Here is a 135852-nt window from a genome sequence, read left to right as displayed (position 1 = left end):
GGCCTCTCACCGGGGGCCCGACACACCCCCCCTCTCCCAACGCGCCCCCTCTCCCAACGCTACACTGGCGCTGAGTGGCAGGAGACACTCAAACGTGTTTATAATCACTTTCTTTCTTTTTCCTCTCTCTGTCTTTCTCTCTTTCATCCCTGCCCCCCCCCCCCCCCCACCTCTGCTCAGCCTGTCGGCCAGCTCTTTGACCGTGTCGTCCAGCAGTAGCCGGGGCTCGCTGGCCTCCAGCCGCGGCTCCCTGGCGTCCAGCCGCGGCTCCCTCAGCTCCATCAGCTTCAGCGACATCTACGGCGTGCCGCAGTACGAGCGCCACGAGGGCCCCCCCGGCGACCCGCACGACCCCCACCTGCGCTACCTGCTGCCCCCGGAGGCCCTGTCCGTCAGAGACTACCCAGGCTCCGCCCACGACCCGCTGGCCCAGGGCAAGGCTAAGCGCTCCCGCGACAACACCCCGCAGTCCTTGGCCTCGCTCTCCTCCCGCTCCTCGCTGTCCTCCCTGTCGCCCCCCAGCTCCCCCATGGAGACGCCCTACCACTCGGCCCCCCAGGACTGCCCCCTCACCCAGATGACCGAGGAGTACATGGAGCTGGCCGGCCGCGGCCTCCTGGAGGGCCTCCGGTCCCACTCCTACCCCCAGCCTCAGCCTCAGCCCCAGCCCCAGCCTCAGCTCCAGCCCCAGCCCCCGCCCCAGGGCCCGCCCCACACGCACACCGCCCAGACCGGCGGTGGTGAGGAGCCCGCCGGCCCTGCTGCCGCCTACCAGCTGGAGAGCAAGGGCCACAGAGAGAGCGGCCCCCAGGGGCCCTTCAGCTCGGCAGGCAAGTAGCACAGCGCGGCCTCGGGGACGACCGCAGAGCGACACGCGACCTCTACGCGGTTCAGGCCTGGCTTCTTGTATGAATACACAGTGTGTTTAGAAAGGGACATAGGTCTCAAAAGCCCCCCGTATAAATAGAGGATGGATAAATTAATTGAGTGTGAATGGGTGTGTTATCCTGTCTCCTGTAGGAGTGACCCTGCGCTGCAACAGCGCCGGCAGGAGTGGGCGGAGGGCCAGGAGGGTGTCGGCAGGCGTGTCAGAGGACGCCCTGGCCACAGACAGCGGGGTCTTCGAGGCCTGGGGGAGGAGGTGAGAGAGGAGCTCTGGCCCCGAAACACGCACACCCCTCTCTCTCTCTCTCTCTCTCTTTCTCTCTTTCTCAGGAGCACTGGCGCCGCCTAGTGGCCGCGTGGTGTGAACTACAGCATCAATATTGTGTGTTGCCTGGCTCCCCCCCCCCTGCTGGCTCATTGTTGTATCGTTTTGTCTGACAGAGCGGAGGAGTCTGAGGAGATGCTGTACATGAGGGACCTGACCTCCGTGAGCGAACCGGCTCTGATCCAGCTGGGGCTGCTGTGAGTACGCCGTCGACCCCGACCACGTGACGCGAGGGTTGGGCTGTCCCCTCCCCGTTCACCTCTTAACGGTCTCTCTCTCTCTCTCTCTCTCTCTCTCTCTCCTCCCTGGTCGTTACAGGTACGAGGCCAGCTCCCAGTCTCTCCTCCTGCACCTACTGCAGCTCAAGAATCTGAACAAAGCAGTCGTGAGGGACGGCTATAAAGTGTAAGTGCGAGGAAAAAAAACGCCCCGATTTCAAACGAGGGCCCTAACGCCGTAATGCGCCTCGCGGAAGCACCCGTCTCTGACCCGTGGGTTTTCCTGTCGACGTCCAGGTGCGTGAAGGTGCACCTGATCCCCCTGGACGCGGGCCGGGCCTGCGCCTTCTACTGCTGCAAGGCGCTGGAGCCACAGTCGCAGATGAGCTTCAGTGAGGGCTTCCGCATCCCCGTGCCGGCCGACGCGCTGGCGGCGTGCGCCCTGCAGCTTTCGCTCTGCGCCCAGGGGCCGCAGGCCCAGGAGGAGCTGCTGGTGGGTCCGCCGCCCGGCCATGTCTCTCTGGCCCGGAATCAGGATTTTATTTTTTTATTTTTATCCTCTTTGATGTACTCTTTGAATGTGGCAGTTGTAACAGTATAGTTTAACAGTATAATTTCCCCTCGGGGTTTAATGAAGTACCTACCTGCCTTATGAGGTCACAGACTTGGGCTGATTAACTGTGTCAATTCAAGTTGCCAGCGGTATGTTTGAGAGGCGTTTCTTGACCTCAAAAGCGCGGAACGCTTTCGCACCGGCTCTGTAATGTGCTTGTAGATGTTGGATGTTGTCTTGCTAATGCGTGTGTGTGTGTGTGTGTGTGTGTGTGTGTGTGTGTGTGTGTGTGTGTGCGCGTGCGTGCCTATGTGCGTGTGTGTGTGTGTGTGTGTGTGTATACAGGGTACGGCCCAGGTGGGTCTGGCGGAGTGTGCAGGCAGCACAGAAATGGGATTCCGCTGGTTACGAGTGAAGACGCCGGGCGGACTGGACCTGCAGAGGCCGGAGCAGAGCGCCCTCAGCCCTGGCAAGCAGCCTGAGGGCCAGAACCCCCGGACCCTGGTGGGTACAGAACACACACACACACATACGTAGTCACATGTTGAGAAGACTACCCAGTCTTCAAACGTTTATGAGGAACACGAGCGTTTTGTCGGCAGACTGATGTTCAGGCTTTATAATAGATCTTTATTGTGCCCCCGGGAGACATTCCAAAAGCTCTCACCCGGAGGGCTGAGGCTACTCCGTCGGCAGGGGGCAGGATGTGTCCGGATCTGTACGTCAGCCACGTAGACGCGGCGAGCTGTGAGGGAGGGTCCAGCTGTGGGGGAGGGTCCAGCCGTAGGGGAGGGGGCAGCTGGGCCGGGCCGCTGCTGTTCTGTGCGTCTCCGAGAGGAGGAGCAGCGGTGTGTCGCCCTGGCGTGTCTCATTCGGTGTTGTCACAGGACCCTGTCCATAATTTGTGTCTCATTAAATCAGTCGTACACACAATACTGTCCAACGTCGATCAGTGGGCAATGTTGCTACAAAGTTCGTATGCGCAAAATAGCATAGTTCATTGTTATCAACTGGTATTGCTATCAGTGGCTAACAATGGCTAACTTGACTAGAACGACAAAGATGGGGCGAAAGAGGGTTTTTCGTGTTTTGTTTCTGGAACACATTCAAGTGGGATGTGACGTGTTCCTGGGCACCAAATCCGGAGCTCCGATACAAAAGGAACGCAGCGTCTATGTGTGTGTGTGACTGTGTTTTCACAGGACCTTGTGTGTGACTGTGTGTTTTCACAGGACCCTGTGTGTGACTGTGTGTTTTCACAGGACCCTGTGTGTGACTGTGTGTTTTCACAGGACCCTGTGTGTGACTGTGTTTTCACAGGACCCTGTGTGTGACTGTGTGTTTTCACAGGACCCTGTGTGTGACTGTGTGTTTTCACAGGACCCTGTGTGTGACTGTGTTTTCACAGGACCCTGTGTGTGACTGTGTGTTTTCACAGGACCCTGTGTGTGACTGTGTGTTTTCACAGGACCCTGTGTGTGCTCTGCTGGGACGTACCACCGCCCACCTGGAGGAGGGGGAGAGGGGTCTGGACAGGAAGGAGGAGCAAGGGGAGGCCATTTCTGAGCGGTAGAGAGATGCCATTTGTCACATTCTGACACCACACACACACACACACACACACACACACACACGTATATACATACACACACATACATACATACACACACACACACACACACACACACACATACATACATACACACACACATACACACATACATGCACACACATGCATACACACACACACACACACTCACTCACTCACTCACTCACTCAATCACTCACTCACTCACTCACTCACTCACTCACTCACTCACTCACTCACTCACACACACACAAACACATCACAGTCCTCACAAACTAGCAGTTAACACATTATGAGCATCCCGGTATTACATAAAAACACCCATGATCATGCTTATCTTTTACACCTCTACCTCCTAAAATAATTTGCTCCAATGCCATGAACTTATACCTCTCCCAGACACACCTTGCTATTAAAAGACACATTCATTTCACAGTGTGAAAAGAGGCACGCATAGCAAACATACTTACCCACCACGGTCGGTCCATCACAAACTCAGGCCTACATGAACCTGCTGTTTTAATATGGGTGTGTAAACCTGCTGTTTTAATATGGGTGTGTAAACTTGGTGTGTTTACCAGGAGCTGGCAGGCCGAGTCAGTGGACAGCGGCTGCAGCAACAGTGCAGCCTTCCCAGCACACTGTCACGAGGGGCTGTGCGCTGAGGGCGTCTGCAACGCCACCGGGGGGCGCTGTGCTCAGCCGGCGAACAAACCCCCCACGCTAAAGGTAACGCCACAGGCTGCGGGGGCTGTTAATGTCCGACTGCTGCCGTATGTATGTATGGTTCTATACAGGCATATCTTGGGACACCTCTGTATGGAATCTAATCGAGTTAATTAGACTCCTCAGTAAAAATACCCTATCGCCCTCCCCCACACACACACCCATAGCTGGGCTAAAACAGTGCTTATGGGAAACGGTCACGTGTGTAGAAGTCACCGAGATCTAAACGCTGTGACATGTACCGATGCTACGGCGTCGACGACAATGTCGGGCGCGTCGGTAAACAAGCGTTGCCGTTTTGGCCGCAGGTGGAGAAGGCCACCATGACGGAGGGGATGTTCCCAGAGCCGGTCCGAATCCGGCCCAAGGAGAGGGGCGGGCGCTGGGGTCACACCTCGCCGTTCATGCGCAGCAGCACTATCGTACGCTCCCAGACCTTCTCCCCTGGGGCCCGCAGCCAGTACGTCTGCAGGGTAGGTACACACACACACACACACACCTGTCTGTGTCAACACCCCAAAAAACGACTTTCATGATACCTTTTGGTATCTTTAATCTTACTAAGGGGCGTCATTTAAAGTCTCTTTTAAGTGTTAAGTGTAATTATAAGTGTTATTAAGTGGCTGTTGAACTGGTTTGACGGTTGGCACAGTAAATGTGTCTTACTGTATCTGTTGGTAACCCGGTGTTTATCTCTGCTCAGTTGTACCGCAGCGACAGTGACAGTTCAACTCTACCAAAGAAATCTCCCTTCATCAGAAACACGTTGGAAAGAAGGACGTTGAGATATAAACAGGTGCAGCCGCATAAACGCCCACTGCTTAAAGCCGCGCCGCATTTTACCACTTTTACAGAAACAAGTGACCAGTTAGAAGAGCTAAAGTGTACTGTGTGTGTGTGTGTCTGCACATTGTGCGTATGCATTGTATGTGTGTGTGTGTGTGTGTGCGTGGAGCAGCAGTCCTACAGGTCATCTCTGGTGGAGCAGCCGACGCGCACCTCTCTGGACCTGGAGCTGGACCTCCAGGCCTGCAGGACGCGCCAGCGGCAGCTGACCGAGGAGCTGAGCACCCTGCGGGAGCTGAAGCTGCGCCTGGAGGACCCCCAGACCCGGGAGGCCGGCGAGCTGCCGCACTGGGCCCTGAGGGACGAGCGCTTCCGCTGCCTGCTCCGGGAGGCCCAGAGACAGGTAGGCAGGAGGGGAGCCAAGGGGAACTGATGCCAGCCGTTCACAAGCATACACACGTAGAAGCCTTGTTATCCTGCGATATCCTGTTACCCTGTGTTTATGGTGTTGGCTGCCCACACAGGCCAGCCAGAGCAAGCAGGAGCAGCGCGAGGAAGAGGCTGCCGAGAGGAGACTGAGGAAGGCTTCCAAAGAGGTTCTGCAGATGAGGGGGCAGAGCCAGAAGGAACCCCTGCCGGTGCAGACCTTCAGGTGGGCTTTGTCCCAAACTCCTACATGGGTGGGGCTCTGAAGCTCCACACCTCCTCCCTAACGGGGCCACAACAGCACATTATCCACATGTCACTGGTACCTGTTATAAACACGGCCCTGCAGTGCCGAATAACCACAATTCTGGCGTCTAAAATGAAAAGGAGTGAAATATCTTTCATTTATTTAACTGCAATTCTTTTGTTCACCGCCCCCTTGAGTTGCGGGACGTCGACTGAGCACTGAAGCATATCTGACAGTTGGAATGTTCTTCTGTGTTGACAGAGAGAAGATGGCGTTTTTCACAAGACCAAGGTTCAACATACCTCCTTTACCAGCCGATGACGTATGAGAGCTTGCTTCTGTATTATTGTGATCAAACATGAAGTATTTGTCGTTGGTTTGTATTCACACATGAAGTCATTTGAACAAAGTGTAGTTACTTTGCAGAACACAAAACAAAGCTATGCAAATTTTGATGATTCAAAAGCTTTACAGTATGTTTTTCAAAGGTGTTCATGTGTGGCTATACTTATATGCACACGCAGTTAACAGAAAAACACGTACACACACGTAATTATTGGCAACAGCATGTTATTTTCCTTTTTTGGGGAAAATGCCTCTTTTATAAGGTAAAACAAGATATCTCTTTATTCTTGTACGACTTATTTCTGATGTTTGCTTACAAAAGGCTGGAGGACGGGAACAACGTCATTTTAGACAAACTCACCGTACTGTAACTTATTTTATAGTACTTTTCCTTGAAGGAAATAAAAACGCTTCTTGCTTTTTAATGTATTCTGTAAAGCTTTGAACAAATAGCACTTCAGTGTTTTTACATACAGTAGAATGGAACTGTTGGCTTATTTTGTTTCTGTTACCTTAAATTCTTAAAAGTTATTTACATAAAATGTCACTTTTTAATCCACTTTTATTACAGATGTCATTGTCTTTGTTGATATATTAAAATTATTAATATTGATTATTTCATGTACTTTTCAATATATGGATAAATATATGAAACACTGTATTCAGATTTTTTATGATGTCTGTAAGAACATCTGCAGTGTTACCTCTTTTGTGAAAATAAAACCATTAAACTAACTTGCTTTACTGTTTCAGTCAAGAATGACTGAGCATTTCTAAAAGAATCAAACATGACAGCAAAGTCAGACTTGTTTGGTGGAGCACTAGGTCCACAGTTTTCACTAACTGCACCTAACATAGATTCAATGTGGCTCAGTTGAGCACCTGCTGGACTTTTCAGCTTCAAGGCTTTTCAGCGTCTACCTGGCCAGAGGGAGAATAGGAGTCAGAACTTGGGCTGTAAGGAGCTTTGTGGAGACTGTCAGTCACATAGCTCCTGTGGACAGCAAGAGCCCAAGGCACAATGCTCTCTGAGATCCCCAATTAACTAAGGCACGTAACTCAAAGCTCACATTCCGCATTCCCATGTACACGCACACACTGACAAGAACACTAAACAGGCTTTCTCATACACAAACACTAACTCAGACCCTGCAGGCAAACAGATGATGGAATCCCAGGTCTCTGCTTGCCTGTTTCCCAGATTGATTGAACAGTTGTGTAAGGAGCAGCACACTGTGGCAGCATCCAGAACTGAATCATTATGGTAATTACACTGTCACACATTAAAATGTAATTGATTTAGGGTAGGCTGCTTGTACATTACAATGATATTCATGCCCTTCAGTGTAGGACCAAAGGCGGACAAATCGCTTGACTCTTTCAGGGTACTCACGCTAATGGAAATCACGGAAAAGTAATGGAATTTTCCTAAATGTTCTGGAAAAGTCATTGAAATTGACCCGAGATGATCATGGTGCTAGCAATGAATTTTGTAAGCTCAGCTCATTCATGTAAATTTGTTATTCTTCAAGTAGTCCACATGTATGTTTTCAATTCCACAATCATCTCAAGTTCATGTAATTATAGTAGTTGTAGGATACTTTACTCATTAAAATGCAGAAATATAGACATGGAAATGTGTTTAGAAATTATGGAAAGGTTTGGGAATTTTATTGGTAAAAATTAGTGGGAACCCTGCTCTTTCAACATGAACACCTGTCTACCACACAAACATGCATGCTGTATCACAAACCGATGTCTGACAGAAGCAAATCATTTGGTAAAATAACCAGATTTTCCTCTGGAAATGTGAATAATGTAAGTATGTACAGTCAGTGTGCTCCCATTTTCCATTACAAGGCAAAAGGCACAGAGAAAAACAAAAACAGTAAAACATGTCTTTATTCTTTTTAAAGAGAGAACATGCAGTACTGTAGATTAGTTTTGTTCCAAACGAATTCACATCTCCTGAGAGCTTCGACCTGAGATCACCATTGCAGCATTGAGAGCAGCAGGCTTTTGAGGCGCCACAGACACATGGCATGATCACACGCCAGGAGAAACAATAACCCGCTGGTCAAACAGGTAGATGTGGAACCAGATTAAAGATATGAGTAATGAACATGAACATCATGAGCAATCTTTTATATGGTATAACGACCTCAACGTTCTTCTTTGATCATTCACCCGACAGCATAAGTATCAGGTTCCTAGATAGTCATCACAGAACATTGAGACGTTATATTTATGACCTGTCATTTTAATTACCCAAAGGTGTGAAAAACAAGCTACCTTTCAAATTAAAGAATTTCAGAGCTTCAGACATGATCATACACTACCTGTAAAATTATGGACAGGTGCTTCATATCAAGACAAAACACATGGAGTTGGTACTGTGGTATTCATGGGTACCAAATGTAGTCCAAGACCTGCCATATTTGTGCCCTACACAGGTGTGTCAATTTGTCTGATTGCATAGGATTTTATGCACTAGAGCCAATTAGACCACTTGATACATCTGTGGAGGACACACAGATGGCAGGTCTAGGACTAGATTTGGTACCCATGAATAGTATCTTGGAAGCAAGATACATTTTTCAAAAGGTCAATAAATGTGTTTAGTCAGTCAACAGACAGTACCAGGACCTGCCTGAGCCTCTCCATGTTCATCCACATTAGATAACGGATGGCCTCTGTAGACCTGTGCATCACTTTATAAAACACCCGGGAAACTATTTATTAGCTTCACCATCATTATTTAAATGTTACCACCATAGTCCGGTGCTTAAACTTTAAGAGACATGCTTTCCTAGTCCTTCCAAGTCCAATTCTACTGTATACATGCTTTTTCCTGATGTGTTGTGTGGGCTAACTATACAGTATCACACAGTGCAGAGTATGAAGTCCAGGGAGACAGTCAGAATGACATACTGAATCTTTATAGGGGAACTGTAAATATTGTTCTCTCATGTTCAATATTGTACTGTGCATAATTATGTACCTTGGCACTTCCAACCCATGATGGCTAGAGAAAAAAAGACTTGTTTAATAAAGGAACGGGACCTGCAGATCGGTAGTGCAGATGATCATACAAGTTTAGAAGTGGTCTGTGATCATCAGCACTCGGAGAGGCAAAACTAATCACACTCTGTAAGGAAAGAGGTACAATTTGTCACAATATTGGCTCTGAACCAAATGATTGATGTATCACAAGGTGCAGTCATGTTCAGCCTAATTTGAAGTGCAGTGGATTACCACTTCCTATTTACATTAAGTGCTTGAGGCCTAACATGTCAACAAGCCTACATGTTAACTCGTCAACACTGTAAATGAGGGAAGCCTCAGTGCTTAACGAGTGTAAATAAAGGTTATTTATTAAATCAAATTGTCTCTATAATGGCAGAAATGAACAACTGGTGGCGATGACTGGTGGCGATGACTGGTGTCCACGACGATCTCAACAGCTGGCCAATGTGTGAATCAACTTCATACATTCCTACGTTCCTCAACACTGTCCCAAAATGTAGTTCTGTGCGGAGGAATACGCTCACATGCAGTGCCACGGTCCAATTTCTTCATTAAACGTGTGAGATCAAATGGTACACGGCTTAGTGCACTCCGCCTTCACTGAAAGTGGTGCCTTTGATGTGCTCGGTTTCTCCTTCTCTACCTCTCTCTCCCTCCCTCTCTCTCCCTCTCTCTCTCCTTCATCAGGCAGCACGCTCTGCGGAGCCTTTGAAGAGCATGGTTTCTTTCTCTTCCTCTCCCCCTGCATCCACGCTAACTGGATCTACAAACATTCTTCAGTGCAGACTGGGAGTACAACAGTTTCCCTGACACTTGAAACTACTCTTTAGTGAACACTGTGACAGAAAGAAGGGTGCAGCAGACAATTATAACCTTGTGAACGGTTTCCAATCAGTTCCCTTCAAACCTCCACAACGATATTAAGTGCCTGTGGGCCCGTTCTGGTTGTCGGAATATAAAAAATGAAGGCCTTTAAAATATAATCAGTTCAACATTCAGCCTTTCAAACTTACGGACTGATTCACGGTGGAATTTCAGAATGAAGGCCTTTCAAATATTGTGCACTAAAACACAAGGTGTTCTGAGAATACTATTAAAAGAAAACTGTTTGTTTCCAATCACCAATCAGATTCTAGAGCGGTGTTTCCCAAAGACTGGGTCGCGACTGATATGTGGGTCACAGGAGATTTTATTTGGGTCGCCAAATAAATTTGCTGAATTTCTTTCATAGTCTTTTGAACCACATGAGGGAGCTTGTTGGTTTTCCAACATTTCGGTGTCTGGTCTATTTTTCCACAAGTGAATGTGTGTGAATAAAGTACGTAGTAGTCCAGGGTTACCGATTCAAGATCTCTGAGAAGGTCTCACATTCTGGGGAAGGAAGGATGGGGGTGCGACGGCATACCTTAATGGGGGCAAGTGCATTTCGAACTGGCATGAATCTTGAAGCTAAATCTTATCTACAGTCATGGTTGTTTAACACTGTTGAAATGGAGTTGTAAGACTTTCTTCAGTTATGGGTCTGTTTATTTCGGTTCGATAGATAGATAGATGGATGGATAGATGGATAGATAGATAGATAGAAAGATCAATACAGAACAACCACGACGGTCCCACGGACAATTTGCACTGGTCAATTGAAGACAACAAACCTCTACAGTTACAAGTTACCTTTCATTTCCAGTGATAAAAGCAGGTCATCATTGTTCCACGTCAGCAATAAATCGGTGCTTGACTTGGGCCGGAGCCAAGCACGGGCACCTCACGCTTTCTGCCGCTTCAGTGTGATCAGCCCAGGCTCTAGAGGCTCCGGTCCATGTTGTCAATCCCCACACTCCCCTCGTCCCTCCCCCAGCCAGGAGGCGTCTAGATGGGGATGGAGATGATGGTGGGCAGGTCCCCGATAGGAGGAGGGTTGTACTTCTCTACCCTCATCAGGCGCCGGAGGATGTCGTCGCGGTCCCGAGGCCAGCCATACACGTGGGTGTTCTGGAGCCAGGCTGGGACATGGCACTGCCCAAACAAAGAGCAGTGAGCTAGCAGTCCCCCCCTCTGCCTCCAAAAGAGTCTTATGCGCTAGGAGGGCTCAGGTTTTTACCTTATCATGGTTTCATGTCAAACCTTCATATGCTGACAAGATTTCATACGCGTTGACACAGAATGCAGAACAACATGGAGGCCTAACAAGTGAGGTATGTGGTTTCCATTATACTGTGTACACACACAGGTGTGCGGTGTGTCGTTGGTAGAGTGTGTACAGGAAATTGAACAGAGCACATAAACCTGACAACCTTCTGTTGACTGACAGCACAGCACTATCCTGTTTCCCCTTCTCTCCTTCTATCTCTCCTTCTATCTCTCTATCTCTCTCCCTCTCTTTCATTATGAGGCAGCCAAACATGTGAGGCTTAAACAAATATTGTATCAGCTTTGAGAAAATGTTTGTGTGAGGCTTACCTTCTTGGCACCAGGAAACAAAATCGGGATGAATCGAAAGTTCTTGCTGCCGTTCTGAATGAATTCATTCTGCAGCTGCATCAACAGAAAACAGCAGGAGTACAACAGACATCCCAAGTTGAAATAAATATAATCAATAATTACTTAATCTCTATAAACACAGTGCTGTCCGTGCGTTTAATCATAAGTAAACAGACGACTGTGGATAAAAACATAGTTGTTGTTTCTCTATGGAGAGTAGGAGAGGACAGTGAGAGGGCTGACCTGCTTGTGGATGTAGACTGTGGTGAGGGTCCTCTCGTCATTCTCCAGGCAGACGGGAGACGCCGTCACCGTCTCGTAGTATTTGGGGCTGATAATAATGATGATCAGGTACTCCTTCTGTCAGAGGGACAATGCCGGTAACACGGTTCAGTTCAGTCCTTCTGGTGCACGCGCAGATGAGGTGGCACAGAAGAGTTAGCACAGAAGAGATAGCACAGAAGAGATAGCACAGGTTGTAGCACCTGGTATAACCTTTGCGTGAGAAGCCCAGGGGACTAGAAGATTCTGAGCCGGATAATAATTCAAAATAATTACGTTTGCTTACTTGAGTATCGGCCCCCGGGTTGACTGCGGGATCACATAAAAGGTTGCACTGGGAGGAATGTTAAGCAGTAAACCTTTGTTAAGGTAATAAGACTGTCTTTACCTCACTGAGATACCTCTCCATGAAGTCTATCTTGCTTATGCTCCTGAACTGCTGCTCGAACATGTCGATCTGCAAAAAAACAATGAATAGAATATCGGTGAGGCAATTCTTCAGCTGCCCTGAGAGCCCAGTAAAGTCATGGGAGCTAAACAACAAAGCATGGTCATTATTCTGTCAAGACCAGAGATCTTTACAACATCACAACTCCACACACATTTGTGGTGTAAAAATACATCAACACAACGGCTAGTGATTTTTTCCTGCAGAAAAACAAGGCTGCTTACATGCGTGTCAAAGCCATTGTGTCGCAGCAGTCCCACGAAGTTGATGACATCATTGACGTGCTTTTCGTTGTCTGCTTCGTAAGTCACAAAGACCCTCCCTGTGGTGATGCACAGAAGCATCAAGACAACAAAAGAATTAAACATGAATGCAAAAGTTGTTTAATTGTTTAAATTTTTACTTAAAGTTCAGTAAGGTAGTTTTAGACAAGACAGTGTGCCATTTCGTGCGATTATTATATACTGTATCAACTTGTTTTATGACGTTCAAGGTTGTTCAAGGTTCCTGACTCACTAAACAGGCCTCTCACAATCATAAGGGGCTCAAACAATTGTCAATGGCAGAGGTGCATAAAGATGGTGTGGTACTACTTTGACGTCACTCAGATGCTCTACCCGTACCACAATGCACTACGCATACTACTGTATGTGAAACAGAGCCTTCCTCTAAAAAGTACAGAAGAAGAAGAAGAAGACGAAGAAGAAGAAATCAGGACACAGCCATCTTTATGCACCTCTGCCATCGTCTGTGAGACTCTCCCCATGACCCCTCCTGGTGCTAGCCTGCTCCTGCTCCACTCGTCCTACTCCTGGCGCTAGCCTGCTCCTGCTCCACTCGTCCTACTCCTGGCGCTAGCCTGCTCCTGCTCCACTCGTCCTACTCCTGGCGCTAGCCTGCTCCTGCTCCACTCGTCCTACTCCTGGCGCTAGCCTGCTCCTGCTCCACTTGTCCTACTCACGTTGCTCCAGAGAGAGAGCTGCGCTGCCGGGCGGGGCTTTCGGCTTCGCTGGACTGAAGTGGGCACTGTGAGAAAATAGTGTCTTGTTTAATCGCAGTGGGAAACCTCTATACATTCAACACTTTTCTTTATCGGCCTGGACTCATGGTGACAGAAGTTGCCTACCATTAGAAACTCACCTATGCATGTGGGCTTCAACTGGAGGTCTGCAATTATCTGGACCTGGAAGACAAAATTTGACTGTTATTGCACGATAGTCTAGTCTACTGAAAAATGTCCTTGGCAAATGAATAAAAGTTGATGATTGTTTTATAGGGATTTATTCAATATGAATTATTTGGCATGAATCCATAGTACTGTCATATTCCAGTCGGATATATACCTGCCATTATGTAGGCAGATATGCCTGCGGTTATGAAGGCTTTTATATAATACTGTGAGTGAAGCAACAGAACATTAGAACTCACACAAAGGCCCGTAAGGAGGCCGATATCCAGGCCTGGGACTCTGGTGAGGCGCAGGCCTCATCTTGAAGACGTCAGCGGGGCAGTGTGTGAAGCAGGCCGCCCCCTGGGGCGAGCAGTAGTACGGCAGCAGGGTGTGGTGGTGCATGTCTGCGGACAGCGGGTTGGAGTGGAGGGATCCGGGCTGCTCCAGGCTGCCGATGCTGGGGCTGTACCTGCCCGAGAGGGACGTGGACTTGCTGGTGCAGTAACGGCTCTCGCCAGGGTAGCTGTGGTAGTCGCCGGAGGGGCCCGGGCAGCATGACTGGCTGCCGGAGTAGCCCGGCCTGGTCCAGCCGCTGGCAAAGCTGGGGTGGAGCCAGGGGCCGTCCACCCCCGTGGGGAACGGCGTCGGCTGGCTATACCCTGCGGGCAGGCCCAGAGGAGGCTGGTACAGGTTGAAGCTTGGCACCGGTCGGGGAGGATTACCGATGTGCCGTTGATGTGCGTCTCTGCCTCCCATCATGTCTCTTGGGCAGAATAAAGAGTCACCGTTGAAGCTGGCACAGCAAGCGGGGGGGCTGTGGTCGTGCGGGCGGGGGCTAGGGGCGTCCTCGGGGACGCCGTCCTTACTCATGGTCTCGTCGTCCTCCTCTGGGGTGTTGGGGGCCGTCCAGGTGCAGCTGACCAGCTGGCTGCTATGACTGTGAGGGAGTGTTTTGGGGACTGAGTGAGTCACCTGGGTGAGATACTTGTCTTGCACGCTCAAGATTAAAACACTGGAGAAGACCATCGTAGATGTGTCTGTCGCGCTGGTCTCGATGTAAAATTCCACTCCAGTAAACATGAAACTGTGCTCTACTTTTATCTTTGCCTATCAGACTATGACTATGATATATCTATGACTATCAGCTGTGGTTGAGCGAACATCAGTTGAGGTAACATACAAATCAACATTTTCCCATCCAATCATATTGAGCAAGTGTTTTTAAAAGCCAAAGGTAGAGTGGGACAACTGTGTTGGACAGAGGGGGAGTGACTAGTGGTGTGTTTCTAGAGGCGGGACTCTACCTGTTTGTTGCTGAGGCGGCGTAGTGCTGAGTGGGCAGCATCATTATACCTGCATTCTGAGATCCATGTGTCAAGTCTGAGACACACACACATGCCTGCATAAAACAACACAAAAACTAAACACAGTATACACGCACACAGAATTTGACAGTGCTGTGCAGACTGTTTCAAAGCCCCCCTTATACACCAACTTTCTGCTGTGATAGGATGAGAAAAAGGAGCCACCCACATTGCTCAAGGGGACTTTTCAAAATATGTGGCAGTCAATTTACGAGCCACCCATCCTTTCATTTCTCTAGTACCTTGGGGTTGGAGCCGCGGGTATCAGGAAATGATGTTAGACATTAGTGGAAACAATATTCTCAGCGCTGGAAAACAAAACCACAGACATCCACACCGCAGTTAAGAACATAGTTCAGACTAAGTTATATGGAACAGTGGTTCTCTGCTTGTTCAGTTTTTTAAAGTAGGCTATGTTCTGTTTTTAAAAGAACACATTATTTATGAATAATAAGCATTCGCCCAAAGCAGCCTCCAAACGAACTCGACGTTTTGGCTATAAAGCACTGTATAATTTCCATTTTATCAACAGGTCTGGTAGGCTATGTGTCGAACGTCAATCAAACATCATGATCATGGTCATGGATAATTGTCCAGCTCATTACCTACTAACAAACATCATAACACAACATCTAATTAAGTGTTTTCATGTTCTTTACAAGATGAAGTAGGTTGATAACTTAAGTGTGGTCGGAACATATTCGCGTTAGCACTTTCCGCTGTCTTTTGACCCAGATAAACTCAGAGAAACATGCGAAGTCGTCGTTTCCAGTACAGTGCGCTCCGTGGTTGTCTGCACGCACGCGCCCAAATTGCAGAAAAAGAGCTAAAAAAGCTCGCGGACAAACCGCCTCAAAGATAAGAATCACAGAAAACCTGCCGTGTCGAGCTAAGTTCCGCTCGTCTTCACTTTAACACGCACTACGTTCACTTAGTGTATGGGGAACACGCGTGTTATAAACGGTTCACAAGCAATGACAAGACGTTATAGTATTTTGTAGCCTATCTAGCCTATATGCGCACATATCTAAATAACCAATATCCCCACACCTGACTCATGTAAGCATGAATCGGGATAAATAATGTTTCATAGCAGCACAGATAATACATTAAAATAAGAAGATAAGAAAGCTCTAAAGACAGGCTAATTTGTACTGACCTCATTGAGTTATGCTACAATTCCGATAATATTCCGTTTTCATTCCGAAAGTATTGGCTGATGAAACGTCCTCACTTCGGCATTAATAGGTTACATTCACCTGTGGCCTCCTTTAGCTATCAGTGGTAACATTTCCAAAACCAAACCGCAGATTTCCATGTAAGCTATTTCACAAAAAAATAGATATAGGCTATAATTTATCATTCATGCCAATCAGATTTGATATACCGAGGACCCGAAGTGTGTTCTTAGTCCAGATAGGCCTATTTCCTGTAGCCTACTAAACTGGATGCTACTTTTGTCCCACGCGGCGTCACCAATAGGGCTCCACCCCCTTACAAAACCTCTAGTCACAATGACAGACTGACTAGCTGAATTAAAATTTGGCCTTTAACATCTTCAACTTTTCATGTGTAGAATATCCTAACCAAGTGCATTACAAATTCAACAAGTGCACAGTGAACCTGACGTCTCTAATTCCACAAACCGCGTCTCTGTCTCTCTCGGGGGCACGATTATCTCAAAAACGGGCTGATGTATGAACATCCGGCAGGTGTGTAGCTGAAGACCCTAGGACGTCCAGTGTCGCCTGTAAAGTTGTTTGGATCAACAGGGATGGACACTGTGCCTGTTAAAAAGTAGTTCAGCGCGGCAGGATACGCTCCCATCCAGTGTTGAGGTCACCCCCATACCAAGGTATACCAAGGTAGGCTATACCAAGAGTCATGCCAAATAGTGTCCAGTTGCCAAAATATGTCCAGGTGATGTAATTGTAATGTTGTTGCTATACCAATGCTAGCATGACATTCCTCTCTCGCTGTAGCTCGTTGTAGAGTCAGGGCATTTCAGCACTTTGAGTTTGTCTCACAATGAAAAGTGCTTCATAAATAATATAAATATTATTAATAATATAAATATATTATAAATAAAATGCATTATTATTATTATTATTATTATTAGGTCAATCAATTAAAAATGTAATATAATTCATTACATGGTCTGTAATCAATTTATGTAATTAAACGCGATTACTAATTGTTTTGGATTAATTTGCATTTTTTTCATAGGCTAATTCATTTATCTAATTAACACATTAAAATTGACAGCCCTAAATATTATTATAGCCGTAAATTGCAGACAAAATTCAGTTTACGACTCTTTTTAGATACACCTTACATTGCATGTGATTTGCAATTAATGCTTTTTGAAAAGCAGTCCACACGCAAGCAAGTCTACAAGCCTAACAATGCATTGTAGGAATACAGGTCAAAATATCTAGCAAACACATAAGAACCGAAGTACTAAGTAATGAGTCAATTAAAGCGATAAATGTAACTGCTGTCCTGGCCCCACAGTGGTGGAATGAACTGCCCACTGATGTCAGGACAACAGAGTCGCTACACATCTTTCGCCTCAGGCTCAAAACCCACCTCTTCAATAAGTACTACCAGGATCCTAAGCACCTTTTGTATTTTTATCTTGCAATTTGCCTTCAGCACTAGGTTATGCTTTTATTCCCTTGTTTAGAAAGGAGATGCACTTCTGGTGAGTAGTAGTACACTGACTTCCTACGTTAAATGCAATTATTGTAAGTCACTTTGGATAAAACATTAGGCATTACAGTAATTTAGCATATGCTTTTATCCAAAGCGACTTACAACAACAACAATAACAACAACAATAATAATAATAATAATAATAATAGTAAAACAAGAATAAAAGCGTCAAGCTAAATGACTGTAATAGGCTATAATACAACTGCTTCTTTCATGTGGGAGCATTCGTTTTGGTTTGTGGCATGAAAGAGTAATGTACTGTACATTGGGTACATTCGTTTTGGTTTATAGTGTACGCTGGAGATGATGATTTGAAAGTTCAATTTAACTGATTCAGTCCATTTATCTGCCCTTGGTGTTGTAATGCATTCTACATGTGCAGCCCGGCAGTTTGCTGTATGGGTCACGGATTTAATTACTGATATTTAATCAAATAAAACAAAAACAAAAAATCTCTGAGGGGAAATTGTTTTACAATTTGCACATCCCATTGCAGCAGCCATTTTGACATGTCATTGCAGGGTAAATACAGCTTTAATTGATTGATTGATTGATTGATGAATCAATACATTTTATTTATGGGTATAGCAGACATTGAATCCAAGGGATAACATGGTCCCTGATGTCATAAAAACAGGACAGAACGTAACACATAACATCCATAAAATCCTCTAAAACAATAAGCAGCAAAACTCCAAGGACAACCATAATATAAAAACCAGACATGAAACTCAAATCTCTGTGCACTTTAGAATAACTATCCCTTATGAATAGTTAATGGTTCATTCACAACAACTGTTAATGAGTTATTAATGACTTGTTTAATGTTTGTTAATAGTAGGATAATGATTTAGAACTATGCCTTATAAATAGTTAATAGACAATGAACAAGCTCTTAGTAAACTACTTACAACTGACTTGTTAATAGTTGATCCACCTATACAGCTGCGTAATCCTGTTAACAAACACACGCACACATGTACACACACACACACACCACCGAAAGCATAACCTCTCGCCGTGCGCTGTCGCTGGGGCGGAGGTAACAAACATTAACAAGTCATTAAAGGAGTAGTAAAGGGAAAAATCATGTTTAGCCCTGTTTGAAGGTTACTTATGATCATATACAATGGTTCAGATCAAAAAGTTGACAAAACTAGCACTTTTGAGAAAGTCTGATAATTGCTCTACCACCGTTTTGGTCATACAATGGATGTGGGTGGGCACTGTGAAAAATCATTCAAAAAACATGTTAAACTCTCAGTTTCAAAGACAAGAAACGTAGTCTTAGAAACACAATCGCTAGTTGTGCTTACATAGAGCATAACTGTTGTGGTTTTCACATGCCATGATCTTTAGAAACGTCTTTCGAAACGAAATAGCTTCCTCACTTTCTCCAGCACTAATGCGCACAGCGCGCAATCGTTGCTCCAGCACGCTGTGCGCATGCGTGCTGGAGCAAGTGAGGGAGCTATTTCGTCTAACAACGTTTCTAAAGATCATATTACGGAGGCATGGGAAATACCACAACAGGCCTATGCTCTCTATGTAAGCACAACTAGCGATTCATCCAGACAGATTGATGAAAACAACCGTTTCGCGGCAGAAAATAGATTTTTAGAAGCTGCATTCTCGTTGCCCCGATCACCGCCATTACATGGATATACTGGCTCGCGCTGGATTTTACATTTCTTCTACAGGCCTCCGAACTACACCAAAGTGATCTCGGTGAGTCAAACGTCTTATAATATGTCGTAAATAAGGTCCAGGTTGTCAAAAACGAGCATTGTCCTTTAACATCTATAAAACCCTCTGGATTCTGACAATTTGATGCTAAGTGGAAGGCTGTTCCACAGTAAGAACCCTGTATAAAAAAGGAGCTCTGAGCTACATTAAGTAATCATAATCAGATTCTGATCACTAAAATGTACCTGCCAGAACTAATATAATTAATATAATATAATTTGTAATATTAATAATCATGGCTCTGTTCCATTTAGACTTAGGTGGGCCAGGGCTCACTGGAACAACTGACACACTAAATTGAACCCTGCTATGATGCTAAAATGACTGCAGATTTTTAGTAAAATAACGACAGCGAATTTGTTGCACATAAACACGCAGATCCACAACAGGCCCTGACAGGCATGTATAGCAACAAGCAGAACAACTATGACGGGTACTGTACAGTCCTAGCGATTATAAAATTGTACTTTTGATGATTTGCCAAGAACCACTCATATACCTCTGACTCCATAAGGATTAATAGGGTTCTAAATCTCTTAATATTACAGGGTTATGGAGGACAGGCCAGCATCAGGATCATTCATTCACAAGAGCTTTATTCACAATAATAGTGTCAGTATTATAATTCATCATTTCTTCTAGAATCCATCAAATGCCAGCCAGCATTCAATGATCAAAGAGCTTTGCATCATCTGAGATGGAGCAAGAACTGGATGTGATTGACTTTTCTTTGTTTGGAAAAGCAGGACTCCAGCCAGTTCTTCTGTGTGGGAATAGCCTGAGGATACTGGCTCACCAACTCTCTCAGTTCCTAGGACCAAGATGAAACCATCATCATCATCATTGTCGTCGTCGTCAAAGTAACCTGTCAAGCTACAAAACACAGCCAACATGTGTGTGGGCCATGATACATAGCAATTACAATACAAGTAGAGAGAGAGCCATCCACTGCAAGAATCCAAAGAGCATCATTCAAACAGAAAGAATGAATGAATCAACGGTCATGTGATACAAGGCCAGTCACCTGTGAGTGGATGGGACTCTCCACCTCTGCGACGACGTGCGTCACATCTGGACTCATGACCTCCTCCTCGTCTCCATCATACGTGCGCCACAGTCAAGGAGGTGGCATGGCAGAAACAACAAGTGACGTCTTAGACAGATTTGTTCCAACGTTGTCGCAGTCATGTGTCACAGTCTGCCACCCCTGCATGGTGTTACTAACTACTCACTACCCAACAACAAGTGACGTCTTAGACAGATTTGTTCCAACGTTGTCGCAGTCATGTGTCACAGTCTGCCACCCCTGCATGGTGTTACTAACTACTCACTACCCACCCGGGATTGATTTCAATAGTATAGGATTGGCTGAGTTTAGAGGAGCCAGCTGAGCCCCTGTCTGGAAGGATATGTGATGAGGTACCGAGCCAGCCTCTTCCTCTCTGAGGCAGCCAGGTTGTAGAAGAAGACATGGACTCCCCTCATGAAGTCAGGCAGGCCAGCAGGACTGGGGCTCCCGCGGGGACTGGAGGGCCCCTCAGACTCCGTGTCCCCCTCCCCACTCAGTCTGTCCGGCCCGGGGGACCGCGGTGGTGGGGATGCAGCTGATGTCGAAGCCCTGGATGGTGATGTTTGTGTTGCAGCCTTACTGGAGGCGGCCCTGCTATAGTAGTATCTAACAGTCAGGTCAGTCAAGGCGGTAACACTTATGAATAGTTAATGGTTATTCACAACAACTGTTAATGAGTTATTAACGACTTGTTAAATGTTTGTTAATAGTATGCTAATGATTTAGAACTATACCTTCTAAATAGTTAATAGATCATGAACAAGCTATTAGTAAACTACTTACAACTGACTTAAGTATTTGTTTATAGTTGATCCACCTATACAGCTGGCCCCATCTGGCCTTCCATCATGGTACCCATCTAAACACAAATTAATAAATGTTTAGAAGTGATAGAAGGATCTGCTCCAAAATTTAATGGGTTGTAAGTTTATATTATTATTCTTTTATTTCAGTGATCAGAGGATACATGGAGGTGGCGATGCCTCTGGACGCCAGGTGCTTCCGGATGAGTCTCTCTGTGCCGTACCAGTTAAACCCTTTGGTGGAGTGGCCGATTCGCGGGAGGTGTACACTCGCTGAGAGGAGATGGGGTGGAATGACAGAAGCATGTCAGTCAATCCATCCGTCAGTCAATCCATCCGCCAGTCAATGCATCCATCTATCCATCCATCTATGTCAAGCCCACCTACAGCGTTCAACGGTCTGAGCATAGCATTCCACCCACACACACAACAGTTTTACAATGTTGCACCTTTCTTTCTCTTGGCCACCACAGAGATCTTCCTCAGGCCCTCCTCCAAGGCAGGGAGTTGGATTCCTGACAAGCTGTTGTCCTTGTTTCTCTGCTGCGCCACGATCAGAGCCAGCTAGTTAGAGACACAGAGAGGGGAGCCGACGTCAGTCATCTTCAATCAATCAAGCTCGCCCATAAATCTGTCGGTGTGAACTGGGAGTTCACCCAGTCAGAGGCGCAGGTAAATCACACTGCAACCATTCCTTTTCAAAGTGTTCTGGCAACCGTGTGCTAATACAGAGGCGTGTGCGTGATGAAAGAGAATTTGTGTCTTTCCGTCTCTCTTTAATGAGTTACATCTCGGGGTTCTGTCATTCGCTCGCATGGCTTCTCCTACAATTGTTATGCCGATGGCACCCAGCTGGTCCTGTCATTTCCCCCCCCCTGACACACAAGTGGAGACAGGCATTGCTGCGTGCTTGGCTGACATCTCGGAGTGGATGGCAACACATCACCTCAAGCTCAACCTGGACTAGACTGGGCTGCTGTTCCTCCCGGGGAAGGGCTGCCCGCACCATAACCTGGACATCACCATTAAAGACACTGTGGTGACGCCAACTTGGACTAGTAGGAATCTGGGTGCGACCCTGGATGACCAACTGTCGTTCTCGGCACACATCACATCCATTACATGCTCTTGCAGATCCCTGTTCTACAACATCAGGAGGATTCGCCCTTTCCTCACTGACGAAACGGCCATGGTCAAGCACTACATCCCCTTCCGACCGCTACGCTCTGCTACCTCGGGGCGATGGTTGACCTGTCACTCCGAGGCCCCTGCGGTCAATCGACACGGTCACGGCTCTTTTCTGTCCTGGCCCCACAGCGGTGGAATGAACTGCCCACTGACGTCAGGACAGCAGAGTTCCTGCCCATCTTTCACCACTGGCTCAAAACTCACCTCTTCAAGAAGTACTACCAGGATCCTACCTCTTAAAACACCTACTGTATTTTTATTTTGCAACTTTTGCACTTTGGCTTAACAGTGTAGCACTAGATTATGCTCTTAGTCACTTGTTTAGAAAGGAGATGCACTTGTGAGTTCTGGCAAGTAGTAGTACACTGACTACCTACGTTAAATGCAACTGTTGTAAATCGCTTTGGATAAACGCGTCAGCTAAATGAATGTAATGTAATGCAGTTACCTGGTCTTGGCCATCCAGCCTGGACTCTTTGTCATCGATGGGGAACAACAGCACATGTCCAAGTTCCAAGTCTAAAACATGAGACACTGTTGAAAGCCTGAACATGGAAGAACGGCCAGGACACACCAGGTATGAGTGCCTGCCTGTGCTGGTGAAGCTAACCACATCTCACCTTTCATCTTTCCAGCCAGCTCATACTGTTTGCGCGGTTCATCCGACTTTGCCTCCAATGCTGAGAAGAGCCCGCCCCTGCCCCACCGCCCGGAGTCATCTACGACACACAAAACAAACGCGCCGCACAAGCGCATCATGACGTGTTTTATCGTCATTATATGTGCCGTCTACACATTTATTTCAATCTCTACACATATCTTTCGACACAAAAAGCTCTCTCTTAGTCTCTGCGTTCGATTCAAGGACAATGTGACCTACAATGCTAACAAGGGCTGAGCGATCAGCGGAGAATGGGGCCATACCAACACAGTGCACTACGATGGTGTCTTCCTGAGCGGCGTGGGGACGGGTCACGTCGCCCAACACGTAGCGGACAGCAGTGTGCTCAGAGTCGGCAGAGCACACACTGCTGTCCTCCTCATCCGCCTCCTCCTCCTCCTCTTCCTCACTCTCCACAGAGGGTAAGCACAGTGATCTGTACCCACAGGAATCCCACCATGCCATCCTGTAGGACACACACACACGCACACACGCGCACACACGCACACACACACACAGAACAACACAGCTAGAACGTATCAGGACCTGAGAAGTCTGAAAGGAGAGGCGCGCCGTGTCATGCTGTGACCTTGCTGTGACCTTACTTCTTCTCATGTTTCTGCTCCTGCTGCTTCCTCTTCCTGTCCTCCAGTAGTTTGGCCCTCTTGGCCACAGCCTCCTGCCTCCTCCGCCTCCTCCGCTCCAGCTCAGACTTACTCAGGGCCTTCCTCTTCCTCAGAGGCAGCCCCAGGGACCCGGAGAGAGAGGCCTGAGAACCCCCCCACACACACACACACAAAAACACACACACACACACACACGACGACTGAGGAGAAGGCAACCGCACGCTGGAATAACGTTCATGCCTTACCTTACTACAACAGTTTTTGACCCATCAAGTTCTTCGTCAGGGATATATATGCCCAGGCCAGAACACAAACATACACTCTCTACCCACTGGGAGACACGCAGATAGCCTGGCCAATGTGTGTGTGAGTGTGTGCGAGTCTTACTCCAGCTTTGTGGCGGAGTGCCCGTCCCTCTCCACTAGTACCCTCCCGCTCATCCAGAAGGTTCTGGAAGCCCTTCTGGTCCTCTGAGCTGGGCTCCCTGGAGTAGTCCCTCCCCTCGAAGTAGTACATGTGGTCTGGAAGATGACACCGTTATTAAGTGTTAATATAACAAAGGGAACTGAGGTATTCCCAGGAAGTCTGTGTTCAAAGGCAATAATGTCAATGGACGTCATCATCCCATGAAGGCCGCTCCAACCGTCAGCAGCGGGAAAACTGACGCTCACTCTGGCCGTCGGTTTCCGAGTCCTCCTCTTCCTCCCTGGGCCGGGCCTGGTCTTCGTCAGCCAGCCACTCTCCGTCCCGTGTCTGGCCTAGGATCATCCCCAGGTCCACTTCCTGGACAGAGCTCTCCTCCGACGACAGCAGCTTGTCCACCCCAAACTTCAGACTCTCACTCAACTGCGGAGAGAAAAGAGAGAGAGAGACAGAGAAAGAGAGCAAGAGACAGAGAGAGAGAAACAGAGAAAGAGAGAGAGAGAGAGAGAGAGAGAGAGAGAGAGAATATGAGAAGCCGTAGGTATTGTAGATAGAAGTAGATGATGTCGTCATCGTCGTTGTTGTTGTTGTTCCCAACCTGGAGTCCAGCGGCGGCAGACTGGGCCTGGTCCAGCAGAGAGAAGCGCCCCTCCTCGATCACCGTGTGGGTGAGCCGCAGCTTGGACACGGCCCGGGAGTACACCATCTCCTCCACTGTCTCTCTCCCCAGCAGCCGGACCACCTTCACAGCCCTGAGGACGCGGAGACAAGACTCACCACTGTCATCACCAGGGACAGGTGTGGTGCACTAGTGCTGAGGGAAGGGGAGGGGGAGATTGGCCAGGGGAGGTGGGGGGGGGGGGGGTCATGACTATTTTCTACACAAGTTCAAGAGACAGAGTGTGCAGTATTAAGTAACTTGGTAACTTTTAGTAACTTTAGTAGCTTGGCTTGTAAGGAATCTAAGGAACAGCCATGCTGTAATGGAGGGTACTTAACTAGCAATGTGTGGAACAGTGCAGAGAAGCCCCAGCTAGCCAGGTCTGCGTTAGCTCTGTTTATTAACAAAGCTTTGAGAATTAAAAACACATGGGCAAAGTCCAGCACTGCCCTTGCAACAGCCGGTGAAGCTGTCTCGGTCAACAGCTAATAAAAGAGCTGGATAGTTTGCTGCTGGTTCACCCATCGCAGATCAGGGCTTGAATTACCTGGTCTGGCCAATCCGATGGCAACGAGCAGCTGCCTGCAAGTCATTCTGGGGGTTGAAGTCACTGTCCATAAAGATGACAGTGTCTGCAGCTGTGAGATTCATTCCTACTCCTCCTACACAGCAGAGAGAGACAGCTTTTAAACTGAACAATGTTAAGCATTATAGTTCAAATATTAGGCATAGATAAAACCACCAGGATTCTTTGGGTTTCTCTACATAACTTGACTTTCTTCATCAGTGTGTACTGAACATCACTTAACTGCATTGCATTGCAAATTGCATTCAGTTCTGCAACTACAGAAGTGTGCATATGTACTGTAATTATAAGAATTGGGGAGATTTCAAAAACCACTCTTATGGGAAGTCTCCCTACTTTCATATTCTGCATAAAAACCTGATGAGAGATGTTTTGCTACAAGCAGGACATCCTCCCCCAACTCTTATCTCTGTGGGCAGGGGCCGCTTTCGTTTTTCATTTGAAGTCTGTGAGCTCAGTGAACAGATGTAGAGATAGCGCTGAGGTGCAGGTGACAGTGGTGGGACTTAGCAAACGCATTTCTGGAAGGCACAGAGTGTGGAACGCAGAACGCAGCTTGCACTGTACTTGCATTACTGTACTTCAAGCACATGTCTGTTAATATCTTCCATGTTGTTTTTTTTCTACCCCGATACATGGATCAGACTCTTAGAACGTGCCGTGTGTACAGTCATCTTTTCCTGCTAATGTTAAACACTGCCAAGGATGCATATTCATTAGTTTGCTTTGCATACTGTATGCTGTATATTGTGCCTTTTTGTACCTTATTGGGCTGCGCCACTGTGCCAATTGCTGCAACAAAGGAATTCCCCCCCAGGAATCAATCAAGTTGATTCTTTCTTTCTTTCTTTCTTTCTTTCTTTCTTTCTTTCTTTCTTTCTTTCTTTCTTTCTATCTTTCTTTCTTTCTTTCTTTCTTTCTATCCATCTATCTATCTATCTATCTATCTATCTCAGCCCACCTGCTTTAGTACTGAGCAGAAAGACAAACACATCCTTGCTGCTGAAGTTCTTGATGGCCAGGTTGCGCTCCTCTCCCCTGACGGATCCATCCAAGCGCTCATAGCTGTAACCTAAAAAAAAGAACACAAATACTACTAGTCAATAAATCACTAGTCATGCACCCGAATACATGTCAGGCATGCTTTTAAGATACACACCCAGTAGATTCCTGAGTTCCTCTGGCAGTGAACTCTCAAAAGCCAGGACCAAGAGACATGGAGAGGCAGCTTTTAGTTTTAATGACCCCAGCCTCCGGAATACCTAGCCAGTGATTTTGAGAATGGCTGAAACTATGGGAACCTTTACATGAGATCTTAAGACATACCTTTTTAATCTTGCCTTTATTAGGTAGGTTGTCTGTAGTGACTCCAGAGTACAGTAGGTTGAAGGCTGTAGTGGTAGTCTGTATGTTGTAGTGGTTTTGTAGTACCCTGTAGTCTGTTGTGGCTCTGTAGTTAGATAGGCAGCCTTTGTCTAATCAAGTGGGCCTGTGGGGCACTGACATGATCTGTGGTGTACCCTGGTAGTCTTTTGTTCTCCATGATATTTATTGTGGCTCTATAAGCTGTAGTGGCTCTGTAGTATATTGTAGTCTGTAATGTCTCTTTACCATTGTTGCCGAGGGTGCTTTACAAGCCAGCAGCATATACTGAACACTAGCTCTTTACCATAGCTGCTGAACGAGCTTCACGGCACTTACAGCATAATATTAGTAGTGTGACTCTTTACCACTGACCGGGCTTTACAAGCAGCAAATACAGTAGTATATTAACAGCGTATTACTTTGAGCTAAGTATAGAGAGGTAAGTATATAGTTTTATATTCATGTTTTATGTGCCCTATAATGTGCTACTTTGATATAGTTAGCATATAGTCGCACCATTCAGGTAAAATATTTGTATTTATTTATAATAAATAATATATATATATATAATAATATTTGTATGTGTTATATTTCTTGCTTTTTAGTACGTTTCTATGATATAGTCAACAATTTCCAGGCTTGCTCGATCATCTCGTTCAGAGAGGTCAGATGAGATTTTTTTTTACAGTTCTCCTATATTGGCTCAAATGTACGGAAGAGCATTAGGGCCAACAACTGAGTTTATTTTTTTTTAAGCTTCTGAGTTTAAAGTCAGAATTTCTGACTTTAAACTCAGAATTTCTGAGATTAAAGTCAGAATTTCTGAGAAAGAAACTCAGAATTTCTGACTTTAAAGTCAGAATTTCTGATAAAAAAGTCAGAAATAACTTCTGAGATTAAAGTCAGAATTTCTGAGATTAAAGTCAGAATTTCTGAGAAAAAAAGTCAGAAATAACTTCTGAGATTAAAGTCAGAATTTCTGAGATTAAAGTCAGAATTTCTGAGAAGAAAGCTCGGAATTTCTGAGAAAAAAGTCAGAAATAACTTCTGAGAAAAAACTCAGAATTTTGGACTTTAAAAAAAACTCAGCTGTTGGCCCTAATGCTCTTCCGTACAAATGGGTGAACTGTTATGTTTTTTTTCTCCCCTCTGGAAAATGTGTGTCAGGATCAGAATACTCAGTACTCAACACAATGTGCTTCACAAAAAGAAGGGGGGTACATATACAGTATAGTATAGTATGCTGTAAATGTATCCTCCCCCTTCTTTTTGTGAAGCTCATTGTGTTGCCCCTGTATTATATGTTTTACATAAATAAAAGTTTGATTGATACTAGTTAATGTTTTGAGCTTTTCTCAACACTTTTTCTCAAAACTATGAAGGTATATTTGGTGCAAAATAGCTGAGCACCTGTAACAGTGAATTTGTACTTGTAGAAAATAGCCACACGTGTGTAACAGTAAATTTGTAGTTGTAGAAAATAGCCACACATGTGTAACAGTAAATTTGTAGTTGTAGAAAATAGCCACACATGTGTAACAGTAAATTTGTAGTCACAGAGGAAAAGTTGCACACCTGTAGAATATTTTCTCACAAATACAAATACTGCGCAAACACAAGTCATTAACTACAACTGCTTGAATCTGCCGCTACGAGTCACAAATCGCAAGTTCCGCACGGCTGTGACTTTTGCTCCTAACCTTGTGATACGTATGGTGCAAAACTAACTTGTACACTTGTAAGCTTGTTGTTGAAAGCATAGAGGTGGTCGGCGGGTGTAGTGAGTGATTGAGTGCAGTGCTTGACCAATCACAAGAGAGGATTTTCGAGAAGCTTTTCGCGGAGAAAAGAGAGATCAGCCTACTCCAACAGCGCTGTCCTGAACGTTAACAGCCAAGGTAGCTATGTTTTCTGATATATCAGCCACCATCATACTAGTTTATCTCCAGGCTCTTGCTTCCTGAAAGCTATCTAGCTAACTACACCTTTTGGGAAGCAAGAGCCTGGAGTTAAACTTCACTAAAAAACAGTGATGAGCCTACCAACCTAGCTGACCAGCATGCACCTTTAAACTGTTAATAAAAGTATAATGGTGGCTGATATATCAGAAAACATATATATATGATATATCAGAAAACATAGGCCGCGCACCACCTCTACGCTTTCAACAACGAGCTTACAAGTGTACAAGTTAGTTTTGCACCATACTCGCAAGGTTAGGAGCAAAAGTCACAGCTGCGCGGAACTTGCGATTTGTGACTCGTAGCGGCAGATTCAAGCAGTTGTAATTAGGGCCCGAGCACTGGCGGTGCGAGGCCCTATTGAATTTCGAAGGATTATTATTAGGGCCCGAGCACTGGCGGTGCGAGGCCCTATTGAAACTCGAAGGATTATTATTCTCCTTCTCCTTCTCCTTCTTCTTCTCCCCAAACAAATGCCTTTTTGGCGGCCTAAACATCGATGAAAACGGATGAAACTTTGCAGATACATCAGTCCCGGTGAAAATCGGATATTTCATTGGTGACGGAAATGGGCGTGGCAAAACGGCTCAAGAGCGCCCCCTGGAAAGTTTAAAATGGCGAGCCCCACCTTTCAGTTTGATGTAGGCGAACGAAATTCGGTGGGCATATGTATTTCATCGAGCCACACTAAAATGTCTCTTGGAGCTATACCCAACATGCAACAGGAAGTCCGCCATTTTGCTCTTAATGTGCCATTTTGTCCTTGTTTTGACCATTTCCATGCCTCGTACTTCGACGAACTCCTCCTACAGATTTCATCTGATCAACTTCATATCGGGTCAGCTTCATCTTAAGACCTTTGTGATCAAAAGTTATCAAAAAAATTGAGTTTTCACCAAACACCCTTGCCGTGGCGCCCCGCCAAAGTTTGACATTTCGCCATAAAACACGAAGTCCTCATAACTCCTCCATACATTATCTAATTTGTCCGATATATCTCACGCTTCATGACGGTTCTGTCCTGAACACATCTATGTGTCAGTATTGCGTCATACTTATAGCGCCACCTATTGGTGAAACAGGAAGTCCTCATAACTCCTACATACATTATCCAATTTGTCCGATATATCTCACGCTTAATGACGGTTCTGTCCTGAACACATCTATGTGTCAGTATTGCATCATACTTATAGCGCCACCTATTGGTGAAACAGGAAGTCCTCATAACTACTACATACATTATCCAATTTGTCCGATATATCTCACGCTTCATGACAGTTCTGTCCTGAACACATCTATGTGTCAGTATTGCATCATACTTATAGCGCCACCTATTGGTGAAACAGGAAGTCCCCATAACTCCTCCATACATTATCGGATTTGTCCGATATATCTCACGCTTCATGACGGTTCTGTCCTGAACAGATCTATGTGTCCGTATTGTGTCATACTTATAGCGCCACCTATTGGTGAAACAGGAAGTCCTCATAACTCCTGCATACATCATCCGATTTGCAACAAATTGCTGACGCTTCATGAAGGTGGCCTTCTGAACCCATCTATGTGTCGGTATTGAGTCACACTTACAGCGCCACCTACTGGTGAAACAGGAAGTCCTCATAACTCCTACATACGTTATCCGATTTACTCAACATTTCTCACGCTTCATCAAGGTACCGTCCTGAACACATCTATGCTTCGGTATTGAGTCACGCCTAGAGCGCCACCTACTTCAGTACTGCACACCGAAATAGCACAGCCTTTAACGGCGCAGCACCCCGACACGCGTGGGGTGCGAGGGCCCGCTCACTGCTGCTCGCAGCACTAGTTATTAGGGCCCGAGCACTGGCGGTGCGAGGCCCTATTGAAACTCGAAGGATTATTATTCTCCTTCTTCTCCTTTACTCCAAACAAATGCCTTTTAGGCGGCCTGAACATCGATGAAAACGGATGAAACTTTGCAGATACGTCAGTCCCGGTGAAAAATTTGATAATTCATGGGTGACGGAAATGGGTGTGGCAAAACGGCTCAAGAGCGCCCCCTGGAAAGTTTAAAATGGCGAGCCCCACCTTTCAGTTTGATGTAGGCGAACGAAATTCGGTGGGCATATGTATTTCATCGAGCCACACTTAAATGTCTCTTGGAGCTATACCCAACATGCAACAGGAAGTCCGCCATTTTGCTCTTAATGTGCCATTTTGTCCTTGTTTTGACCATTTCCATGCCTCGTACTTCGACGAACTCCTCCTACAGATTTCATCCGATCAACTTCATATCGGGTCAGCTTCATCTTAAGACCTTTGTGATCAAAAGTTATCAAAAAAATTTAGTTTTCACCAAACACCCTTGCCGTGGCGCCCCGCCAAAGTTTGACATTTCGCCATAAAACACGAAGTCCTCATAACTCCTCCATACATTATCCAATTTTTCCGATATATCTCACGCTTCATGACGGTTCTGTCCTGAACACATCTATGTGTCAGTATTGCGTCATACTTATAGCGCCACCTATTGGTGAAACAGGAAGTCCTCATAACTCCTCCATACATTATCCCATTTGTCCGATATAGCTCACGCTTCATGACGGTTCTGTCCTGAACACATCTATGTGTCAGTATTGCGTCATACGTATAGCGCCACCTATTGGTGAAACAGGAAGTCCTCATAACTCCTGCATACATCATCCGATTTGCACCAAATTGCTGATGCTTCATGAAGGTGGCCTTCTGAACCCATCTATGTGTCGGTATTGAGTCACACTTACAGCGCCACCTACTGGTGAAACAGGAAGTCCTCATAACTCCTCCATACATTATCCAATTTGTCCGATATATCTCACGCTTCATGACGGTTCTGTCCTGAACACATCTATGTGTCAGTATTGCGTCATACTTATAGCGCCACCTATTGGTGAAACAGGAAGTCCTCATAACTCCTGCATACATCATCCGATTTGCACCAAATTACTGACGCTTCGTGAAGGTCACCTTCTGAACACATCTATGCGTCGATATTGAGTCACACTTACAGCGCCACCTACTGGTGAAACAGGAAGTACTCATAACTCCTCCATACATTATCCAATTTGTCCGATATATCTCACGCTTCATGACGGTTCTGTCCTGAACACATCTATGTGTCAGTATTGCGTCATACTTATAGCGCCACCTATTGGTGAAACAGGAAGTCCTCATAACTCCTCCATACATTATCCAATTTGTCCGATATATCTCACGCTTCATGACGGTTCTGTCCTGAACACATCTATGTGTCAGTATTGCGTCATACTTATAGCGCCACCTATTGGTGAAACAGTACGTCCTCATAACTCCTCCATACATTATCCCATTTGTCCGATATGTCTCACACTTCATGACAGTTCTGTCCTGAACACATCTATGTGTCAGTATTGCGTCATACTAATAGCGCCACCTATTGGTGAAACAGGAAGTCCTCATAACTCCTGCATACATCATCCGATTTGCACCAAATTGCTGACGCTTCATGAAGGTGGCCTTCTGAACCCATCTATGTGTCGGTATTGAGTCATACTTATAGCGCCACCTATTGGTGAAACAGGAAGTCCACATAACTCCTCCATACATTATCGGATTTGTCCGATATATCTCACGCTTCATGACGGTTCTGTCCTGAACACATCTATGTGTCAGTATTGCGTCATACTTATAGCGCAACCTATTGGTGAAACAGGAAGTCCTCATAACTCCTACATACATTATCCAATTTGTCCGATATATCTCACGCTTCATGACGGTTCTGTCCTGAACACATCTATGTGTCAGTATTGCATCATACTTATAGCGCCACCTATTGGTGAAACAGGAAGTCCTCATAACTCCTCCATACATTATCCAATTTGTCTGATATATCTCACGCTTCATGACGGTTCTGTCCTGAACACATCTATGTGTCAGTATTGCGTCATACGTATAGCGCCACCTATTGGTGAAACAGGAAGTCCTCAACTCCTGCATACATCATCCGATTTGCACCAAATTGCTGACGCTTCATGAAGGTGGCCTTCTGAACCCATCTATGTGTCGGTATTGAGTCACACTTACAGCGCCACCTACTGGTGAAACAGGAAGTCCTCATAACTCCTACATACGTTATCCGATTTACTCAACATTTCTCACGCTTCATCAAGGTACCGTCCTGAACACATCTATGCTTCGGTATTGAGTCACGCCTAGAGCGCCACCTACTGGTGACAGGAAGTTTCTCTCAGTACTGCACACCGAAATAGCACAGCCTTTAACGGCGCAGCACCCCGACACGCATGGGGTGCGAGGGCCCGCTCACTGCTGCTCGCAGCCCTAGTTATTATTCTCCTTCTCCTTCTTCCAAAACAAATGCATTTTTGGCGTCCTAAACATCGATGAAAACGGATGAAACTTTGCAGATACGTCAGTCCCGGTGAAAATTTTGATAATTCATGGGTGACGGAAATGGGCGTGGCAAAACGGCTCAAGAGCGCCCCCTGGAAAATTTAAAATGGCGAGCCCCACCTTTCAGTTTGATGTAGGGGAACGAAATTCGGAGGGCACATGTATTTCATCGAGACACACTAAAATGTCTCTTGGAGCTATACCCAACATGCAACAGGAAGTCCGCCATTTTGCTCTTAATGTGCCATTTTGTCCTTGTTTTGACCATTTCCATGCCTCGTACTTCGACGAACTCCTCCTACAGATTTCATCCGATCAACTTCATATCGGGTCAGCTTCATCTTAAGACCTTTGTGATCAAAAGTTATCAAAAAAATTGAGTTTTCACCAAACACCCTTGCCGTGGCGCCCCGCCAAAGTTTGACATTTCGCCATAAAACACGAAATCCTCATAACTCCTACATATATTATCCAATTTGTCCGATATATCTCACGCTTCATGACGGTTCTGTCCTGAACACATCTATGTTTCAATATTGCGTCATACTTATAGCGCCACCTATTGGTGAAACAGGAAGTCCTCATAACTCCTCCATACATTATCCAATTTGTCCGATATATCTCACGCTTCATGAGGGTTCTGTCCTGAACACATCTGTGTCAGTATTGCGTCATACTTATAGCGCCACCTATTGGTAAAACAGGAAGTCCTCATAACTCCTACATATATTATCCAATTTGTCCGATATATCTCACGCTTCATGACGGTTCTGTCCTGAACACATCTATGTTTCAATATTGCGTCATACTTATAGCGCCACCTATTGGTGAAACAGGAAGTCCTCATAACTCCTCCATACATTATCCAATTTGTCCGATATATCTCACGCTTCATGAGGGTTCTGTCCTGAACACATCTGTGTCAGTATTGCGTCATACTTATAGCGCCACCTATTGGTAAAACAGGAAGTCCTCATAACTCCTCCATACATTATCCGATTTGTCCGATATATCTCACGCTTCATGAGGGTTCTGTCCTGAACACATCTATGTGTCAGTATTGCGTCATACTTATAGCGCCACCTATTGGTGAAACAGGAAGTCCTCATAACTCCTCCATACATTATCCGATTTGTCCGATATGTCACACGCTTCATGACAGTTCTGTCCTGAACACATCTATGTGTCAGTATTGCATCATACTTATAGCGCCACCTATTGGTGAAACAGGAAGTCCTCATAACTCCTCCATACATTATCCGATTTGTCCGATTTATCTCACGCTTCATGACGGTTCTGTCCTGAACACATCTATGTGTCAGTATTGCGTCATACTTATAGCGCCACCTATTGGTGAAACAGGAAGTCCTCATAACTCCTGCATACATCATCCGATTTGCACCAAATTGCTGACGCTTCATGAAGGTCACCTTCTGAACACATCTATGCGTCGGTATTGAGTTACACTTACAGCGCCACCTACTGGTGAAACAGGAAGTACTCATAACTCCTACATACATTATCCGATTTACTCCAAATTGCTCCTGCTTGATGAAGGTCGCATCTTGAACACATCTATGTGTCAGTATTGCGTCATACGTATAGCGCCACCTATTGGTGAAACAGGAAGTCCTCATAACTCCTGCATACATCATCCGATTTGCACCAAATTGCTGATGCTTCATGAAGGTGGCCTTCTGAACCCATCTATGTGTCGGTATTGAGTCACACTTACAGCGCCACCTACTGGTGAAACAGGAAGTCCTCATAACTCCTACATACTTTGTCCAATTTACACAACATTTCTCACGCTTCATCAAGGTACCGTCCTGAACACATCTATGCGTCGGTATTGAGTCACGCTTAGAGCTCCACCTACTGGTGACAGGAAGTTTCTGTCAGTACTGGACACCGAAATAGCACACCCTTTAACGGCGCCACACCCCGACCCGCGTGGGGTGCGAGGGCCCGCTCACTGCTGCTCGCAGCACTAGTTAATGACTTGTGTTTGCACAGTATTCGTGAGAAAATATTCTACAGGTGCGCAACTTTTCCTCTGTGACTACGAATTTACTGTTACACATGTGTGGCTATTTTCTACAACTACAAATTTAGTGATACACGTGTGGCTATTTTCTACAACTACGAATTTACAGTTACAGGTGCTCAGCTATTTTGCACCAAATATACCTTCATACAAAACAGGAACACTGAAGCCAGATATGGAGACAGCAAAAACAAGAAGTGAACTGTGGCTAGCACACCTAGTGGTGGGCTCTGGAACATCTAGGTTGACGGACAAAAACAAAGGTACAGAGACCGATTTAACCCCCACTCCGATTTCAATGGGTGGGGGACAGTAAGGATATTATACATTCCTGAAACCCTCTCACTATGCTATATAGTATTCTTGCCATTGCATTTAAACAGCAGGAAAACCTGATGTTAAGTTAGTGTGTAACGGGAGAGGCCTGAATTGTTCCATTGGGCTACCTCTGTACTCCATGTAGTCTTGTAGAATGTCCAACATCCTGGTCATCTGGGAGAACAGTAGAACACGATGGCCCCTAAACACAAACATGAAGAGGAAAATATAGGAAACCCTCTATAGAGAGTCCAGATAGAACCCTAAGGTTCCAAAAAGAACCATTTCAGTTCTTTGAGGTGATATTTGGAGCCCCAAATGATGATTCTTTCTGATCTTAAAAGGAATATTCTATATGAAATGTTACCAAGGGTTATAGAGCACTCTTTATTAGAGTGTACGAAAATACAAAAAGGGATCCCTTAAATGATCATCTCTGTAGATCTGTATCTGTGCATTAGAGCAAAGTGAACGGGAAAAGTCTGACCCTTCAAGTAGATAAGCCAGCATGCTGTCCAGGAGACAGAGTTTCCCACTGGCCTCAATCATATGCTCCCCCATCTCAAATGGCTCGGGTTCCACACCTTCCCAGGAGAAGGGAGTGGAGAGGGGGTGATATTACTGCTTGGATACAGTACATACACGAGTATTAAAAAAGCCCCTCCTTTTCCAGTCATATCTAGCCACTGTGGGCCTCACCATCAAACAAGTAGGGGTGGTCCACACACTTCCTGAGCTGCATCAGGACATTCAACAGCCTCATCTTGCTGCCTTGCTCATTGGCAAAGGCGTCTGGAGAAAAAAACGAGGAAAGACAAAGACAAAGAGGAGAGCATGGTGGAGAAAAATTATTTTCTGGCCCGATCTCAGACGAGCACTCGGTACACTTGACTCTAATATCCTAGCGTGCTTCAGATGCCTCACCCAGGTTCTTCATCAGGATGGCTTTGTAGTATTTCTTCTGCAGGGCCGACATGCCGTGGTACACCACCAGCTCTGTCTTCCGGGGGAGGTCGGCCGCCACCTCTGCCTTCACCCTCCGCAGCAGGAAGGGCTGCAGGACACTCCGGAGCTCGCTGGCTGGGGGCCGGAGCAGAAGAACCCCCATTATGGTAAATGGACTGCACTTATATAGCGCCTTTATCCAAAGCTCTTTACAATGGCCTCTCATTCACCCATTCACACACATTCATACACCAATGGCGGCAACTGCCATGTAAGGTGCAAGCCTGCTCATTGGGAGCCATTTAAGGTTCAATGTCTTGCCCAAAGACACTTCAACATGTGGACAGGAGGAGCCGGGATTTGAACTGACGACCCTACGATCATTGGACGACCTGCTCTACCTCCTGAGCCACAGCCGCCCCCATTACGTTGTCATGAGGTGTAAGGCGGGGTGATGCGGAGGAATCCACAGTAATGCCGTAGACCACAGGTCTGTCTGAGGATCCTAATACATGCTAATCATGAGGATGTGTTATATTGAGATTATCAGGTTCAAAAAGCGTCACTCAAACACAGACATGCTAGTGATGACCACAGCAGTAATCAGACTGGTCCACGGTACCGAGCATACCCAGGGCTGGTTGATTCTGGACTTGGGAGTATGCGCTGACAAAGTCGTCCGTCTCCTCCGGCGGGAAGAGGCTGGGCTGGATGAAGCTGAGCAGGGAGTAGACTTCCTGCAGGTTGTTCTGGATGGGGGTCCCCGTCAACAGGACTCGGAAGCCCACTGAGAACTATGAGAGAGGGGGCAAAATGATCAGGGAGAGGTGAGCATGACTAGCCCTCCTGTTGTCTTTGCGGTCAAATCTGACAATTTCTCTTTCTAAAAAATTTAGTTAATTTCATCTGTTTGTCTTAAGGTTCCATGACTTTTTTCACACATGGCATCTGAACACACAAAATAAATTTTGAGGTTTCTTAAAAATGTTGGGTGTTTTATGAACACCCTTTGTTTTCCCGGTCTGAAATGACCATCAGTAGAAATTAATGGGTAAGATTACAATTAGTGTATAGAATAGAGTTATGTGTGTGTGCACATAAACATATTGTATGTGAGAATGTGTATGTGTGTGTGCGCACGTGTCTGTGTGTGTGTGTGTGCATGTGTGTGTCATGTGTGAGCACGTACATGTGTGTGTACTGCGTCTGTGTGTGCACGTGCGTGTATACATGTATGTGTACATGTGTGTGTGTACATGTGTGTGTAGGTGTGTGTGTGCACGTGTGTGTCATGTGTGAGCGCGTACATGTGTGTGTACTGCATCTGTGTGTGCACGTGTGTGCACATGTGTGTATACATGTGTGTGTACTTGTACCTGTGTGCATGCACCGGTACTTACAGGTTAGTATGGGGTATTTACCCGGTACTGATGGGGTACTTACCCAGTACTTACTGGTAAGTACGGGGTACTTACCCGTTACTTACCGAGTACTTACAGGTAGGTATGGGCTACTTACTTGCGGAGGGGGACGTATTAAGGAGTGCACAGGAGCGTAGGTATTTGTACTTACAGGTACAGTAGGTACAGCTAAAAATGTGTGAGTGTGTATGTGCACATGTGTGGGTGGGTAAGACTACAATTAGTGTATAAAACAAAACAACAAATGTACTTGAACACGAGTTCAAGTACATTCCCACACTTGCTTTTCCACACCCAATGCTGGATTGTTTCGCCTTCCCACACCCAATGCCACAAACTGGCATCCCTTGGCGTGAGAAGTCAATGAGGCCTGCAGGCCATAAATAGCAAATGGAGGTTCAAAACTGGTATTCTTCACAAGAACTTGAGTTGATAAAAAGACGAAATACAACATAAGGTGATAATAATACATATATTCTGAATTTATAATCAGCTAGAATGGAGCGGTCAATTTTGACTGGGAAGACAAAGGTATTTAACAGAAAACGAAGACAACAGGAGGGCTAGATGATGGAGCGTGGTGATGGTGGTGGGGGGGTTGAATAGCTTGCTAGGACACTAAGTGCAGCTCTGTACCTCATTCAGAGTTTTGTGCAATAATGAGTTCTGATTCTTCAGCCTGTGAGCCTCATCTACCACAAGAATCTTCCACTTCCGCCTGCAGGAGAGAGAGCAATGGTAACTGTAGGCCAACCTGTCCTGCAATGGCGCTGCTATACATGATACAGGATCTTGAGATCTATACATGATTTTGTATTACGGTATGGTACGGTATCTAGTAACACGGTACGGTTTACGGTATTTCATGGTATACGGCATTTCACCTCCCCAACACATAAAAAAACAAGTTTTTTACTTTGAAGGAACTACAGTGCAACACATGATGGAAAATACACACTATTGTAATTAAGCTCAGTTTATTAATAGCAAGCTTATATTAAATTACAAAATTAACTGTTGCAAGCAACTTGAAATGTGAAGTTTCAGCAGTGCATTATTGTGTAATACTGTAAACGTACTACCGTTAACACAGGGAATGTCACGGTTCTAATACCGTGGACATTTTATACCGCGCTTCACGGTTTTACGATATAGCGTCTCATCCCTATAAATGATACAGGATCTTGAGATCTATACAAGATACAGGATCTTGAGATCTATACATGATACAAGATCTTGAATCTATGCTCTGTACTGACTTAGATGCTGATAATTTAATCTTTGTGTGCATTGAGGTGGAAATAGGAAATAGCACTCACGTCCTCAAGAATGCAGCATCTTTGAGACACAGCTGGCAGATTGAGATAAAAGGGAGAGTATTTTGAGTCGGAGTCAAAGAATTACAGTCAGTGACCAGACGTATCTCCTTGATCAATATGTTTGTTCAACTAAAAAAATGTAAGCATGTAAATATGAGACAGTGTTTGTTTGTTTATGACGGACATGACGTTAGAGATCACCTCATAGGTAGTGAGCAGAACATGGAAGTGCAGGTTGTCCATGTCTCTCTGCAACTCCGCCCTCCTCTCCTTGTCCCCACAGTAACACAGCACCTTCAGACTAGGAGAGAACCTGAGGAGGGAGCAGCCAAGGAGGTTATACCCGGAGCACATTCTAAAGACTTACCAGGCCATAGATCTATACTCAGTGTGGATTAGTCTCCCCCCAGTGGACGTGGGAGGTCATGAAACATGAGTAAGCCTGAGTAAGACTAAACCGGTATAGGTGGTTACAGGTCATCTTAAACCTAGTTCACAAACAACATGGCATGGCACTAGTTTTAGAATGTCCATCTCGTTGTGTGTCTTTCCATAAGACTTGACATGTTGAATTTAGAACCAGTCAGGAAACAATCACATTTTGTTCTGAACCCGCTTAAAACTTGTCTTGGCTGTTATATGTAAACCCAGATTTACATGTATTAGCAAAGAATGTGTTATCAATCTGCAACCTTCGAGCGTAATCCGGTGTCCTCCTCAGTACTCTACCCACCGTTCCATCTCCGTCCTCCAGTTGTCCAGCACAGAGAGGGGGCTGAGCACCAGGAAGGGCCCCTTAGACCCCAGGGCCCCTCTCATGTACACCAACAGAGAGATGGTCTGTGGAGATACATGTATGATCAGACACACAGATATAATCAACACCTAGCTGCTCGGGAGTCTACTAGTTTGAACACAACCCCTGTTAGAGGTTGATGGAGCGCATGGACACACGTGCACGCACGCACGCACGCACGCACGCACATACACAGACACACACACCTGACAGGTCTTGCCTAATCCCATTTCATCCCCTAAAATGCATCCCTCCTGATTCTTCAGGCACTGAGTTAGCCACTTCACCCCATCCAGCTGATAGGTCCTCAACTGTATCCCTGAGGAGACATGACAACAATTAGTAGTAGCCTCTGAACAAATCACCATTGACTAAAGTACAGTTCATTTTAAACAACTGTAGATTTTAAATAGAGCACTCTGGGTAGAAATCAGTGTGCTAGCCACTTCGGCTCAAGCATGCTGCTGCTGAGCTCAGCATGTTCTGAGAAGGATGCATCCAGGCTATATTTCTGGATGACGTGAGGACCATACAATGCATACGTCTAACGTTACTATAGGCTATCAGTGGTGGGAAGACAAACAGATGTCTGGAGACCCGAGATAGAGAAGCCTTGTAACCTAACTGTAAGCTAGCTAACGTTAAGAGTTAGCTAGCTAGCTAGCAGCCATAACGTTACCTCGCAAGCCCCACTTCTGCAAGTCGCTCTCACACAGATTTATCTTCGTTTTTTCTGGTATAAGGTCTCTTATTTTCTGCGGGAAGCTTGACATATTTCTATATGTTTATTAGTTAGCTAACTTTAAGTTGTACAAAACACTCTCTGAGAACTCTGTCACGCGCCAAAGTTTGGACATCAGACTTCCGGATATGATGATGAGCCAGAATCAATGTTCGAGACAGAACACCTACACTGTACGATCATCACCCCCACATCTGAACTGAAGGCAACGGGTCAAAACTATCAGAGCGATGAATATCAAATTGGTAAATAAAAAGACAAATCGCTGCCTCCCCAACTGTGATCATAGTATTTAACTCCGCCCCTCCACAGAACAAGTAGCTGTACCGGGATGTAAAACGTGTGGACCAAATAGAGAGGAGGGGCGACTTTGGAGGATTCATAGGGAAAAACACGCCCCCTTCCTTTTGATTCGACTGGAAATGTGACAGATATTTCAAAGATATGCTAGTTAGATCAAATAACTCGGAGTCGGGTCAAAGTCTAATGATAAAATACATACTGCTACATTTATTATAAAGATACATTACATCATGATGAACATCAAGTTTGAAGGCCAGACAAAAATACATTGGATAAAAGATAATTTATTAACTAGATAAAAATAAGAACATCTAAACATTAATTACAACTCCAAAACAAATCATCTGTCCCAACAGTGAGAATAAAACACACAAAGTCACTCTTTAACTCGCTATACCAATGCAATTCTCCAAGGCACCACTGATTGTCCTGAGTATCAAGGGCATTGAAGAGATAAGCTACCTAAAGTTCCTAAAAGGCTAATTTACAATCATGTTCAAGTTTGGAAAGACTGTCCCAGATAGGATATAGCATATACAGGCTAGATCTGGCCCTTGTGGTTTAGTTCCGGCCCATATATGGCCCAGATCTGCTTGCTATCTGGAGTGTTTCTTCAATCTGAAAGCCCAATCCTTCTTTACTTCACACAGATGGTGAATAGCTTCAGTATTGCATCCCTGGAGAGATAACAGAATAGGAGACAATGACAACATGTGGCCAACATATATGTATATATATACACACACACACACACACACACACACACACACATTTTGTTTGTAACACATTTGTCATTTAAATGCTCAAAGTGCTACAAGAGTATTAATGTCAGTGAAACATCTTGACCTCACTAAATAGACTTGATAAAATAATTACCAACCTTATAAATGGAATGTACGACAAACCATACCTGTAAATAGAAAAGTCTTAAGTCAGTCTGAAATCAATGAAGTACCACACAGTGCACCCTAATATGTCATATACAAAATAAGATGGAATTGTCCTTGTCCCTTCACAAGGGACAAAACGACAATAATTTCATAGAGTAACTGTCTCACCAGAAGAATGCTATGACTTGCAAGATGACAAACAGCAGAGCAAGCCCAAAGTTCTTCCACTAGAAGAAAAACAAATAATGTAGTGATCACAACAACTAGATACCCTACTGTCAGATCAAGATAGGCAACTGACAACCTTTCAACCATTCAAATTATAAAAACATTGAAGCAAAAAGTAATCTAATCACTTATCTTGAACTGTAACCTACATCAAACATATGATATATTGGATTACTCACCCAGAAAGCTGCACAGAGAGTCAACACAAGGCAAGTCTAGAACACAGAAGAATATGACAGCTAGGCATACAACAATGTCAGCCACACGTCTGTTCAAGTTGACTTAAACATAAGAGGACAATTGCGCTGGGCTTCTTCCATTGCAGTACATCTTAAAATAGTGTGTTAGCATATAGTGTCATAAATTCAAAACTACTCAAATCTCTATCCTGATTTCCTCACTCTTTTCCCATTTCCATTGTGTTCATGGAAATAGCAGACATAAATGATCTCAGTTAATGAATAATATACAGTACATCCTCTTTCAGCAGCCATAGAGATGATATACCATGGGATGGGGGGTGAGGGGAGGCACTGTGGACTCACCAGCATGATGGTGGTGGCCAGCGCTCTGGTTTTGTCACACATTCTTTTCAGCTGTTTCACTGGCCCCATCAGAAACATTGTGCTGTGGGCAGATTCACACTGTCAAATCTCTCTATAGGAGGGCATTCAGAAACAAGACTCTTATTTATACATTATAGATTATCACAGTGCTGTAGGCCTACTTGACAAACCATTGATTTAGTATCTGTTTCATATAATCAGAATTATTTATGTCATCGTTGTTTATCATCTCTGGAACTATAAAATCCACCTGCAGAGGGAGCAGATGTTTCCAAAGGTGTAAAACACAATGAACAGAGTGAGTCCCAGCTTGGGGATAAACAGCGCACCGACACCCTGCAATGGCAAGCAGAAAGAAAGACAATGAGCCTTGTGTTAATCTAATCTAATCTTACCCCCAGGTCTATTTTGAGACAGACTAAAACAACATTGTAGATCACAGTATTTTCCGACCAATGTCCTTATTGACTATCTATACGTTTGTGTATTATGTGCTTTTATGACTGAAATTCCCCTTGATTATTATTATTATTAGTAGTAGTAGTATTATTATTAGTGTTATAATAATAATTATTGTTATTAGTATTATTGTTGTTATTGTTGTTATTATTGTAATAATAATAGCCTATTTATTATTATTATTATTTAGGCTATTCATTAATTCATTATGGAGACAGCAAAATATAGGCTACGCTTGTTAACTTCCTTTACAACCACAGCGGAGGAAAAGTTCATCAAGAAACATTCCAAGAGAAAGAACATTGGATAGCCTACATTCCAAAGAGCAAGAAGAACCAGTAGTACCACATCACTCTGTTACGCTGTTGGTCGGGAAACATGGACTGTAAGGTCTATACGCAGATTCCATTAACACTATTACTGACATCTTTGCAATGGTCTCACCAAAACGGTGCACACAACCCCCATCACAGCACAGCCGATGAATCCCTTTACACGTGTGCCCCAACCTAGACTGGAGGCTTCATCCGCCATCTGCAATAAGATGTTTGCCGTTTCAGTCAATCAATTTAATAAAACTGTCGTATAATCTTATATAATAATATAGTCTTCCAAGGAAATGTCTGCAATTACGAGGTGACGAATTAATTCTGGTTATTAAATATCTAAAATAGCCTATAGGTGTATTTGTTTTGAGATAATCTGAAGTTATGTCACGCTCTGACTGATGAATCGTTCAGTCAATAATTAGGCTAAATCTTTTAGAATTACCTGCAAAATATTTCGGTTGTCACTACGTCCTTCCTCACCACTCAAAACCGACTTCAGTTTGTCCATTATGCCTGCGTTGTGTGATGTATCGGAAGAAACAACTAACTAGAATGTCATTCTTCTTCCCTGTGACAGTTTACTTCAATCTGTGTCGAGTAACATGTAAACGTCAGAGGCAGAAGCCTGTCACCTGCAGTGCTTAACATCCTCAATGGGTGTGATGTACTCACAGTGACACCTGTTGACATCGGCTGATAGTAGACCAATCTGTCCTTTCTTAAAGCAAATGGCCGTGAAAATCTGACAAGTCACATAGAACTGGAAAAAATACTTTAATGTAAATTTGAATTTGATACATTGATGCAAAAGTTCCAAAAGTCCAAGTATAGGCTATTCTTAAATATATATAGCACACTGATAAAATCCAAGCCATCAATATTGCGAAAAAATAAATACATCAATTCAAGATATGCCTCCCACTTTGCACACAATATCCTTTGATGCTCAGAGAAGCTTTTTTAGGTTGTGTATGGAGGCTTCAAATAAACATGTTCACGATGAAGCAGAAAGAAGGCAGTAAGAATTTAGGCAGGTTGGGAGTGATAATTATAATGTCAATAATAACAACATTTTATTCTAAAATGTTTAGTTTATAAGAGCATTCTACAGACAGAATTGATAGTCTTACTACTTGACAACTACAGTCCACTGTTCCACTGGAGAGACTGTGTCTGACAGTATTTAAAGGTAATCCCCCTCAAGGCACAATATTTGTATTAGAGTAAAACATTGTCAGAGTATTTCTTTACCTGAACATTTGTTTCAAGTATGTCCAAGAATGATGTCCCATGAACACACAATGCAACCTGTGTTCACCACAAGATGGCGCTGCTATACAAAACATCACACAGACTGTTTGTCATAGAGCACACATCAGTGTCATTCATCTCACTAAGATGAAGCGAATAATAACTAATTAAACTTTAGCCTCATACTTTGTGCAGTGAAATAAGCATGTGTCCAAGTATAATAAGCCTGATGAACAACAAGACCAAGCCTGTAGATTAAGCAGGGACTAGAACGGATATTTCTGGGCAGAGGTAGCAAAGAGGTGAGACAACACATGACATTATATCTTAATTTGCAATAAAGTAAACCATGTCCATATCCCTTTTCTTATCATCCCTGGTTATTAATCCCTGCACTCTTAGAACAGATGTGTTAAAAACAACACGTTGTGTTATATTGTCCTTAACCAAACACACAGGTGTTACATTGTCCTTATAATAACACATCTTTTCTAAGAGTGTGGAGGGATACCTTCCCTGTTACTGCAGGTAAGGACACAGTATACTGTAGAGGGGACTATTCACACAAAATCCCTGATTGAGTCACCCAGACTCTTGGGCTGGAGTCCACACAGGATGTGAGGGAAGGATGGAGACAGTGATCTCAGGCCTTCATAGGACCTCATCCTCCGACTCAGGCTCTCTTTCTCTGGGCTTCAGCAGTCCCATCTCCATGGGGGGCGTCCTCTTCAATCTGGAGCGGACCACACTGCAGGGACAGGGGAGATCAATTAAAGCCAAACAATCCTCAAGTGGATAAAGCCAGGTTAACAATAAAACAGCTGGGGAGAGACGCTCGTTTCAGATCCTCTTGAGTCTTTGCATGAGATTTAGAAGTTTAATATTGAAAACGTCCGTTTTAGAACTTTCACAAAACAATCAAATTTCTGCTTGTCTTGTATCTGAATCTGGCTTAAGTGGTGTCAAAACTACAACGTATTTTTTTCTTCAAGTTAAAGTTTGAAATTTGATTTGAAAAGGCTACAACGGCAGTTGCTTAACTACATAATATGGAGGATATAGAGGAGGGGGTTCTCACCAGCTGACGGTGCAGTAGACCACGCTCACAGTGAGCAGGGCAGAGGCCAGGTGCCAGCAGTAACACATGGTGATGAACATCATGTTGTTGTGATCATTCCTGTCCCACTCGGGCCCGTTGGGGGGATACAACACAAAGCCAATCTGCCAAAGGCCATGAGGACGTGTGTGGGAGAAAATCAAAAAGGTAAAAGGGAGTGTTTTCAGATACAGTAATACACATACAAGCACACACACACACACACACACTCTCACACACACACCCTGATGGGGAATTATCTGCATTCACCTGCCAGAACCAGCTCCCCTGCAGCAGAGTCAATGTGCATCGCAGCAGTTCCAGTAGGATGTTTCCTCGGTGGAAGACCTCCAGGAGGGCCGTCAAAGCCGTCCCGAAGACAGCAAAGAGCACCAGCTGGTGGACATGGACGTCTAGCATTGCCCTGCCATGGAGGTGATACAGGAAAAGGAACCCTGCAAAACAACAAAGTACTTAAATATAGTGTACACTACCTGCAAAAGTCTAGTTGGATATGATTTACACTGTGTTTTTATCAGAGGCTGTGAAACACTATGGAACATGTCTAGGTCCACCATTAGCCACAATGGAGTTTTATTTTATTCTTTATTTTTCTTTATTAAGACAGGTAGTCACATGAAGTCGGCCCTGCATACATATTAAAATACATGATACAAAACAATGAGAGGAATGAGATGTTTTTGAAACCCCTGCCTGAGCCTAACCCCAGACGCCTTCCTTCCTTACCTTCATTGAAGAAAGCGATGGCCAGCATCAGTCTGTCCAGCGCCAGGGGGGCAGCGTCAGTGGTGTGGATGATCAGAGACATGGCCCCGACCAGAGCAAAGAAAAGGTACATGGTGGTATGCTGCCAGTTCATCAGGCAGTCCCAGTGCTTCTCTGTATAGTCGTACAGGTGGAACCTGGGCCCGTTTGCAGCAAACTGCTCTGCCACCATACCTGAATTACACCACAGTCAAATCAAATCAAACTTTATTTGTATAGCGCATTTCATACACAGAGGGTGCTGAATACTTTGATATGTATCTAATTTGCTCATCAAAGATTGTTTCACGATTGTACACTCGCAGAGGTGCTAGCTAGAACCATTTTAGGTTCTTCGGTTGTCCCTGTAGGTAGGGGAACCCTCTAAATAACGTTACAGTTCCAGGTAAAACTATTTATAACCGAACAAGGGTTATAACCATATCACTATAACCATTTCACCGATAAACAGTTCCACCAGAAACCCCACAAAACATTTTTTTCAGACGGTTCCCCCAGAACCCTTGAAGAAGCTTGTGTAGTACATTCAATATACTTTATGTATGAAAAAACAGCCGTATCTCCAGGTTTGGGTTGTCTGTGTGCAGATGCTTACCAACCACAGAGAAGAGCAGGACGACGGAGCCTTCAACAATCTCCAGCCGGCGCTGCGTGGCCTTGTTGGTCAGACGGGTGGAGCCCAGACTCTTGTTCCTGCGGGTGGCATACCACAGGGAGTACTTCCCCGCCCACCACAGCCCGGCGATCAGGAAGAAGCTCCCTGGCAAAGCATGACCCTGGAAGCTTCCCATGACCCCTCACAGCACCTTGAACATGGAAGTTGACAGGCGACGTCAATATTCTATTAGTAATAGTAGTAGTATGTTACTTTCTTATTAAAGGAGTAGTAAAGGGGAAATGCATGTTTAGCCCTGTTTTAAGGTTACTTATGATCATATACAATAGTTCAGATTAAAACGTTGACAAAACTAGCACTTTTGAGCAAGTCTGATAATTGCTCTACCATCATTTAGGTCATACAATGGATGTGGGTGGGCACCTTGAAAAATCATTCAAAAACATGTTAAACTCTCGATTTCAAAGACAAGAAGCTGACCGAGGGGGTAATTGGTGTACGTTGGTGTTCTGACACCAAATTCGCCAGCAAAGTATGAATCCTGTAGGGTTTTATTGATCATTTTATGAAATCCATTGACTTGTATTGAAGCGACCGTTGTAGATGTGTAGATCAATCCGCAGAGGGGATTCAGGAAGCGGAACTACTTACGGTAGCTATTGTTATTGTTTATGTTGCTAGGCTACCTAGTTTGCGGAAGTTTACACACGTATGTGCTGCGACTAAATAGTTCTATGCTAAATATTTAAAAAAGCCTTTCCAGATGAACTAGAATCTTACTTTATGGCGAATTATGTCAGAACGCCAACTAACACCTTGGTGAGTTTCTTGTCTTTGAAATTGAGAGTTTAACATGTTTTTTGAATGATTTTTCAAGGTGCCCAGCCACATCCATTGTATGACCAAAACGGTGGTAGAGCAATTAACAGACTTTCTCAAAAGCGCTAGTTTTGTCAACGTTTTGATCTGAACCATTGTATATGATCATAAGTAACCTTAAAACAGGGCTAAACATGCATTTTCCCTTTACTACTCCTTTAAGTATGAAGAGATCTACAGGCAATGTTTTATTTATTGTATGCATTTGACATTCACATTTAAACTGCAAGACAAAACAGCTAAAGTCAGAGCAAATACTGCAAACTAAAGATGTTTGGTGCTAGAGAGAGACGTCTGAAAATGCCTCTCCGCTATCCTGAGCTTTTGAGCAGTGATAATGGTAAATACCAAAGACCAAACATTCCCAATATCTCCCATCTACACCTGCGCAGGTGAGAAAACAGAAGCACATCTTTGAAGTGGGCTCCGTTTTTGTTGGGTGGAGGGAAAAGGTAATATTGCAGATCTAGTTTTTCTCCAACCTTTTTTCCTTTTCCTCCAGAGGAGAGAAAACATCACTGAATACCTTTGGCCTTTGTCCCCTTGAGGGCAAACAGAAGCTGTTCCCGGAGAAAGGGAAAGTGGAGGCGGTGTCTGTGGTTGAGTTAAACAGTGCAATCAGTATATAATGAGTGCCGAGATGGGACGGCTCTACAGCTGACCTTGGCTCCTCTAAATGGGGAAGGTGTGTGTGTGTGTGTGTGTGTGTGTGTGTGTGTGTGTGTGTGTGTGTGTGTGTGTGTGTGTGTGTGTGTGTGTGTGTGTGTGTGTGTGTGTGTGCATGAGTGTGTGTGGAGGGTGGAAAGGTGAAGAGGGACTCAGGAGAGGAAAGATGTGCACTGATTACCTCTACACTTCACAGCTGTCCTACTCCAACAGTTTTTTTAATCAATGGATGCACTTGAGATTGATTAAAATTAGCAAACATTGAGTACCATGTCTGAAAAGAAGACTGAATACAAATATTACTTCATTACTTTCAAATTAAAATCACATGGTAATTAAGTACTATGTGGGCTCATGATGAATAGGTTTGAGCAAGAATAAACTCATAATGTTGAAATCGTCATGCATCTCAGGGATACAATCATTCAACTGCAGAGTGCCTCTGTGCTATTTTCATCCCAAACAGCTGCCTTTGATCATTTGATCCTTTGTTTGAATATAATTCATCAACAAAGACGAGTGGCCGGAGGAGTGGCCTACAGCAGAATACCAGGCTCAGATTCAGGTTCAGGCTACTTTATTTGAGTACAGGATACTGTAGGTAGATTTGGTTTGCTGTAGATGAGTCATCCATCTGGAAACAACACCGACAGCAGACAAAGATAATAAAAGTAGGCACTCAAGGTTCCAATCATCACTAAACCACTAAACAAAAAGATAGAATAAAAAAATGTTCCTTCTTTATCATTTGTGCAGTTTGCTACGACTTGTTTATCTGAGTATTGTGACTCAATAATCAGCATAATAGAGTTAGACCATTTACTGTAACCATTTGATTAAGGGTTAGGGTTAGGTTAGAGTTTCTGTTCTTATACTGTAAGTTTCCAAACCATAACACCAAAGAAAAAGATCAAATTGATTCAATAAAAGCACTGTAAAATAAGGTCATCATGGTTTTGTTCATGTGGATTTTTAAACAACACCGATGCCCCTTTTTGCACACAGCTTCAGTTCAGTTCAAGTTCAGTTTTGAGTCAATAGTCCAAAGATATTTGTTAAATTGCACACATTCCACTGTCTGACCTTTAATGGATGTGACTTCATGTGTGTGGGCATATCTTCTAAAATCAAGGATCATGCCTTTTGTCTTAAGGCACACTGCCCCAACCAACGCCAACCAACTCCCAACACCCAGCCTTGTTGGAAGGTTGGAATTTTACAGGGGCGCCCCGGTGGCTCAATGGATCAGGGGCGTACTGTGTAAAGGCTAGTCCTTACCGCAGCGGTGTGGGTTTGAATCCAGCCCACTCTCTTTGCTGCATGTCTTCCCCTCTTTCCTTCTCCCACCTTTCCTGTCTGTTCTTCTACTGTCCTATCCTAATAAAGCAGAAATTCCCTAAAACAAACATGGCACACCAATCCAACGATGGTCTTGGTTGGTGTTGGTTGGGGCAGTGTGCAGCTACCTTAAAGGTATGTCTAATTGACGAGAGGACTCCTCACACCACTTGACAAAGTCATCGATAACCGGACTGTGTCAGGTGCATACACTTACACACACCAAATCAAATACAAGTATGTTTTATGTACTAGGCGACAGACATATAGATGTAGGCTGAATTGTTTTACAGTATTACGTCTACAGTATGCATTCCCATTCAAAGTTTACTTTTCTTTTACTCTCTGCACCTGTATTCCTAAAAAAAATCACTGAATGTCGAGATGGTGCCGTGGTGCTCTACGTATGCATAACCATACCCACAGTAGCTGTTTACAGGTTATCACTTTAACTTTCCAATATGTTCCAAAATCCCTATTGTTCTCAGTACAATCCAGCATGTGGTACATCCAATGGAACGTCACCAACACTAAATCCTTCTTCTTGAAATTCTTGAACGCACTCAGTGCCCGTACTGTCTCCACAATGCCCTACAGTGCTGTGGCCTTGTCTGCAGTTTTGCATGATTAGTCATCATGGTTGTATAAGGTTAGGGTTTTATGGGTTTTATATACCATTGAAGTCATGTGTGACATGTTACACTGGGCATAGCCTCATAAACCTGTTGAATCATTAGCCATCAGCAGTGCGTTCAGAAAGGAGGATTTCTAGAGGATACAGTAGGCCTATAGAGTGTGGCTCTGCAGTTTTGGAAATTATAAATAAGTATATCTGTCAGTGGGACAGTGATGAATTTGTAAAGAGAGAGGACGAATACACACAAATGATACTGGGAAGCTGCTCGACTTTCAGACCCAATTCTGAATGACTGCTGTGGGTCACAGTCTTCGTTCAGTGCCCTGTCCTGTCACCATGGAGATGGATCCCACAATCACTCCTTAGTACCTCAGTATGGGCTGAGGAAGGTTGAAGAGTGATTGGTTGGCACATCTGTGTTCAATACAACAACACTGCCTTGACATGCAAATAGGGGAGAAGCCGCAGACATGGAGTCTAACTCAGACAACTGAAGAGATGAAGAATGGGCCTAAATAATGCAGAGTAATTGATTTACCGGCCATGAGGTGTGACTGTGTGTGTGTGTGTGTGTGTGTGTGTGTGTGTGTGTGTGTGTGTGTGTGTGTGTGTGTGTGTGTGTGTGAGAGAGAGAGAGAGAGAGAGAGAGAGAGAGAGAGAGAGAGAGAGAGAGAGAGAGAGAGAGAGAGGAATCACTCACAGCATCCAGAAGCCAGAGGCTGAGTTGTGTTCATGGTAGGTCAAGTCATAAAGCTGTTGACCATGAATGCTGGTCTCAAGGCATCAAGTTTATGATGCACAATAATAGGCTATTATTTGTTTATGAAGGTCTCATTAGGCTAGGCAGACAGGCATGGCCTGGGAGAGTCAATTTAAAGGAGTAGTTTGGTATTTAGCATGATAAACCCTGTTGGTTATTTGATCTATACAAAGGTCCATATAAACATTGTGACTGCTCATTGCTCATGTCACAGCTAAGCACACAATGCTGTTGTGTAGCTGTGACATGAGCAATGAGCACTCAATGAGCATCTCAAGAGTGCAGTCTGTCAACATGTTTATATGGACCGTTGTATATGCTCATAAATAACCGTATAACGTATTGCTAAATACCAAACCACTCCTTTATGTCAGTCCTAAAGATTTAATTTCTGGTTTCATCATTCCATGTGTGGATGTGTTGTGTGTTTTATGGACAAAAAGCATATTACTACAAGGATTCTAAATTTACACTAGCCTTTTATATTTGTTACAATATCTGTTTGGTCAAAAAGATAGGCTATAGGTCTAGCCTACCCTATATGAAAAGTTTTAATTGTGAAATTTCCTCACCTATGTCGGTTTGTTCGCAGGTTTTCAGAACTGTCTGGATACGAAAAGTGGTGGGTCCGTTCTATAAAATAAACATTTACATTGTATTCAAACCCATTTTAAAGCATTTGACCATCTTCAAAATGTTGTATTTGTCCGTTCCTTGAAAATAAATCTCTCCAAGACTGTGATCTGAGGAGATGCCAACTAGACTACATCCCTCTGCTGGATACCGTCTTGCAATCACTTTTTCGCAATGATTGTAAATTATTTTAGGCATCTTTGGGGAAACGTCCCTAAAAGGTATATGATTGGCTGGATATTTTACATTTACGTCACTGTGTCTTACTTTGATTGGTTAAATACTCTTTCAGTCTTCAGAGAGCAAGATTCCACGTGTGCACTTTTACCCCGCCTGCAGAACCAGAGAAATAGCCTACAGTACAATCCGTTACTTCCCAGACCACCAGTTGAGCAAACTTTAATAATATTTTATAGGAAGAAATATAGTCCGTACACCATGTAGCCTAATGTGTACCACATGCTGATATTGGATTTTTTTTTTAATACAAGATCGCGTAATGCTGGAGGATAGCCTCATTTGGTTAGGAAATGATGGCGAATCAAATTCCTCCAATGGTCCTGCCTCACCTACGTGCAAAACATCACGTCGTTGACACCACTAAGTAGCCAACATCTAGCGTCTTTCAAGATAACCTACTGTATTTTCCCAGAAGGGGTGATCGTACAATTAACAAACTTAATTAATCTTAAATATGCATGAAATTACTTTATTCCATGTGCAGTGTATAGGTCATGGGGCAATTTACTGTACCTACTGTAGCACAAGGTATGCTTATTCAGCAAAGGGAAGGGGAGAGTTTATAGCAGGATACTGTAGCTACATAATAACTATAATCATTAAAAACATAGGCTACTTATAACTTGCTGTAAATACAAATCATAATAAAACAAGACTGAATGTTCAGCTGAATCAAGTGCATACGAGTTATAAAACCCACAGTATATCTGCAGCACTCTATTCACAATGAATGATTTTACTTCAAGTTTTCCTTACAGTTTACAATAAACAGTAAACTCGTTTGTAATTTGGCAGTGCAGGATGTAGACTGTAATTGGATGTAAAAACAGCATCAGTAAAAGGTAAAGAGGGGAGACTAGAGAGAGAGAGAGAGGGAGAGAGAGAGGGAGAGAGAGAGAGTGGTGAGATCACATGCAAAATTACTGGCAAAGTGTATGGCAGGACGCGAAGCTTGGGGAGAGGCGGGGGCATCAGGGCATTTCAATGCGAGCACAGGACCAGCAGAACTGCTCAGACATGGACACTTGGAGGCGACATGTGGGGCACATCTGCTTCTTCCACAGCCACCACTCCATGCACTGAAACACACCGACTGCTTAGTTAGCTCAGTTTGGTCATACTAGTAGACTCTTCATATATAGGTACAGAACCACTGCAGACTCATGCTACCTAATATTCAGGTCAGGGGCCATTATGGTGAATGGCAATTGTTAAAGTGTGAGGGGCTTTTATTGTCATTAATACTATAGAAATACTGTCATTTCTCAAAGAGGGTTTTGTCTTAGCCTCTGCCCTGGCCTACACTATAAAATAGCCTGTTGAATAAGACACAACAGACAGAGCAATATGTATAACAGGCTGCGAACTGGGCATTTGCTCTGGCCATTGTTTTCAGTCATTCTCACACTACTGGTATTGATTTCCATTATTGAACCCGGTAGCTAATTTCCACATGCGTGCTACCTGACCTGCTATCCCTGACCCCGACAGAAGCCAAACTACTCCCTGATGACCTCAACCCTCAGGATGTGACCCTGAGACTAACTAACTGTCACCTTTGACCCTTGGTTGAAAGTTCTGAAGCGAGTGAGGCTCTTAAACAATTCTCTCCTTTTCTGTCTAATAACCTCTGTCATTTTGTTACACTCTCTAGCACAAGCAAATTTAAATAATCTTATTAGGCTATTGACTTGAGAGAACAGAAAAACAAATGTTTTAATTACACATAAAGTAATTATACTTTTTCATTATCATAAAAGTCCCATATGAAATAGGAAAGCACAAACACATTAAATACTGCAGCATGCAATGTACAGATCAAGGGGACTAACTGGCTTATCTATGACCAAGAACATCAAACATAACCATTTATGTAATACAATTTACATTTCACACAGGAAGGCTATTTACTAATGGTAGTGTAGTATAGATTAAGCATTTTTATAGAACAAGACATGGCGAGGGTAAAGTTTATCTGTGGGCAATTCTGTGGTAGCCAATCAGAGCGATTACTGTAGGCTATAGTCTAAACTTGATAAAGAATTCCAAGGCTTTGTGGTAGTTCTGTGGTTTTTGGAGTTCTGTGATTTGCTTTTCTTTTTTTCTTTATTTTTTTTTTACATAGGGATCCAGAGCATGGAGAGATATAATGATGACTGAGGGCAAGTGGGAAGTGTTTAGATTTGTCCATCGACACATACTGTAGGTCTCAAAAAGGCTTAAGTATACAGTAGCCTACAGCTCATTCTTTGGATCAGGCCAGGGCCAGTTATTCCAGAGCTCCAATAGCAGACTGCTGAACAGGTCAAACAGCAGGCTGATGTTTAGTCCAACAGAGGGAGGGTACACATCCTGTTTCCCCCCTACCCATGTTGACATCAACGTGTTCCCGATATCAGCGTTGCCTCCGCAGGGACAGCTGTCGGCGGGGCGTGCAGCACACCTCCTGCCCCTCACAGAACGGCCCCTCTCCCGACCTCCTCCGCTCGTCTGTGGACCTCCTCCTCTCACACTCCGCCGCCGCGCTTCCGCTCCGGGGACGCCCGTGCTGTACTTTCCTCGCCGCCTTCCGAGCCCACCAATCAGAGGGTCAGAGACATCGTATTTAACGAGCCAGGTGTCGTCAGGTTCACAACAAAGCCGCTTTGGGGATCCATGCTTCAATTGGGGTTGTTGGTTCAGAGGGGAGTCAGTTTCAGACATGTTTTCTCATGCGGTGTGGGGAACGCCCTTGCAGTAATGACATCCATGCATCCAGAGAGCTATCTTTGATGTTTCACATGCTTGCATGCAGCAGTATCAGCGAGGGTATGTGACAAAGTGAGGGAAGAGCTCAACGCAGGATAAGTGTGAAGTAGACAAGCGTGGAATCTGATGCTAGCAGTGTTTTTTGGGGGGGCCGAAATCTCACCTCTTTGTGGAAGCGGTGTGCACAGTGCAGCTCTTGGATGACTCCTCCTCCATCCTTATGCATGTCATCAAGACAGATTAGACACAAATTGTCTGTATCACTCTGTAAAATATCAGAAATGCATTAGGCCTCTTGTCAATAAAATCACACAGTAAGACAAACCATACAAACTACAAACTTCACTCCGATACTGAACATTTCTAGCACAGACTCTGTGCAATAATGCTCTCTGTCAACTCTGAGGCCTGTCAGTGATCTGTGGCTGTACTACATTATGTCCATGGAGGTAGTATAAATGTAACTACTAACAAAGTGTCCTTGTGAGTCCCAGGTTGTAGTAGAAGTAGTAGTGAGGAGTTGGTTAAACTCACTCCTTAAAGGAGCGCTAACAGTCCCTCCAAGCGGGACACCCCTATTGGCACAACTGTTAGCGCGTCCGCCTCAGAAGCAGAAGAGCGTTTGAATCCCTCTCTATGCAAGCCTTTAACATGGGTTACATATGGCGTTCCCACATACAAGCGAAATGACTTTCTTGTTGTGGAAGTGTAGTCTCCTCTCAAAGGACTCTGTCAGCTCAGGGATGGTGGCGATGTGGTTCTCTGGGATGGCTGGCTTCTGCCGACTGTTGTCTTCAGAGGACGTCCGCTGTGCTCGTTGGTGAGGTCTGACCTCCTTCAGGTGGATGGGGGCGGGTGCCACAGTGGCTGCATGAAGCCGGTTCAAATGCATGGTATCCAGCTGTGACTGAAATCCACAGAGAAAGGGGGAAACTATCAGACTCCATTGGAAACTATCCTTGATGCTAATCTCAGGATGTTTTCACATGAGACTGCAAGGGCTCAGACTGCTAAACTGTAACCTTCTGCTTTTTCATGGTTATGACTGCAAAGGCTTAAAGGGGTAGTGCGCTTACGCTATTTTGGACATTTAGTCCTATTTGTAGTCTATTTAGCCTATTTGTAGTTTAAATACAGAAGCTCTGTACCTCTGCTGTATGACCACTTTATTTATTCAGAAGCTATATGACGCTATATGAGCTTTATTAAACTTTAAAGATAGGGTAGGTTAGATAGGCTACCCACTCATTTAACATGGATAAGATAGAAGTTTCCATAAGCATTATGTTGTTGCCAAATGTTTTTATACACAACCAGATATACAATAAAGTTTCAGTCAGTAGTTAAGAATTTACTTTTCACAACAAAGGCCAGCAATTGTAACAATAGGCTACAGTAGTAGACCAGTGGCTTCATGCAGAGTAAGAGTGAATTTAAGGAGGGCAGGCCTATCTCTTCCCTGGTAATATCAAACTAGGTCCCCATGCAGTGTTCCAGTCAAACAGACCACCGTTCCTCGTGAGGGTGCTTACCATACACGGAAGAGATGCTCTGCGATCGGTCTTTGATCTTGCTGGTCTTCTGAAGCTGCGCTTCCTCTCCCTGGAGTTTCCGCTTTCTGGTCCATGGCCCCAGTAGCTGCTCATCCAGTTTGTGAAGTTGCCGTCATCGTCCTCATCGTTGTCCACGATGATGGCGGGAAGCAGTCTGAGGGCCAGGATGGAAGCGGGGTTTGGGAGCTCACCAGGCGCTCCAAAATCAGGGGAGAATGGAGAGAAGTGTATCCCCGGTTAGGCTATGTCTGGCAGGGTCCAACAATGCTGACACTAGGCTCTCCTGGATCAAACTCTGCGTGCTTTCAAGTTTAAAGTGTAGCCTACTAGGCTACTGTGGTGAGCCCACACCACACTGTCTCGGGTGACTAAGGTATGTCACTTTAATTAAATCCCTTTGATCGGTTAAGCACTGCCAGTTTAGTTATGTTATTCGAGGGGGACCCAAAAATAAACCGCACAGCTTTTGTCCGGGAATCCCATGTAATCTATTTAACATCGCAGGGAGAGTGAAAGCGAGGGGAGTGGAGGGAAAGTAGGAGGACTACTTGTTTGGAAGAGGGATGGGTGGGCGGCTGCTTTTAATCTTTCCATTACAGAGCTCAAAGCCTGGGGGGCAGATACTAAAACTCCAATTTCCCCATACTTTCCACTCGCTGAGCACATCAAACCTGCCAATAGTTATGGAGCGTGGGACTGTCAACCCCCGCTTGCTGCAGGCTTGGGCCTAATGCAGGGCAGAGGGGGAGGGAGCTTTAGGGCAGTGGGCTTCACTCAATCAATTGTTTTTGTCACTAGTCAGGTTAAACTGTACATAGGGGGGAAAAAACTCAAAATTTCATGTTACACAATGTTTGCGATCCAGATGCACTCTTTGTCTTGCAAATTTTCTAGAAAATGCTGATGGAAAGTGTAAACTTAACACTATTGACTGACGTGTTTAAAGGCATGTGATAGGCTACTCATTGATCCACATAGGCCAGGCCATGGTTAACAATATATGCTCACTTTAGAGATTTGGTACATGATTACTCTGTTGGCAATAGATTTTATACCGTAGGAATTTGTGGGATTGCCCAAACACACATTTCCGAACTTCTTGTTTTAAGTTTAGTTAGCAACAAGGCACACGGTAATGAACTCAGTGAGTGAGAGTGAGTGAGAGTGTGCCATTTAGACCCAAGACCAGGGAAAGGCCTCCCTCACACAAAAACATATCACGTCAAAAATACTGCTAATTGTCTCAGTCAACCTAAAGTCTGAAAGAGTTCATCTGGACTGACAGAGACAGGCTTGCAGGACACAGTATATCCCTAGAGAGGAGAGTTTGGACAGAAACAGCAATTTTATTTGTTTGTGCTGGAGAGGACAGAAATTACATATAGCCTAGAGGTGATCAGACTGTAAAGACTGAGTGAAATCACTTAAATATTGACTTAACGCTGACCACACGTTTACCTTCTCATTCCCTTGCAAGGTGGTATCATGAGAAAAGCAACAACCTCTGTCTTGGGTTACTGTTAAGTTGAACCACATACAGTAATTGTGTGTCATGTTTCAAAATTGTAGTGCTTCTCCGAATCAGGCTGACTGTATCAAACTGACAGTTTGATTCTGTGGAGCCAGGGTCATGTTGTAGAACATGGTGAGCCAGAATTAATAGATACTTCAGCACTCAGCAGTCTCTGTGGAGACTGTGTCTTTGTGGATGATGCATTGTGTCTGTTTTGGTTCTAATAATGTAATCTGGTCTACATTCTCCGCACCTAGGCTATACCATTGTATACCTTATCGTATTTTGATCGTTTACTCCGGTTTAGACATGCACATAGGTCTACAGTAGACCTACCCAAGCCCGATTTAATGCACGGGCTTACCGGGGCTTGAGCCCCGGGGCCCGACGGCGTAAAGGGCGCCACAGCCCACTAGGGGCGTCCTGCGTTCCTTGGAGCGGACTCGAAGTGGCTCAAGTTCAAAGCTCCGCTAATATAAGCGCGATTCAATTGCCGATTTGATTGGCTCTGTGACTGGAGTATTTACATACCGTGATTTGATTGGCTCTGTGACTGGAGTATTTACATACCGTGATTTGATTGGCTGGTGATTTGACTGGCTGCTTGAGTGAAGTTTTGTGAGCGACTTCGACTTGAGAGACAACATAATATAGCCAAAGATGTCAATGGAAACTCAAAGAAAAGTGAAAGTGGGTCGACTAAACGTAAAAAAACAAAGAGATAAATTTGAAATGGAAACACATTTACTGACAAAAATCCCAAAGTTAACGGGGTATTTCAGCGTAGCTGCAAGTGCTGGGCCTGAGGACGAGACCCTGCGTCAACATTGGCCGATGAGTCGCCGGCAGTTAGAGCTGAGGAGACGGGCAACATCCACAAGCAGGCTAGGCCTTTTGCACACCAGATATTTTGAGCTTGTAAACGAGAATGACAAGTTTAATTAATAAGGTTGATTAACGTTCTACTCCATTGTAACAGGGCCGTAATCAAAGCTATTAATTACACCGATGCAAAGTAGCTAGCTACCTGCCTGGCTGTGCAACTATGCTCTATAGCTAAAGCATAGCTTTACTCGTTTTTGAAAATGTAGCGAAAGCTTTAGCTAAATTCAGCTGCTGCAATGCTTCATAAGAAATACCATTCAGATTAATAAGAAAGATGGACCTGTCTTCAGTATTTCCAAACATGGATATAGCCTTAAGGATTTACTTAACTCTGCCTGTATCCAATGCCTCTCGAGAGCGCTCAAAACTCAGACCTCAAAAACAGACTGGGCTCTACAATGGGACAAGAAAGACTCAACCACTTGACATTGATGTCTTTGGAAAATGACATTCTGAGAGCCCTTTACTGCTCTAATTAAGAACTTTGCCAGGCGTAAAGCCAGGAAGAAGCCTTTTTAAAGGTAAGAATGCATTGAATGCAAATCAAATTTAAACCTAAGGCATTATTAGCCTACCTGCGCGTTTCTATTGATCAGTAGGCTATCTTATGCTTGCTCTACTTGTGAGTGGACAGAATGATGCGTGCAGCCAGGTTGTATGTGATGAATAGGTTTTTGTTCTTGATGCTCGGGGCTTGTGTTGGTGAGGGAGGGGGGTTAAAGGGAGCGTGCCTGCGTCATTAGTTAGATGTTGGCGCTAGAGTGTGGATGTTGAGTTGCTGGACCGGAGTGTGTGCGCCTGGCTTAAGAGTAGAATTGTAAATTTTGAATTATAAATATGAAACTTGGCTCAAATATTAAGCAAATTAATAATACAATATTCTGAGTTGCAGAGATTGTTACAATATAGTGAAATTGTGTGTGTGTTGGTAGCAGTGGCGGGGGTGGTGTTGCTGGTGGTGGTGAGGGTACTGTTACTGGGAGGGGGGGGGGCCTAGGAAAATGCCTAGCCCCGGGGCCCATGGGTGCCTTAATGCGGGCCTGGACCTACCCATAGAAGGGTAGGTTTATGAGAGGCAAACACAAAAGTAGAGTCTTGAACATTTGAATAAGTCATGGCCTGGCTTTACAGAAACATCTAGGCTTATTTATCATCAATTTATCCAATGTAGTTCAACATCCACTATCAAATACTATTTGGTATCCTTTTCAGAACAAAAAACAAAATGAGGGACCAGGATGAGGGATGAAGATGAAGAAGTGGTGCAGCCCAGAAGAGTATCAATTTTCTTATTTAAATTTCTCCAGACAGCTTGTCTGATGAAGGTCTGACTAAGCCACCAAAATGTCTCTTCAGTAGTAGGCTATGTCTATATGGCTATGTATGTCCATAACAAATGTACGATTTTATATTGAGTGTTGTGCCTCTTCTACCACAGTCTCTCCAAACAAAAACCAGCGAAAAATATTGTGCTGTGAGGACTCATCATCACTTCCTTGTCTGATTATCAAGGAAATCACATGCAATGTATCACACCTGTGAGCAGAGTTAATATTTCATAGTGTTAGTACTCTACTCTGCATTGTGTTCTTTCAGTTTAACCCATGTTAAGGTCTTGCCCAGGGCAGGATTCGAATCCACGCTCTTACAGACTTTTCCGCTTGCGAGGTGGACGCGCTGACAGTTGCAGCAATGGGGACGTCCCTCTTGGAGGACCTGTCAGCTCTCCTTTGAGGAGTGGTTTACCAGCTACTCGCTACTACTACCTCAGACTCACTCCACGAGGGTTTATGAGGACTCACAATTCACTTGTTTACACAAGCAGCTTGTAAATAGTATTCAAAAACTAGACAGTACCTTTTTTATGTCTGTTGACTTTGAAACAATGGTAGGCCAGTGACGGCCCAGCAAGTGCGAGGACAACCTGCCAGAGGGCACCAGTGGTTAAACCCGAGCACTGCCCTAACCAGCACCAGGCTCTGCTAAACATAGAAATGTGTTTTAGGAAGGGCAATCGAAATCAGGCCATTGCATGCACGCTCTCTCTTTCTCTCTCTCTCTCTCTCTGCACGCACACACACGTGCCACACAGTTGCATTACATTATTTGATCACTAGATGGGGCTCTTTGATTTCCCTGTAGCACATATGGCGCTGGGGGAGGCAATGGGGGTGGGTGTGCTATACGTTTATTAGTTATACCTCCATGCGCTGAATACATCCATGGTGTTACCCAATCAGCAGCGTGTTCCAACTTCCAATGCACCACAGTTTCTGCTTCAATAAACGTTTTGCAATTTTATGTCGGGGCTGAACTCATCCCTGTTGAGTATGACAATGTTAGTGCGAATGTAGTAGAATGTAGCACTATCTCCACAGTTTGTTTACGCTGTGACAGCTCTAAGTTCATTCATAAACTCATAACAGGAAGTAGGGAACAGGGAACGCACCGGTTGCAGTTGCACTGACCCGCCAGTATCCCAGGATTCTGTGCTGCGGTGACCTCCGAGCACACGTACTGAATCGGTGAGGCGGAGGCAGAAGTGTGTGCGCTTGTTGCTGTCCGTTGCGTGGTGGATGATGGCCGCTTCAAAGCCTGTCGAGCCGCAGTCTGGGAGTGGTTTACCCCGCTGGCAGTTGGCACTGTTGGTAGGCACCCCTATAGTCCTAGGGGTTGGTGCCGTGTACCTCTGGAACCGCCGGCGAACGAAGGACCCGCAGGGGAAACGCGACGGGGAAAGGAAAACCCCCGAAGGCAGCGCGAGCCCTGTCCAGGGCCAAGAAGGCGCTGCTAATCGCGAGAGCAATGAGCAGGAGAACATGGTACGAGTCTTTCAACCAGTCTGCAATCAATGCATGGGCTGCTTGCCCCTGACAGAGCGTTGAGCGTTGAACGTTACCCATTTGTGTCGTGTAAATTTGTATTGGCACAAAAGTACATTCAAGGACACCAGCTGTCAATGAGTCGCACCTGTGTGTAGCTGCTCACGTTAGCTAGCTACCCATGCAGTAACGTTAGCTCGTTAGCTCGTTTCAAAATGTCGACTTATCAGAGCACGCGACCCCGTACACTGATTACAGCAAGATAGGCTAATAATGTATGGCCGAGGTGTTCATGATACAGTTACTTGAGTTGATCTGTTTTTTATCGAGATAACGTTACTCAGGTTGGGCTTTCTGTAGCGAACTTGGGCTGGCTAATTTAGGCTACTAGCTAATGTTAGTTGTATGGGGGGCGGGTAGCGTTAGCTAACATTAACTGGACAATTGTAATAGAGTAATGTGAGCAGCCAAGCACATGTTACTTCATCACACCGAATTGAAGTGATGCTTTGGTTTTAGTTTACGTTATAGCTAGCCCTCTAACGTTACTGTTATTAGCCAACTGAACGAGTTGGTTGCACTCAGTGGACCCAACTTTCGACTAAGCTATCTAACCCTAACCCTGTCAGGCCTTTCACTTAACCCGGTGTCACTAGCTAGGCAAATGCAGCTTGATTTGCAAGCAAGGTAACGTTATTGGCTAATTTGTAACCCAGGCATTCGCAACTGGAGTCCAAAGTTCAGTCTTTCTATTTGAATAAATTCACTCTGCTGTGAATCCCAGTGCGATAGAGCCAAGTGAACTCACTACTTAGTCAGATTGTTCTTACTTTGTACAATAGACTAAGAACTTCCCTGACTAGTTGGACTATTCAGGAGGAAGTCGCCATAGCTGCTCGGTCTGTCTATCTCTCCAAACCACCTTCCCTGGGAAGCATGGAGGGCTCGAATCATGCCGCCTGCAGTCTCTCTGGTGGTCACAAACACTGGTACAGAGAGTCTCCTGTGATTTGAATAAATGCACCCGCCGAGTTACTAAAATGTAATAAGGAGGCATCAACTAAAGCTGGGAGTTAACTTTCCAAATTGTATTGTGTCATGCCTGTGTACTGGCATGCTATAGGCCCACAGGTGCACTTGTAGTGCTGTGCTTAATCCACATCACTGGGTTTTTCTGAGTCAGTGGCTTTTAATCCTCCACTTCTTGTCTGCTGATCACCAGCTAAGCCTATCAGTCAGACTGAGATGCACGCTTGGGATTGTGGTTTGACAGTTCATTATATAGAGATGGAGACTACACCTTAACTTTCCTTGTTTCTCACCAGTTAAAAAAAAAAAAAAAAAAAAACTCACAATGACAATACCACAGTGTCTCTTTCTAACTAACTGGGGGTGCTTGTCCTCATGCAGACCCCTTTGGACCGGGCCCAGGGAGTAAAGAACAGGGGCAATAAGTACTTCAAGGCTGGCAAATACGAGCAGGCCATCCAGTGCTACACAGAAGCCATCTCCCTCTGCCCCAGAGAGCAAAAGGTTGACCTATCCACCTTCTACCAGAACAGAGCAGCAGCGTACGAGCAGCAGGTCAGTGCAATTTGCGCAACAATGACAATGTGGTCATGAAGCATGTTCATAGATTAGATCTGAAATGTGTCTGAAATATGTAATTCTAGTGGCTGTTGTGTATGTCTCTGTGTGGCTGTAGCCTTAACTGTGCATGTGGTTTCAGATGAAGTGGGCCGAAGTGGTGCAGGACTGCACTCACGCAGTGGAGCTGAACCCACGCTACGTCAAGGCCCTGTTTAGGAGGGCTAAGGCCCTGGAAAGACTAGACAGCAAGAAGGAGTGTCTTGAAGGTTGGACCTAGCTTGTTCTTTTTGGAATATGGTTATTCTATCTTTTAATTAATTAAAATCTTTTAATTTTAAGTAATTGCCATGTTGCTGCCATGTTTAAAGTAGTAGCCTAATTCTCATTGCATTTATATCACTTGTGAACCTCCAGATGTTACAGCAGTATGTATCCTCGAGGCCTTCCAGAACCAGCAGAGTATGCTGCTAGCAGACAAGGTGCTGAAGTTACTGGGGAAGGAGAAGGCCAAAGAAAAATACAAGGTTAGGGAACCCTCCATCTGTCTTTGTGAGACCATCCTGATGTTGCGAGCTCACGTTGTTGCTCGCAAATCAGTCTGGATACTCTCCGTAGAGAAAATTTTGAGCCTGATCAGAAAACGATCTCCCAATCAGCGTTAGTTCTGAGGAATTTGAAATGCAAACAGCTACGCTGGGCAGGTTTAAGATGGCGATGAGCAGTTTAAGTTGACGTGTGATAGACCTTTTCAGATTTTTTTTTCAGATGGTTCATCCAATCACCTGCCAAGTAATTTTGAAAGTGCTTGCCGTTTTCCAAACAGTTTCCAAGAGAGAGTTCCCAGATGGTTATGGAGAGCAAATAATCTGGCGTGTCAGATTCCCCTCCATCTATAGAGAAAGTAGAACGTGGACATTATAATAATGGATCGTTTCCTTCTCTCTCTCTCCTTCTCTCTCTCCCTGTCTCTGTAGAACCGGGAGCCCCTGATGCCCTCCCCCCAGTTCATCAAGTCCTACTTCAGCTCTTTCACCGACGATGTCATCTCCCAACCCCTCCAGAAGGGGGAGAAGAAGGATGAGGACAAGGACAACGAGGGCGAGGCCGCTGAGGTCACAGAGAGGTCAGAGATCATTTTGGTGACAATTCTATAATGGGGACATTAAACCCTGTGTCAGGAGAATAAGTCTGCTGTTACGATGCTACTTTGCTGAACATTCTTACATGTCTCACTATAAGAATCCTTATAATAAACTGTTATTCTACCGACATACCAAATACATGTGGTCTTCTTCTCCATAGCTCTGGCTACCTGAAGGCCAAGCAGTACATGGAGGAGGAGAACTATGACAAAATCATCAGTGAGTGCACTAAGGAGGTGGAGTCTGGGGGCCGGTACACTGCAGAGGCCCTGTTACTGCGCGCCACCTTCTACCTGCTGATAGGCAACGCCTGCGGTGCTCAGCCCGACCTGGACCGGGTCATCAACATGGAGGACGCCAATGTCAAGGTACGGGGACTGTCACTCTTGCCTCTCACCTGGATAGACGTAGAGTTGAATAGATAGATGAGAGGTCTGATCGCACAGGACGACTCTAGAATTTGCCTTCGAGCTGCAGCAAACCTGACACGACCACAGTGCATACATGACACAGACCCACATCTACAGTGCCATGTTCAGTACCGACTTCAGCCATGTTCACGTGTATAGCAGTACACAGCCTGAGTAATTCAAAACTTACCTTGTACACAAACACAAATCTCGCAGCTCTGACCTATACAGTACATGCCAGAGTTCCAGTACTACGGACATGAGGGTGGATGGTTAGCCGGGCTTCTCTTTCTTACAAGGATGTCATATGTACAAAATACAGGTACCTTTATAATGAAATGCTCTCCAGGTACCATGATACAAGATACATCTAGGCATTCTAAAGAACATATCTACGGTTATATACTTTTTTTGTTGCACTCTTGTGTATGTATATTTAGATTTATTGTATATTTTGTATCTATTGTACATTTGTATTTTGTCTTGATGGTGCTTCTTTGATGTTCTTTGTATACTGCTGCTGTAACGCTATGCTCTCTGCCCTAATAGCTGCGGGCCAATGCGCTGATCAAGCGCGGAAGCATGTACATGCAGCAGCAGCAACCCATGCTCTCCACGCAAGACTTCAACATGGCCGCCGAGATCGACACGCGCAACGCCGATGTCTATCACCACAGGGGGCAGGTAGGGTTGTCGTCGTGCTCTCGCTAATCCCCTCCCATCGAGCAGGTGTCCCCTACCGTCACAGTTTCCTGTGCGTGTCTATAATATCCTGGTGTTTAACATCAGTAACAGAGACTGGGGCTGCTGCGAGCTAGTGCTGAGTGACAGGTGGGCGCGAGAGGTTTTGATGGTGTCGTGATGCGCGTCTCCCCTCAGCTGAAGATCCTGCTGGACCAGGTGGACGAGGCAGTGGGGGACTTCGACGAGTGCATCCTTCTCAGACCAGACTCTGCTCTGGCCCAGGCACAGAAGTGCTTTGCCCTTGTGAGTGGACATGAGGAAACCACCTCTCAAATACACATTCAGTTCAAAGTCAGCTGAGATGCTGCTTCTAGGCTAGTACAGATTTTACAGTGGTGAAATAATTTCTTTTTATAATTTCTTTTTAACTTTCCTATGTTAAATGCAATTACTGTAAGTCGCTTTGGATAAAAGCATCAGCTAAATGACTGATGTAATGTTTGTGTGTGTCCTTCAGTACAGACAGGCCTACACTGGAAACAACCCCTCCCAGGTGCAGACCGCCATTGATGGCTTTGAAGACGTCATCAGGAGGTTTCCAAAGTGTGCTGAGGGCTACGCTCTCTATGCTCAGGTATAGTACACCATCAGGAATGCTGTGTTTATGGCTGGTTGACTGTGTGGATTGTTATTAAATGATATACAGTATACTAGTTATAGCTTTGAATTGGCAATGTGGTTGGTTACATGTATGTTGTTTTTTTGCACATATTCCTTTCAGGCTTTGACTGACCAGCAGCAGTTTGGCAAAGCAGATGAGATGTACGACGAGTGTATTGACCTCGAGCCAGACAACGCTACCACATATGTCCACAAGGGGTGAGAGCAAGTTTCACCAATGGGTTATACCAATGTAATCTGTGACTAATTGCAGCTGTCCACCTGTTCTTTATTTCTTTGAATGTCAATTTAACAGACTGAACATCAGTGTTGATGTCATAGGCTTGTAGAACTCATGGTTCGGTCTCTGTCCAGTCTGCTGCAGCTCCAGTGGAAACAGGACTTGGACTTGGGGCTGGACCTAATCAGCAAGGCCATTGAGATCGACAACAAATGTGACTTTGCCTACGAAACCATGGGAACCATTGAAGTTCAAAGGTAAGTTCACAACTCTCATTTTGTCCAGTTCCCCTACAGTGGCGTAGGATTCAGTGAACGACATTTAAGTAACCGACGTGCTGCTCATCTTTCAGGGGCAATCTTGACAAGGCGATAGACATGTTCAACAAGGCCATTAACCTGGCTAAGTCAGAGATGGAGATGGCCCACTTGTACTCACTGTGTGATGCTGCTTACGCCCAGACCGAGGTAGCCAGGAAGTACGGGCTGAAACCTCCAACGCTGTAACCATCCTGCTGATCCACCTCCATCCCTCTTGTTCACTGCTGAGCCGGGGTTTTTTGTGTACAAAATATGAGTACTGGCTAAGAAAAACAGGAAAAAATATATGTGCCCATAATGTCAAATGGAAGTGGGGGTGAAATGAAGAGGGAGTATTTACTGTTCACAATGGCACTATGTCGATTTAAGCTTCAGAAATACCTGGGGAATTAGAGGTCTTAATCCACATGCCCCGCATCCTGGCACTTAGTTTGACCCCAACCATCAACCCTGAACCCTTTTTGTCCATATTGTACCAAAGTATGTGATAATTTCTTTAGAAAGATCGTCTGTCATCTACTCCATCAAAAAATCTGTGAATGGCCACGTCCTTATTATTCTCAAGTAATTTACTAATTGTATTCCCAAAAGGATATACATTCAATGGATTACTAGTATGTACAATAATGACATTTTTAATATTACAAAGGGTAAATGTGCACTTCAGTGTCACTGAACTGTTGATTTTTGTTACTATCGTTCTTGTTCTCTGTGTTTCTGTCAAGCCGCTTCCATATTCTAACAAAACCGTTATCAGGTCGTGAATGCAGGATTTAAATTTTAGTTAAATACGTATGTATAATGATGTCTGTGTTTGGTGTAATGCTGGAATCCATATCACAACGTGTGGAATAAGGGTACACACTGGTTAAGTCAAAGGATTTGGGTCCTGAAATGTTTTTTTTTTATTTGGGATTGCCTGTTTTCCTTTTTATATATTCTGTACAGCATGTGTGATATTTCTCTTTATAAATAAATGTTAATACAATGCTTGTGCTGTAATACTGGTCTAAAGCAATTTGGAAAAAAATAGACTTGATGAAACTTCAGATCTAACATGGCTTGACAGCACCGTTTTTGAAATGTCCTGCTATTTTGATTTTGGTCTTTTCAAACTGCTTGTTTCTTGAGATGTCAGAAGGGACATTTATAATGCATATTATTTTCTGTCTCACTAGGTTCACTGAAAAGGCATAATCCGAGCTTTTACTTTTAAAGACACCAGGTATGTTAATAGGTGCATCAGTTGACGTTCTATATGTTCAGAAACAACACATTCTCCCTAATGCCAGATATGTATTGCGACCACAGTCAAAAGGTATTTGTGCAAATAAAGCTATAATTACTGAATGACTTAATTCCTTTACCATTCAAGTTATCTGGGGGGTATTGCCAATGGGCTAAATTGAAGATGTTTCAGTTATACCCAGGATCTGAGCCACATCAAACTTCTCAGTTGTACTCCATAAACTGAGGTCACACATAAAACATGGTCTTTTCAGTTCTACAAGTTTGATCCACTGTATGTCTAGCCATTGTGCTTAAAGACAAAGGCCTTATTTCAGGAAACAGTTATCAATTAGAATACAACGAATCCATGTGCACCCAAGCTACAGACTGCTGGGTTATTGCTGTCATGTATCTCTTGGCAAGATGAAGAATGGGGCCATAGCTGGATTTGTGGTTCTCAGTAAACAGGTTGATATAGAGCCTTCAACTATCACATTTAGACTTGTGTCCTGAATATTTTTTCCACTCAAATGGTGACCAGTGAAAAGGCAGCTCAGTAATTCCCTTTTGAAAACTACAGTAAACAGCACTACAGACGGTCAATATTGAATGTGAGGACTTCACAGTATTGCAATTTAAGATGCTTATCAGAGATGCATGTCAAAACTGATTACTTATGGAAATTGTGAGCTGCCTGCATGGGTATGAATGAATGTCCAGTTTTGCAAGTCGAGCAGTCAGTCATGTTTTGTTTGAACATGTCCCAAGAAGAATCAGAATGTATGACCAAAGAATTATCTTTAATTGAGTGCCACTAGTGACACATTTGAACCACTATTGAACTGTCTGTCTGTTAGCATATTGCTGTGATCAGAAATATTTTGGGAACATGTAAAATCCTGGATACGAGATATTTAAATTCTATGTAATAAAGTATATTGATCATGGCGGTATAATATTGATTGCCTGTGTTTATGCAGCCGAAATACGATTTCAACCTGTCTCCCCTATCCACATACACATGATTTGTGGGCCATATCACTCCCACTCGTCATCTCATAAAGTTATTTTCGATTAGCCTACCAAGGGAAAATATAGTTGTTGTTTATTTATTTTACAACCAAGTATACATATTTAATCCAGATCAATAAACTATGGAACGAACGAGATTGGGAATTGTCTTGTACACAAATGCGTGAAGGAAGAGACAGGCAACAAGCAGGCAACAAGTGCGAAACATCGCGACACAAAGCTCACGTCTACGGCAAATTTGACGTGGACGTCAATACAACAATGGCGGATGCAGTGGAAGAAGTTCTTCAGGGCAGCTGGTAATTTTATATTTTATGCGAGAAAGCTGTTATTATGGACAGGTCACAATCTGTCTTTAACATAACAAGCTTTTTCATTTCTAAATAGTATTATGCGCATACGTGGTCGGTCGCCACTAGCTACAAATACATGTGCAGCCTCGGCTGGAGAGGGACCGGAGCTTTCCCAGCTAATCTCCCTTCCTCTGGATGGCAGCTCGGATCTGTTCGGCTTCAGCAAGAGAAATGCTGCTACTAGTTAGCTCGCATTCATAATCATGGGTGAACATAGTTAACTATGATTACTAAGATCGAATAACCGAATCATTTTGTTATTGTTTTGCCCCGATCTGTAGATAGCTTGTATCGATAGCCGGCTAGCTAGATGGCTGTCAAATGTGACGCGGGTGGCTTTGATTTGTCAGCTGGCTAGCTCTGCCATGGTCATCTGATACTATATATATTTGTAAAAGGCTTTGAGTATTTATCCGTTTTTTGTCTGTGTTCATTGTTGATAAAAGTTATAACTTACACGGTTCGTTCTTCGCCTGGTGATCCACCTAGCTTCGCTATATCGAGGTATTTGAAAACATTGTAGCTAGCTAGCAATGAAAGCAAGCTAGTAAGGATTTTTTAAACATGTCCAAGCCTGTCAAAAGCCGCTAGCTACCTAGAAAGGAAGTGTTGATTCTTTATCGCTCTTCAGCTCCATCATTCATGAGTAGACTATGATGACCTCAGCATTGACTCAGTCCCTTCCCCTCCCCAACCAAAAGAGGAAATCGCTTTCAATGATGGCAGGATGTTTATACACATACACACACACACACACACACACACACACACCATAAATTAGCTGAAATTGGGATAAACAAAGTGGTGTTTACTAGGACGCACCTCCACTTCTTCAATGGTTGGGTTAGCTCCACATTGAGACATACTAGTTCTTATACTGTACTGGTAAGTCAAGGTAGGCTACCACGAAGTAGTACGAATCCCAATATGGGCCTATGAAGCTCAATCTCCATCAGGGTGACTATGCTTTCATCAGAGTGTAAACAATGTACTGTACAGATAGTAATTCTCACTCTGTCAGCACTGACTCTGTGGTAAGCACCAGTGGATTTGGCTTGAAGGAAACTGAGCATTAGTGCAGCATTTAAACTCCCATTATTCCAACGAGATCTGTGAATGTGGCGAGCCTCTCCATCTTCCCCTGTAAAAGCAGTGACTAGTTATGGGGATGCCTGGGAAAGCTGAGAATGGTAAACAGGAGATTTCCGCTGCTGCTGTGAATGTGTGACTTTTTTGTGTGACGTTTTTTTGAGCTAGTCTTGTTGTTTTCTGGCAGATGGATGAGCCTTGTTGGATCCTGAGGCTACAATCCCTGCTCTGTGTGTGTGTGTGTGTGTGTGTGTGTGTGTGTGTGTGTGTGTGTGTGTGTGTGTGTGTGTGTGTGTGGGATAGCCTACTTGGCTTGATGGTTACTGAATTCAGACACATGAGAACAGGAGCCACTCTGAGGCGAAATGGAGAAGCTGACTGCATCTGTGCAGCAGCAGCAGCCCTGCCCTTTGGTTTGCTCGTGTCTGTGCGTGCGTGTGTGCATGTGTGTCTGCGCGTGTGTGTGTGTGTGTGTGTGTGTGTGTGTGTGTGCCGTTGCCCAGGTGTTCCAGCACAGCCTGTCTCAGCTTTCTCTGCCACTTTATGTAACCCGAGGTGCTGTGCAGCTGCTGATTCGCTCGTTCATTCACGATAATCTATGATGTCACTCTGCGGAAATGAAAGAAGAAAGAACGGGAAAAAAACAGACTGGAGAGTCAGATTTCATGTTTGCCTTTTGCTTGGTGGAGGATGGAGCGACATTCTGCTCTCTGAAATCTATATACCATGAGGATGACATTGCCTTTAGATAGATGCAGTCTGTATTGACTCGGGGAAGATGGTCTGCTTGGTTTCTGAGCTATAAGGGACCTAGCTTGGGTACCATAGTGACCGCAAGGACTTTGACCACTCAGCTGTTCCCCAGGGAGACCAAGCCCTGTTGTGAAAGCTGCTGATTATTATATGACTGTTCATATCTGATTAAAGACTCACTTATGTTGGACAGTGATTAGGTTTGCAAATTTCAAGGAATTTCATTAATCGATAACTGTTAACCTTAACAAACAATAGTCGATAAATTGATAAGAACGTCCTGCACTGGACTGCGCTTTGCTCGCTTCATTTATTTTGTCTTCTTCCGCTGTGTCTTTGAAATTTCTTGGCATCCCAATTAGCCTTCACTACATGGTGTGGCATCCTCATGTGCAGTCAGACCCTAAATCATGATTACATTTCACGCAACTCCCATTGATAATGTTCATTCCCCCAAAAAAAGTTCCATTCCATTAATAAGCAATTAATCGAGTAACCAAATCTTACTCAAGTAAATTCTTATCGGCAATTAATCATAGTCGATTAACTATTAACATCCCTAGCAGTGATTAAATCGTCTTTGGTCTTAGTGCTATGTACTGGAGCTTTGTGACTGTGCTTGCCCATTATGGCCCAAATCTGAAGGTTCATGTTAATATTGTAGCTATGTTTTTTGTGTCTTTGTTGTGGCTATTATTGTGGTTTGATTGGTTGATCTTTAATCTGGTAGATTCTCATTTCATGGTAGACATAGATGGACATATCCTGCCACATGACATGTGTTTCTGGTGAATAACACCAGAAGGAGAGGCTATCGGAACGTGAACCATCAGGACAGTTTTTCTCCTAGATGGGTCATGTCTTTGTCTGACTGGCTGGCATTTTCGTGCCGCACAGGGACCAGGATCTGGCCGAGGCCCTGGACTCCGGAGGGTCCGACATGGAGATGGAGCGGGCCGTCATCCAGGTCCAGGAGCTGCCAGCTCAACAGAGGGCCAAGATCTGGAAGGTGAGTGAGGAGGAGGGGGTTCGGAGGAACCGAGTGTAGGGGAAGAGGAGGTAGGTCAGGGGTCAGGGGTGGCGGGGGACGTGCTCCATGGCTAATCTATGTGAAACGACCGTCAGTGAGGTGGGGACCGTCTCACATGGTATTGATCCGCTGCTCATTATTAGAGAAATGCCGTCGGATCTACTGAGATTGCCTATACAGGAAAATGTGTACAAAGCGGATTAAGCATTTCAAGTGTTTTATTTGATGCTAAATCGGAGCAAAGTCTGTGTTTCCATGTACGAGAGAGTGACCTTCGCTAGCTGACACTGCTGCCTCTGTGTGTGTGCGTGCGCTGGCAGATTGCTCTGAATGTGGCGGGCAAGGGAGACAGCCTGTCCTCCTGGGACGGTGTCCTGGATCTGCCAGAACAGAAGCTCATTCACAACCGCAGCCGGCAGCTGATTGGTGAGTCAGGTGCATTTCGCCGTGTCCACTCCTTGCTCAGCAGCAGCACACAGAACAGAAACCAAAGCGAACGCGCCCACGCTAGAACGAACAGAGGGAAAAGCTCAGTGTCATGAGTCCAAATCACACAGAGCAAGCTCAGTCCTTTTAAAATGTCAAGTAGGCCTCTAGCGAGCCTGTAAGCTATCAACCTTCGTAATGTAGACTCAGCCCTCTCTTTGTTGGGGGGGGAGCAGCACCAGGGACTCTGCCCAAGAAAGGTCCATCTTTCACACAGACAAATTGCGTTCCCCCCGCCTCACATGCTCACGACTAATCCAAATTCAAGGCTTTTATTGTCATGTGTATTATAAAATGCACTCTCAGACATCAAGACATAACTTAAGACATAAGACAGTAAGTACCCAGGGTTTTTAGAGGATGTTTTGCCCCCCAAAGAGATTTTAGCTAGAGCCAAAGGAAAATCACCAGTGCCAAAATGCTAAAAATTGAGAATAAAAATAGCAATTCAAATCCTCTCCAGATGTGTTTGATAGCTTGTTTCAAGTGCAGCCGATCCCTCTCCCTTTCATTGTCCATGGTTTGGACCACTAGTAATCGAGATCGTTAATAGACAGGTGATCAGTATCTTAAACTTTTTGGCTTCATATCCATTTTGTGTCATGTCGGGAGATTTCCCGCAATATTGAAAAGTGAGTTCAGTCAAAACGACATCGAAGAATACAGGCATATATGCCTGTAGGCTACTCAACTACAGCTACTAAACGGAGGTTTCCCCCCAACATTCTGTGTGCATCACCCCCCAATGACCCATTCTGAACCAGGAAAAACCCTGCTAGCCATCTGTTGAATTTCTGTTTGCTAGCTCCTATAGGAGCTGGAGGGAAGCTTATAGAAAGAGGTGCCTTTCTGTAGAGCACCCTTACCGGAAGATTTTTATTTTTTACGCGTTGAACTCAAATCCAAACGAGAAATTAAATTCAACAGACAGTGAGCCTCAAGTCATATGCCATTAGTGGGAGGCAACCCCTCAGTGGAAGAGAATAAAGTGTATGTTGCTGTATTCAGACCAGCTGGGGGTGTTGGAGGAGGAGGGCAGCGCCATGGTGTCGGATGTGGAGTCAGTCATCACGTTCTACTGTAAGTCGCGGAATATCACCTTCACCCCGGAGCTGAGCTGGCCGCACCTGCTCAAACCCCTGCTGGGCCTCCAGCTGCCGCGCAGCCACCTCTACAACTGCTTCTATGCCATCATGAACAAGTACATCCCAAGGTGAGATATCCATCCTCTCTCCCTCTTCTTCTCTCTCCCTCTCTCTCTCTTTCTCTCTCTCTATCTCTCACTCTATCTTTGTTCCTTTCTCTCACTCTCTCTCCCATTCTCTCTCCCATTCTCTCTCTCTCTCTCTCTTTCTCTCTCTCTCTCTCTCTCTCTCTCTCTCTCTCTCTCTCTCTCTCTCTCTCTCTCTCTCTCTCTCTCTCTCTCTCTCTCTCTCTCTCTATATATATATATATATCTTTGTTCCTTTCTCTCACTCTCTCTCACTCAGGGTTTCTCCTGCAAAGAAAATTACAAGGCAACCGCCTCCGTCAAATTTCGTGCCGCTTCCAGCTCAACAAAAAAAAAATCACGAAGACCTGCCAACTTGTACACATTTTGCATAGTTTGCACTAGTTTTTTGTTTTCCAGTGATTTATGTTGTAAAATTTTAGTCTGTGCAACCTCAAAATATAATTGGGAGCATTTGTGCGAGTGCACATAATTGTTCTGGTGCGACCTTTTTTCGATTTAGACGATTCGCTAGTTACACACCTACGTGCAGTGTTGTTCGCGGTAGCAGTGAAAACAAAAGTTTTCCTCCCATGACTTAAGCAGCCATATCTCGACTTAGGAGGGTTGCAGAAACACGTGGACTGGGACAAAGCTCTCAACTCTCAACCTGAACGCATCCGGCATATTGAGCTGAAGCTCTCAAGCTCATGTTATCGAACAGACAATGCTTTCTCTATGGGAGTGTGGAGCCAGTTCTTTCATTGACATAAAACCGCTAGTCCACTGTGTAGCCTACATGTTTGACCTGACAACCTACATTATAGTAACTTGAGGCCTAGATGTGCCCTCAAATGTTCTAGGCTGTTTATTATTTAAAAATAAACACAATGAAATTGGATAATGTAGGCTAATATGGCATTTTCAGCCAGGAAAAACCCTCCTACTCTCCCTTTTTCTCCCTCTCTCTCCCTCTATCTCTCTCCCTCCCCCTCATTCTCTTCATCCATCCACACACACACACACACACACACACACAGTGGACTCTATCATGTAATAAGCTGCTTCATGTCCATCTGCAGGGACTGTGTGCAGAAGGGTCGACCCTTCCACCTGTACAGGCTGCTGCTGCAGTACCACGAGCCGGAGCTCTGCTCCTTCCTGGACACCAAAAAGATCACCCCCGACTCCTACGCCATCAGCTGGGTCAGTCTCTCACTCTGGATTAGGGTTCTGAATAGTTCTCTTGGGTCAGTTGCTGTAGTCGGTTTGGGGTTCTGACTGTGTGTGTGTGTGTGTGTGTGTGTGTGTGTGTGTGTGTGTGTGTGTGTGTGTGTGTGTGTGTGTGTGTGTGTGTGTGTGTGTGTGTGTGTGTGTGTGTGTGTGTGTGTGTGTGTGTGTGTGTGTGTGTGTGTGTGTGTGTGTGTGTGTGTGTGTGTGTGTGTGTGTGTGTGTGTGTGTGTGTGTCTCTCACACCTATAGCTGGGCAGTCTGTTTGCCAGTCACTGCCTTCCCGACGTCACCCAGGCCATGTGGGACATCTACCTCCAGCAGGCGGACCCCTTCCTCATCTTCTTCCTCATGCTCATCATCCTCGTCAACGCCAAGTAGGCCCCCCTCCCTCCCTCCCTCCCCGCAGGCCAGGTACAGACTGTCAGTGTGAAGGTTAGGATCTGACCGGCCTTGTTTGTGTCCCCTGTAGAGACAGCGTCCTCACACAAGAGGGACACAGTAAAGAGGACATCATCAGTAAGTTGTCTGCCGGCTCTCTACATACATACGGCCTGTGTGTGGACATGCTGTGTGTCCAAGGATGGGATCTGACGTGTGTGTGTGCATGTGTGTGTGCGCGTGTGTGTGTGTTACAGAGATGCTGGTGGAGTCTCCTGCTCTCCTGGAGGCCGAGGACATAGAGGACCTGTTCTCTCTGGCGCAGTATTACTACAGCAAGACCCCACTGTCACTGAGGAAGGTACGCCGCTACTGCTGCCGTTACACCTGCAGAGGTGGTCACATACGGCTCCTTAGGACCCGGGGGGAGACTCTGAAGGGTCGGGTGGCCCTGGAGAAGGATCAGAGAATTGACCACAGGGAGACATGCCTGGGGAATGAAGGAATAGCGAATTAATTGCCTGGAGAATGAGTGAATTGCCCGGAGAACGAATGAATCGGCCGGAGAACGAATGAATCACCCGGGGAACTAATGAATCACCCGGAGAATGAATGAATCGCCCGGAGAATGAATGAATGAATCGCCCGGAGAATGAATGAATCGGCCGGAGAATTAATGAATCGGCCGGAGAATGAATGAATCGCCCGGACATTGAATGACAGCCAGTCAGCCTGTTCTCTTTGCTTCTCTGTTCTCTGTCTCTGCAGGAGAACCAGAATCTGTTCGGCAGCAGCCTGGTGGCTCTGAGGGAGGAGGACATGGACCTGAGCCAGGCGCTGTGTCTCCCCGTGTCTGTCCCCGAGATCCTGCAGGCCAACCAGCTGCAACCGGTGAGTGAGCTCCTCCCCACGGGTCCAAACGGCCGGCCTCGCTCGCCCAGCCCGGGGTAGCAAGAGGGGGGACAGGAACCGCAAATAGAACAGAATGGACAGCGGCGTGTTCCCGTCTGTTTCAGGAAGGCGTGCGGTTCTTCGTGGTCGACTGTCGCCCTGCGGAGCAGTACAACGCCGGGCATCTGTCCACCGCCTTCCATCTGGACTCTGACCTGGTGAGAAACCTCGGGGGGGGGGGGGGGTCAGAGGTCATGTGGAAAGTTTGTATGTCGAATAACTTTGAATAGTGATAATGTACCATATTGGCCTCTAGAACATAGAACATGTCCTCATCCCTCTCTGTTCCTCGTGTGTGCGTGTGTGCGTGCGTGCGTGCGTGCGTGCGTGCGTGTGTGTGTGTGTGTGTCCGCCCGTCCGTCCGTACACAGATGCTCCAGAACCCCTCGGAGTTCGCCCTGTCTGTCAAGTCTCTGCTGGAGGCCCAGAAGCAGTCCCTGGAGTCGGGCTCCGTGGCCAGCGGGGAGCACCTGTGCTTCATGGGCAGCGGGAGAGAGGAGGAGGACATGTACATGAACATGGTGCTGGCTCACTTCCTGCAGGTTAGGACGATGACGGGAGGGGGGCGAGGAAACGGGAGGAGGTGCATTAACCGACTCCCACCGACTGTTGGGAAACGGTCACGGTTACAATGTCAGTTTAAAGTCATAGGCCCGGCTGCTACTAATACTAACTAATAACGGACTCTCCGTTACAGAAAAACAAAGAGTACGTCAGCATCGCGAAGGGTGGTTTTATGGGTGAGTTTGTTTACAGCTGATACCGCGCGGCGCAGGGTATGCTGCTCACAAATTAGCTTTGGGCTGCGTGAAAACATGAGCATTTCTGACCGTTGCTTTGTGACGCCAGCCCTGCAGCAGCACCTGGCCGACATGAACATCGAGGGTCAAGACAGCTCCTATCTTCACTGGATCGTCAGCACCTCAGGATCCCACAGCAGCCTCAGCTCTGCCGACGTGAGTCCTTCCGTGGTCGTCCGACGCACGCACACATGCACGCACGCACGCACGCACACACACACACACACACACACACACACACACACACACAGCAGTCCACAGGGATCTCAGAATCAGGTTCAGATTTAGGAATTTTCCTTGGTCTGTTGTTGCATGACAATAAACAGTGCCAAATAACAACAACAAAGACCATATTGGGTATTGTGTTCCCGCCCCCATCTTCCATTTCCTGTTTATTCATTGTTGTCCTCCTCCCTTCCTCTGGTCCTCCAGGGAGACTCGTTGGGAAACGCAGCGGACGGCAAAGGCGTCAAGTCCCTGGTCAACAAGATGACCTTTGCCCTCAAGTCCAAGTCTGTAAACGTGAAGGAGAAGATGATCAGCTTCATAGAGAACACCTCTACCCCGGTGGACAGGTGGGCAGCTCCTCCCATTGGTCCAAATCCTGTCGTGTACCTGCTCCAACATCCCTCGTTCTAAACCTCCCCTCATAACCAGGACCCATAACTGTCACACTTCATATTGATTTTCTAATCAATTATCTCATCAGAGGACATTCTTTTTTAATGATCTAATCAGGGTTATTATTTATTTTCACCTCTGTAATTCCATAATCAATCTTTTTTACCATTATTTACAGTAGAAATGATAATGACCAGCAGCTTGATTTAACCCTATCCCTGGGCTCACCATACCTTGTGCCTTATCCCATGCTAGAATATCTTTCACTCTGCCCTGGCCAGAGAAGGCGATCCCGGATCGGTAAGAGTTCACCACCAGCGCCGAGCTGTTCCTCACCGGCATGACCACCCCCCTGGTTCCGGCCCCCCACAACCCTGCCCAGGGGGGGAGGGCCAGCCTTGGGCCCCGGGGCCGGGGGCCACTACAGGCTGGAATCTCGGCCTCCTGCGCCTCACTAACGCATGCTTATTAACAACACAGGTGTATCACCATATACACCCTGGCTTCCCCTCCCTCCCTCACTCACCCTCCCCCCTCACTCACTCACCCTGTTACTCCAGCCCATAGCTTTGTCCTGGATGGGGTGGATATGTGCACAGCTCCTAGGATCTGAAGTGTCACCTGATATCACTGTCACTGTGCCCCCCCCCCCCCCCCCCCACTAACAATATCCAGCACTCTGTCTCTGTCAACATTCCAGTGGAGCAGCTCTTTGTCCATCCTGACAGCAGCTGTTTGCTTTCATACTTGTAGGTTTAGTTCACGTTAGTCCACGTCTCTCTCTCTAGGCTTGCTGTATATGCTGTGTTAGAGGACGGGGCTCGGTCGCAACACTGGTCGCTTGGAAATCCATCTGTAGTTTCTGTCATTTCACTCCTGGCGTCTGAGGTGATGGCCCCGGGCAGTGTGGCTGTATTTGGTCCACTATGTATGCGTCTCGTTTCCAAGCATGTTTCATTTGGTTAACAGAGCATATGATGTCATGACTAATAATAGCTGTTTTCTTCATCCTCAGTAGCGTAACTTAGTGTAGGTGACCGTCTACTCCTTGATTGGCCTGATTGTCAGGCTGGATTGGATGCCTGAGAGAGCACAGACCGCAGGGCAGTTGTCTGTGTGCGTGCCTGTGTTTCTGTGTGTGTGTGTGTGTGTGTGTGTGTTAGCCTGGTAAACCAGACTCATTGCGAAATTTTCCTGACGTTTTCTCTGAGTCTGGACTTTGAGCCGCCCAGAGCGATTTGAGTGGGCGGGAGTACTTGCCTTGACAGACGAACTCCTTCAGCCAATCAGCGCAACACAACAGCCAAGTGCCAAATCCAGTCGTAAGAATGACGAAAATGTATTTTCCGCTGAGAAACTCCACTCTTGTTCTTCTTTAATTGTTATTGAGTCTATTTCTGCAATAACTACACTTATGGCTGTGTTTATTCTTGTAACATTAACGTTACTGCTCGTTGCTCCGGGACCTACCATTGCGGTTCTACTACTGGCGTAGTCCTGTTTTTCATGTAATCTGCGGGAACCAATCAGGGTCTGCGGGCGGAACAGCAGTTAAAATGCAGTCTCCTGATTGGTGCCCCATTTTCTGGGAAAATTCAAATTGCTCTGGGTGGGTGGGAGTCCTGACTCAGAAAAAACGTCAACATTTTTTGCGATGAGTCGGGTTTACCAAGCGATGTGAGGAGGGGTCTTGTGTATAAAGCAGACCTCCTACCCTCTCTCTCTGTCCCTCTCTCGCTCTCTCTGTCCCTCTCTCTCTCTATCTCGGTCCCTCTCTCTCTCTCTCTGTCCCTCTCTCTCTCTCTGTCCCTCTCTCTCTCTCTGTCCTCTCTCTCTCTCTGTCCCTCTCTCTCTCTCTCTCTCTCTCTGTCCTCTCTCTCTCTCTGTCCCTCTCTCTCTCTGTCCCTCTCTCTCTCTCTCTGTCCCTCTCTCTCTCTGTCCCTCTCTCTCTCTCTGTCCCTCCCCAGGCACGTCAGCAGCAGTGACAGGGTGGGGAAGCCCTACAGGGGGGTGAAGCCTGTGTTCAGCATCGGTGATGAGGAGGAGTATGACACAGGTAAGTGGGCCTCTGGACTCCACACAACTACAACTAATTGATCAGTCAGTCAGTCAATCCACTCGTCAGTTCCTACTCTTGACTTTTGAACGCTTCCTCACCGTCCCCGGAATGTTCCGTCTCCACAGATGAGATCGACAGCTCGTCCATTTCGGACGACGACAGGAAGGAGATTGTCAACATTCAGACCTGGATTAACAAACCCGATGTGAAGAATCACATTCCGTGCAACGAGGTCAAAGAGACCGGACACATGTTCCCAAGGTTGGTCTGCTCTCAAATACAATACAGCTGTACTAATCCCTATGCTATTAATGCATTAACCTCGTAGCAGTCGGACGAATGTCTTTCCGAGCAGTAGCCTAATCTGTCAGTCTTAATCTTTCTTAAAGGTGATATAGATAATATTTTATGTAGATGAATCATTTTTAAACAAGCATGAATTCACAATAGCTGCGACCATGTGCATGCATGCATCTATGCATACATGCATTCACACACAACCTCACAAATAATGTTACACTAGGCATCACATTATGATAAACTTCCAGAGGCATCATAAATGGATTTGGATATTTGTTTTTTTTCTCGAAAACAAATACAATACATAATGGTCAGAGAAATATTGTAAAGTGCTTCTTGCTCCAGTAAGAGATCATGTGTGAATTGGTGTAGAAGTGATCTAGCAGACGACCCTCCAGATGAGTGGGATGTTTCATAAGTTGCTTCCCATTATCTTTAGCTCTCTGACTAATTAAATCCAACAATGACAGTAGCCAATAAAGACCCATTTCCACCGCATAGTACAGGCTCAACTTGATTCAACTCAACTTGGTTGACCTTTTTCACTACGCTTTCCACCGAAATGGTATACTCCTAAATGTAACTGGTCATCATGACCATATAGAGGGGTTTCAGAATATAGAGGGGTCTTGTTCTGGGTCTGGCCTGGGTCTGATTCCGGTTCCGGGTCTGGGGCCTCATTAATAAAGCTTGTGTACGCACAAAAGAATGCGTACACCACTCCTGAGAAAACTTTGGGATTTATAAAACACAAACTTGATGGGAGAATGGCGGAGAATGTGCTCCAAGCACACTCTGACCCATGCGTACGCACATTTCTGGCAAAATGAGAAACTGCGATCGTAATGGCAGAAAGGTGAAACCCGAGAAACGCTTTGAAATTGACACACTCGGATATATTTATTGACACAACAATAAATATATCCGATATTGCAAAATAACCCCTCAAATATGATGTCCAACCGGGAATCATAAAAAATTGGATCTGTCATCGCTAAACAATTGATTGATTTATTCTCATAAATAATTCCTGTATTTATTTATTCTCATAAATAATCATGTGGACAGCGTAAGCTATGTGCTCAAAGCAATCACTTTAATTCAAATACTGTTAATAACTTGTGAATGGCCTTCATATTTACACTGCTATGTGAATCCCAACTTTGGTAGAGCAACAATCACTCTAGTCGTAGAGAAGCCCCTCTCACCTCGGGGAAAATGACAGTGCCAACATGCAGCCTAGCCTTCCGCAACAAGAAATCTCCAAGTGTGCTCTGTTGTGCATGACATAGTTACTCAGGCAATGTGTAGGCTATTATGTTATAAGGATAATATGATTCACTGTAAGCTATGTTACACAGAAATAGGCTGTGTTTGTTGGTGGTGTTTCATTGCCTCATTACCCAGAAATGAAATCAATCAATCAATCACGTGTGGGGTTCATATATTGTCAATGACAGTCACACCTGTTCCATATAATCATGTCCGTGGGTGGGTATAAAAAGGCATGCAATTCCAATGCATAATGATGCACAATGGCTAAATATGTACTGCAGTTGGATGATGTGGAGGGAGGAATTCGGAGAGAGTGAGTCTTCACAGACCAGCACGACCTACTGGCCAATGATGACGCTTCTTTGCTGCCACGTTTGGCGTCATGTTAGATTTGGGTTGTATCGATTTCTGTGAATTCGAGGCGTTTCACTGGCCATTTATGGGCGTTGAGGGTGGGACAACACGCACGCTCACATGCGCCAGGTTTAGAGTTGATTGAGATTTATAATGGGGAACCGGCGTGGGACATGCATGCGCACTTCATTATAAATCGGAAAATCGTTGTGTGTACCTTTTGGAACTTGCAGATGTCCGCAACCCTTAGTACGCGAATCCTGAGCAAGGTTTTATAAATGAGGCCCCTGGTCTGGTTCTGGGTCCGATCTGGTGCTGGTGCTGGGGCTGCGGCTGGGGCTGGGTCTAACAATTCTCTCTCTCTCTCTCACTCGGGACCTCGCTACTCGACATAATGCTCAACACAACTTAGTATGTTGTGCCGATCGCCCCCTTGTTTGTTTCAACAACAATGTTCTCCTGGTGGGACAGTAAAGACGACCTTGACTTATACGGTACGACTTGACGCCACATCTGACATCTGGTCCTTGTGTCTCCCCAGTCACCTGCTGATCACAGCCACCCACATGTACTGCCTGAGGGAGATCGCCTCGCGGAAGGGCTTCTCCTACATCCAGTCCAGACAGCCACTCAACTCTGTGGTGAAGATCACCTCCAAGAAGAAGCACCCGGAACTCATCACGTTCAAGTTCGGTAGCAGCAACGCGGCTGGAGTGGAGATCTCGGCAGTAGAGAGGTACTGGCACCTGTACTTAATTTAATTTAATAGTTGGGAGCCTTTGTTATGCTTCGCTAGCTAACCTTCATCTGTAACATGCAGTACAGGAGTCCAATACTGTACACCAGTCATTCTCAACCAGTGGTCCTCAGAGCTCCATCAAGGGGGCTGCAGAGGCAGTGGTTAGAAAACCAAATGGTTAGAAAAAAAATAAGTTTAAATGAACATTTATATAAGAATTCACATATAAATAAAAAAAATGTCAAGTTAAAATGTATAATTTCAATGACCAGTTACGTTTGAATATCACGCCAATCACGTGTTGGTGTTGAGGCAGTGTTCAGCTAACGTCGCTAGCCCACGGATCTCATGTATTTGGGAAGGTGGTCTTTTGATTTTTTTTTTTTAACAATTACAAGTGGGCCTTAAGATACAAAAGGTTGAGAACGGGGCGGCTGTGGCTCAGTAAAGCGGGTCGCCCAATGATCGTAGGGTCGGCAGTTCGAATCCTGCCTCCTGTCCACATGTCGAAGTATCCTTGGCCAAAACACTGAACCTCAAATTGCTCCCAATTATCAGGCTAGCAGGGATGCCAGCTGCCGCCATTGGTGTGTGAATGTGTGTGAATGGGTGAATGAACGGCCTTTGTAAAGTGCTTTGGATAATGTATGACATGTATCATACATGACTGACGTCGCCACATCTTAACAGTACCCCCCCTCTTCACCCAGGTATTTGATACCCAATGCAGGCGATGCCACCAAGGCCATCAAGCAGCAGATCATGAAGGTTCTAGATGCTCTGGAGAGCTCCTAAGCGGAGAGGGCCCAACCCCTGGCTGGCTGTGAGAGAGGACCCGCTGTAGAGGAGTGTGTGTATGTGTGTCAGCTGGGGGGGGGGGGCAGGACAGGACGTCGCTCCTCTCTCTGTCCGCCTCCTCCCAGGACAGAGGCAGCCACGGCGTTGGACGACCCACCTCTCTCTCTCTCCCTGTGGGTTGCAGAGGTGGGCTGGTCACTGACTGACTGACTGGACATGTAGGACTGTGTGTGTTGAGAAACTGTGCTCTCCCACTGCTCTCACCATACTGATTAAACTAAGGTTATGGCGTTTGAATGGTTTGACGTTTGAATGGTTTGTCTTTATGTTGGGGGGAAAAAATTGTTTAAATTATTATTTGTCAAACAGGTTATATAATTGCATTGCAGTTGCTAAAGTATCCCCTCGCACCTTAAAACGAGTCCATTCCTACTCCAAATGACAAACATGCAAAGTGTGCATGACGAGAGTGCAGGTCAGAGACGGTGTTCATCTTGGGTATCATGGAGCCCATAACTGTCAGCATTTGAACAGCTACAGTATTAGACAGCACATGTGTACTCAGTGTTTGGATATACGTATACTTGAAGCGTACTCAGAGGTTGAGGTGTATTCACAACAGCTGCTGAGATCACGTCCCTTAAGTAAGATCATTGAACTTATAATGGCTGGCTTAGCGGTATCTTCCTTTTTGATCAGTCCAATAGTGACAATAGCCAAGTATAATGGTAAAGTATTTGGTTTAAGAGGTGCTGAGGAGGGTTCATTACCCCAGGGACAGACTCTGCTCTACAGTTGGAATAAAAAGCGACAGCATTTTTACTACTCTGTCCCTTAACTCTCCCGAGAGAATGTCACTTCCTCAAAGGCTGAGACTGCACACAAGGTTTCAACTCCTACCTGTTGTGGTAGTGCTTATTTAAAATGCTTTTGTTTGATGTCATGCGATAACTGTTTTTGATACGTGTCCTTGAAAGGTTTTCTTTCCAGCTCACAGCCTTAAATAGAAATGATTTGAGGATGTTTATAAATATGTACTGTATATAATGTAAACTGCTCCATATCAAAACTGATATTTGCAACATTTTGAACACACTGTACCCAGAAGGTAAGGATATGCGGTTGATATTTAACCGGTTGCTGACTAGTCAGACCAGCCATGTAAACCATTTATAAAATGTCTATGAAAAACGTGTTTGTCGTCTGCTTTTATGTGTATCATAACCACTCTTCTCTTGTTTATAAGCTACTTTCTGAAGGGTTTGAGTTGGGACTGTTCTAGTCTATCATTCTTACCAGACATTTAGACGATTTGGATAAAGATTTAATTAAAGGAGCTGAAGGCACATGAGTGGTAAATCAGAAAGTCTGAATAACTGGTCGCTTTTCTTTTTAGTTTTCCCATACACACAAGAATTGTATTACAAATTGTCAGTATTCTGATCTCTAGAATAATAAGTCATTGGTCATCACAATATCAGGAAATACGTTATTTTGGCTGTTAGGCTTACTCTGGCATTACAGGGTGTTGTAGCTGAAAGTTCTACATTAAACAATTTGGTGTTCCAAGTAAGTAGGCTATTGGAACTACTCATTGGAAATTGTACTTCATTTGCACCTTACCCCACTTATTTTTTGTAACCACTTTTAATTTTAATAAAGTTTATTTGAACTATTGTGTGTATACGTTATACTGTGTGACTGTTAATGTTAAAAGATAATCCAAGGATCACAGATCAATGTTGAAGACAGCATCTGTTTATCGTGGACACATCTGAACAGCCTCCCACACACACACAGTAATATAAACAACCATAAAAACAGAAATGTACACTGACATTCTTCTGACAAAGTACATCTTCATATCAAACCTGATTTACTTGATGGTAAAACAACCTGATTTACTTGATGGTAAAACAACTGAAACACATATTACATCCATTATCAAAAAAACAACTTTTAATCAGTATTTTAGTTTATAAATGAAATAAAACAAAATTAAAGAAACAACAAAAACAAATTTATAAAAACGGTACTTTTACTCTCAGTTGGTACTGGATTGGTCCGGCACATGATTGGGTTTGGAATTCCTCCTCAGGGCATCTAGTTCCTGCTCGCTCTTCCTGCCCCTCTTAGGACTGCGGTCCTCTGGGTCTCCCTCTGGGTCTGAGTGTCCGCCGTGTGCTGCTCCCATCACCACTGTCGGTGAGGGGAGGGTGTCTGGAGCTTTCACCGGCAGCCAGAGACGAACTGGGCACAGAGGCGTGGCCCCGCAGGGAGCCTGGAGATAGCTCTGTAGAGAGAGAGAGAGAGAGAGAGAGAGAAAGAGAGAACAGGAGAGATTTCCTTCAACGAATTCTCTTCAGTCTGGGTCTGAGTGTCCGCCGTGTGCTGCTCCCATCACCACTGTCGGTGAGGGGAGGGTGTCTGGAGCTTTCACCGGCAGCCAGAGACGAACTGGGCACAGAGGCGTGGCCCCGCAGCGAGCCTGGAGATAGCTCTGTAGAGAGAGAGAGAGAAAGAGAGAACAGGAGAGATTTCCCTCAACGAATTCTCTTCAGTACGTCTCACTGAACAGACAGGAATTTGCAAAAATAAATAAATAAACATCCTTTCTTAGTGATGAATTTCTAGGCAATAGTTTCCAGATAGTGCTTAGTCATGTCACGGTCTGTTTGCTGTTCTGGTGGCGTTGTCCTGTTGTGCTTTGTCTCCCCCTACAGGGCTACCTTGCAAACAGACCGTCAGTCCTGAACCTGTGTACCTGGCTGACTGGTAGCTGGGCTGATTGGCAGCTGATGGCCTACACCTGGCGGGGCTGGCTTTTATGCAGGGTTCCTCATTGCTCAGGGAGAGACCTTTTCTCCAAGCTGACCTTTTATTCTGTTGTGGCATTTAGTGTTTGTGACAGTTTTTGTTCTACACCTCACATTCATATTATCCATGCACCCACTCACTTACACTGACTACTGATGGACACACCTCATCCTTATTTTTTGTAAGCTTTATTTGGTCAATAGTTAATAAATATATTTTTGTTATCCCCGCTACCTGGCTTAAATCTCCCCTTCTTGTCATGGCCTCTGAGTCGTGTCCTCACCTGTCGTGCTGTGTGTGTCGCTCCCTGGTGTGTGTGACGGGCCCTGGTTCCGTGCGCCGTGGCGAGCTGTGATGTGCGTGCATCCGGCAGCTTGCGTGTCGGCCTCGCCGTCGAGGAGCTGGGGGTTCGGTCTCTGGGGCACGGGGAGGGGTGGAGCGCTGGACTGGTGTCTCGTGGCCCCCCTCGATGACACACACCTCTTTCTCTCTGGGCTGGGGACGAGGGAGACGGAGAGGGTTATAGCAGAGTCGCACGTACGCGCACACACACACGCGCGCCCAGAAACACAAACATTACCTGGACGCAGTTCTGCTGGCTGTAGAACCGTCCGCGGGGTGCCTCGCCCTTCTGCGTGTCCCCTTCTCCGTCAGTCTGTCGCTCGGTTCGTGGATGGCCTTGTGGTCGGCCAGGATGGAGCCGATGTGCTCCTCGAACAAGGCAGACAGACGGACGGCCATGCTGTGGATCTACGGACAGAGCCCGACGGCGTTAGCGCTCGGCCGTAGCAGGGCCTGTTCACGTCTAATAAGACAATTATGAATAATATATCGCGGAGAGTCATTTGCGAGCGTCTCACCCGACACTTCTTGCTGGCCGTGTAGGTTTGGGAGTTGCTGAAGATGAGGCGCACGTCTTCGCAGAACTCCGCGGGAGATTTGTACTTCCCCGACGCGAGGACGCGCCGCACGGCGCCAAGATTCATGGGCGTGCCCACGACGCGCAGGTAGTCCTGCCACGCACAGGACGGCAAACGGATACAGGTGGGAGGAAAGAGTGAGGTGGTTGAGGGGAGATGGATGCATGTGAGAGAGAGAGAGAGAGAGAGAGAGAGAGAGAGAGAGAGAGAGAGAGAAAGGAACAAAGATAGAGAGAGAAAGAGAGAGAGTGGGAGAGAGAGAGTGGGAGAGAGAAAGAGAGAGTGGGAGAGAGAGAGTGGGAGAGAGAAGAAGAGAGAGAGGATATCTCACCTTGGGATGTACTTGTTCATGATGGGAGAAGGGGGGAAATAGAGAAAGATATAGACACAAATACAGAGAACAAGAGAGCTAGAGAGAAAGACACTGAGAAAAAGAGATGGAGGGAGGGGGTCATGACCATACCGTGTGTATCACCCGGTCTACTGGCTCTCTGAAGGGCTCTGAGTCCTCACACTGGAAGATGAGGTCCAGCAGCTCCTCACAGCGCCCTCTCCAGGCCTGGGGCTCGTCCGCCGAGGTCCTGCAATGCAGCCGACGCCGGGTCGGAACACGCTCCTGCGCACGGGTGATGACATCGCTGAGTTGCAATCGCCTGACATCACGCTACAGAGTGAAAATGGCCTTGTGTTTTGGTGTGTGTTCTCTCATGTGCACTACCTTCTGTTTCCTTGCTGGTGCTCCAGAAGCATCGCGACCATCATCCTCATCTTCATCATTCTGCATTGACATGGAAACACAGATCCTTCTTGTTCCTAGATATAGCTATAGTATAGCTAGCTTAACATACCGACGTGCACAGTGATATCAGACCGTTACCATACTCTCAACACAACCACGTGACACACGCACACACCTTGTCCTCAAAGTCTGAGAAAGCTGCCTTCTTCGTGCTGAGGTAGAGGGGAATGATGTCACTCAGACTGTTGTCCATGCTGGTAGAGAGAGGGGAGGGATGGGGGGGGTGGGACAGAGAGACAGAGAGAGATAGAGAGAGACGTATAACGTTCATTAACATTTTATATGTAGGTAAACATACAGTAGGACAGGATGCCATGATGAACTGGTAGATACTAAACCACTGTTACAGCTGAGCTAAGGCGACACACGTACATGATGAAGTGCCACATGAGGTCAGAGACAAACTTGGCAGTGGACGATCCCGGCTCATTGAACGTCTGGTCACTGTGCTCCATGTGAGGCCTGAGCAGGGGACAGACAGCCATCAACATGCTGTGACACACACACACACACTCTCACACAGAACCCTCAGAGAGAACCCCTCCCTCCCTCTCTCACACACACACACTCACACGCGCGCAAGCTAACACACTCTCTCACACACACACACAAACACACACACTCTCACACATTCTCACTCTCTCTCACACACACACACGCACACTCACGCACGCACACACACACACACGCGCACCAGAAACTTACTGTTCCTTGTGGGGAGGAGCCTCTGGACCAGAGAGGCAGGGCTGAGACTCTATTGGAGTGGGCAGGAGAAAATACACACTGTAAGAGACACATACACACAAAACACACACAGACACACACCCACTCACACGCACTCTCTCTCTCTCTTACGGCGGGAGTAGGAGTGGTCATAGATGATGGACCGAGGCCAGGGGGCGGGAGGAGTGAGGCGCGGCATGTCGGATTGGTGCAGCTCTTGGGCCACGCCCTTTAGGAAGCTCCGGAAAGGCACAGGAGAGGAGGAGACACGCTCAAACAGCCAGCGAAGACACCACACATTCACCTGGAGGAGAGGAGAGAGGGATGAGAAGAGAGGAGAGGGAGATGAGAAGAGAGGAGGGGGGGATGAGAGGAGAGGACACCACACATTCACCTGGAGGAGAGAGAGGGATGAGAAAAGAGGAGAGGGGGATGAGAGGAGAGGACACCACACATTCACCTGGAGGAGAGGAGAGGAGAGAGGGATGAGAAGAGAGGAGAGGGGGATGAGAGGAGAGGACACCACACATTCACCTGGAGGAGAGGAGAGAGGGATGAGAAGAGAGGAGGGGGGGATGAGAGGAGAGGACACCACACATTCACCTGGAGGAGAGGAGGGAGGGATGAGAGGAGGAGAGACATGTTCTGTAGGCAGGATGTGATGTCAGTGAGAGACAAGAAGGGGGGTTACCTCGTATTTGATGAGGATGGGGAGGGCGGGGCTTAGCGGAAAGTCCGTGATACGCTGAGCTAGAGCCTCTGTAACCAGGAGCAACAAGGCCTGGTCTGGGCAAACCTGACAAACACACACACATGACCCAGTGAAATGGAAACCCCCAGTGTATACATGTATACATGTGTATGTACGTTCTGTGTGTGTGTGTGTGTGTGTGTGTGTGTGTGTGTGTGTGTGTGTACATACATTCAGGTAGGAGCGAGGAATTTGAATGCTTGGACTGAGCAGTATCTCCTTGGCAACATTGATAGCCCTCTGCTGAGAAAAAGAACACTCACCATTTCACTGTGACCAATAACGATCTGAGTCTGAATCTGATCTGAACAGAAACGGAGCGGGTGTGTGTATGTGTGATGCGCATGTGTGTGTGTACCTGGAGGACGTCAGGGGAAGGATCAGGTATAGGGGTGTGTGACGGGAGGCCAGACGGAGAGTTGACAGTATGGAGCAAATACGTCCAACACTGAGACTGAAACACACAAACACACACACAAAACACACACACACACACACACACACATACACAGTTAAGACACAATAAGTCATGATGGAGCAGCACTACAACAAACCAGTAGTCTAGGCTCTAGGTTTTATGTTATAGTAGTTCGTATGTGTGTGAGTGTGTGTGTGTGTGTGTGTGAGCATGTGCGTGCGTGACTCACGTCAGTGTTGACGACTTTATTGCACTTCAGAACCCTCAGAGAGAACCTGACCATCTCTGATCTACGCATCACAGCCCCTCCTGGAGGAGACAGAAGGGAGAGAGATGGAGAAAGAGACATGTTTACAGTGTCATTTTTACATCTTACTGTTTGTTATTTTATTTAGATTGATATTTTTATTCACGACCGCAGCACACACACATAAAGGACAACAAAATCAACCCACTGATCTCCCCTGCACAAGTAGAGTAGCCACGTGGGAGATCAGGGTTCAAGGCCCTGGTGGGGATGATTTTATGGGACTAAACCCCAAACCTCCACATGTTCATCCTTTCACTCCAACCTTTACTCCTTCCCTTATAGGTCAGATCCTGTCCCATGTCCCAACCCCACCCCTTATTCTAACCCCAGCCCAAGCTCCTTCCCTTATAGGTCAGATCCTATCCCAACCTCAACCTTTATTCCAAACCCAACCCACACTAAGGACTGGAAGGAGGACACCAAAATCAACCCGCCGATCCCCACTGTACAAGTAGAGTAGTGGTGAGAGCATAGGACTCCCACCCGGGAGATGGGGGTTCAAGGCCCTGGTGGGGATGACTTTATGGGACTATACCCCAAACCTCCACATGTTCATCCTTTCACTCCAATCTTTTTATCCCTTACCTTTGTCCAGAAACAGAAGTTGAACCAATTGCAGCAAAATAGCTAATGTTACAGGAATCATCAGTGTAACTGCTTTAGCCACTGACCACTACCATTAATGTTATGGAAGCTGCTGCTAGTTGTTGTGAGCTCATGAGCTAACTGGCTATCCCGCTCTTATTGTGCTGGATTAGCATTGGAAGCTTTGAAACTGATGTGTCCAGACGACAAGACCTATCTTAATTTATCAGACATTATTTCATGTCATTTCAATTCACATCTATTTCAGTGGCATGACTAGCTTCCGTCCTACCAGCCCTGAACAGAAACAAGCCAGCCACGCACATAAGCCAGGCTGGACCTGGCCGGGTTTATAAATGTGGGTGCGATACACGGAAATTAACTAAATGGGTTTTTAAATAGCAATACGACTGTGGGGACGCAATGAAACAGTGAATGTGAATTGAATGTTCAGTGTGCCTGAACACCGAGTAACACCGATAACCACGACAACCCTCGAGTGAGTTTCTAGTTGCAGGCAGCCTCATCAGTATCATTTGGCTCTGCAGAGAGGTACAGTTGCATAACTATGGAAACATACATTGTGCTCTCTAATCATATCCCTGAGTGACAGCATTTACAGTGAGAATAGTAATGGACCAAGGCAGCTCCCTTGTGCAACCCCCAAAGCAGGCGTCATGTTTTTTAGACATATGATCGTCAAGACTGACGTAGAACTTTTTCCGTTTGATGTACGTATGTTTCTGAACCAGTTTAACAAACCAACCAACCTTTCAAGGCGAGAGAGAGATTCTGACCTGTGATAGGTTCCCAGTGGTCCTCGGGTAGGACGGGCTGTGTTGCCATGCCAGTGGCCACCGTGGGAGTGGTTGCCGTGGAGAAGATGCGGAGGTAGCGGGTGAAGAGGCAGGGCGTGAGGCGGCAGGCGGAGCAGCACTGCTCCTGGAAGGGTGCGGCAAAGAAGCTGGACACGGCTTCGCCAAAGTCTCCAACCTTACACTGGTAGAACGGGATGAGGTCACGGACCTCACTCACACTACACACGCGCGCACACACACACCAGACACACAGGCACAGTTAGAGCTTACTACATGAGTGTGTGCACTGCTTCTCTGTTGGTGTGATGTGTGTGTGTGAACTCACTGCTGGCCGTTGGTCGTCTGAACCACCCTGAGATACCGAATCAACTCTCTGTACCTGCGCATACACACACATACACGCACACAGGTAAGAAATACTGGAAGACAGAGGGGTGTTGTCTGTGTGTGTACTGTAGCTCTGTGTGTGTGTGTGTGTGTGTGTGTGTGTGTGTGAGTGAGTGAGAGAGAGAGAGAGAGAGAGAGAGAGAGAGAATGCACCTGTGCTGCAGTTCCAGCATATGGACTCTGAGCAGAATCACAGCAGCAGATTCTACCAGGATGTCTTTAACACGTTTCCCCTGCCGCACCCCTGACACGTTCTGTCCTCTCAGCACCGACACCAGCAGGGGGTCCTTCCACGGACGTATCGTCAGGCTGGAACAATGTATTCGAGCAATATCATGGAGGTTGTAGTATATACTGTATTAGCCTGGAAACCAGACTTCCTTGCAAATAAAAAAAATCTCTTTGGGCGGGAGACAGACACCTTTTTCTGCCAATCAGTGTAACAAAACGTTTGCCAAATCCAGCTGGAAGAGCGCGAAAATGTACTTTTGGCCGAAAAACTCCGGTAGTGCATGCTCTTGTTCTTGTTTAATTGTTGTTAAAATTGTCAATTTCTGCAACAACTGCACTTATAGCTGTGTTTTTTCTACTAATGTTAACGTTACCGCTCGTTGCTTCAGAAGACTCCTTTGGCCAACTATTTTGCCAAGGGCCTCTATTTCATGTCATCAACACTACAAAACCCAATCAGGGTCTGCGAGGTGGGCCTGGTAATAATTTCTGGAAATCGATGTGGATGGTAAGAAGTCCAGACTGATCAAAAAGAGCAGAATGTGAGCTCACATGATCAGGATGGCAATGCCAGGCTAGTGGTATATCACCAATATATCACGCTGCAGTCATAGGCACTAGGCGCAGAAAGCAAACATAACAGATGCTTTCCATTTTCATGTACGGTTCCAAAACCTGTCAAGTATTACATTGTACATGTGACAAATAAAATCTGAATCTATTGGATGTCATCTCTGTTCCATCAGAGAATATTATCACCATTTGAAATTCTGTAGCAACATGATTGTTTTAGGAACTGCTTTTCTTGGGGAGTTCACTAAAATTGATATAAAATAAATTTAATGAAATAGTCTGTATTTATCTAATCTCATAATGTTTCCCAATGATGTCACCATTTTCTAAAAGGAATAACTCACTCGAGAGTTGTGGTATATCGTCAATATACCACGGTTGTGCTGTAGTCGATATTGGCAATATACCACAACCCTAAAGATCTAAAGTGAGTTAGATCATCAGAAAACATTTGCTATGGAATTTCAAATGGTGATCATCCTATTCCTTGAGGGAACAACGATGCCTCAAAACATTTGCATTGCCTCAGATGAGTTTGTGGGGATACTGTTGCTCTCTACAAAATGCAGCCACAGTATTAAGGAGCTACACATGGAAAGAAAGCTAGCTATTTAGCTAGCATGTGGCGCAGTAATAATTCATATAGAACTGTAAGGGTGCGTTCACACGGCAGGTTTTGTCGATGCGTTTGCATGTTGCTTTTCATTGTCGTCTATGGAGCAGTGCGCTCGGAGCCTTTAGGCGTTCTGCTCTGCCGAAGCGAGGCGTCTCGCGTTTTATCAGCGTTGAAAAGTATAGAAAGTATAGAAAGAAAATATTTTTACTTTTCCGCGGAGCGCGGAGGACGCTCTCTATGCTTTTTATGTTCTGTCGCTTGGCAACGAATAGCGCCGGCCAGGGACAATGCGGTGCGCATTTTGTAGAAACGCTCCCTTACCTGTGGGAGAGAGCAGCACAGCGGGGGGGAAAACGGAGACTCTGGTAGAAGCTCTGCAGCTTCTGGATGAAGTCTGACCCGAAGTCACACACCACCAGCTGTCTCTGCACCGCTTCGGTGACCCTGTACACATACACACACATGCTACAGAAACCATCATAACAACAACAGTGTGTGTGTGTGTGTGTGTGTGTGTGTGTTTGTGTGCCTACCTCTGCAGCAACAGGAACTTGGCCTCTTCTATATTGACCTTGCCCCCCAACCTTATAATCATATGACAGACACACACTCTTAACACACACAAACACTCTTGAGAATACTGAACATTTAGAAACCTAGGTACATTTTAAATACTCTGAATGTGTGTAACTCCTAGGGAACACTATTTGTGTGTGTGTGTGTGTGTGTGTGTGTGTGTGTGTGTGTGTGTGTGTACCCTGGAGGACGAAGATGTGAGATGAAGAAATGAGCAGCTCCCAGTCTCATCACAGCTGCAGCTTTGGGCTTCTCTCTGTCTGCTCTGTTCAGGAAGGACTGCACACACTCAAACACCTGTGAATAGCTGGGGAACACAAACACACACACACACACACACACACACACACACAGTAGTAAACACACAGTAGTAACACACGACCTCAGATCTAGAAGGAGAGCAGGAGCAGAAAGGAGAGGAGAAGAGAGCAGATGCGAGGAGAAGGGGAAGTGGGGCAGGGAGGAGAGGAGAAGAAGAGGACAGAGGAGAAGAAGAAGAGGGGAGATGAGAGAGAAGAGAGGAGGAGGGGAGAATGTTAGGATGTGTGTGTGGGACTCACTCATAAACCATGTAGTGTTTTGACTGGCAGCTCTGGCATGCCAAGGCCCTGCTATTGGCTGTGTGGCAGAAACAGGAACAGGCGACAGCCGATCCCCTCAGGAAGGAGGCGTACTTCACCGATAGCTCCGCCTCAAACTTCAGCAGCAGAGACTCTAAACACACAGACACAAACACTCTCTATGAAAAAGTATGATGAGTAATGTGTGTGTGTGTGTGTGTGTGTGTGTAGGTCACCTGTCTGTATCTATCTGAGGTGTGTGTCCATGTGTGTGTGTGTGTGTGTGTGTAGGTCATCTGTCTGTATCTATCTGAGGTGTGTGTGTGTGTGTGTGTGTGTGTGTGTGTGTGTGTGTGTGTGTATGTGTACCTGCCAGACGGAGGTCAGTGTCTATCTCCAGGAGGTCCAGGTGGAAGCGATGCAGGTATCCCATCACCACCTTGTCTCTGCTGCTCCTCCAGAACACACTCCTCTTGTGGGCGTTACAGTGACACATCCCCGACACACTCCACACCATGCACTGAGACACACACACACATATACACGGTCAGATACAGGCAGACAGAAAAAGATACACACACGCACACATACAACGTCAGACACACACAGTATTGTAGAAACAGACAGAGCACATTTCTCAGTCTAGGTTCCGGTGACCACCCCCCTCACCTGCTTGGCTGGTTTGTCACAGACGTAACAGTAACACTGCTCACAGATCAGCTGGTTGCTGCCCACTGGAGCGCCTGTCTCACCGTCTGTAGGCCTGCACACAACACATAGACACACACTCTTACTGAGGTGTGTGTGTGTGTGTGTGTGTGTGTGTGTGTGTGTGTGTGTGTAAAGACTCACGTGAAGCTGTGTGTGTGTATGTGCATGTGTGTGTAGAGAGACTCACGTGAAGGTGTGTGTGCTGCAGTCGTAGCGTGCGTGTGGCAGCACCTCAGCTTGTTGTGAGAAGGTTATCACCAGGTCCTCCTCCAACACACCACGGGACTTGGGCACCTCCCACACTGCAGCAGCAGGACACACACAGGGTCAAACAGGCACGCCCACACACACTACACAAGATCAGACACACACACAGGGTCAAACAGGCACGCCCACACACACTACACAAGATCAGACACACACACAGGGTCAAACAGGCACGCCCACACACACTACACAAGATCAGACACACACACAGGGTCAAACAGGCACACCCACACACACTACACAAGATCAGACACACACACAGGGTCAAACAGGCACACCCACACACACACTACACAAGATCAGCCACACACACAGGGTCAAACAGGCACACCCACACACACACTACACAAGATCAGACACACACACACACACACTACACAAGATCAGACACACACACACAGGGTCAAACAGGCACGCCCACACACACACTACACAAGATCAGACACACACACTACACAAGTTCAGACACACACACACAAACACACTACACAAGATCAGACACACACACAGGGTCAAACAGGCACGCCCACACACACACACTACACAAGATCAGACACACATACAGGGTTTTACCTCTGTTCTTTGGGCCCTCTATGATTAACACTGAATCGTTGTTGGAGGAGACCGAGCATTCTTCATCTTCATCACTGAGAATGATGACGCTGTCCCCTTTGTCCATGGTGGAAATCTAGCTAGCAGACCAGTGGCCAAAACAAACAAACAAACAAACACACACATATATACACACATATATACACACACACACACTCATAATTTATTGCTGACAGCACTTTATTTATATGAATCTAGCTAAGCTGTTAGCTATTTTCTCGCTAAAGTTAGCTGGACTTTCCAGCGCACTAACCTGAAAACTGAAACAGTCGTAAAGTGAAGAAAGTGGAGTTCCAGGAAACAGTACATCTACCACATCTACCTACACGCCTGCACCTTCGCAGTAACTATTTTCAGAGAGCGCGTTCATTTATCGTATTATTTTCCAGCTGTTTACCTGCGTCGTCCTTTCCCGCCGGGCGCTCCAAAACTCCAGACGGATATGACGTAAGACACGACATGCTAGTAGCGTGTGCATGATTGGTCGCTAACGAAGAGGCGTTCTTCTTCTTCTTCTTCTTCTTCTGTTGGGTTTCCGGCAGTGTAGACGCGTCGATGCGTATTACTGCCCTCCAGCGGTCAGGAGTTGTACTGATTACCTAGGTACAGCAGCACTTTATATTCTATCAGTCCCGTGTTGTGCAGGAATTGTAGCACTGCTTCTGTGATCAGCTGGTGGTTCTCACTCAGGCCAAAGAAAGAGTGAGAATGAACAGACTCCTAATGCAATCAGTGATCTGTAAAAGGACTGTATCTGCTCTCTGTACCGAGTACATTCCATTAAAAACATGCTTCACCGTTTCAGGGCTCCCACACTCACACAACCCAGTGCAATGTTTTCCCACAATAAAAAGAGACTGACGAAGCCCACAGTGACCTAACCTCAACCTGCACATTTCAACAGAGTCTTTCCTTGTTCCCACAGAAGGAGAGTCCCTCGTTCCCACAGAAGGATGGATATCAGTAATGTAATCTAATTGATGTCAATTATTTCGCTTTAATTGATTATTAAAGAAACGTGTTTCTATAACTATGTGTGTATTGTTTTATTTTTTGTTTGCGTGTGTGGTCTTCTATCGTATTTGGGAGAGAAAGTGTTCATTTTAAATGTTTTCAGTCAGTACATTTGTTTTGCGTGACCTTTATTTTGGAATTCCTGGCAAGAACGCTACCGGATACGAGTTCGTTATTGAGGCTAGCGTAGCTTCCCACTGCTTGTGAGAACACCAATTTCAGATTGCAGTATTTTCCTCCAAACACGCATGTCTACTTTGGCTAAGACAATGTCGAGTAAGTGAATATAAGATATTTTATTGTCAGCCTAGAGGGGCAATTTGAGACGTAGGCAGACGTTGTCCTTCCTCACTAATGTTGCACAGACTATTGACAACTAGTCAATGTTAACGTTAAAAGGTAGCTAACGTTAACGTTACCATACGCTAATAGTTGGACCTTTCAGCGCATAAACTTACTTCATGCACTCTTGCATAGTGGTGCTGTTTGATTATTGACGTGATCTGCTTTGATCGATGTCCCAGAGGAAGCTTCTGTTACATATAGGTTTTTTAATAAAAAAAGCTATACTGAAACAGCTTCAGTTATGCAATAACTAGCTGGAAAGTTCTCCATGTTTTAGTAGCGGTGAAGGAAAGAGTGCTGTCCATGATCTGTGCACTCTTTATTTGTTTGTCCCAGAGTTTCGCCTGGCAGTCGTGCAGCTGCACGTCACCAAGGTGAAGGCTGACAACCTGTCCAGAGCTCGGGGTCTGATAAAGGAGGCTGCGAGTCAGGGGGCCAAAGTGGTGGTTCTACCTGTGAGTAACGTTAGCATTAGCCCTTTTCAGTCCTGTAGTCGCATGCTCGCTCATGCCAGACTACAGTCCTTTCACCCTCCGTTCACTTCGCCGTCAAAAATAAATCGTTGTCGGCCTATTTAGAGGCGCTCATATTTACAAGCTTCAAAGAGACCGCCACCACCACAGAAGAAGACTACCTCGGAAAAATAAATTCACTCGGACAAAACGCGTCTAAATAAGTTATTTAATGGTAGCGCCGAGGCTTCAAAACCCAGCATTTGTTTAAATAGACCCTTTTGCTTAGGTAAGTGAAGTTTCATGTTTATCTGACACTTGTAAATATGAGCGCCTCTCCTAAATAGGCCGACACCGATTTATTGTGACGGCGAAGTGAACGGAGGGTGAAAGTACTGTAGTCTGGCATGAGCGAGCATGCGACTACAGGACTGAAAAGGGCTACGTTAGCATACTTTATACATTCTGCGAGAAGTAGAAAAGTGATAACGTTACAGTATGAGCCAATGGGGGGCATGAACGCACAAGATCTCATGTCATACAAGTCCAATGTGTGCACGTACAGGAGTGCTTCAATTCCCCATACGGAACCAGCTTCTTCCCTGAGTATGCCGAGAGGATCCCCGGAGAGTCCACCCAGGTGTTGTCAGAGGCAGCCAAAGAGAGCAAGGTGTACCTGGTGGGAGGTGAGAGAAGAGCTCAGAATAATCTTCTGAACACCTGCCCGCTATTCTGTTCTGTCTTTACTAAAGACCACAGCTTGTTTTGTTTGATTTGTTTTTGTTTTTTATATAAAGCAAGATCACCATTCCTTAATTCTATTGATCTCTGTTGAGCTATAAAGCTTTGAGGAAACTCAACCCAGAGTGTGTGCTATGAGATGTGTGCCTTCATGCGCACCAGGCTCCATCCCTGAGGAGGATGACGGGAAGCTGTATAACACCTGTCCAGTGTTCGGCCCTGATGGAAACCTGCTGCTTAAACACAGAAAGGTACAGTAGGCCTGGGAGACTACTCAAGGCACAGTTATTGGCTATATTTCAAAACACACATCCAACACTCATGCCTGCATGGAACAGTTGTTTAGAGCAGGGTTTCCCAAGCTGGGGTCCGGGCCCCCCTTAGGGGGGCGCCAAAGATTGCAGGGGGGGCGCCAGGCCTCAGACAATTTGAGGCCTTAATATTAGATAGACAAATATTTGTCAAAGAATCATGTTGTTGACATGTCACAGCAATTTTAACAAAATACATGATCACATCTGATGAAGGGCCAAAAAGAATTGTATTTACCTCAGTACAATACCATAAACATTCAACAAATACAAACCAAAAATACACAATGGTCTTTTGTTTTCCATTTTATATACATTTTGTGCGTGATAATCATTCATCATCCTGGGTCTTTTGTCTCTCGCCTGAAGATTCATCTCTTCGACATTGACGTTCCCGGGAAAATCCGCTTCCAGGAGTCGGAGACACTGAGTCCAGGGAGGAGCCTTTCGGTGTTTGAGACACGTAAGCGTCATCTTTAAACCCCCCCCCCCCCCCCCCCAAAAAAAACAACCTGTACTGGAGGCATTCTGGTTTACACTAGTCTGACATGGATCAATCCACCCCCTTCAGCTTACTGCAAGGTGGGAGTTGGGATCTGCTATGACATCAGGTTTGCAGAGCTTGCTCAGCTCTACGCTAAAGAAGGTGAGTGTGAATGGCCGGAGGGTTGTGTGTCTGTGTCCAGTATCCAGTCCACCTATGTCTGAACATCATCTCTGTCTAATGCTCCCACATGGCATCAGGTTGTCAGCTATTGGTATATCCTGGAGCCTTCAACATGACCACAGGGCCGGCTCACTGGGAGCTGTTACAAAGGGGAAGGTCAGTCGGTCATAATGTCTCTGCTATGTCTAATAGGAATGTTTTTTTATGGCCCCTAATATAGCTTTCTGCCCATATCATATTATATCAATTATCAATTCATGCCTACTCCTCTTTCCCCCCTCTAGAGCAGTTGATAACCAGGTGTACGTGGCCACAGCATCACCTGCTAGAGATGAAACAGCTTCCTATGTTGCCTGGGGTCATAGCACAGTTGTAAGCCCATGGTAAGCACTAACTACAGTAAGGGCAAACCCCTTCACAGAGAGAAGAGAGAGAGAGAGAGAGAGATAATATTCTGCTAAACCACAGTTATTAGATGGATCCTCCCCACTGTGGAGTCAGGTTGCCAAAGGTAATTCATGCCTTTTGCCTGGGTATGGATGTATGTATGTAACCGTGCTGTCTCCGGTGACAGGGGCGAGGTCGTCACCAAGGCTGGGTCAGAGGAGACGGTTGTTTATGCCGACATCGGTGAGTGTCAAAGTGGTTGGCATATCCAGGTTAGGGCTGTTGATCATGAGATTGTTTATATTGATTATAGATCGGGGGACTGATTAGCCAGTAAATTAATAAGCAAATACATCAGTGTGACAACGTCTATGAAAATAGATGCGTAGCCCCTGAAACTTGTGAGTTATATCCTACGTAAGCTGGATATTAATTGCCAAACCATAATGTGGCCCCACAGCTAATGTGATTACCCTTTTGTTTTCTAAAAGTGTCCTCTCTCTCTCTCTCTCTGTCTCTCTCTCTCTCTCCATCTGTCCACGTGTTTTGCAGACCTGCAGTATTTAGCGGATGTTCGCCAGCAGATCCCGATCACAACCCAACGTCGCAGCGATCTCTACTCTGTCAGCTCCGTGCAGGATGGCTGACCCCCTGCCGTGACAGGCTCAGGACTGGTCACTGACAACTTGCCGAGTCGAAGGTCAAATCCCCTGGAATGACAGATCTGTCCATTCAGGATGTTAAGCTCAGAGCTGGTTGATGGAAAGAAGAAGAAGAGGAGAATATGATGGATTGGTGATGGCATGCCAGCAACAGGATCATTTGTGCCTATGATTCTTTATTTTTTACAATGAAATTGTTGCATTTAGAGGCAGTAGTATTGGTCCACTGATTTAGTCCATCCATTCAATCAGACGGACTGAGCACTGAGCAGTACATAAATGAAATGTCAAGCTGCTTGTATTGAAACAAAAATGTAAACTAGAGTTGTGCACTGTAAGATGTCCCCTCTAACCACCACAGATAATTCAATGCCTAGTATCATGGTAACTATTCACTGGCACTGCCCTCTTGAGATGGAAGGAATCGGTTCAACCGGTTTGAGTGTACTTTTATCATGGCATGAAACACAATCTCTGTAACAAAGGATTATAACATATAGTGGCGGAGGAAGGGAGATATGTTGTGAGAGGGCAGGCGTGTGAGTATTTGCATTTTAGGAGGAAGAATTGACACTGCTGTGCAATAACAGGCCTGAAACTAGACAAATAAAGGAGATAATCTGTTACATCTTTGTACTTGAACTAGATACTCATCTGACTTGTACATATATACAACATACATTTACAGACCATAATCTCAGGTCAGAAGATATGTTCAGTGAAAAAAAGAGACCATGTGAACATAGACCTGCTTTAGGATTCTGTCCATCGTGTGTTCCATCACACATTGGTCTCAGTTAGAGTATCCGTACGTTCCACTTTCATCATGGCCGTCTCCTGGTTATCCTCGCAGCCCTCCTTCCCTGGTTCACACACAATAAAGCTGATATGAAATAGACGCAGCCAACAGAAGAGCGTGATGTGACATGTCATATTGGTGGTGCGATGAAGTGACCTTAATGAGTCATGTCATTGTCAAGCATAAAAACACATGGGCGACTGGACACTGGATGGCAGGTGTGTGTAATGTGATTTCATCAGTAGAATAGCATTGATTAGAAATGGAGGAATAGATACCCATTACTAAGTTGCATTGCTTCTTGTAGGTCCGGTCCAGATGGATTTGGTAGAACAGGGCTGCCAGCACCATGACACCCACAGCCACACTGAGCCCTGTGCTGAACATCCACATGGCCTCTGCTGCTCTGCCCACCGCTGGGCTACTCTGCAGCCCATCTGAACAACAAGAACCAGGTCACAGACAGTCCCAGGGTAACACAGTAAAGATACATGATGTATAATTCAAGGTTAAAAAAAACTAAGCAAAGAGACTATTTTCTGCGACGCCTCAGAGTGCATGGTGTTGACCAAAAGCACATGATTGTCTTCTACCGGGCAGTTGTAGAGAGTCTTGTCAGATACGGCATCACGGCTTGGTTCGGGAATCTTTCTGTGCAACTAAAATCCAAGCTGCTTAGATTGATGCAGACGGCATGGAAGGTCATAGGAGTTAGAGATTATCCGACACTACAATCTATCTACGAACAGGCCACCTGAAGACTAGCCTGTAAGATAGTCGCTGACCCATCTCATGTACTGCATGAGGAGTATGAGCGCCTACCCTCTGGGAGGAGGTGTAGAGTCCCCCGGTGCAGGGTAAACCTGTTTCAGAAGTCGTTTACCCTGTCTCAATAAAAATCCTCAATAGTGATAAATAGTGAGCAGGCTGAGGCAGTAGGGACTCCAAGTGATATGCATCTTCTGCTCTATGATGTGTTTTTGTGTTTATTGTTTTTATCGCATATTTATTGTTATTTGTTGGTGCTATGTGTCTCCTCACTAACAACTGTGTGTTGACTGTCTACTACAGCATGTGTGTGTGCCCAAGACAAATTTCTCACATTGTGAGACAATAAAGTGTATTCTGATTCCATTTTGGTGTAAAATGTTTTACATTTGTTACAAAATGTAACATTTTCTTTGGCTTCCATGGCTTATAGTGACTCACAGCTGGTGGAGGTTAAAGTCTCGTTCATAGACGGATTTTCTATAGTGCATGACACACTGATGTCTTGTGAAACGTTGACGACCAGGAAGCTTGTGACGTTGTAGAGTTGAGAGCTAGGCAGGGGGGCCCTGTATGTTCTGACAGAGCTCTCGGGAGGCTGCTCTGTCTCGTTGATAACCCAGCGAACCACAGGTTCAGGGAAGCCTCCTCTTGAATGGCACATAAAATGGGTCTCATCTCCTTCCACTGGGTCGTTCCTCTCTAGCTGTGGGTAAGTGAAACTAGCTGGGGAGAGATGAAACAGAAAACCAGCTGCATCAGTTCAATCTACGGTCATTCAGATCAGACTGCGCATCGAAATGGGTGTCATGGTGTTCACTGACCTGCAGCCCTTAGGCACACTGAGCACACAGGAGAGCTCTGGTTCTGACCAGCGACAGTGAGGAACATACTGTAGATGTTTGAGTCTAGGGGCACAACCATGGACAATTCCAGGGAGAAGTCGCCTGTCTTTGGAGCCATGCCCGACACTCTGGTGCTGTTTCTGCTGGATACTCTCCATGTATCCTGGTTTCCCTCACCCCACACCGACCTGTGGACCACGTCATTGTCTCTTCTCCATTCAATGGAAAAGTTTCGAGAGCGAAGCTCAAGTTCTCCGTCATAGATACACGGGAGTAGGATAGGCTGTCCAATTATGCCCAGGATACATTTTTCACCTGCATGTGAAGATGTAGGGAGAGTAGGCTATTCAGTCAGGATCCTATCCCTTATTTGTGCTGACGGTTATCTGGACATAACAACAACAACAACAACTACTACTACTACTACTTTTTATACTTTGAAATCACCTGTTGATAATCATCTAAGCAGTTAAGTGATGCAACTATGAGGATACTCTTACCCAAAGTAGCGCTGTACCTCAGTAGGCTGAGTAGCAGTCCAGTGCGCCACAACGCTGACATTGCCCAACGGGGGCAATTTTACGCACGGGTAGTAGGCGCGGTCCAGTTGATAAAAAGACAAAAACGATCTTAATTTAGAATCAAATGAACAGGCCCATTACTTGACTCCGTTTGAAGTTCGCAGGTTGGTCATCATCTTTCGATGAGCGCTGCTTTTGTTTGGGTTGTCTCCATACAGTCATTGTCTGCCTCGCATTGCGCACATCCCAAAGTTGACACCCAACGTCAGAGGAATGTATTGTCAGTCGTGCGCGGACTTGTCCAGGCCTACTTCATCTTTTCCGGGCCCCGTCCCGAGCAATCAAGTGAATCCAAAACCGAAAATGAGGACGCAGCAAATGCTGTTCAGGCTTTTGCTAAATAGGTCAAAATAGAAGCGTTGTCTACCACAGGGATTGAGCAACATGAGTATCTCTAGTGAGATGTAGGCAGACCGGTTTGACTGCAATTTGCACCATGGAAGCAAATCATGACACTTTTGGTGAAAAGCTGTTCTCTTATATGAAGAGAGAAAAGAGTAAATTCCAGTCATTAAACACAATGTACATGCTAATATCATGAACGGATTTATGGTCAATAGCCTTTTAACACAACCACCTGACCTGCTTTTCCCATTTTTGGTTCACTACCTCTATCAACCTCTAGGAAGAGCATTGAGAGCCTTCAAGCATCGAAGCCACCGAGAAGACCAACGAAGAAGCTGCTGCCACTCGCAAATGCGCATGCGTTCTCTAACAACAAGCATGTCAACAAAGTTGGGTATTAACACATTTTCAAGACTCACCTAGTAGCTTGTCAGGTAGGCTTGCCAACTATAAGATCAGCGACATGTCAGTCATAAAATACTGCATTTTAAAGATGAGTAAAATAACACGTGTTCCAAAAAGGACGTGGAGTTTGAACTTGCGCCAGTGGGACTGCTACACAGAGAACTGGTCGAAGTCATCACCAGTAGGCTACGGGTGCCACATGTCCTCATGCCGTGGAACTTTAAAATCACAGTATAGACTAACGTTAAAACGTATGTTTCCATTGCAGTGTAGAGCATTTTCAATGTCAGTATGTAAATTCAAGAGTAGAAATGACAGTGAATTTAGCACCGGGGACAGGGACGACGAGGAAGAGGAGGAGGATGAAGGACAAGAAGATTTCATTGATGACAGTGAGATAGACGAACTCTTCCAGCAGCATATTCCCACAGGCATTGGAGATGGAGACCACAGGATCTTCATTGTCCATCCTGATGTGAAGTGGGGAAGCAGGAAGCAATACCTGACCACAGGTGAACAGTGAAGGTCATCAGAAAGAGCACTGACATTTTGGAAAACATCAGTCAGTGTCAAGCAGTTATATATATTACAAGTCACATAGTTTGTTGATCGTTTTGTGTTTCTCGCTGCTTGCTTCCAGCTGAGCTGATGATGGCTGAGGCCGTGGGACTGGTGAACACCCTGCAGAACTGGACCGTGGTGGACAAGATCATCCTCTCCACCAAGACGCCGGAGAAGAAGAAGATCTTTGGCAAGGGGAACTTCCAGTCTCTCACAGGTCTGCATGCTGCGCCATCTGTCCTCATGGCTATTCTCTCTCTCTCCAGAATGACAGTATGACCCATCAGTGCCTCATGTCTTCTCCCAGAGAGGATCAGGAAGACGCCTGGGGTCACAGCCGTGTTCGTCAACGTTGAGCGCCTATCCTCAGTATCTGAGGCAAGCTTCTCTCTTTGCCTCGGTGTCTGCTCCAGTACTGTGTGCCTGACTTTGGGTGTAATCTATTGCTGGCATCATAGCATTAGAAACCATCAATACATCCAGTTTCCGTGTAAATGGGAAATACGTTATATCATATTGCATGGCAGTATTGTCATACCTGTGTGTGATGGTTTCCTTCCCTTCCAGAGGGAGCTGGAGGAGGCGTGGGGGGTGAAGGTGTTTGACAGATACTCAGTCGTCCTCCACATCTTCCGCTGCAATGCCCGGACCCGGGAAGCCAAGCTGCAGATCTCTCTGGCAGAGATCCCCCTCCTCAGGTACCCACACACTGTCTAATAAGGTACTTTATGTACAATTTGTGATGCAGTATTACATTATACCTGTACCACCACCGATATGCAACTATGGTGTGAATCTGTGAGATTTACTTGAGGTTTAGTTACTCAAATGAGTCAGAAAATCGCATACTTCCATCGTATTTAGTATGCCAGAAAAGGACCAATACACAGTAGGCTATGTCAAATGCAAAAATAGTACGCAAAAATACCCGTATAGCATACTGCATCCGCTCGCTTGGCTGACCCACAATCCTCTGCGCAGCGGAAGATATCCACTGAGCTGCCAAGATGGCAGACTAGGGCTGTATATCATCTTGGATTTCGCGATACAATACGCATCACGATACACAGGTCACGATTCGATACGTATCACGATACAGAGGTCACGATACAATACGATACGATACGTATTGCGATACACACATCATTTACTGAAAGATTTTAAGTGTTCAAGACTGAAAACCGAATGGCTCAAATGCACTATATAGATAACTCAAACTCAATGACTGGACAGAGAGCTAGCTAATAAATATTTTACATTTGATATCCATGCTTTTTAAACTGTCAACATTGTAGTTTTTATGGTTTTTCAAAATTATTTATATGTATGCTTTTTTAACTTAATATTGTAGAATATGCTTTTTAAACTGGATTTAAAAATTTAAATAAAAAATAAATAAAATATATATTATTATTATTATTTTTTTTTTAATTTTACAGCGCCCGGCTGTATCGATACTCCGGGCTGAAAGATCGATACAGTATCGCGAGACTACGTACCGCGATGCATCGTTGTATCGATACAATCCTACAGCCCTATGGCAGACAGATGACAGCGCATTGACAGTGCAGTGATGATGTTGTAGATTAACATGAGTGTTTCTATATTTGCAGCATCATCATTATCAACTTCTCAATTGTCAAAACAAAATGTCAACAAACTGGTTATGCCAGCTAGTGTTCTCAAATGTGATACATTACGAATCACGAATGACCGTCCCAGCTTATAGCTTCACATGAACGAACAAGTTTGGTTTTTGTTAACATGTCTTCTTTTTTTTGCCAACTGTTAACTAGGGCTGTGAGGATTAAAAATTTAGCTAGACGATTAATTGTCTCAGAAATAATAGTGATTAATAACATAATTGTCAAAAAATAGATTTTTTTTTTTGTATGGTGAGTAGAGGACCTAATGCACCTGCGTGACTTTTAGTGGTGCGCTTGCAAAGCATGCCCTGGTGGGAGGTTTCTAGGTACCAGAAGGGTTCTTGAGCTGTGGCGTTTTATATGTTAAAAACATACAGGGGAACTACAGTAGGCCTATTCTTGCTACTGATGTGTTTTTTTAACACGTCAACAAAGGCCAATCATTTGAGTGAGTGAGGACTGTGAGAGAGAGAGTGAGTGAGTGAATGAATGAGAGAAAGAGAGAGAGAGAGAGTGAGAGAGAGAGAGAGAGAGAGAGATAACTATAACCTGAACAGAGAGGAGGATTGAGTCCCAGCTCCCAGACCAAAGCCTCTGGTTTGGTTAAGGTACTTGTTAACTGTTAGTTAACTATCTTGCTTCTAGAACCTATCATACACAACAGCCACTGTCTGGAAGTGCAACCATTATTAAATTGTACACTGTTAGTGCTCGGTCTAAACATTAGCAATAAAAAAAAAAGCACAATCACGGTTCAAAAAATAAATTGGGATTATGTCACAAAATTGCGGTTTGGCAATTATGTAATAATTGTTACAGGTCTACTGTTAACACAACAATATAGCAAGCTAGTTACTTTACAGCTTGTTTATTTGTTCAACATTTCTGTCAAACCCTGCATGTATGTCCCAATTGTATGCATTCTGCATGCTAAATACATTCTTTATAAGGGCAGTTGTAATAAGTACTAACGGTAAAAAAAAGTACGATTTCAGACTCAGCCGTATACTATTTCACTCAGCCAAACTTTATTTGTGTAATGCCGTCCACAGTACCATCTAGTGTCATTCTAATGAACACCTGCCAAATCAGATAAAATGTTCACACAATTCCTAATGACAGATCACGGCTGAGACATGAAGTTGCTAACTTGGACCAGCAAGGTGGAGGCTCTAGATACATCATGGGCTCAGGTAATACTCAGCAGAATAATAGATTATTTCAGCGCAGTGCACATTTGGGTGCTTTTCCTGTACCATTGTCTCAGCATCCTCATTTGAATGTGCTGTTGTGTGAGTCTCCTCTGCATACTGAAGGTCCCGTTCGTCGTGACTGAACTGTTGAGTGGAAAACCCCTCCCCCCCCAGGCGAGACCCTGCTGGAGGTGCGCCAGAGGCTGCTGAAGGAGCGAGAGCTGAGGGTCCGCACCACCCTGGAGCGCCTGAGGAGGAAGAGGCGCCTGCTGCGCTCCCACCGGGAACACAGGGAGCTCCCCGTCATCTCCGTCATGGGCTACACCAACTGTGGTGAGACGCGCTCCGGATGTAGCGATCCGTAATCAAAACCGGTTTAGTGACTCCGACGTCCTGTTGACGTCGACTCGACTACGGCAACCTCAGAGGATTGTAACAGCGTATCCGCCCGACGGCTGTGACGCATTCAGTGTTAAGTCTCTTTTACATACGATTATGATTGTTTATATACTGTGAATATGAAATATGAAACTCACATCCTGTAACTACTCTCCAGGGAAGACCACGCTGATCAAAGCGCTGACAGGCGACGCAGGGCTCCAGCCCAAAGACCAGCTGTTTGCCACCCTTGACGTCACCGTCCATGCCGGTCAGCTGCCCAGTCATATGACCGTCCTCTACGTCGACACCATTGGCTTCCTGTCCCAGCTGCCCCATCAGCTTATCGACTCCTTCTCCGCCACACTGGAGGATGTGGCTCACTCTGTACGTACCCCAGAACAGACCAATCCCTAACTCTGTACGTACCCCAGAACAGACCAATCCATGACTCTGTACGTACCCCAGAACAGACCAATCCCTGACTCTGTACGTATCCCAGAACAGACCAATCCCTGACTCTGTACGTACCCCAGAACAGACCAATCCCTGACTCTGTACGTATCCCAGAACAGACCAATCCCTGACTCTGTACGTACCCCAGAACAGACCAATCCCTGACTCTGTACGTACCCCAGAACAGACCAATCCCTGACTCTGTACGTACCCCAGAACAGACCAATCCCTAACTCTGTACGTACCCCAGAACAGACCAGTCACTGGGAAGACACCTCATCACATCAACACTACGCTCTGCAGGGATCCAGTACTCAGATCCCAATCCTGTTGATTCACACCCTAATCCTAATCCAATCCTAATCCCCCAGTTGCACCATCCAGCCGCAGCTGTATTTTTATCATAGCATTGAGAATGAGCGTTGTTGTTGCAGCACTACCACAGTCAATCGTCTAGATATGCGAACTGTGATGGGGATCAAGACTTTAGCACAATATAATGTATGTTCGTCATCCTCAGCAGTCATATTCACTATTAATCAAGAGAATATCGTGACCACGTCATGTATGAATGAACTGTTGTGATCCACCTCCCAGGACCTGATAGTACACGTCAGGGACATCAGCCATCCGGAGACAGTGAACCAGAAGGTGAATGTGCTCCAAGTCCTGAAGAACCTGCAGATCCCAGAAAAACTCCTAAGCTCCATGATAGAGGTCCACAACAAGATTGACCTGGTTGACAAGTAAGAACAAACACCCCACTAAACACAACCTACTTCCTAGAAAATGTAATTTTATTCTCACAAGCTCCCTCACAATCTCTAGATTCTGCAGACTAGCTACAGTCTGTATCCTGTGTGAGATGATTACATTAGATAAAGAGAGGGCACACATCAGCGCTTGATTGAATAGTAAGAGGAAGGAACTCGATTCTATTTAAACCTTAATGTTGTCCTCCTTAGCTACGAGCCTCCTGAACCCAACACCCTGCCCATCTCTGCCTTGAAGGAGCACGGCCTGGAGGAGCTGAAGAAAACAGTAGAGGAAGCCATTGTGAAGTCAACAGGAAAACAAGTCATGATGCTCAAAGTGGACCTCGGTAGTTCACAGTTAAGGTGAGGTTCTATGGCCTAGTAATTGTATATATGTGACCCTAACAAATTAGCACTCTTTTAGATATGTAGGGAAGCAATATAGCAGTAATATCTCACAACATAGTGTGTGTGTGTGTGTGTGTGTGTGTGTGTGTGTGTGTGTGTGTGTGTGTGTGTGTGTGTGTGTGTGTGTGTGTGTGTGTGTGGGTGTGTGTGTGTGTGTGCGTTCATTCACAGTTGGTTGTACAAGGAGGCAACTGTTCAGGAGGTGGATGTTGTTGCAGATGAAGGCTCTGCAGTCGTCAAGGTCATCATTAGTGCAGCTGCATATGGACGCTACAAAAAACTTTACCAAAGCAGTTAGCAATACAGTGTGCGGTTATCTCGATACCAGACTGACTTTTCTGCTCTGAAATAGTACTCATTAAGTACAACAAAGTGCACTAATACAATTATTCTATCATCAATAGAGTGTTTATAAGACGTAATTCAAACTACAGGCTCATTATGTGAAGTAATCAACAAACAGAAATATGTTGTATGAATTATAAAATGTATTTATTGTATATGTAGTCATATGTAAACAGTAAAGTGACCATGTATATTGCATACAATCCCTCTCTTCATGGTGTTCAATGGCTCAGTTAATTCTCAAGTACCAGTTTAACAAGCACCCTGATCTGGAACCCAACTGAGTTGGACCTTATTGTGCAAAAACACTGCAAAAGCAAGAGAAAATAATGCTCATTACTGTAGAGGTTAAACTTCAGTAGCATGCCATTTTTCACATACCCTTCTGTATATTTCTAAAATCATCATGTGCATAGAAAGGTTGGCGTTAGAGGTATTTATAGGTTATCTTGGCTTGACATCTGTATGCCACATGTATTGCCATTCATTTGACCCAAATAATGACCTGCTGGTTCCATATCTAGTCAATCACCCCCCACATCGCAAAAGTTTTCTGTTCAGTGCAATGACCAGTGGGCAGAAGGGAACTGGTCCCACGAAGTCTCCTGCGATGATGTTGAGGCTTTCGGAGTGTGTCCCAGGGATCTGTCCCTCCAGCCAGTCCCTCAGGCTCTCCCAGTTCTGCAGGGTGAGGGTCCGCAGAGACTGCTTCGGGTTCATGGCAATGTACCGCCGATCTGCTGTCAGGTTCAGACCCGACACAAAAAACCCCTCTGGAACAACAGATAAGGATTTAAATCTAGATTGCCATAGATATCTTTAACACTTATGTTATTGTACTCTCTTATCCGAAGAGCTCGTGACGAGAACGGGCAACCCACCTGGACGGCCCAAGTCTTTCTGCCAGTCTAAGTAGCTCTCCACCCCCTCCGCTGTGGGCTGATTGGCCCACCAGTAAGGGATGGCTGGCCACAGCTCCAGGTGTCTGGCTGCTTCCTGGTTGTCGTAGGACAGCAGCACCTGGTGCCCAGACTCCCACAGGCTCCGCAGGGTCAGCGTGGCCTGCTGTGGGTACAGACACGTGGTTCTCTGCTAGGACATGACCATGCTAGTCATTGAACATTCCTTATCGCAGATACATTCGTCCTGTCCCAGTGGAGAAGTCCCAGTCTTTTTTTTTTTTTGCAGGCTGAATACAGCCACTGCAAACTGATGTACTGAACATAATATACATGTTTTTGAATAGATTACAGCAAGAACAAAGCTTACCTTGCGAGGACAGAGTTTAGAGCCGAATAACTTCTTCAGTGAGAGGATGAATGACTCATGAAATTTGTCACTCAGTCCCTCAAAATTACGGCACGCCAGGATCACAACCTCCTTTGGGTGAGACTCCAACCATGTGGCAATGTCCCTTAAGGTTTCCTTAGGTTATGGGACATTTACACAAAAAAGATCAGCAGCATCCTCATGTAAAAACAAAATGTTCTGAGCCTTAATCTGGTGTACCCAATGGAGTTCATAATAAGACAAGGGGGCTCTAGGCTACTCACCAGGACTGTCAAATGTGTATATATGATGTGAGTGAAGTACAAGTCATCAGATGGATCATTAGGTTTGCGGGCAATCCGGAGATCAAAGTATCGAACTCCCATTGAAAGTTGGTCCACAATACCTTTCTCCTATTTTGATGCACGGAGGACAAGCAGCAGCACATGTGGAATAGAATTCATAATTACCACCAATTACAACCATGTTATGCATGGTTAGGCAATAGGCTACTTATGCGATCATTACAGAATTATAAATGTAATAGGCCTGCCTACCTGAGTGGTGGCCCATTTGAAGATGAAAGGTCGCGTCACACAGTAGAAGAATTTGTCCAGAAGCCTGAAGGTGTCTGACTCAGAACCGACCAATGGGGAGCTGATGTCCAGACTGTAGCTCATAGTGTCATGACTCCCTTAGAAGAGATGAATGACAAACCTTTTCTTAGGCTACAGTTAGGCTACATGTAATAATAATAATATTAATACAACTTTTTATAGCACATTTCATACAAATAAATGCAGTGCAAAGTCCTACATCTTGTTATCACTTATTTTTGTTTTATATCAGCACTAATCTCATTCCAGTTCCTAGGTACATAACTAGACATTATAAATAAGGTTCCCATTCTGGTAATTTACTATCTGTAGGTGAGGCATACAAAACTGAAAAAGAGAACATTAAAGTGAAATAACTAGCCCACGGATTTCGTTATCCCGATACCTGCTATAGGGAAAAACCAAACCAAAAAAACATGTAGTCTAGGCTAACGGTTGTGTTATTACCAGGTATGGCGAGATTTGTAAATGGAATGTCCCACAGTTCCTCTGGCAAACTTCCCATCCATTCTTCATAGTTCTGGTCCATCTCATTAGAATTCATCGGGGACGGCCAGATGCCACAGCCTATCCCTAAATGTTAACGCATCAGAGCCTCACACACAGATCCCCGACACTGGCTTTACATTTGTCATACAACAGGTCCTCGAGTTCCCATTACTTCACAGCATCAAGTTATGTTCCCATAACATACAAATGGAACGCATAAAATACGAAAGGTTGCACTTCCTGCTCCCCCCCCCCTTTGACAACAACCTGAGCGTGAAACAGCGCTTGACTGATTCCAGACCAGCTGCTAAAAGCAAAGGGATTGCTGAATGGCCTACCTGTCTCCCAGAGAGCGTCTCAAAAGTTCCTACTCACGAAAGGATATGAAAAACAAAGACCATTGTTCTGCGTTGTGGTTTCATCCTATAGGTTCAGAAATTTCCCGAGCGTCCCGTTGCTCAACAGTCACACGCTCAGATCAATGATTGAATCACGCTCAACGTCTCTCATCACAATCACACAGAGCTATAGGCTACTATCTCTGTTTACACTCGCTCAGCCACGCTGATATTCTAGCTGAGTGTTCAGTGTTCATAGGAGACTGAAATTTGTTTTAGTATCTCTGTGTATCAATGATGATTTCACTATGTCAGATAATTCCACTTTATAGTTAGGTTAAAGTCCCACTGATTGTCACACACCTGAGTGTGTGAAATTTGTTCTCCGCATTTGACCCATCCCCTGGGGGAGCGGTGAGCAGCACTCGGGAATCATTTTGGTGATCTAACCCCCCAATTCCAACCCTTGCTGCTGAGTGCCAAGCAGGGAGGCAATGGGTCCCATTTTTATAGTCTTTGGTATGACCCGGCCGGGGATTGAACCCACAACCTCCCGGACACTCTACCACTAGGCCACAAAGCTGGTTTTATAGGACTGGTAACCCATGTTCCATATTGTCACACCTTCAACAATATAATGTTCAATATAAATAAATAAAAATAGACCCCCCCCCCCCCCCCCAAATATAACCTAACCTTATTGGTGACGTTTCAACTAAAAAATGTGGAACGATTGCCACTCCTGTGAGTGATTATGTAGTCTATGTCTGTGATGAAGATATGTGGCTGTCTGACAGGTTAGACAAGATGTTTTCGCTGTTCTTTTTCCGAGCACATTCCTACCATTGGATCCACATATACACTGTGTATAAACAGGCAGCCTGCAATAAGCATACAAATGACATCTAGTGGCACCATGAATAATTATAATGACATCAAACATATATTTACACATTGTTTCTTTATTGACAACCTTTAAAGAATGAATATTAAGTAGAATATTCAAAAATGAGCATGTTTATTTATTTATTTTTAGGTCTCAACTCCTCCCCAGGCACAGAGGTACAGGTTCTGTAGTGATGAGGAGGACGTGCTCTACTATTGATTACTGTAAAGGGGAAATCTCAAAGGTGAAAAAGCCGGGAAGTGTTCATGCTTAGAACTGTTCCATGCAGATTCAGTTTCATCTGTTCCTATTGGTATGACAATCTAACGTAGGAGATACAAGCGTTCTACACACGCTGGATGTCCTGTGGAAGTAGGCTACAGTTTAGGGACTTTTCTAAGCTTTAACCCGTTTAAAAGAAGTAGTTTTGTGTTCGATGTAGTGGTCAATATGTGCTCCTATTAACCATGTGTTTTTTGTGCTTCGGCATGTCGTTGATATTCCTTTTCTAGTGATTCATTAGTCTCATCATTATTGCTTAGATCAAGTAACATTTCAAAACAGGCCGTCTTGCCTGAGATACATAAATTGCATAAAGAGAAGAATGAGTAACAAAAGGCAAATGTAAACAATAAATCAGTGCAGGTTTTTAAGCAGCTCTTAAGACAAACACACATTTCACTGTCATCAATAAGTGCAAATACACCCTAAGAGACAATGTTCAAGTAATTATAATAAATATATTTTCAGAAAACAAGCACAATTCTTTACATGCCAAAGTTCCCTCCCCTGTTCACTTGGAGGTGATATTTGCTAAATGTTTTCCTCTATTTCCTCCACAAACATTATTACTCTAACACCAGTTCAGTAAATTCTCATTCAGAGCAACTACGGTTGGCACAAACTGGCTCTCTGTGACAAAGTCTCCAGCGATGATGTTGAGGGAGCCGGTGTTGGATCCGGGAGCCTGTTCCCTGACCCAGCTCAGCAGCGCTGGGTAGGTGGACATCACCAGGTCCTTCAGACACTCTGTGGGGTGGGAGCAGATGTACCTCAGGTCCTCGGTTAGATTGATACCCGTGACAAAGAATCCTCCTGTCAAGCAATACACACACACACACACACACACACATAGTTCAATCATTTCATACATGAGAGATCTGAAATATTCATGTTTATGAGAGTTTATTACGTGACTATGTTAATAAAAGCAGTTTAAACACTCTAGCAATAGTAGCTAGGTAACCTGGGCGGCCATGTTGTTTCCTCCGCTCAAACTCCTCGATGAGAGATTCTGCTTTGCACTTGTTAGCCCACCAGTAAGGGATGTGCGACCACAGGTCACTGTGGTAGTTGATAACACTGTGCTCGTAGGAGACAATCACTTGATAACCTAAGGTCCATAGGCTCCTCAGGGTCACCGTTTCCTGTTTGAAGAAAATCATATAAGCTATATGTCTCTTTCTATGATCCTGAGGGGGTCACCATGTTTGGAAACATCATCCTCATCATCACTAACTGAACACAAAACTGGGTACCGTTTTTGGGCACAGCTTTGAAGTGAACACATTCCTTATGGTTGTGATGAGTAGAGTGTGGAGCTCCTGGTTCAGGCCCAGGAAATGACTGAAGGAGAGGATGACCACCTCCCTGGGATGAACATCTAGCCACTCTCTGATCTCCTTCAAAACGGTCTGTCGAGAACAAAGAACCATGTCAGACATCAACAAGTGCACAATCACAGTGGTGCTGCCGAACAGAGGAAATTAACCTTTGAAAAATCAAAAAAATGGGTTTTCTGATATCATAATTGGATTTAACTTAACATATACCTCCACGGTGAGCGTGGTGTAGACTCCGTGATAGAAGTAGAGGTCACTAGAGCTGTCGTTAGGTCTGTGTGCTATCCTGAGGTCACAGTACCTCACGCCACAGTCCAGCTGCTCCTGCACTGTAGACTCCTGCAGCACAACGGATCATAATCAGATGAAATGTCCGGCTGAGTAACTGCTTCACACTAAGCCCTCATCGCCAAATCACCTCTCTACACTTATCCAGCCTCCTCTCATTTCATGTTTCAAACTATCTCACTAGCTCACACACATACCATTAGCATTAAACGTCTCTACAGCTAGAATGAATTGGGCAAATGCTGCTCTTCGCATTGCGGGCCCAAAACTCTGGAACATTTCAGAAACAGTTACTATGAACACCTAGATAGGACACATCATTAGTGATGAACCCAGGGTCGTAGGGTGTTTGGGGTGTTTGATCATCAGACACCCTCACCTGGGTGACTAGTGTCTGAGCGGCGCGCTACACCATGGATCCCCCCTCTTGATCCACAACCACCTCGAAACAAACCAAGATCCCATCCCGTATTCCCCTGTAAACACTTAAAGAACTAGCAACTGACACCTATGGGACTTTAGTTTGTAAATGCCATTGATGCTAGTCATTTCCTTACTGTACTTTAATAATTATTATACTCTGTACCCTTGCACTTTGTCACTACTTTAGTATTTTTCATACTCTGCTACTGTATTACTGTATTCATTGATTGTAAGTTTGTACATTGTCGTTGTCTCCACGCTGTCACTGTTCTTGTATTTTTCTGTACTCTGCTAGTGTATTACTGTATATGTTGTTTGTAAGCAGGGCACATTGGTAAAAGGGACCTGGTCTCAGTATGTTCTTCCCAGTCTAAATAAAGGCTTCTATCTAAGCCCTTCAATTAAAAAAATGTCAAAGTCTCCATGGTCCTCATTCTAAATCTTCTGATCATTGTATCTGATCATTAGGTTTCATCAGTACCAGAATTCAGACAGAGACCCATTTCTTAGGGACAAGTTGATACAAAGACATACTTGCGTTTCTGCCCACTTGTAAACAAAAGGACGAATCAGAGGCTTCATGTATCTGTCCAGCTTTTGCAGCATGTCTGGCTGAGTGAGATCCACTGGGGATCTGTCGTTCTTGTCCAGACAGTAGGTTATTGCGTTGTGGCTTCCTACATGGACAAAAACAGAGAGACAGCATAAAGTATGTAGCACCATTAAGGTAAGTCTGATATAATTCAGCATGAACAACTGATCTGGGTTTTTTTATGTGAAATAAGTTGTTTTTTGAGTGTATAGTGTCCAGCTGAAGGGTATGGCATATGCCACATGCTTTATAGAAGGGGATTACTGGGGAATTACTATTATTACTGGGACATACTGAAATTCAATGTTTGTTTTCTCAAGCCTGTTAGTGTTGATTGATGGCAGGTAATGAGCTGCCCACTGTATACCTGGGATGGCCATGTCCCACAGAGGCAGGTCCCAGAGAGCACATGGCAGGTGACCCATCCAGGAGTCCATGGGGAGGTGCTTCAGGGACACTTCCTTCACTTCAGACACCACCACGGAAGACATATCTGGATCCTCCGGGCAATTAAACTTGCAGCTTCACAGTCAGTTAACTCTTAATATGTTAATACCCACACTTAGGCATACAGTACCCTCCAGGAATCTGTTACATCAGTAGCAATAAAGTCGATTGGTATTTTTGCTCAGTTTATAGATGATAATTTAAAATAATTCAAATATATTTGCAAGAAAGCCCATTAGCCTAAACTTTGGGGTTGCAGATGGTCTTAGAAAAGTGCCTAACTGGGCCATTTGAACATTGAACAAAGATAGAACCGGATAGAATCTCTTACCGGTTTATTAGGCTACATATGTATCAGCCTAGACCCCACTTACGTGTCAAGTAGTGCAAAGGATGCTTACAGTACCAAGCCAGGTTCATGGAGAGCCGGTATTGGTAACTGCAAAAACGGTGTGCACAAGAAGTCGTCCATTCCAAAATGCCACAAAATATCTGTGGATAAACAAAACAGGAAAATGGTAGTAGAACACTAGATTATCTGTTTCGAGTGCACTGCACTTGACTGGTCGTCCGATGCTGAATGACCCCCCCCCCTCCAACACACACACACACACGCGTTTGTGTGAAATGTACGCTGCACTCTTACTGCAATGAGACTATCCATCAACGTGAACCAATAAGCACAACATCCCTTACATCATAAATATTATCCCACATAATTGATGGCCTATATTCACATACATAGGCCTACATGATCAGAAATATATATTTTGTCTCTTATGGAATAGGCTACAATTTATATCCGCACTACAATACGCTAGTTTAGTGAGGGCGGAGGTTCACTTCATCAGGAGATGCAAGAGTAGCACTTCCCTTAAAGAGCCCATGGCAAATTATCCTGCTGTAGCCTAAATAAGTAAGATTCACTTCATTGATTAATGCATATATTAATTACATAACCTACCTGTAGGGTTTGCTGTCCTGAAATGTGTAACATTTGTTTGGATGTTGTTCCAGTGAAAACGCTGACCTCGGGAACTAGGCTACTAGAGAACCGGTTTCCCGATGAGTCGGTACTTTTCCAAATTCTGCACCTTTGTACAACAGGACCAGCATAGCTAGACAGATGATGCACTCTGTCCTACTGAAATGTAGCGATGACCATGACTCATTTGACAGGGAAATATAGCAATTCAAATAGCATAGACGCTGCACCCCACAGGGTTCACGTTAGTTTGATGATTGATAATAATGTATAGTCTAAGTTATGAGCATTCACTTTACGAAGAGCGCGTAGCCTACATGTGTCTGTTAGTGTGCAATGGTTTAAGCTTTGAACCCAGCTGTATTCTACCAGATGACAATAAGAAGTGTTTTGCCCTGTGGGAATTGAGAAATGCAATCTGTCCCCAGAGATGATTGAGTTTGAAGGCTACGCTGACTTAATATGACATTTCTATGATATGAGGACCCTCTCCTTGTTCCAGTAGTATTACCCTGCAGTTGAGTGAAGCACATCACTGACAGACGAGTAGCCTACAGGGAGCGACTGCACTGCACAGCTCGGCACTGTGGGAGTCTAACTGCTAGCCTATAGCCTATAATGATGTTTCCTCCCCGGTACTGAATCCAGCTTGCCATTTATTTTCACCACTGACAGAAGTGGTGACTGAGTCCGTGTGAAGCTTTACTCTCCAGGCAGCGGGGTCAGCCTGCGAGCCAGCACCGTGAACATCAGACGGACAACATGCCTGGCTCCATTTCTGCCTGTGGACCCTTCTCTCAGATCCTTCCACACTGATATGAGGATGATGCCACCAGCCCTCCAGTGAAGCTCCTGACAGGACTGATCTGTATTTATCATGTTAACTGAACACAGAGAGGGTGTACTGCAGCTGAATCAGAAATCCGTTTAGTAGCCTACTGCACTGCAGACCGTAGCATCCTCTACCACATGCTTCATCAAGTCACGACAGGGTGGGGTTTGAGTTTTTCTTCACGGGGTTTATTCAGGGACATGATGCCTGAGGCAGGATAGGCTACACGACGGTTTTATAGCATCGTTTGCAGCACCTACTGTGGGCAATAACTCTCACACTTTGACGATAAGCTTGATCTGCAACTTTTTTGATATCCTTCTCCTTCAAAGTGTCAAGCCACACATACACTTAAAACATTTAGAGGACTGGTAGTATCACATCAGAAAAGGATGCACAAGAGATCGCCTAATAGTAGTGGTGTTACATCGTCACCTTCACTTAGTACTTCAGCTGACAATGTAGTGAGATACAGTAGCTCGTTAATGAATTTAGGCCAGGCACCACGCTGGTTACGTGAACTACCCAGTGATTAAGATCAATCATTTGCTGTATGTTCTAAAGACCCTTCCCAAATCAGTTAATTAATGAGAAGCATTCAGCATGCAGTCCAAATGTTAAATGTGCATTTTCTGTCCTCATTACGTACAGGTTAATCATCGTTAACAGTAAAGACAATGCAGAAAATACAGAACAAATGCAATAATACATTTTCAAAATTTATTGAAAAAGGTATTTTTTCAGAGGAAAAACACAACAGTGAAAATCCGTAGGTCATTTTTCCACCGTTTAGTGTAAAATCAGAGTTCCTTAAAGAATGCATTTATTTTGCAGCTTGTAGTTCACCCACTTCATAACAGTGTTTTCATTGGCTGCTGGCAGATACAGTACAATGTAGATGAGGACATGTTTGGAAGTTCATAGAACACATACAGCAAATAAAAGCATACAAATAGAGATTTCCTTCATGCCAGACAGAGGAATGTGTTGAACACTTAAGTGCCATATTAAATACCCTCCTTGATACTAAAAACAAAGAGGCCAGGTAGTCTATCTGAAATGTCATAATGTAAAGTTGTGTTTACAGTTATCCACAAGGGGGCAGTAGAACCTCACTTGCATTCCAATCCACTAATCCATGATTAGTGGGAGTGTATATTCCTATTGGCTACTACATCTCAGAATAGGACATCCTTACTGACCACTGTGGGGTAAGACATGGAATGGTACTGAAACAATCAAATAGTTTCTCAGTCTCTCAGCTGACCTCATATCATGTTATTACTATTACATGACAAAATTGATCAAACTGGTGCAAGTAAAGTAAATTCATATTAAAACATATTCGCCCCATTGAACATTGAAAACTTGATGAAAACAAAAAGCTTTTTATATACCAATGGAAGAACTTGTCTCTGATGTATGACCCCCTCAAAAATGAAATGGGGAAAGGTATAAGTATTTTAATGCTAACTGTTCAAGTGAGAGAGAGAGAGAAAGAAAGAAAGAAAAGAGAACGAGAGGGGAAAGAAATAGGAAGGATCTTAATGTTAGTTTCACAAAACCTTTTCAATCTGGTACGTCACATTTTATTCAGCCACACAACCTTACTGTCAGAGGATCTTTCACTTGTGGCAAAAGGACGACTTACTAATTATACAATGTAAGTTTAAATCCACTTCAGTGTTGAGCTTGCCAATACACAATGTACAACCCACATAGCGGTTCTTTGATAATCAGTATTTACATATAACAATAGTAGTTTGAAAAGCAACTTTAACCTATGTAGGAGCAGAAGGGTAATGAAGTTTGGTTCCATTCAACTGTTATGTATACAAATTGCCAGTTGTGCAGAATATAGAGAAATCAATGCTAGCTGGAGTAGAGACGAGTAATTGAATCTCAGAAGACAGTACAAGGCCGCTCCTCTCACACCAAGTTTGGCGGGACTGACGACAGAGGGGACGCGCGTCGCTCAGAATCCCCCTGAGCTGACGTTCTGGGCTCGGAGGCCCGTCATGCATCTGGCTCTTTAGCTGCTCCTGTCTCTCATGTTGCACATACAAGAGAAAAGATCATGCCTCAGGCGGGGGGGGGGGGGCGGGGGGGGGCTAGCTCTGGTGTCTAAAAGCGCGTCCCAGACTGCCCACATCTGGCAGGGGCGGGGCTCCGGTGAGACGCGCTGTGGTCGGAGGGATGGTCCTGGCACTTGTGACTACCGCCGGTGAGAGGCGAGACAACCGGTGGGGTGGTGGGTCGAGGGATCGGCCGAGACGGCTGTCACCTCTGGACTGAGTTCCTAGAGCCCAGGGACTGCTTGCCTCGGCTGGCTCCTCTGCTGTAGTCTCCCCCGGGCGGAGCCCCCCTGCCGGGCCTCTGGTGCCTGCCCTTGGCCTCTGGCTCTGAGTCACTGAGCTCCAGGTCCGGGCAGTATCCGTCGCTCTCCTGATAGGGCCTGGCGCCGCCCGGCGGCCGCTCCGGCGCCGGCTTGGCCCAGGGCCGCTCTTTGGCCGAGCCTTTGCGGGACAGCTTGTCCGAGTCCCGCAGGTCCTCGGTGGTCCGCACCAGGCTGACGGTGGCGTCTTTGAAGGACCTGCTGAAGTTCTCCATGGTGGACTTGCGAAAGCCGCCCGCCTGGCCTCCCTTGCCCGAGACCTCGCTGGTAGAGTCTTGGTCGCCGAGGGTCGTCTGGCAAGAGCTGTCCTTTTGACCTATGAACTTCTTCTCCATGACCCCGTTGGACTTGGGAGCGTGCGCGCGCTGCTGGTCCAGTTTGCCGTTCCCGTTGGAGGGGTGGCCGTGGAGGGCAGCGTGGAGCGCCAGGGGTTTGCCCGTGGGTTTGACGATAGGCAGCGCGACGCCGCCGGGCGCGGTGCCGCTCTGTGACCTGTGACCTGAGGTAGTCAGAAGGCCGTTGGAACGCTCCTCTCTCCTCCCACGGCCGTGAAGCTGGGGCTTCCCCTGTCCCAGCCCCCCCTTCCCCCCTCCGATGCCGACGCGCTCGTGGACGTTCTCGCTGTTGTCCGGACACAGGGGCCCGTTCCCCGATTTGGAGCTGGACTTCCCGTTTCCCAGACAGACTTTGGGCATCTTGAGCTTCAGCGTTATCCTCGGCGGAGGGCGAAACAGCAGGCTCTCCACGGGGAAGGACACAGGGAGACCTTCACAGACAAACAAAACACACCGAAGGTTTAAACAAAAAAAAACAAAAAAAGTAGTACGTATTCAAAGACATCTTCATGATTTTTTTTTTCTCCAACTATAGTTTCCTGTTACAGAGGAAGTCTGTGACCAGCTACAGCCCCCACCCCCCCAAGCCTAAAACAGAGGTTATACATCTCACCAGCTGAGAGCTCCTGGTTGATGAGCTTCACGTGCATGTTGAAGATCTGCTCCTGGGCTTTACTCTGAGACAGCTTCAGCTTCTCCCTCCTGCTCACCATGTAACACAGGTTCCTGACCTGTGGGAGGGACATGCCACACGAAATGTCATCAGACAGAGGAACCACTGGCGTCCGCAAGGCTATTTCGACCTGAGCTTCAACTGAAACGGTCAAATGGTGGCGGCGGTGGCACGGACCGCCGCTCGGAGCCACACCCACCCTCTCCAGGTCCTGTCGCAGGTGCATGAACATGCGCATGCGCGTGTGGATGCTGTCCTCCTGGGGCTTCTGCAGCAGGTTCTCCTCCTCCTCCTTAGGGGGCAGCAGAGCCCTGTTGAAGTTGCCCTTGCGCTTCAGCTTCCAGTACTGGTAGATGAAGTCCAGCAGGTGCTGGGAGAGGCCCAGACTCTGGGCCAGCTCCTCGGCCTGGATCAGCGTGTAGAACTCCTCCTCCAGCTCCAGCAGCCTCTGGCCCCGCTGGCCCCCCCGCTCGGCCTCGGTGGGGGGCTTGGGCCGGGCCGGGCTCAGGCCGGGCTCCCCAGCCTTGGGCTTGCTGTGCTTCAGGCAGTAGGACTTGAACTTGACCTCGTCACCCTCGTCCAGGATGGTCTTCATCTCCAGGCTGTGCTCGAAGGCGCACGTCACGTGGAAGGGGATGGTGCAGTTCTTCACGGAGCACTGTGGGGGAGAAACAGCACCACGCATAATATGAGGTGTCATAAGTGCGCCCTTGTAAAGACTTACTCCTTTAGCAACGCTTTGTTTAAAAAAAGCTACGGCCGGCATCCCGTATAATTGCCTAAGCCTAATGCCTAATCGCCAGCAAACAAACAGGTGTGGAGAAGGTGTGGCACAGATACTGTACCAACACACACTCGTCACTGCACCCATTTCAGCACAGGGGCAGGCGGTTTACGTACACGCACGTGCACGCGCACACACACACACACACACACACCTGGATGCATGCGCCCGTCTTCAGTTTGCAGAGGCTGCAGATGAGGGACCACCGGCTGGGAGGGATGTGGGAAACCTTGGTGATGGGCTCCATCCTCTCTGGACAAGCTATGCTCACCTACAGCACAGGGAACATGGAGCAGGACACACAGCCGGCCAGTCAGTCAGATGAACCATCAGCACATTACTATGGGAGACTACAGTACAAGGCTAGTCAGTAGATGCAAGCAATTTTGTTTTTGTTACCTCAGGGATCCACAGGGCACAGCTGACGTGTGCCCACTTGATGCCCGCCCTGGTGGCCTTCATGGCACCGCCCTTCTTGGGGCACAGGAGGCACTGTGGGTCGATGCCAAGAACACACGTCCTGCACAGCCAGTTTCCATCTGGCACCTTCACGATACCGTAGCAGGCCTGGGGAGTGAGAGAGTTGGTGGTCAGGAGAGGTGGTCAGAATGCTACGGCGGGCCGTCTAGGACCACGGTCACATGCTCGTTTTGGGGGGGGGGGGGGGGGGGGGGGGGGGGTTTAGGTAGAAAAAGCAGGAGGGGAGGCACACCCTTTTTTCTCCCACCATAACAAAGGTGCCTGGCCAAAACGGTAACTCCAACTTGAAGCAAGATGGCCGCCTTTTTTCCCATTGCGGCCCCTCCCGGTTGATGTCTATTACAGGCCTCCTCCCTGGCTGTGACTGGCAGAGGAGGAAGCCGGCGTTTACCTGGTGAACGCAGATGTTGCACTTGTCGCAGAACACCATGTCGTTGCCCTCTTCGCTGTCTGGGGAGCGGCAGACATCGCAGATGACGTCCTCGTCGTACTCGATGCCCAGGCCCTCCACCGTCTCGATGGCGTGGTTCATGTTGTCGTGGCACTGCCTCTCCAGGGCCTCCATGGTGCGCTCCATCGTCAGCTCGTCAACAGTGATCTCCCCTGAGAGAGAAAAAGAGAGACGGAGAGAGAGAAATGGAGAGACGGAGAGAGAAAGAGAGACAGAGGGAGAGAAAAAAGGAGCGACACAGACAGAGACAGCCAGAAGAGAGAGTGAGTGACACAGTGAGAACAACTCTAACATAACTCATCTGTGTAACAGCTAGGGACTCTTTGATGGGAAGCTGGAGAAGCCCCTCCCTTACCCATCTGCCCCAGCTCCATGTTGAGCTCCTGCAGCCAGTACAGGTCCATGTCATCCAGGTCATAACGACACATGGTCTCTGCCAGCTCCTTGATGTTCACGTAGCCGGTCTCCGTGGAATCCTGACCCCAGCACTGGATGTACTTCCTCTGCCTGGTGTAGAGAACCTCCTTGGTCTTTTCTGCAATTATCCTGAACACACACACACACACACACACACACAACGCAAACACAAAAAAGGGTATTTGCTGTTAGATTTTGTTATGTACTTGACAATTGCACCACAGACTGTCCGGTTGCCCGAGGGGGGTGGCGTGGGCGTGCTGTACCTGATGGAGGGCTGGGGGATGGTGTCTGGGCTGGCCGGCACCTGCACCCCCTTCTCCCAGTCCTGCCGCCAGGTGTCGGCCAGCAGGTAGTAGTCCTCGGGGGAGACGTGGTGGGAGTCGGGAAGCTTCATCGCGCTGATCAGGTCTTTTCTGAACACCTGCTCGGGAGAGAGACAGACCAGGTTGGCAGGCAGGCAGGCACAAGGCTTGGGGGTGGGGGGGGTGGGGGGTGAGACGCGAGGGAGGAGGAGGGACAGGGGGGGGGGTGAGACATGAGGGAGGAGGAGGGACGGTGGGGGTGGGGTGAGATGTGAGGAAGGAGGAGGGACAGGGGTGGGGTGGGGTGAGATGTGTGGGAGGAAGAGGGACAGGGGGGGGTGGGGTGAGATGTGAGGGAGGAAGAGGGACGGGGGGGGGTGAGGTGAGATGTGAGGGAGGAAGAGGGACGGGGGGGGGGGGGTGAGACGCGAGGGAGGAGGAGGGACGGGGGGGGGGGGCTGTGCGTCGGCTCGCCTCCCCTTACCTCTGCCGGTTTCTTGGGCATGGGGACGGGGGTTCCAGGTTTGCTTCCATACTTGTTGGAGGAGCAGAAGGAGGTTGAAGGACCTGAAAGGTACAGTAGAGGCCGAGGTGAACAGACGCCGACCTGCTTCCTTCTCTTTCCTTTCAGAGGTTCTGCTGATTCGGCTGATTAAATGATTAAAGATTATGGATCTTGCGTAACGGTAATACTGCCTCGGTTTAGAGCAGCTTGTTCGCCATATTCTCACACACACTGAAAGGTGTCTGGGTGAGAGAGGTCCGTGTGCTGTATGCAGAAGGTTTACTCACTCTCATTGTCAGAACTGTCACTGCTGCTTGAAGACCTGAGACGTTTCATCCTGACGTATCCTGCAGGGAGGAGAAGAGAGCAGACCGCAGTCATGGCCAAGAAGACACAGAAGGACAGTTTCCTGGACGCAGATCAAGCCTCGTCCTTAACTAAAGAAAACATCCGTCAACAGAGTCTCCACTGACAGAGTGGTTGAATAAAAGAGAGAAATCATACAGGCCTATGATGATCAGCCCAGGGCACCAAACAGCTTTTGTATTGCCTTTAGTAGTAGAAACATTCGTTTTTGTCAGATTTCAGAAAAGAATGATTCATATTCAAATAACAACCATCGTCGAGCCGCAACAGTGTAGTTGATCACACTCATAACGTCATCAAAGAATCCTGGACTCGTGGTTTTTCAAGAACTGGACTGATACAGTATTTCAAAGATGGACATGCGGAACACTCTTTGTCTGAACAGTGAATTTGTCACTCACCATAAATTTCAAGTCGAAAAGCATGCTAGGGATTCCTCTAGTGCACTCCAAACAGCCTCCTCTCATCCCTGTCAGTTATAGGAAATGAAAGGCAAGTTAATACAGTCGCTCAAGATAACACCATCAAAACGGGCGTACAGTAGATAGATAATGGGATAGGTTTATGGCTGCATACCCAGTGGCTGAGAATGTGTCAGTGTTTTATTATGGCCCTGTGGATGGATATTGGCCTGGCATCGCCAGCCTGATCTCACGAGCTCACATTCGATTTCACTCCACAGATCAGTCTGGATATCCAACCGTTCGAACGGAATCCGCTCGAACAGAAATTTGTTTGTGCCAATCACAATCGTTTATCTAATATGGGGCGGGTTTAATAAGATGACGGAAAAGAGGAGCGCCGTAGAGGCATTTTCGCTGATTGGTTGTAGGTCTAGCCAATTGTGTCCAGAGGCATTTTGATCTACGCCCGTTGGTAGCGCCCCTTAGGAATCGCAAAGCAACTGTGAGTTTCCAGACCCTTTGCATTTTTCGCGAATTGGGTCTGGCGAAGCCAGGCTAGATGGTTAGATCTGCCCTGGATAAATATTGGGCCAGGTCAAGCCACGGGGGGGGCTCTGCTTGCAACAGCGACAATAGCACACATACAGGCCTAGGCCTACGTTAGGCTTTACAGTTGGGACACAGCAGCACACAGTCAAATGAAGCGGAGAGGGAGTGTGCTGCTGACGCAGGTTAGGTTATATCTGAGGAGCAACGGTGAAGTGTCAGATACAAAGGACCCTGTTCACCCTCCTACAAAGAGGGACTCAAAATGCTCCTCGATTAGAGAGCTCTCCGTTTCAACAGTCAGGACGTGCCTCACATTCCCCATGAGGGCAGCAAAGCGTAGGAAAAGAGGCACAAAACCCATGTCTTACTATACACACCGCTCCAGACCGAAAAAACACACTACCTGTGTGCCAGAACCAGGCCCATAGCTAATATGAATGGTTTGAGATAGATAAAGGAAATTAGACACTGGTAAACCTACACTGACTGGCTTAATACATAGGCCTAATTACAGGGCAATTTCAAACCCATAACAGTAAACCCATTGCACATGTCTGACAACACTGCTAGGTACACTCTCAAAGAGCTCTAAAAATACTCAAAACAGGAAGTCCTAACATGGAGTCCCTCGCCCTGGCCTCCAGTTTGTGTGAAGATCACGCCGTACTGTGGGTCTGTAGCTAGCAGCACCCTCTACAGACCAAATCTACAGTCACAACAAAAATGCTGGTAGTTTTGAGGTCCCAACAAACCATACCAAAGACAGGAGAACAGGGCTGTAGCTGCATAGGATGATCCTCCACAGCTATTATAATAAAATAACCTTGGTTTATGGACTCCTTTGTTTCAGCTGTTCAATGGATGAACCTTTACCCAAACAACTATGCACACTATGCACAACTGTATACCCGAACGTAATTTAACTGCACTGCCTACACCATGGACACAGACAGTCACCCATGATCAGATGGGATGAGTAAATGAGGATGACACTGACAGACTGCTAGACTACGGATAGTAAATTGCCAGTTTGGGAACCTTTCAATGTCTAGCTGAGTACCTAGGACTGGAATGAGCGGATTAGCACTGATAAGACACTATAAGGACAAGCGATTACAAGAATTCCAATGTACCTGTACAAGTACGCAAATAAACTTTTGTATTCTAATCTTACGTGTCTCCCGGCCAACATGGCTATTGGACTAGTAGTAGTAGTAGTAGCAGCAGCAGCAGCAATACTTAGTTACTGCACAGTGTAGCAATTTGCACAAAACACCCTCATTTAGAGTTGTAAATTCAGAAATTCATGGAGGGCCAGAGTCATTGGCTCAACCTCTGAGACAGATGGAGGCCCAACCTATATCTGGTCTAAGACGGGCAGCTGCTCAGCCACAATAAACATGTCAGCTCTGCTATGTTGAATGTTATTTACAAATCACAGATACTATGGCCACTCCGAACCCTGTAGCATTGGTGTCATACGGCACAATGGCATCACCATGGGGATAAAGTTGCTGGGTGCTTGGCACTCTCCCAGTGTGTTCTCAGACCCGCTCTTCCCCCAGGGCGCCGGCACACACTCTCAAGATCAAGACAAGACGTGGGTGACAGGAACAGGCTGCACCTGCTATTGACACAAAGCTACCCACTACACTGCCTCCTTGAGTAGTAATTCACAGCATAGTCTAGTGATTATAGCTTTATGGAACTGTCTTATCCATACAACCCCCTTTAACAACATCCTCACTGTGAATTTGACTTTCTAGTGTCTAGCTAGCCTGAGTCTCACTAACAAAAGTCAGGTTAAAACAGAAATGTTGAATCAAACTGTACAATTATCTTGTTAGAATATTAGATGACTCGCAATTTGATAAAGCGTAGGCTACAGTGTTATACCATATCACTGGTCTAAACCTATAGCCTACTGTTTACTAGCTATGAGTGATATTATTGCTGTGTATAAAGCTTTTTAGGTCGCAGACGGATACATCAACATAAAAAGTAGATACTAGAGTAAGGAAAATCTGATTCTGTGAAGTAGCCTAGCCTATGTTAGAATTTCAACACGATGAAAATTCGCGCTCTCTTGTGCCATGATCGCACAGCGGGACCCCACATGGGAGGAGCAAGCAGAATCCTTCCAGAATTCCTAAGAAAATACTTCCGTTTTAAAAATGCACTTTGCTACAGAAGAAGAAACGGGATTTGCACATATTCAATGTGCCTGGCTGAGACAATTTAATTCACATTAGTCGAATTTAAACCACATAAATTCATAAAGGGTGTGCGATGTTCGCTCTTTAAACCTTAACTGTATGTCACCATCAAGCCTTTTAGCTAACGTTACATTCATGTGTAGCTAATATTCACAATAACATTATTATGCAACAACAATTACAGTAGCCTACAATCTGTCCTTTCTACACAAATTGCCCGAGTGACTGTCCAAAAATGTAAATATACACATGGTAGGCTACCTCGTGGTAACGTTAGCTGGTTAGATCCTTGCTATAATGTTATAATAATGTGTCATTGTTGCAACATTATTGCAGTGTTAGAATAATGTGTCATTATTATTAGTGCAAGACAGTAGCTATGTCGGCCTTGGCGCCAAACTCGAGCCTTACTAACTGAAAGATGAGGACTACAGCAGCGGCTCTCCAGTGACTGAAATCAAACAAGGGCGCCATTGCCCTCTCCTACAAAATAGACTTCCTCATGCTCATAGAACAATTATCTTACAGTCAAATCAAACGGTTATGTCGAGTATAGGGTCGATGTTACTAGCCACATAGTATGTAATATCATCAACACAGAAAACGAGATTAAAACATGTTATTTCTCAAATATAAAGAGTAAGCAGGCCCACAGCCTGGATAAGCTATACAGGGCAAGCCTAGCACAAGAGCCCACAGAACACACAAGCTTTATGTTGAGCGATTTTACCTTGGATTCACGTGCAACTTTGCAGTTTACTCCAATCGGAAACTGCCTCGATCAAATGCCTAACATGTACATGTACCACGGAGGTACAATGACACAGATTTCCTGCAATTTGTTATATTCCACAGAGAATTTCCAAGAGCAGCAATTTCTCCTCCACCAACACGGCACAACAGCCCTATTGTACCGCCAGTTCCGCAGGGTCCTAAACTCCGCCCAATCCATGTTGATCTTGTGTCAACTTGTTTTGAACGACAGCGTTCGCCTACACCAGAAAACCTACATACCTAAAATATATAGGCAGGGTCCAGACTAGGTCCAGACTACCTGCATCTCAAATCGGATGGTAAACAGGTCGAATGCAATCCAACAGACCCAAATTAGAAAATTGTCCCCACCAAATAATGCAACAAAACTGCCAATTTTGACAATGTGTATTGATATGCCATGTTACAATCAATTCTACAAATAGAATCATTTACAAAAATGTACAAATACAAAAGTAGCGTACATCAATCATTCACAAAATAAATACAAATGTTTATTTTGTCAAGGAGCTGAGATTGTAGTACCATTTCAATTCAAAGTTTTATTTGTCACATCATACCAGTACAATGAGCAGCAAAATGTTTTTTCCCGCAAGCTCTTAATTAAACCACAAAAGCACCCACTGACAAATACACTCAAAACATTGTGTATAATAAGTAGCCTACTTTTATTTATCCAGTTCTTATCAATTACCTTAGCTTGATGCATGGAATCTGCAATCCAAGACGTGTGTGTTTAGTCAATGCCACAACACTCAACACAGAATTCACCCTTTAAATCATATTGCAGTTTCTCCTTGTCCAAAGACTGCATTTAATGAAACAAAATATACATTTGGCCAAACACATTACAAAACAAAAATCTGATTACATGAACCATCTATAAAACCCTAAAGCTAACAGCATGTCTGGAAACTAGAGATTACTCACAGAACCACAAAGAAAAGCCCTCAAGCATTCCCTCAAGCATCCTTTTGCTTTTCACTACAAACAGTTACCAAATTATCTACATTTCCAGTAAATAGCTACATTCACATAATATACTGTAAACTAAAGATTGATGAAATACATTCAATAAATATTCATAGCATTAATAAATGTCCATGTTTACAGAGTGGTTTACAGCAAAAAAAACTAAAGTATTTTCTAAATGGCATGGGGATGTAGGATAATCTAATCTCTGTTGGTAAAGGGTGCTACCATTTACTTTCCTACCATTCTGATTCAGAGCCAAAATACTGGTAAAACAAAACAACAGCATATAAAATTAATAGGAAATATGATTTGTTTAGATGATTGGTGAATCACAGCCCCATTTGCATGTCAGCAAAGTTGAAGAAATTATCCACATCTCGAGAAGAAGTACTTTTGTTCTCTGAAACAAATACCTGTAAAAACACAACACAGGAAACATCAGACATCAACAATGTATTTCTGTATGAGGAAGTAGGTTAAATCAGGATGTTAAGATTAAAAAAATGTTACCTTGGTCCCACTGAACACCTCGCTGGCAATGTTCTTACAGGCGTCTACCACCCCATTCCCGTTCAACTCCAGGGCAACAACCGGGCCTTTGGTAATTAATAAACATTAGTAATTAGAAAACAAAACTGTGCACAAAAGATGAATACAGCACACTACACTCACCCACTGATACCTACATTCAATTGTCCAACCTGCAAATCTAGCATAATAACCAGTGAATAACAAAGGGGGCGATATGGTCAAATTAATCAGGAACTCTGAAGCAGGGAAAGAGTGCTGGGCCAGACTGCACGCCTCCAGAGATCTTTAAGAACTGTGACCATGATGACATCACCTTGGACATCTGCAACCTTGCTCTAATGAAAAATAACAAGCCTGATATATGGTCTCTCTCCAACATCATCCCAGTGCCTAAATCCGGGGATCTCTAAAAGCTGGACAACTACCGCGGCATCAGCCTGACCTGTATCATTGCAAAGATGTACAACCGCATGATACTTAACAGGCTGCGGAGTGCCATCGACCCGCACTTGAGAGGGAACCAGAATGGCTTTTGAGAGGGGAGGTCCACAGTAACTCAGATCTTGGCCCTAAGGAGGATCATCGAGGAGGTGAAGAAGAACAACATGAAAGCGGTGCTGTGTTTTATTGATTTCAAAAAGGCATGACTCAATACATAGAAGGCCTATGGTGTTCCCCCCCAATTTACTTTGGGCCATAGGAGCCATGTATTCCAACACAAGGGCAAGGGTTGTGACGCTTGACGGCAACAGCAAAGTATTTTGACATCATAGCAGGAGTGTTACAAGGGAACACCCTCACACCCTTCTTCTTTATAATAGTCCTGGACTACGCACTGAGGCAGGCAATCCAGGGAAGGGAGGAGGATCTCGGCTTCACTATAACACCTAGGAGGTGGAGAAGGTATCCCGCTGTAGACCTAACAGACCTGGACTACACCGACGACATCAGCCTGATATCTAACCACGTGAGGCAAGCACAAGAGTTCGGGACCAGAGTGGAAAAGAAATGTGCCAAGGTGGGTCTTGGACTGAACGCCAAGAAAAGTGAAGTCATCACCTATAACACTCCAGAACATCTGCCCCTACTGACAGCTGAAGGTACTGCTCTGAAGGAGTATGAGGACTTCAAATACCAGGGCTCTTGGGTAAATTCATATACAACAGAGCAGGACCTCAAAGTGAGGAAGGCGCTCACATGGAGAGTTCTAAATGGCATGAGTAACGTCTGGAAATACAACCTCCCCGTGAAACCAAGCTCCACTTCTTCGACGCCACCGTGGAGGCCGTTCTCCTGTATGGCTGTGAGTGCTGGATCCTGAGCCACTCCCTGCAGAGTTCGTTGGACGGATGCTACAACAGAATGCTACGTGCAGCACTGTCTTTAAGTCATAACGCGCACGTCAGTATTGAAGATCTGTACAAGGCCTAGGGTGAATGGGAAGATACCAGCAAGAAGAATGAGGTTGGCTGGGCACTGCTACAGACACCATGAGCTTCCAGCCAGCAAGCTAGTGTTATGGGAGCCATCTCCATGGTGCGGATGGAAGTTGCGAGGACGTCCTACCAAAACATTTGTGGACATACTTAAGATGGATACGGAAGTGGAGATCATCAATGAGATCGCCAGGTGTATGGAGGACTGGAATAACTGGAGACAAAAGATGGGATGCCCATCTGTGGACGACCCGATGATGATGATGACGATGAATCAGGAACTTACCCTTGGTGATCCACTCAGTGAGACCCTCAGCATTGTTCTGGAAGACTCTGTTCACATCCTCAGGGCGCATGGACACCTCCTTTGTTTGGATCAGGACAAAGCCTTTTCCACTGGCCTGTATCAAATGTAGATTAACCAGAAGGATATTTTGCATTAAAACAGATCTAGATCAAATCTGTAATACCAATCCTCAACCTTACACATACTGCAAATCACAAAGAGTAGAGCAGGACAGGAATAAAACATGAATTCAACAGATTCCATTCTGATGAGTATGACTAGTCCATGACCCATTCTCTTATGATGAGTAATGCATACTTTGACGTTAACACACACATACATGGAATGCTCTGAAGGTAAAGAGATACCAATGAAACTCAGGCTGACTCTCCTGCCTTTTGTACCGGTTCATCCACAACCAAATATAAGCATTTTAAAGTATAACTCTTCCAGACTGTAGCTGATCAAACTAATCTGTCATTTTATGCTGTTCAGATATGATGCCTACAGGCCAACACACAATGTTCTGAGTTTCATATCAGAAAACAACATGGAGTTACTAATAACAAGATTTTACAGTAATATTTCTGAATGAATATTTAAAAAATCATACATTTGCAGTTAGGGTTATGGTTATTCTACATTTCAAAAGGAGTATTGGGTTGTGCAAGGAAGTCAGTGTCAGCTCCAAAATGGGAAGTTGAGGTTTACCACCAAGTCAAAAGCATCATGGAAAATGTCTCAAGACGTTTTTTTAGCAAATCACACTTCCTTCCTCACCTCATCAATGAGTTTTCTGGCATTTGCAGTCGTGTACTCCCCAGCAAAGAACACAAAAAGGCAGGACTCGTCGCTGTCTTTGCGCCTCCCCCCCTTCGTCAGGGGCACGATGCTACGCGCGGCGTCAGTGGAGATCCGGACAGCTTTGAACTCCGACTCTGCGTCCGGCGCTGGCACATGGTCCAGCACTACTGTGTTCTCGGGCAGCAAGCTCCAGTTGGTCTCGCCAGAGACCGGTGTGAAGTCGTGGATGTTGCTCCAGTTATTGTTGAATATACTCAGCCCAGCATCCTTGAAGTGGAAAGCCAACTCAGGGTAATAGTACTGGTAACAGCCGAACTTCATCCCCGTGGACGACTCAATGATGGGCTGCGTGGCACAGCACAGGAACACCTCCATCTTCTTGCAGTCACGTGTGCGGAACTGCTGGCACGCTACCACACACTTGATGTCCTTGCAGTCTCTGAAAAACACACTGCCCTTCACAGGCCCCAGGACGATGCGGCAATTGACACAGTCGTCAATGGTGATTGTGGCTGAATTGTCAAACACATAGATGTTGCAGTTCTCACATTCTTGGATGACAAACTGCTGCCCTTTCAGCGTCCCTGGTAATCGGCCTATGGTGGCATCCTTGAGGCCTGTCAGCATATAGTCCTTTGGATCAACCTGCAAGAAGACCAAGAACAGACCCTCAGAATAAGAGACTATGATCATGATGTCAGTTATTAGCTGCATATGATATTATGATACATTAATATATTAATTCTCCCTTCTGCATGTCTGCTGTTGACTGTTGTACTAGGTATTGTAGAAGCAGATCGTGTTGATTCTCAACTATTCATGCCAAATGGCCAAAGGTGGATCAGACCTGTCAACAGCCCCTCTCAGCCAGAGACGCAGGGTGCATTTGACAGCCACTAACCACAACACACAGACTGTAGTCTGTAACTTGCTTGATGATGGCGGGACCTTTTTGCAACGTTAGTAGTAGTAATCCATGGCATAGTTTTTGGACAGGTGCCAAGTCAACTTGTTGCAAGTCGTGCAGTGACTTTAAGCCGATAATGAGCTCTATATCCTAGCGAACTAGGCAAAAGGTTTGAATAATTTGAGCTTCATGTGTGCACATAGCTAGCTAACATCATTTACAACAATTGTTTAGGTAGCGACTAGTTCAACTGCACGTCATTAGCAAAAGCAATGTGCAGATTTTATTAATCGTCATCGTCACACAAATGTATCCAGCATAGTGGCTACCTCGTACAACAGACGAATGTTGCATAAAAAGCAGCTTGAAAATAGCAACTAGCTATGGCGTTATTACAGCCTAGCCACAATCTCTAACTCCCTTCTTCAGTCACAGGTTGGGGCTAGCTAGTTCGTGTCGTGACATGCTGCGATGGCATGAGTTGTTAGCTAGCTAATAATATTAATGACAATTTTATAATTTGGCAATGGTTGTGTTCTTTTATCAGTGCCAAGCATTCTCCATACCTTTTCACGCTTATCCCAACTATATTGCTTGGGCGCCTCCTCTGTGTTATTACTGCTGCTGGCATTGGTGGGAATGTTGTTGCTCGTCTCTACCGTCGTCGTCGTCGGAGTAAGCTCTTCTTTATCAGGTGATTTTCTTTTGGATTTTTTGGAAAAGAAACAGCCCATTTTGTTCTGCTAGAAGTAGCCAATTATCTACAGCTGATTAGTCGTCAATCCTCAGACAATAATTTCTACTTCCGACCAGACCGCAGACATTTACTTGGTCTTGCCACTCTGTTTCAAGATTATCACGCACTTGAAAGCAAAGCTTCCCGTTTCCTTGCTCTTCTTCACAGCCAATCCATACTTTGCAATTCGTTACTTGGTAACAGCGAATCACGGACAAGAGAGGAAACGAGGGCATCAGCGAATCAGAGGAGCGGAGAGAATTGGGGCGGGCATTGGGCGTTTCCGTACCCCATATTAGAGGTTACACAATTAAAAGCCCGATTACTGAAATGTTTTATTGTTTATGTGTATTGTCTCTTTTCTGTCTGATTCCTGTATACACTCCACTT

The 135852-nt window shown here is 45.5% G+C and overlaps 15 protein-coding genes across 17 annotated transcripts in view; 5 read left to right on the top strand and 10 right to left on the bottom strand.

The window, feature by feature from the left end:
• wwc3 (WWC family member 3) overlaps positions 1-6132 on the top strand; it is a gene marked incomplete at its 5' end in the record, with an annotated part of 30246 nt that extends 24114 nt beyond the window's left edge. The window contains 13 exons of the mRNA XM_084444446.1: positions 181-830; positions 1021-1141; positions 1327-1407; positions 1529-1615; positions 1726-1921; positions 2327-2485; positions 3450-3550; positions 4151-4298; positions 4604-4768; positions 4999-5091; positions 5254-5484; positions 5606-5733; positions 6016-6132. Of these exons, the coding sequence (XP_084300572.1) occupies positions 181-830; positions 1021-1141; positions 1327-1407; positions 1529-1615; positions 1726-1921; positions 2327-2485; positions 3450-3550; positions 4151-4298; positions 4604-4768; positions 4999-5091; positions 5254-5484; positions 5606-5733; positions 6016-6082 (2227 nt within the window). The 3' untranslated portion in view covers positions 6083-6132. The remainder of the gene's footprint in view (positions 1-180; positions 831-1020; positions 1142-1326; positions 1408-1528; positions 1616-1725; positions 1922-2326; positions 2486-3449; positions 3551-4150; positions 4299-4603; positions 4769-4998; positions 5092-5253; positions 5485-5605; positions 5734-6015) is intronic.
• Positions 6133-10703: 4571 nt separating this feature from the next.
• traf3ip2l (TRAF3 interacting protein 2-like) lies at positions 10704-16224 on the bottom strand. The gene is made up of 11 exons (XM_084444891.1): positions 16029-16224; positions 15112-15177; positions 14810-14904; positions 13763-14442; positions 13475-13517; positions 13296-13360; positions 12559-12656; positions 12275-12343; positions 11848-11964; positions 11584-11658; positions 10704-11139 (listed from the first exon to the last, which is right to left on the bottom strand). Exons 3-11 carry the CDS (start codon positions 14851-14853, stop codon positions 10993-10995), a joined length of 1338 nt encoding a protein of 445 aa, XP_084301017.1. The 5' UTR covers positions 14854-14904; positions 15112-15177; positions 16029-16224; the 3' UTR covers positions 10704-10992.
• Positions 16225-20697: 4473 nt separating this feature from the next.
• Positions 20698-40932, bottom strand: chd1l (chromodomain helicase DNA binding protein 1-like). The gene is made up of 23 exons (XM_084445137.1): positions 40609-40932; positions 40136-40248; positions 39867-39973; positions 39335-39446; positions 39134-39165; positions 38451-38532; positions 37025-37187; positions 36373-36528; positions 36148-36240; positions 35936-36032; positions 35577-35650; positions 26309-26419; positions 25309-25423; positions 24699-24852; positions 24349-24523; positions 24065-24198; positions 23657-23820; positions 23315-23517; positions 23011-23109; positions 22839-22909; positions 21652-21766; positions 21367-21475; positions 20698-21005 (listed from the first exon to the last, which is right to left on the bottom strand). Exons 1-23 carry the CDS (start codon positions 40700-40702, stop codon positions 20705-20707), a joined length of 2874 nt encoding a protein of 957 aa, XP_084301263.1. The 5' UTR covers positions 40703-40932; the 3' UTR covers positions 20698-20704.
• Positions 40933-41611: 679 nt separating this feature from the next.
• Positions 41612-43954, bottom strand: sft2d2a (SFT2 domain containing 2a; the record flags this gene model as incomplete). The annotated part of the gene is made up of 8 exons (XM_084444194.1): positions 41612-41651; positions 41855-41884; positions 42033-42091; positions 42272-42307; positions 42638-42719; positions 42909-42994; positions 43562-43651; positions 43889-43954. The coding sequence occupies 8 exons, from the start codon at positions 43952-43954 to the stop codon at positions 41612-41614; spliced, it is 489 nt and encodes a 162-aa protein (XP_084300320.1).
• A 1394-nt stretch (positions 43955-45348) lies between these two features.
• On the bottom strand, positions 45349-47370 carry tmem45a (transmembrane protein 45a; the record flags this gene model as incomplete). Its single annotated transcript, XM_084444360.1, has 5 exons — positions 45349-45445; positions 45776-45918; positions 46064-46248; positions 46541-46753; positions 47175-47370. The coding sequence occupies 5 exons, from the start codon at positions 47368-47370 to the stop codon at positions 45349-45351; spliced, it is 834 nt and encodes a 277-aa protein (XP_084300486.1).
• Positions 47371-54743: 7373 nt separating this feature from the next.
• lnp1 (leukemia NUP98 fusion partner 1) lies at positions 54744-58115 on the bottom strand (the record flags this gene model as incomplete). The annotated part of the gene is made up of 5 exons (XM_084444445.1): positions 54744-54914; positions 55260-55313; positions 55776-56003; positions 56629-56803; positions 58108-58115. 5 exons carry the CDS (start codon positions 58113-58115, stop codon positions 54744-54746), a joined length of 636 nt encoding a protein of 211 aa, XP_084300571.1.
• Positions 58116-61566: 3451 nt separating this feature from the next.
• On the top strand, positions 61567-67906 carry tomm70a (translocase of outer mitochondrial membrane 70 homolog A). Its single transcript, XM_084445157.1, has 12 exons — positions 61567-61869; positions 63280-63453; positions 63599-63725; positions 63874-63983; positions 64434-64582; positions 64762-64969; positions 65561-65695; positions 65891-65998; positions 66213-66329; positions 66477-66574; positions 66731-66853; positions 66949-67906. The coding sequence occupies exons 1-12, from the start codon at positions 61624-61626 to the stop codon at positions 67100-67102; spliced, it is 1749 nt and encodes a 582-aa protein (XP_084301283.1). The 5' UTR covers positions 61567-61623; the 3' UTR covers positions 67103-67906.
• Positions 67907-69439: 1533 nt separating this feature from the next.
• tbc1d23 (TBC1 domain family, member 23) lies at positions 69440-85227 on the top strand (the record flags this gene model as incomplete). Of its 2 annotated transcripts, XM_084445027.1 has the most annotated exons (19): positions 69440-69477; positions 72271-72382; positions 72724-72829; positions 73898-74102; positions 75182-75305; positions 75582-75706; positions 75802-75848; positions 75968-76071; positions 76479-76601; positions 76727-76819; positions 77033-77203; positions 77359-77401; positions 77511-77617; positions 77894-78036; positions 78338-78382; positions 80050-80138; positions 80267-80402; positions 82612-82806; positions 83520-85227. In XM_084445027.1, the coding sequence occupies 19 exons, from the start codon at positions 69440-69442 to the stop codon at positions 83602-83604; spliced, it is 2091 nt and encodes a 696-aa protein (XP_084301153.1). In that variant the 3' UTR covers positions 83605-85227. The 2 variants fall into 2 exon arrangements, with proteins under 2 accessions (XP_084301153.1, XP_084301154.1); XM_084445028.1 differs by lacking the exon at positions 78338-78382.
• A 12235-nt stretch (positions 85228-97462) lies between these two features.
• On the top strand, positions 97463-101762 carry nit2 (nitrilase family, member 2). Its single transcript, XM_084443746.1, has 10 exons — positions 97463-97571; positions 97977-98095; positions 98658-98778; positions 98996-99084; positions 99514-99607; positions 99716-99790; positions 99889-99967; positions 100096-100194; positions 100386-100441; positions 100751-101762. Exons 1-10 carry the CDS (start codon positions 97544-97546, stop codon positions 100843-100845), a joined length of 855 nt encoding a protein of 284 aa, XP_084299872.1. The 5' UTR covers positions 97463-97543; the 3' UTR covers positions 100846-101762.
• A 62-nt stretch (positions 101763-101824) lies between these two features.
• On the bottom strand, positions 101825-103440 carry LOC311314110 (ICOS ligand-like; the record flags this gene model as incomplete). Its single annotated transcript, XM_084444444.1, has 3 exons — positions 103252-103440; positions 102869-103153; positions 101825-102096 (listed from the first exon to the last, which is right to left on the bottom strand). The coding sequence occupies exons 1-3, from the start codon at positions 103388-103390 to the stop codon at positions 101825-101827; spliced, it is 696 nt and encodes a 231-aa protein (XP_084300570.1). The 5' UTR covers positions 103391-103440.
• Positions 103441-104605: 1165 nt separating this feature from the next.
• Positions 104606-110429, top strand: gtpbp6 (GTP binding protein 6 (putative)). The gene is made up of 10 exons (XM_084444934.1): positions 104606-105115; positions 105244-105381; positions 105472-105542; positions 105732-105862; positions 107933-108003; positions 108178-108336; positions 108560-108768; positions 109435-109583; positions 109803-109955; positions 110172-110429. The coding sequence occupies exons 1-10, from the start codon at positions 104662-104664 to the stop codon at positions 110296-110298; spliced, it is 1662 nt and encodes a 553-aa protein (XP_084301060.1). The 5' UTR covers positions 104606-104661; the 3' UTR covers positions 110299-110429.
• A 444-nt stretch (positions 110430-110873) lies between these two features.
• Positions 110874-112760, bottom strand: plcxd1.2 (phospholipase C, X domain containing 1, tandem duplicate 2; the record flags this gene model as incomplete). Its single annotated transcript, XM_084444443.1, has 6 exons — positions 110874-111118; positions 111227-111410; positions 111615-111770; positions 111899-112027; positions 112172-112308; positions 112679-112760. The coding sequence occupies 6 exons, from the start codon at positions 112758-112760 to the stop codon at positions 110874-110876; spliced, it is 933 nt and encodes a 310-aa protein (XP_084300569.1).
• A 2037-nt stretch (positions 112761-114797) lies between these two features.
• Positions 114798-117360, bottom strand: plcxd1.1 (phosphatidylinositol-specific phospholipase C, X domain containing 1, tandem duplicate 1; the record flags this gene model as incomplete). Its single annotated transcript, XM_084444442.1, has 6 exons — positions 114798-115039; positions 115191-115371; positions 115483-115638; positions 115777-115905; positions 116812-116954; positions 117237-117360. 6 exons carry the CDS (start codon positions 117358-117360, stop codon positions 114798-114800), a joined length of 975 nt encoding a protein of 324 aa, XP_084300568.1.
• Positions 117361-119908: 2548 nt separating this feature from the next.
• jade3 (jade family PHD finger 3) lies at positions 119909-129878 on the bottom strand. Of its 2 annotated transcripts, XM_084443741.1 has the most exons (12): positions 129744-129878; positions 126246-126313; positions 125766-125825; positions 125458-125540; positions 124935-125092; positions 124607-124797; positions 124192-124403; positions 123720-123887; positions 123475-123591; positions 122736-123194; positions 122477-122594; positions 119909-122294 (listed from the first exon to the last, which is right to left on the bottom strand). In XM_084443741.1, the coding sequence occupies exons 3-12, from the start codon at positions 125812-125814 to the stop codon at positions 121414-121416; spliced, it is 2436 nt and encodes an 811-aa protein (XP_084299867.1). In that variant the 5' UTR covers positions 125815-125825; positions 126246-126313; positions 129744-129878; the 3' UTR covers positions 119909-121413. The 2 variants fall into 2 exon arrangements, with proteins under 2 accessions (XP_084299867.1, XP_084299866.1); XM_084443740.1 differs by lacking the exons at positions 126246-126313; positions 129744-129878 and having other exon boundaries at positions 125766-125945.
• Positions 129879-130250: 372 nt separating this feature from the next.
• Positions 130251-135607, bottom strand: rp2 (RP2 activator of ARL3 GTPase). The gene is made up of 5 exons (XM_084445005.1): positions 135293-135607; positions 133796-134464; positions 133016-133130; positions 131273-131358; positions 130251-131175 (listed from the first exon to the last, which is right to left on the bottom strand). Exons 1-5 carry the CDS (start codon positions 135458-135460, stop codon positions 131092-131094), a joined length of 1122 nt encoding a protein of 373 aa, XP_084301131.1. The 5' UTR covers positions 135461-135607; the 3' UTR covers positions 130251-131091.
• Between the last annotated feature and the right edge of the window lie 245 nt (positions 135608-135852).

The sequence above is a fragment of the Borostomias antarcticus genome, assembly GCF_949987555.1.
Source record: "Borostomias antarcticus genome assembly, chromosome: 10".
Lineage (NCBI taxonomy): Eukaryota > Metazoa > Chordata > Actinopteri > Stomiiformes > Stomiidae > Borostomias > Borostomias antarcticus.
This window is presented reverse-complemented; position numbering and strand designations above follow the sequence as displayed.

What these genes read in the sequence shown, in the direction of transcription:
- tomm70a (XM_084445157.1), top strand. Translation starts at nt 61,624, where the DNA reads ATGATGGCCGCTTCAAAGCCTGTCGAGCCGCAGTCTGGGAGTGGTTTA. An exon ending in CAAGAAGGAGTGTCTTGAAG is followed by an intron (nt 63,726 to 63,873) that starts GTTGGACCTAGC and finishes GTGAACCTCCAG; the next exon opens with ATGTTACAGCAGTATGTATC. An exon ending in TCTATCACCACAGGGGGCAG is followed by an intron (nt 65,696 to 65,890) that starts GTAGGGTTGTCG and finishes GTCTCCCCTCAG; the next exon opens with CTGAAGATCCTGCTGGACCA.
- jade3 (XM_084443740.1), bottom strand. Translation starts at nt 125,859, where the DNA reads ATGACTGCGGTCTGCTCTCTTCTCCTCCCTGCAGGATACGTCAGGATG. An exon ending in ATCCCCCAGCCCTCCATCAG is followed by an intron (nt 124,798 to 124,934) that starts GTACAGCACGCC and finishes GTGTGTGTTCAG; the next exon opens with GATAATTGCAGAAAAGACCA. An exon ending in AGACGGGCGCATGCATCCAG is followed by an intron (nt 123,195 to 123,474) that starts GTGTGTGTGTGT and finishes TCTCCCCCACAG; the next exon opens with TGCTCCGTGAAGAACTGCAC.
- chd1l (XM_084445137.1), bottom strand. Translation starts at nt 40,702, where the DNA reads ATGTCAAGCTTCCCGCAGAAAATAAGAGACCTTATACCAGAAAAAACG. An exon ending in CCACCCCTACTTGTTTGATG is followed by an intron (nt 36,033 to 36,147) that starts GTGAGGCCCACA and finishes TCTCCTGGGAAG; the next exon opens with GTGTGGAACCCGAGCCATTT. An exon ending in TCTGCTCAGTACTAAAGCAG is followed by an intron (nt 25,424 to 26,308) that starts GTGGGCTGAGAT and finishes TCTGCTGTGTAG; the next exon opens with GAGGAGTAGGAATGAATCTC.
- gtpbp6 (XM_084444934.1), top strand. Translation starts at nt 104,662, where the DNA reads ATGTCAGTCATAAAATACTGCATTTTAAAGATGAGTAAAATAACACGT. An exon ending in GCCTATCCTCAGTATCTGAG is followed by an intron (nt 105,543 to 105,731) that starts GCAAGCTTCTCT and finishes CTTCCCTTCCAG; the next exon opens with AGGGAGCTGGAGGAGGCGTG. An exon ending in AAGATTGACCTGGTTGACAA is followed by an intron (nt 109,584 to 109,802) that starts GTAAGAACAAAC and finishes TGTCCTCCTTAG; the next exon opens with CTACGAGCCTCCTGAACCCA.
- traf3ip2l (XM_084444891.1), bottom strand. Translation starts at nt 14,853, where the DNA reads ATGATGCTGCCCACTCAGCACTACGCCGCCTCAGCAACAAACAG. An exon ending in GCCGCCTCAGCAACAAACAG is followed by an intron (nt 14,443 to 14,809) that starts GTAGAGTCCCGC and finishes ACTCCCTCACAG; the next exon opens with TCATAGCAGCCAGCTGGTCA. An exon ending in CAGTCTACATCCACAAGCAG is followed by an intron (nt 11,659 to 11,847) that starts GTCAGCCCTCTC and finishes CTGTTGATGCAG; the next exon opens with CTGCAGAATGAATTCATTCA.
- rp2 (XM_084445005.1), bottom strand. Translation starts at nt 135,460, where the DNA reads ATGGGCTGTTTCTTTTCCAAAAAATCCAAAAGAAAATCACCTGATAAA. An exon ending in GTTGGGATAAGCGTGAAAAG is followed by an intron (nt 134,465 to 135,292) that starts GTATGGAGAATG and finishes GTCTTCTTGCAG; the next exon opens with GTTGATCCAAAGGACTATAT. An exon ending in CACTGAGTGGATCACCAAGG is followed by an intron (nt 131,359 to 133,015) that starts GTAAGTTCCTGA and finishes TAATTACCAAAG; the next exon opens with GCCCGGTTGTTGCCCTGGAG.
- nit2 (XM_084443746.1), top strand. Translation starts at nt 97,544, where the DNA reads ATGTCTACTTTGGCTAAGACAATGTCGA. An exon ending in GAGCTGTTACAAAGGGGAAG is followed by an intron (nt 99,968 to 100,095) that starts GTCAGTCGGTCA and finishes TCCCCCCTCTAG; the next exon opens with AGCAGTTGATAACCAGGTGT. An exon ending in AGCACAGTTGTAAGCCCATG is followed by an intron (nt 100,195 to 100,385) that starts GTAAGCACTAAC and finishes CTCCGGTGACAG; the next exon opens with GGGCGAGGTCGTCACCAAGG.